General features: G+C 41.9%; 11 protein-coding genes across 16 annotated transcripts; 4 read left to right on the forward strand and 7 right to left on the reverse strand.

Moving 5' to 3' along the window:
- Positions 1 to 231: 231 nt before the first annotated feature.
- Positions 232 to 2019, forward strand: LOC114451660 (UPF0575 protein C19orf67 homolog). Its single transcript, XM_028430485.1, has 7 exons — positions 232 to 358; positions 609 to 783; positions 860 to 998; positions 1129 to 1229; positions 1397 to 1576; positions 1661 to 1807; positions 1890 to 2019. Exons 1-7 carry the CDS (start codon positions 232 to 234, stop codon positions 2017 to 2019), a joined length of 999 nt encoding a protein of 332 aa, XP_028286286.1.
- Positions 2020 to 2380: 361 nt separating this feature from the next.
- prr36a (proline rich 36a) lies at positions 2381 to 26534 on the reverse strand. 2 transcript variants are annotated; one of them, XM_028407963.1, is made up of 6 exons: positions 26203 to 26534; positions 16078 to 16731; positions 15868 to 15961; positions 10506 to 10687; positions 7699 to 10278; positions 2381 to 5882 (listed from the first exon to the last, which is right to left on the reverse strand). In XM_028407963.1, exons 2-6 carry the CDS (start codon positions 16631 to 16633, stop codon positions 4774 to 4776), a joined length of 4521 nt encoding a protein of 1506 aa, XP_028263764.1. In that variant the 5' UTR covers positions 16634 to 16731; positions 26203 to 26534; the 3' UTR covers positions 2381 to 4773. The 2 variants fall into 2 exon arrangements, with proteins under 2 accessions (XP_028263764.1, XP_028263756.1); XM_028407955.1 differs by having other exon boundaries at positions 15868 to 15964.
- A 2517-nt stretch (positions 26535 to 29051) lies between these two features.
- On the reverse strand, positions 29052 to 41347 carry mcoln1a (mucolipin TRP cation channel 1a). The gene is made up of 14 exons (XM_028404676.1): positions 41183 to 41347; positions 36786 to 37063; positions 36142 to 36309; positions 35817 to 35973; positions 34184 to 34265; positions 33796 to 33892; positions 33049 to 33148; positions 32738 to 32844; positions 32444 to 32593; positions 32200 to 32301; positions 31959 to 32081; positions 31423 to 31629; positions 31186 to 31316; positions 29052 to 30619 (listed from the first exon to the last, which is right to left on the reverse strand). The coding sequence occupies exons 1-14, from the start codon at positions 41211 to 41213 to the stop codon at positions 30583 to 30585; spliced, it is 1770 nt and encodes a 589-aa protein (XP_028260477.1). The 5' UTR covers positions 41214 to 41347; the 3' UTR covers positions 29052 to 30582.
- A 1479-nt stretch (positions 41348 to 42826) lies between these two features.
- trappc5 (trafficking protein particle complex subunit 5) lies at positions 42827 to 44651 on the reverse strand. 2 transcript variants are annotated; one of them, XM_028404716.1, is made up of 3 exons: positions 44559 to 44651; positions 44053 to 44343; positions 42827 to 43926 (listed from the first exon to the last, which is right to left on the reverse strand). In XM_028404716.1, the coding sequence occupies exons 2-3, from the start codon at positions 44320 to 44322 to the stop codon at positions 43630 to 43632; spliced, it is 567 nt and encodes a 188-aa protein (XP_028260517.1). In that variant the 5' UTR covers positions 44323 to 44343; positions 44559 to 44651; the 3' UTR covers positions 42827 to 43629. The 2 variants fall into 2 exon arrangements, with proteins under 2 accessions (XP_028260517.1, XP_028260526.1); XM_028404725.1 differs by lacking the exon at positions 44559 to 44651 and adding an exon at positions 44475 to 44552.
- A 1090-nt stretch (positions 44652 to 45741) lies between these two features.
- On the forward strand, positions 45742 to 48435 carry pglyrp2 (peptidoglycan recognition protein 2). The gene is made up of 4 exons (XM_028404688.1): positions 45742 to 46000; positions 46215 to 47075; positions 47485 to 47695; positions 47922 to 48435. The coding sequence occupies exons 1-4, from the start codon at positions 45865 to 45867 to the stop codon at positions 48223 to 48225; spliced, it is 1512 nt and encodes a 503-aa protein (XP_028260489.1). The 5' UTR covers positions 45742 to 45864; the 3' UTR covers positions 48226 to 48435.
- Positions 48436 to 49175: 740 nt separating this feature from the next.
- Positions 49176 to 50685, forward strand: LOC114435150 (lysozyme g-like). The gene is made up of 5 exons (XM_028404737.1): positions 49176 to 49316; positions 49843 to 49920; positions 50000 to 50196; positions 50275 to 50413; positions 50483 to 50685. The coding sequence occupies exons 1-5, from the start codon at positions 49313 to 49315 to the stop codon at positions 50614 to 50616; spliced, it is 552 nt and encodes a 183-aa protein (XP_028260538.1). The 5' UTR covers positions 49176 to 49312; the 3' UTR covers positions 50617 to 50685.
- Positions 50686 to 50717: 32 nt separating this feature from the next.
- On the reverse strand, positions 50718 to 55742 carry LOC114435128 (zinc finger protein Gfi-1b-like). 2 transcript variants are annotated; one of them, XM_028404703.1, is made up of 6 exons: positions 55497 to 55742; positions 53642 to 53904; positions 53327 to 53511; positions 53141 to 53245; positions 52902 to 53067; positions 50718 to 52349 (listed from the first exon to the last, which is right to left on the reverse strand). In XM_028404703.1, the coding sequence occupies exons 2-6, from the start codon at positions 53862 to 53864 to the stop codon at positions 52171 to 52173; spliced, it is 858 nt and encodes a 285-aa protein (XP_028260504.1). In that variant the 5' UTR covers positions 53865 to 53904; positions 55497 to 55742; the 3' UTR covers positions 50718 to 52170. The 2 variants fall into 2 exon arrangements, with proteins under 2 accessions (XP_028260504.1, XP_028260501.1); XM_028404700.1 differs by having other exon boundaries at positions 55491 to 55742.
- A 458-nt stretch (positions 55743 to 56200) lies between these two features.
- On the reverse strand, positions 56201 to 82277 carry evi5l (ecotropic viral integration site 5 like). 3 transcript variants are annotated; one of them, XM_028404645.1, is made up of 21 exons: positions 81916 to 82277; positions 81436 to 81514; positions 72393 to 72780; positions 71073 to 71262; positions 70174 to 70398; positions 69384 to 69458; positions 69009 to 69134; positions 68709 to 68852; positions 68503 to 68592; positions 67516 to 67613; positions 67009 to 67069; positions 66875 to 66928; positions 66397 to 66429; positions 65500 to 65640; positions 64478 to 64594; positions 63545 to 63685; positions 63277 to 63453; positions 63046 to 63192; positions 62774 to 62869; positions 62565 to 62660; positions 56201 to 60402 (listed from the first exon to the last, which is right to left on the reverse strand). In XM_028404645.1, exons 3-21 carry the CDS (start codon positions 72632 to 72634, stop codon positions 60082 to 60084), a joined length of 2574 nt encoding a protein of 857 aa, XP_028260446.1. In that variant the 5' UTR covers positions 72635 to 72780; positions 81436 to 81514; positions 81916 to 82277; the 3' UTR covers positions 56201 to 60081. The 3 variants fall into 3 exon arrangements, with proteins under 3 accessions (XP_028260446.1, XP_028260457.1, XP_028260465.1); XM_028404656.1 differs by lacking the exon at positions 81436 to 81514; XM_028404664.1 differs by lacking the exon at positions 66397 to 66429.
- A 1398-nt stretch (positions 82278 to 83675) lies between these two features.
- LOC114433676 (ATP-dependent RNA helicase DDX39A-like) lies at positions 83676 to 87510 on the forward strand. The gene is made up of 10 exons (XM_028402325.1): positions 83676 to 83764; positions 84596 to 84803; positions 84928 to 85055; positions 85268 to 85544; positions 85716 to 85834; positions 86039 to 86170; positions 86291 to 86400; positions 86510 to 86654; positions 86883 to 87030; positions 87251 to 87510. Exons 2-10 carry the CDS (start codon positions 84596 to 84598, stop codon positions 87265 to 87267), a joined length of 1284 nt encoding a protein of 427 aa, XP_028258126.1. The 5' UTR covers positions 83676 to 83764; the 3' UTR covers positions 87268 to 87510.
- A 196-nt stretch (positions 87511 to 87706) lies between these two features.
- LOC114433686 (protein CYR61-like) lies at positions 87707 to 92554 on the reverse strand. Its single transcript, XM_028402336.1, has 6 exons — positions 92375 to 92554; positions 91498 to 91711; positions 90764 to 91011; positions 90361 to 90502; positions 89786 to 89979; positions 87707 to 88880 (listed from the first exon to the last, which is right to left on the reverse strand). Exons 1-6 carry the CDS (start codon positions 92423 to 92425, stop codon positions 88575 to 88577), a joined length of 1155 nt encoding a protein of 384 aa, XP_028258137.1. The 5' UTR covers positions 92426 to 92554; the 3' UTR covers positions 87707 to 88574.
- Positions 92555 to 104504: 11950 nt separating this feature from the next.
- On the reverse strand, positions 104505 to 105239 carry LOC114451743 (snaclec rhinocetin subunit beta-like). The gene is made up of 2 exons (XM_028430610.1): positions 105230 to 105239; positions 104505 to 104842 (listed from the first exon to the last, which is right to left on the reverse strand). The coding sequence occupies exons 1-2, from the start codon at positions 105237 to 105239 to the stop codon at positions 104505 to 104507; spliced, it is 348 nt and encodes a 115-aa protein (XP_028286411.1).
- Positions 105240 to 141972: the final 36733 nt, after the last annotated feature.

Below are 141972 nucleotides of genomic sequence, written 5' to 3' on the forward strand. Positions count from 1 at the left end.
TCGTATTGATTTAAAAAACAACTGCAAAACAACGGTTTATTTACACCTCTGGTAGTTATTGTTTTTTTTTCTCAGATCTATAGCTAGCCGCGACGGTTAGCTAGCATGCTTCTGTTATCGTTAACTAGCACGGCGTTAGCTAAAAGTTGCCTGGTTAGCAACATACATCGATAGCTAATCCCGATTACTTTCCTACAGGTTTTCTAATTCAAACGGAAACTGACCTGGAGTATGGCAGGTTTGGAAGCTCAGGATGAGGTCCAACTCAGCAATTCACCTTTAGACGAACATGGGTTTGGAGACTTACTGCAGGGGGACTCAGACTACACAGGGAGTCTGCAAAACGAAGAACAAGGAGGTGTATTTAATGTCCTGAAATGATAAAATATCGGTTCTAATTTCTGACTTGTACTGCGCAAGTCTGTAATTCATATTTGATGTTAGTTTTAGAAAAATAATTCAATTTACCCACGTTTTCCTGGCTCATACTTCTGAAATGCTTATGGCACCACAGATGTTACTTTTATTTGGATATCGTGGGCTACAATTGTAATTTCCTTCTTTTATTATATATTGTTTATATTTGATTTCATTATCATCACTTTCAGAGGCGAATCCGCTGTTGCTGTTGGCCGATGTTGCGCTGGCGCCAGTGTGTGGTGAATGTGTGCAATGCAGTTGCCTGGATAGTAGAGGGCTGGAGAAGAGCCTCGAGTTCATCCAGCTGCAGTTCAACTTTCTCATGAGCAAAGCTAATAAACTGCAGGACCGCCTTGTCAGTAGGTAGGTTCCTGGTTAGTCTGCTGTGGTGATTTCACCCAGGAATGTTTCTTATTGTTTTCCTGGTCTGTTGACAAAGCCATACAGACAGAGAGGCTCTTGCTGCTGCAGTGCGAAGCTTCCTGTACACTTGTCAGCCTTATTTTAACCACCTGGAATCAACCGCTAGGAGCACCATGGTAAAGGACACCAACCTGCCCAGCGCCAGCCGCACAATGGTAAAGAGTGTTATAAATTATGGTATAACTTTATTTAACACAACAAATAACAGTTTTAACATATTAACTCTGTGTGGTCGAGCCTTTAGATTAGTTGCTGACATCTGCTACTGTGTGTACATGTGTGCAGCTGTTGGACTTCTCTCAGCAGCTGTGTGACAGGTTGGAGCAGATGGTGTTGACCTTTGCCAATTACGATCTTCTCTGTCTAGATGAGGCCGATCCGGACAGGTACACAACCCAACACAATAATACATGTTTGTTCTATAATTGTATCATTCTGCTTGCCCCTACTGTAAAATTTCCCGACTACTGCCCTTTTTTCATTTTTGTAAGCTTAATGCAGTGAGTCTTCACAAAGAAGTGTAACTTTCTCCAACCTCCTTGTGCATTTATAGTGTGTCTCACTTCTGCATCGGGCAGTGTCACTTCAACCAACTGAGGGTGACCATTTTCCGGTACTGTAAGCCAACACAGTACATGGCCCGAGACAACACTGTACTATATAAACGCATGCGCTGGAATGTGGAGCGGATCCAAGTTGATGGAGAGCAGGCAGGGGAGGCAGACACTGAGTAGTGAGTGTGGAGGTTACAGTACTATCTCCATGTTGGTTATTCATATTCATTGAAACCTTTGTTTTCTTATGTAAATCTTTCAAGTTACTTCCTTTGCTACGAGGACATCCCCAATGAGCTCACAGATGTGAATGAAGATTGCCAAGGAGTCTCTCCTGTTAACCCGGTGAGGATGTGGTCCATCGGTCGGTGGGTGCAGGTGGACCCTGACACGGAGGATATATGTGACTGGTAGGCCAAGTTCTCCCTCTTCAGTACCAGCTCATTACATGTGAGCTACAACCTTTACTCTGTATTTGTGTGTTTGTCCCAGGATCACATGTGAGGTCCCTCTGGCCACCTATCACAAGCTTCTGATTCTGGGCAGTGATGAGCCCTCCTGCTGTAATGCTACAGACTACCTGCAGCAGCTGCTGATGTCACATGACTACAGACTAATATAAGGTTATACTGCATGTTTGATTCACACAGGCTAGAGACAGAGTCTAGTTATCAGGCAGATGTGTGAGTTTAAAGTTGAACATCTGGTTTACAAAGTGTTAACCTAAAGCACATGACTGAAATGTTTGCTTGAAAAAGTGTTTTCAGAAAGTTTTTGTACATTTTCTATGGTTAACTTGTTCATATTGTAAGTTTAAAAAAGACTAAATTTTATACAAATTTGTTGTGTTTTAAGAAAGTAAAGGCATGTTATTAAAAACATTTTATTTACAGAAACATTGTGTTGAAATAATTACACACAATCACAGATAAAGTCAGAACAAATGAGGAAAACTTTCGAACAAGCTGCCGTGATTTGGGCCTCGAGTCAGACTGCCCCATTTACTTCATTTGAACAAACACATTTAAATGAGAACACATGGGCCTCAATTTATTTTCAATAAATTAAAATCTAAGTTAACGATTTAATGACTTCGAGCCCAAGTAACAGAGGTGACTTGTTCACTCAGCCAACTGTGTTCAGTTTATCACCCATTTGGCTCATCAGTTCACACGACTAGACACAGAGGAAGGCATTTTACTTAGAGTAAAAACTACAATTTACAGTCAATATCCTTCATTTTTCTAATTCATAAAAATCTATATAGAACTCTTAAACAGCTACTATAACTCTAAAACTCTGAAGTACAAAAGTAAAGTGGAGTTTCCCTTCATTACAGTGATCAGTCTTTAACCCACAAAGACTCACAAACACTACACAGACATGATTTACAAAGATAATGTATCCTGCCAGGAGGAACAAACATACATATACTGGATGTTTTCAGCCACTCCTGGTGACTGCAAAGGCTGTGAAATCTCTTCAATTTAAAACCAGAATTCAGTCGTAATGCTACAGGGCACCAAGCAGCAGGCCAAGAACAGACTAAAGACAGCAGACTCACAGTGAACATGAGGGTCAAGTCAGTGTCAGCAGAGATTCCTTTGATTAGATTAAAAACAGCCTAAAATTATCCCTCATTTAGATGTTCAGTATGGCCACCTTAAACAACACTGACACACACAGGATCCACACAGACAGCACAGGCAGGAACATTTACTACCAGCAAGACACGTTCAGCAGTTTCAACACACAGCTAATGCCCAATAACCTGATATCAAGCACCACCCCACCCTGCACTCCCTCTCTTTTTAAAATCTTCATCAGGCACCAAAATTGGTGCCTGACTCCAGTGCTTTGAAGAGAGAAGCCAATTCCACTTTGTATTGACCTTTGGTAAAGAGCTCCGAACAACTTGGACTGAGATCATTTCTAATCTAGCTCTAATCTGCAAATAAATTACATTAATCAGCTGTTTAAAAAGAGAGAGAGAGAGAGACTTTGACTTAGATTTTCAGTGCAACCTTATAGAATGCTTGGAATTACAATTTAATATTAAGACATCCTGTGTATTCTCATGTTTAAATAAGGTGATGAGAATGCTTGTAAACATATATAGGTATGGCTTCAATTAAAAGGTGTACAGATGAGGAACAGTTGACTCACATTAATAGTGGCCATTTGGCACCGTCAGTGTGTGGATGTGGCCACACGTGGCACAAAGATTCAGCAGTCTGTCACTCAGTAGCATCAGAACATTCTGTCAGTGACCGTGTGGTCTCAGGTGTGTGAGATATGGTCCTCTGTAAAGTGTGTGTTTACAGTAGTGTGGGGTATCCAGTGTACGGTGACAAAGAGTTACAGTCTGTAGTGTCATGTTGCGTTTGTTTACTTGAATTTCTGTGTTTGAGTGGCAGGTGAGATGTGCGTTACTGCCTGAGAATCCCAATCAGAGGAAGAAAATCCCTTTTTTTTGCATCAATAAACAACATACTCGCTTGGTGAAACAGTCAGTACCAAGCTTTAGTATCTGTGCTGTGCTTGTTATCACAGTAGTAGTAGAAATAGCAGTAGGTCACAAGCTTTTCAACGTGTGCCTTTCTTTAAAAGGTACAGCATATTTTTCTTTATGTACGACTCATTCCCACAGTTACCGTTGCCCCTCAGCTTGATTGCTACAGCTCATGAACATGCTCTTTTGTTTCTGTCAAATCATTAACCAGCCTCCTGCCAGAGTGACAAGAGGTTAAAATCATAGACTGTAAAAATTACATTATCTCTCTGGACAGTGCTACTTTTTTTCCTCTGATGTTTGATTGAGGTGCTACACTGACTCACTGTTCAATTAATTATAAGGTGCAAACATGACTCAACCATCTTCATAATGTTCTTCTCATTATCAATATTACAACATTCAGTGTACATTTGCAGCCCCTCATCACAGGTTTAATCCATCTTAACCAAAGTGTCAGTAAAAGCCCTGGTAGGTAGATTTATTAGGTCAATAAGGGTGAAGGGGAAACGGGAAACAAATCCTCTTGTTGCAGCCTCTCCGTGACTTAAAGTAGATCAATGGTTGGGGATAACATATCTACAGCACCATATCTATGAATGTAACTGGCTTAGGTAAATAATAATTTACCATTTTGAAATCCCATCATGTGCTTATTTTTAACTTCACCATTTGAGTGTTTGTGTTTTATAACCCAGCTCAAACATTTACCTCAGTCTTTGGAGATGTTTTTTTAGGTTAATATTGTTCACAGTAAAAGTACAGGAAACATTAATTCCCATGTACGTGTGCATGTGCCAGTGTTGTAGAGGTTTAAGTCTGCAGTAGTGTTAAAGTGTGAGTGATGTCACACACTGGCATCCCTCAGTGATGAGTCTCCAGCTCCACCACTGTCCACTCTCCCTGTGGCGCACTGCCAGTGGCCTCAGGGGAGAAACTGCTGACAGAGGTGACGGTGGCAGAGGGAGGGGTGAGTGGAGGCAGTATGCTGGGCCAAAGGCTGCTTTCCAGGGGGCTCAGTGTTCCTCCTGCACCCCCTGGGAGCACCAGCAGAGAGGAGCAACAGTCTCTATTGAGCATCAGGGTCTGATTGATTAGCTGCTGGACTATGTCCACTTTCTTCCCCCAGTCCAGGTCCAGAGGAGGAGGCTGTTCTGGAGACTGAGGAGGGCAAGGGGAGGACCTACTGTCCCCATCCTGAGAAGGGTTGCTGGATGATGGGCGGGAGTCTGAAAGAGGAGCGGGACTGTCAGACAATGAAGAGTCTGGATGTTTGTCTTCATCCGACACCACCCTTTCACAGTTCTCACCCATCTCCTGATATGATTCTTCTCTGTCTTTACTGGACTGCAGCTCCTTTATTTCATCTTCGTCACCTTCAGCCTCATCTTCACTGTTCTCTAGGGCTTCGTAGATGGTGCAGAGGCCGGAGGATGGGGACAGCACCACAGTCTGACCCTTACTGCACTGCTGCAGCTCTTGCTGCCACTGCATTATTTGCTGTCTTTGCTTCAGCTCCTGTTGTTGCTGCTGCAACTGCAGTTCCAGATCTCTCCTCTGTCTGAGGTCCTCTTCCTCTTTCCTCAGTTTTTCCTCCTCTTCCGTCCTTATTGCCTCTGCCTGCTTCTTCATCTTCTCCTCCTCCTCCTTATTCCTCTTTATTTCTTCTTCAGCTTCATCCTTCTTCTTCCTCTGCTCCTCTTCCTCCCTCCTCTTCCTCTCCTGTTCTGCCTCCTCCAGCGGCCTGGTCTGTTGCTCCCTACGTTGCTGCAGCTCCAGCAGTTGTCTCTGGTGTTGCTCCAGCCTGCGGAGCTGTGGGCTCAGGGCCTGCTGCCCAGGGCTCCTGGGTGGCAGATCAGCACAGGTCAGCTTGGGAGGTGTTGCAGCAGTAACGTGAGGTTTGACGATGTCGCAGTAGGTTCTGGGGTATGTCGGGTGATCACGCCGGTGAGGATGCGGTAATGCAGTGAAGCCTGTATGTGAGAGGAAGTGGGAAGGAAGATTACAGCAGCAAAAGTTTATAGAACAGAGGTCACAGGCAGCAGGACAGTGACAGAAGTGCAGTGTGAGTACCAGTGCTTTACAGGGAAAGGAAAAGCCAACAGAGGCTTATACTTGCTAAAGGAAATAGTGAAAGCAGTGTGAAGCCAAGCCCAAATTTCTGCCATTATTCTACAGCACCAAAGTGACCAGCAGGTATTTGTAGTATCTGTATTCAGAGGCCAGAAAAAAATGACCCATGGTGAGGTGACTGGGGGTGGTGAATGGGTCTAAGGGTTGGGAGATTTGTGCAGAGAGCAAAAATGCATACTTATGGTAGTTTCTTTTGAAATATTTTAAAAAATGACACCCAGGAAAAATTAAAGGTTTAAGTGCAAAATAAGCAGCCAAACTTCCTGTATATGCAATCACTACCAACTATGATGACATAAACAACCACGGAAAAGCTCATTGCAAGCTTAAAAACAGTCATCACCCGTGAATGGAGTTTATAGTTAGTCAACCAGTGATACATGCAAAACGCTCTCCATGCATTTACAGACATCCAGCGGCACAAGAAACTAAAAGAATAGCTTGGTTTTAGAAGTTAAGGCTAGACATTACACTAACCTCCAAAGTCCTAGAGCCAAGCTACCCAGCTAGCCCAGCTGATCCAGAACACACCAATCCAAAATAATGAGATGAAAATAATTCATTATGCAACAGTGGCATGCATAAGCTTTGTTAACATTAATACAGTGCAGCAAAATGCCAAAAAAGGCAGGAGAGAAGAGCTAAGAAAACACCCACAGTGAACTGGAGGGAAATTACAGCAGTGGAACACTGAGCAGGGTTGATTCCGTCTTTCCGACACAGGAGGAAATATCAAACTTCTTATCTGCTGGAGGAGATTGTCGAGTGGAGTGGATGGTCAAGTTGTGGCAGACATTCAGGTCTCATTGTGTCCATGTTTCAAAGAAAAGGCCATAACTTGACCTAAATGAACTTGATGCAACTTTCTGTAGGTCATGCTGAGCCACTGGTAAAGCACTGAAGTAGATACCAGTGGTGTTGTGTGGATCACAGTGTAGAAAAGTTACCCAGCTTTATAATCCATTTGTACTTTCTTTTTCAATAAAACTGTACGGTGAGAGAGTATATGATGGTAAAAATCTAATCTTTATTAAAGTTTTAAGGTTCATTACTCCAAAAGATGGATAAACAAAAGCAAAGACAATGTAAAGTGCAAGAATACTGGGGATGAGAAAAGTAGCCTGTGTTGAGTAGGAGAGTGAAGTCAAACATGAATATACAATCAAAATGCATTTTTAGTCATTAGTTCAGTAAAAAGTACAAGGATAAATACACATGGAAACATGTTAAACAATTGAATCCACATTTCTTTTCTGTTTTAACCTCTAAACAGACATGTCCATGCCAGTTCAGAGCAACCACATAGTTCTGTGTTAAATAAAATTGAGCCCAAAAAACCAAGCACGCTCACACACAGGAGTAAATAGATGTAGCTATTGCACATACAGGAGTTGAAGCCATATACTCATAAATGAAATGTTATATCAGAGGAAATTGCCACTGCTGTCCTCTTTTTTTCTTTCTTTTTTTTAAATTTCTTCCCTTTTTTGCTCTCTGTTTTTTTTTTTTTTTTTTTTTTTTTAAGTTTAGCTTTGTTAAGTCCACCCCCAGAGATTTCAGGACAAAGACTGACAAGTACTGATGTTGTGGGCCTGGGCCAGAGGCAGTTATGGGCATTATTTGGACTTGTTAGGGTAATGATGAGCTATACGTTACCTGCTAAAGAGTCCTCAGTCTTTTCACAGATAGCAGAATAATAGGGAGTCTGGATGTCGTCTGGGATTTCCTCTGGTTGCTGCAGAGTTGATGAAGGAGTTGGAGTTTCCTCTAACCCAGCCACATTCTCATCAACATGCTCTGCTGACTTCATTTCCTGCTTCCCACAGTCAATGTACTGTGGCTCTGCAAGACATGCTGGAGGCTGTGGGACAAGGTTGGGCTCCTTGGCCTCTTCAGACAACTCCTCCAAAGAGAAGATGCCAGGACTCCTGATGCAGCACTCTCCTGTGGACTGGGCATTGGAGTTTGAAGCTGTGGTCATGGTGTCAAAGCCATAAGACGCCAACGAGGTAGCAGAGGGTGGAGTGGTGTCTTCCCCTGTGCCGCCCTGCATCTCCTCCATCTCAGCCTCCTCTCTCTCTTCCACAGTGGACAGGCAACATTTGGCAGGAGGCTCTGTGTCAAAAATGATGACTGCTGGACTCCCCAAGGAATCATCCAACTGAGCCTCACCCTCTGTGTCGCTGGCCTCATCTTCTGTTACTGAGGATGAGGACGGACTGGAAGTGGGGGCAGTTGTAGGGCCTCCCAGGACCTCATCAGCAGGCAGAGTCTCTGGCTCTGCCTCCTCCTCTCCCTCCTCATCTCCTCTTTCTAAATGGATACCCAGGTCCAGGTCAGGCTGGGAGGAAAACACTGGGGCTTGTGCAGCTTGAGGCTGGAGCTTTCCGTCTCGACTGGGTTCACCCAGTTCCTCAGGTGTACTGGTTTCACTGCTCAGGGTGCTTGACAGAGACATCCCAGGGGCAGAGACAGGAGCTGGGGCAAGGGTCTGCATTGGAGCTGGGCTGGATTGATCAATGGCCATTTGGACATCTAGATTTTGAGGCTCACTTCTAACAATGGAGTGATAATGATCTTCAGGCACAAAGGGAGGACATCCTTGTTCTAGCCAGGGTTGGGCTGGGGTCTCAATTGGGGTCTCAGAGTCTGCTTGCCAGGGGTCGGCCAAGGGGCTTGCTGCAGCTGCTCCTTCCACCTGTATGGGGTCAAGAACCTGCTGTGGCTGGAGAAGTCCTGCCCAGGGATCAGGAAAGGGGTTTGGTTGGTCCCACTGAGCAGCTGGAGCAGAGGGCAATGCTGGTGGCGCAGGTGGTGGCTGGGCTACTCGGTTCAAATTATCCAGCCGTTCATCCTCAGCAAAGTCATCCTCATCTGCATTCCCATAGCTTTCGAGTCCACTCTCTGTCACTCCCTCACTTGCCATCTCCACATCATCATCCTCATCTTCATCCACATCATTGTCATGCCTGGGTCTCTGTGGTTCGTCCACTCTCTCTGAACCAACATCCATGTCACATACCCGGTCATTTTCATCTTCATCGTCATCTTCGTCCTCATCAAAGTCATTAACTGGTATGTCAGGAACCTTTTCAAAGTCAGGTGAACCTGCTGAGGCTCCTTCCATGTCAATGGCTCCTTTGAGACTGCCATCTCCCAGATCATCCATGCTCTCTGTGCCCTCCAGTACACCAGGGGCACTTAGTTCAGATGCACCCTGCTGGCTACCACTCACCTCCTCAGAGTCGAGCTCAGAGAGCAGAGCACCTCCAGCTCTCCAAGCAGACCCCATTGGCCCAGCCGAACCAGGCCGAGACTCCTCTGTGGGCTGTGTGGTTCCACTCATCTCAGACACAGAAACCAGCTGGCTTCCCTCCCTGTCCTCTTCCTCTTCCTCCTCATTTAGATTGGTCGGAGGGATTATTTGAGGGATGGCATTTGAGGAAGGTGCTGGGAGGGCTGTAGATGTTGGAGGGGTTGGCTCTGTTAACATGTAAGGAGTCTCTTCTGATAGATTTGGTGGGGAATCCACTGGTGGTAAAACAGGCTGCACAGGTATCTGCTCCTGTGTTGTTAATAAGGGAGCACTATTCCCTAACTGTTCATTGGGTGGAGATGTTTGTGGTAAAGTTGGTTGAGGAGAGGCAGCCACTTCACTGCTTTGATGTGCCTCCTGAGATGCAGCCTCATGTATGGTATCAATGGCCGAGACTGGAGGAGGGACCTCCTTTGGTGCAGAGGCAACAGGGACCGATTCTTGCGGTAAGGTCACTGTAGACGCTGCTTGTGTTTCTGCTAGCGCCGCTGCCGCTGTCCCAGTCCCAGCCGCTGGCTTGGTACTGTTTGAAACTTCTGTCTTCTTGGCAGCAGTGAAAGGTGGGACAGCCTGAGTGGGTCTGGTTCCACGATTTGTTTTAGAGGTGCTGTTATTCCCAAGTTTATTGGCCGGAGATGCAGGTTGTGTACGGGCAAGGGGAGGTTTGTTAATTGCGCGGAAGTGTACAGCAGCTACAGGCATCTTTGTGGTAGTGGGTTTTGCAGGCTGTTGAGGTTTGGGCTGTGTCACCTTGGCATCTACTGTCTTCGTTGTTGTGGAAGATTTGGAGGCTGAGTTGAGCTTAACAGTGGCTATGGGTTTAGAGGGGTCAGGTTTTTTAATTGCAGCTGATGATGCTGTAGCTGCTGCAGCTGCTGCAGGTTTCTTGGCCACTGCAGCAGAGGGTGGTCGACTGACATCTGGGATAAAAAAGATAACATTTTCCTCAATCAAAAGTTACTGCAGCTTAAAATCCCCTATTCAGGAAAAGTGCTGATTGTTAACTGATTGTTAACTGATTGTTGACACAATTAAAATATTTGCTTTTTTATCATTTTGTCATACTGCAAATTACAGGTGTGTTTATACTATTCCGATCCACATGGTTTGAGAAGGGCATATTCAGGTGAGGAAAAGATGTTCTCACCTTTCTTAAAAGCAGCAGATGTTTTAGGAGGCTGTGCTGCTGTAGTCTTGCCAGTAGATGGTGCAGTATTAACTTTAGCAACAGCTGTTTTGACAGTTGTAGTGGTGGAGGGCTTAGTAGTTGCTGTGGTTGGCCTGGACGTAGAGGTTGCAGCTCGGGATGTTGAGGGACCTGTAGGAGGCCTGGAGGTAAAGACAGAAAAGAAAACATGTTCACATGACTCACAATGTACTCTGAAACAGGAACTGTGATGTTCCACCTCTGCACACATAAATAAACAAATAAATGACCTGCTAATGTGAACCACAAAAGCAATTTTACTCTGAAGGCACATTAACAGCATCTTCCATCTACAGCCACATAATGACACCCACTTCATTTTCCACCAATTACCCATAGGTGGAGCAGGGCGTAACAACATCATCATGAAGATGTCAAAGAAAAAACAAAGATACATGGATGACTTTATGGAAATAATGAGGCAATAGACAGCAAAAGATAAAAAGGACTGGGAGTAAATGGTTAAGAACACACAGCAGGTAGGGATGGAGGAAATTAAACAGACTTGCAATCAATCATAAAGCAGATTAAATGGAAACTGAGTGCGTTTAGCCTGAAAAGACAAAAACTTCACCCATACCGTTTTAAAACGTGAGTGAGTCAAACCCAAGAAAGAAGGGTACACCAAGATGTCAATGAAGATTCTCAAGTCATCCAGGTCAAAAGGGGGGGGTAAGTCAAGGCCATTTTAGAAAGTGAGGAAACTTAAACTCTGAGTATGTTACCATGGTAACCGAGTCTGTAAACATCACCTGGCTGGGAGCAGGTTTTCTTTAATAATTGATACAATTCACCTCCTTTCTGAAACAGGCCCCAGTCTACTGCTCAGTCTGGAGGGGCAAGCTCAAATGTGTTACTGCACTACTCCACTTACACCAAACTGCAGCTACACCAAGCCAACCGTCTATCCTCCACCCAACTCACTCCTTTCCACTACATCAGACCAGACACTATTTGGCCCACAATAGATGTTACATTTATCAGTTCACTTCACCCCATTTCCTTAACATTTTTTCCAAATACTGATCGTTTACTCCGCTAATGTAAGCATAAGGCCAACTATGCCTTTCAACTTATACAAAAAAACACTGAAGATCCATTTGCTTGTCATTCAGAGTTGAATTAGGGGAAAAAAAGAGAATAATATTAACTGCCACTTGAGTTTGTCACTAAAAGATTTTTTTTTTTTTGAATCTTTTACACACAGAGTGTATAAAAATCGCCAACTAATACCTCTGCCTCATCAAGACCTTGACAGTCGATGCACTACTTTAAAGTCTACTTTAAAGTTAACCAGTCAGCTGGTTGAAAGGGCACAGCCACAAGGTCAGCCACAAGTGATACCAGCAGTCCTTTCTACGCTTTTTAATGGAAAAAACAGTAAAACATTAACAATGTGTATGATGAAAACAAAAACCTTAAGGAATTTTGTAGTCTCTCCACCAATTACAACAATTGCCATTCTTTGTGACTGTCTGCTGATAGAGTAGTTGATGCAGATATGAACTGGCAAAGACACAAACGACTTTGAAGACATTCAGTGGGATAGCATGCCTGCAGACGGATGCCGCACCCACATTACAATAACCATTACAATGAGCATTTGTTTCCAAAGATCAGACAAATGCTTTGCTGGCTTGGAGTCAAGCTACGAAGTATTGTAATTGGCTGCTATCAGATAGGAAAATGGGTAGTAATGTGAAGTGTGTTAGGCCTCTGTCTAGAGTAAAGGCTCCGTAATGATAAGCAGCAGAAGATACATAATGAGGCAGAGATCCGAAAGTTTGAGCAGTACAAAACAGTGATGAACTTAAAAAAAAAGTTAAATTATTGAAGACATTTCTATCTCTAATCCTTCCGGCAAGCAAAATATGAACAGACAGGACCTCTCAATTATAGAAGAAATCAAGGTACACAAAACTGAGATAATGACTTTGTCTTTAAGGTTATTTAGAGGGAGAAATAAAAGGGAAGAGAGAGGGCAAGGGGAGTTCACAGGCACAATATAACCTTACACAACCCCAGTGCTTAATGATGAGTCATAACTCATAAGGGTTTGATCCAGAGGGAAAGCACAGAAAGGACAAGACAGAGCTGCAAGTGCCTGCTCTCCACATTGCCTGTGAGTGGTAGCTGGTGTTTCTGTTGTTGGTGTATTAATATGGATTACATTTCCTGCTAACAGAGGGTTGAAATCAATACAGACCACAGCCCAAAGGAAGGCGAGCGGCACTACACAGCCATCTATGTGATTTTAATGACTAAACATGAGGCCTTCTTACAGGCAAAGGTCAAATAGGGATCAAGTCACTGATACATGATGGTCTGTCTTTGCAGTCAATACTCAAATGTTTGTGACAGATGCAATAACACACCCATGGTATTAACCTACTAAGCAGCTGCAACATCTGTTTTGCCAAAACTGAAAAAGTAAACATGAGCCATGGGAGCTTAGTGGAAGCCACACCCACCCCAACCATTCATCTACTTCTCTTGTTCCTTCTAGCCAGCTAGGAGAGGAAGACTTCTTTGGCACAACCACTCCTGTAAATTATTCTGTTTTAATCGAGACAAATAGAGAGGAGAGCATCTGGCCCAGAGGTATACTTTAACCCTGTGTCAGTAAGCTCATCCTACACATATACACTCCTCTGCCCTTTTCTTCTCATAAATCCAGCACCCCCCTCAAAGACAACAAAAGGGAAAAGAGCACCCTAACCATACCTTGTTTGGCTTGTAGGCTGTCCAAAACCAGCTGATTTACTCCTCCTAGAGAGGAGCAAACATTCTTCAGGCTTATGTCCCCTTCAGTGTTCTCAGTGATGAGAAATAGTGAAGGCCTGAATCAGCTCAGTGGAGAGTTTAGATGAAGTGCAGCCTAGCAATAGCTGGGCAGACAGTGTTGGCTTTTATGAGGCCCTAGGCACCCGCTGTCACTGTGATAGATGCCATGAGTCTGTTAGGAGAGTAATCCTGCTCCCTGCCAAGACTGTCGGGGAGAAATGACACAGTTTTATCTCCAATGGGAGTGCAGAACAAAACAGGAGATGAAGCAGAGAAAAATAAACAGAATGACACAATGAAGTGAGAAGTATACAGAGTGATTCTCTTTTAGAGCTTATTTAACTTTCAATTAGGATCAGTACTGGAGAACCTTAAAGTTATGTGCACCAGCAGTTCTGTTCGGTTCTAATGGAGACCCTTTGAATGTTAACTATCTTCAGGCCGACCAACACAAAAGCAGAAAAATCGCTATTCTTTCTCGTTGCACTCTTGTAGTCTGTATGCAGCTTATTGATGAACGTGCAGTCAAACTTAAAAACTCAAAGACTTTAGTGACATCCTGGCCAAATGCCCTGCACTGCACATGCACAGAAGGCAAAAAACAAATGGATGAAGAGGCAGATTGAAGAATCAAAGACCAGGTGGGGTGGACAAGAACTGATTGTTGGCTGGTCTGTGTGCCAATATCCATGATACACATACAGTTTGCTTTGGCTTAGCAAGATATACCATCTACACCTGTTACTGTGGGTTTCTTTGTGACCATTTGGCAAACAATGAATGCCGTTGTCACAGCAATATGATAACAATATGGTAGAGGGAGAATAACAAAGAGGTATTGCTGCTATTGTGTTGAAACGAAATAATCCCATGGGCTGGTTTGCCAAATCCTTCAACAATATTAACTTCTATTGCCTGTGTTGCTATGGACGGTTAGAGCTGTCACACACACACACACACAATCATGACTAAGTTGAGAGAAGATTTGCTGGCGTTGCTGCACAACTTTGCAAGAGAGCCAGCACAGACTGATGTTCACACCATTTCTACAACACTGCAGCCTAAAATATTTTGTGAGAGAGCTGGAGTCCTGCTGTTGTTTTCCTGTTGGGAGCCGAGTACCTGATATCATGTCTCCAGGAACAATCACATGAGGATGGTGTGGGACTGTAATCAGACCCCTGCATGTTAAAATGCCTCATCTAATTAATTCAGAGGATGAGCTTCTCTGTGTACACATCCTGTCACAGGCGCACTGTAGAGAACACCAAGAGCAGCCACTCTGAATGCCTTTTCAGAAGATGCATCACTCAGTCTGCTTAAGTACATATGATGAACATTCACATCACCATCTGTAAAAACCATTTCTGTGGTCATTCTTCCTTGCTTCTCTGTAAACCCCCTCCTTATATTATCTCTGTTCCTGGATAAGGAGAGGCCCATGAAGGCCTGCTAATGCCTGGACTTTATTCTTGTTTGGTTCTAGGATGTTGATCTATTAACACATGCAGAACTGTGTTGTGTTTAAAGTGCTGCATGGAGATCACTAGGTCTGACAGGGCAAGCTCATCATTGTGACCTTTACAGAAAAGACACCCAGAGAAAGAAGCCAAAGCAGGGTTACATCATCATAAATAATGAGGCATCACCAGGCATCTTTAGAAAACTTTGCAATGTAGCCAAGTAATCCGTCAACTAAACAAAAAAGGTTCAGTTATCTTACTAAAAATAAGGGATTCTGAGTTTGTTTTATAATAACATTAGCTAATACACAAATAAAAATACAATGACCTTCTGCTGCTTCAGAGAATGGTGATTCAGCACATTTTTCCTTGATTTAATAAAAGAGCATTAAGAGGAAGGCAGAATCTAATGAAGTCTCTCAGCACAAAGCATTACGTCCTGTGGAAAGATGCTGGATTGCTTTATTATGGATCTGACCAGCTAAACTTTAAGAGCAATCACTTCATTTACACCAATGACTGTTGCATTAATCAAGTCTGGAGGTTGTAATGTAAATAAAGCTCATGTGTCGCCTTTTACTGATTATTAGGTTTGGAAGAGAATCTTGTTTAGTCCAACTAGAGCAATCTCTATTGAGACCACCAGCCCAGACTGAAAGGGTTTATGATCCAAGTCAACAGCCCTCTGCCCTCTGGGGTGGGTCTGGTTTCTGCCAGGGGGTCTGTTTGGGACAAAGTGGTAGTTCTTCAGTATCAGCGGCTCTGCTAAGGCCCTCTGTCTCAGAATCTTAACTGCTTACATGACTCACAGTTGAAATGAAATCTGACTCAATAATGGCCCAGGACCACAATGGACGTCCTTCTTCACTGCTCCTTTTCAGGACATCAAGATAAACAAAGTCATCCTTACATCCAACTCGTGGGGGGATTTTCAAAAAGAAAAAAAATGTATGACTGATAGAGAGAAGCATATTAGGTCATGCTTTATCAAAAGTAAAGAGATGGTTTTTTTTACCCCTGGAGCAAACTGTTGCCCGTTTAATAGCGTTCCATACCTTGTAGTTCTTGAAGTAGCACTACTGACGACTTTAGCTGTGGTTGAAGTACTGGTTTTTGGAGCAGCAGAAGCCACTGTTCTACCAGGAACAGCTGCTAAAATGAAAAGACAAATAATGCACAGATATCAGACAAAATAAGACTGGTTTAAACAACAACATTGTTCTCTAAAAAGGTAGAGACCTTCATCACTTAAATCTCAGCCTCACCTGAGGTTTTGGGTTTTGCTCCAGTCTCAGCTGCTGGTCTCCTCTTAGGAGTGCCATTTCCTGTGGTTGGTTTGGTACCATTTGTTGCTGTGACCGCAACAACAGAGGTAGTCCTGGAAGTTGCAACAGACTTCTTGTCAGGCACTCTTGTTTGGTTCTTGGCCATACCGGAAACTGCTGCTATGCCCACCGGTCTTTTAGGAACAGCTCCAGCTAATGATGCCTTCGCTGTGGATGACGACACCGACTTCTTGACTGCAGCTGCAGAAACACCATTCCCTGTGCGGCCAGTACCTGGCCGTGAGCTGGATCCAGAAGTCCCTGCAGACTTTGTTGTGGAGTGCACTTTAGCTCCAGCAGTGTTTGGTTTGACTTTGGGTTCTGATTCTCCTGGCCTGCCATTAGTCTTTGCAGCAGCCTGAGCGGGTGCATCATTTGCCACTGCTACTGGCTGAGATGGACCCTGGTCTGTCGTGTTGTCCTGTGGTGAGGGTTCAGCTGCTGCTGTAGTTTCAATGGGCTCTGTGGTTTCCATGTTAACCCCATCAGGTTTCATCCCCTTCTCCTAAGGTGTGGGCACACACTTTACTGTTTTTAAATTAGGTATGCTTAGAGGTCGTCTTGAGTATCCAGTTTCTCTCACACTTCAAGGTCCTGTGGAAGAAAATCAAAATACAGATTAGTCTCCAGGTTTGGTTTAGAATATATATTTTTTTCTTTTAGTTTAAGTTTTAGGTGCCGAATTGAACAATGCTGTATTATCATAAAGTCAAAAGATAAACGTGTCCCTGTTACCCAAAGGAAACACCATGTATGGTGAGGGGCCTCTGTGGAATTTGGGGGAGTTTGAAAGAACAGGAAGTGAACAGTGGAAGATGCCAGCAAATCTTTTCTCTACAATCTCTCTACTCTGCACTGACTACTCCACCATCTAAACACAGAACTATCATAACAATAATGCACCACAACTTAACGCCGCAAACCAAAATAAACTAAATCAAATTACTACGAGATAACATAATTCTGTATTAGTCCCCCACATGAGAAATTCATATTAAAACACTGCAATAAAAAGAATCACCGGACTGTCTTAAACTCACTGCTCTAAATAGCTTCTGACATCTTGAAACTGAATGGGGTAAAGGCTGTTTGGGAATGCTGAAAGACAATTGCTTTACAATTGCAGGACTTCACACAGAGGATGAGAAGAGGGAGGTGAAACACAAGCACCAAATGTCCCATTTGTCAGCCATTGTCAACTTATTTATTAAGCAGAAGCTTAAGGCAATTATCATGCCATCCTCTGATTTGTTGTGTTGAGAGACACTGAAGAACAGGAAGAAGGACGCAAAGGGTGATGTGGAGAGGATAAGTAACAGTAGGGTCATATGGATACTGAACTCATAACTATTCCTTTCTTGTGCCTATGAGAGGACAGTTCCAGGATCCATTATTTCCACAATCATCTTTTACACCCACAGATCGATTCCTGTAACCATCTCACCACAGTGCTCTCCAACCAATACCCAATACTATCAGAACTTTTGCCATTAAGTGCATAAATATGTTTAATTAGAGCACATTTGTATTTAGCTCCACCTGATATATTCACAACTTTTAGAAAAGAGTTTTCTCTTCTCACCTAAAGATTAGGACACAGTTTCCTCAGTTAGTCCAAGTAATTGACACCAAAAAAACTCAAATGCAATTAGGTGGATAAATGGACCATTTGTTACCAATTCTGGAAAAACCTGTTCAGCCAGTTTATTTCAGACCTCAGACTCTACACCAGTGCTAAAATCCCCCACATCTTTTGTAAGTAATTATGTCCTATCATTTGAGTGAGTTGTTGAAAAATAGAAGTCTGGATACAAGTTTTTGCTTCTTCTCCTTTGGTTGCACAGAAAAAAGACATCAAGCTTTACATTAGGATTAATCTGATAATGTGCGAGTACAAGACCCTTCTTGTCAATAAATGCCCCTCCCCCCATCTTTTTTTAATAATAAAGGAGGTGGCTAGTAAAAACGAAAGACCATAGCCGGACCGGTGCCATACACAGCACAGTTCTGCCAGTCCAGCTACCGTACTAAATGCCAGGGGCTTAGCAGACAGCAGCATGAATCACATTCCTTATGTGATGACCCCTTAAAACTAAAACCCATCATCTCTGACCAGCTGACACCATGTGACGTAGCACAGAGGGAAGTGAATAGATCATTAAATAAATAAATGCACACAGGCACGCATGGATAAATGAAAAAGTTTTACTGAATTACAAAAAGGCTGCTCTGCTGGCCTTTGTTTTAATATCCATCAGAAAAATGTTGCCAACATTCTTCAGATACATGTCACTGGGAAAACGCTTATTCAAATCTCCAAATCAGATGCATGGAATAATGACTGCATGACAACACATTACAACTAAAAAAAAAAAAGAGTAAAAATACTATGTAGTCATTACATTGTAACTGTGCAAAAGGGAGTCTGTTGAGACAGCAAGAGAATGCCGTAGCCCCTGTGGTGTTTACATTCCAATACTATCAGAAATATGGCCTCATGTGTCAATAAATCTTACACCCAGCATCTGTCTCCAGGCAGTTTAATTACATCTGTCGTGCCCCATCTCCCCCCTACTTGTCCAGACTTCAGAAGTGGTGTTGGGAAAAAAAAAAATGGGTCACTTCTAATACGGTGTTTAATACAAGCAGTGAGGGATTTAGGCCATGTTGAGAGCATGGCAGGGGTTTGGAATGCACTGCACAAACTGCTGGAGGATGTGGTGAAGCGTTCTATTGATATTGATGCTAAAGCTAAGCGTCATCTGTAGATTTATGCCTGACAGTTATCACAATGCTGCAACCACAAAAACAGCCAAAATACAATACAAATGGAGAGATATAGGACTGACAATGTTGATAAACTGTAGAAAAATGCAAACAGAAACCAACTGAGAACCTATTTTAGACAGTCACACTATGACTTTTTTGATAATTATTCAAATTCTTAAACACAAAACAAACACGTGCTCCAGCTGCACAGTTGTGAGGATTTACTACTTCCACATGTGAGAGTAAAACAAACATTCTAGATTTTTGCCTGATAATAACACCCACTTGGGGCACCATCACCTGGGAAACTATTCAATAGAAAGTCAGAGCAATGTAAAATGTTGATCATTACATTGCAAATGTGCATAGAATTAGAGAATTTACTTTAAAATTCATGTCATCACTGCAGCTCCTTCAAGATTACTTATGTTAGAAAGTGAATGCCTAAAGGAACAGCAAAGGTATCAAGGGCAAATCCAACCCAACTGCATTCCAACCCCTCTGACTTCCTCAACACTCCTCAAGGCTACAAAGTGACAGCTGGTTGTGATGGAGTTGAAGTGTCGGCAGGACATCAATGAATGCTTCTGTGCTATAAATGTGTACCAGTACATGCATCATGGAGCAGTGTGTGAACAAGTAAAAAATGTGTTGGATGAAGTTGTGCATACAGTCATTTGCTTAACTTTACATGGACACAAAAACTGGAATTTAGTGGCCCACCACATCCTGCATTCTTTCAAATACAGAGACACACTTGATTCATCTGTTCATTCTTACTTGGACCACACCTTCAGACAGCTAAACTAAGCCTTGGCCTTATGAACTTGAACTTTGTTACCAGCCTGGGAGCGTTCAACAGACAGTGAGGCAATGTCAAAGTTTACAAATAACAGGTCAGTTTGGTCATTGACCTTCCTCTGATAAGTGCCTAAGGCAGAGGCATGTCTGACATAGTAAGAAAACACAGGCCATATTCAGTTTGAGTGTGGACCTGTGTGTGGCACGAATGAAAGGGCCAACAGGAACAGGGTGGAAGTCTAAGTGGAAGTCTAATTGTGTTTGCAGAAGGCGGCGTTTTCCTCACCTCAAACTTCACCATCAACAACAAAATCTGCAGAAGACTGCTCAGATGCACTCAATTCACTGCTTAAACCATCAGAATGTACAAGAAAGCCTATAGTCATTAAACTGAAAGAAAATCCTTGTAAAAACCGACTCGAACCAACATGAGGCTGTGTGCATAAATTCAGGCATCTATCTGACCATACAAGGTAGTGCTGTTTCTGCTGTATCACCAAGTGAGTGTTTAGTTCACACACATACAGAGTGACACAGGGGGAAAGGGAAAAAGAGAGACTCAATCTGCTGCAGGAACAAAACACACAATTCTCAGAGCAAGTCAACAGGAGAGGCAGAGTTCATGTAAGCCTTGAGCGTGTAAAAACAGCTTCAGAGTACAGATTACTTTTAAAAATTGGGATTATTTTAATTGGATTTTTGCTGCTAAAAATAGGAATTGTCAGAGTAGAAAAAGGGTAAAAGGGTATCTCTTTATGCTACAAAGGAAGTTACACTGTTGCTGCGTCTGATGCCTATTTGTGCCATCTTCTGCATGTACAAGTAGCTCGCAGCTTGTTCTCAACACACAGCCGAACTTTATTTCCTTGGTAGTGTCGGAGAACTATTGTTTTGTGATTGGTCAGAATTTTGGAGTGGGCTAAGTGAATGCAGACAAGTGGAAAAGCTTCTTCTCTAGCACTAAATCCACACAGGTCAAACAATACCATCTGCCAGACCGGTTGTTTAATGTCATGCTACAAGCATACACGCAAAACTGTGATATCGCAAATAGTAGCAACAAATCCTTCTCTGCTTTAAACATGTTCGCATATCTGCCGTTGTTTAGCAGCAAAACGTCTTCAAAACCTGCGAGTGTGTGTGCGCCTCCAGTGGGTGGATGAGGAGTTCTGCACATACGTTTCTGGTGAGGTATGAAAAGTCCCGGCCAAAACGGACTGTTCTAGCCAACTCAAGTAGTAGAGTATATCATAAGCCTTAGTCACATGCAGTAACCCAGTGTTAGATCACCTGTTCTACCTCATAGATGTGACATGTCCAAGCTGAGGAAACCAGAGATTACTGTTTACATTACAACACCCACTAATCACACGATGCATTCCTCAGCAGGCTCCACAACAAGACAAGCAACACACAAACACACACACACACACACCGCCCCATTTCTTTTGGGACATTGAGGGTGGAGGGATTAGAGGACAGCAGCATTCTTTCTCACATTAATGTCTCACTAAAACAAAACACATGCTGTGTGGGTCTCTTCAGTAAAATCACAACACCGCTCTTCGCAACACTACACATTCTATCTGGACTTAAACCTGTAAATTCATCACCTAGATTGTATCTATTCTAAATGTTGTATAAACCCATAACTACCAATTCCACAGGTATATCAACAAGGAATGAACAAAAAAAAAATATTAAGGATTTTGTGGCCTGTGTGCTGCTGATTTATGCTGGATTATTTGCTTCTGTTCTGATGCATTTTACCTATTTAGGCAGTGTTATGAAAAATTTCCAATATTAATAATATATGAGCATAAAAGCATCACACAAAGAACTGCTGAACACATTTTACACAAATGCAGAGGTACAGAAAAAAAATATAATTTGCAGACTAGGGGGAGTAACCAACAAGCTGCCATCAGTTAAGTGACCACAGAAATGACATGATGAGAATAAACAGATGCACCATCTGAAGAGCATCCTATAGCTGTGAATCTATTGTTCATGTTTTCTTATGCTTCAGTTGTCTATCACAGAAGCTGTTCAATAGTACCTTCCCTCAACATTTCTCTCTCTTGATGGCTTTGGATTAAATCTATATATGTGTATGTGTGACGGGCAGGGCTGCCAACAGAGGCTCCTCACTCCTTGTAGAAACCCATCAAGAAGAGAAATGGCACCCGATGCCCCTTGTTATCTGTAGACAAAGGACCACATTAACCAACAGTGATGTTTCTGCTTGACTGAGTTCTATTCATCTGTCCAAATAAGGTCATGTGCAAGTGTCAACAAGCTCATATTTCATCACAAGAGTATATAAATGTTTATTATATAAATAAATAAGCTGGTGGCAACCTGCCATTGCAGATAAAACAAAAAACTACTAACAAGATGCAAGACACAGTCAATGCTGCAAGCAAAGAGGGAAAAAAACACTTTCATCGAGGGGGGCTGGGTGCAAAGCAGGGAGCTTATTCTAATCAATTCCATACAGGACACTAACATGCGCTAAGTGACTGTAAGCTTTTCAATACGGCCATTAGGAGCAGGTGGTTAAGTGAGGCTATATGATAAGTGGACTAAGCCAGATAGCCTTCAAGGGAGTGGCCGTCAAAACGAGATAGACTCCGAGCTACTGGCAGTGCATTGATCTGAAAGGCCACAAGGAAATGGGTTACAATCTGTTCCAAACATGGCACAGAAATGGCCAGGCCCTGCTGCGAGTCAGTAGGGTAGTATAACCATCCATGGAGGGAAGGAGTGAATGCAGTGTTTGTGGAGATTTAATCAGATTAGATTAACAATTTACAGCAACTACATCAAGAATTACATCCCTCTTAAGAGCAAGCGTGCGTACTGGTTTTAACATTAGGGTACTAATAGGGGGAGGGAGTGTAGACAGGTCCTATTGTCTGCACTGTATCCCCTATATATCCCCCTCAGGCACTGTGCCGAGAAGAGTGGGGGTGGGTGCTGAGAAGATTAACTGGTACAACAGGGCAGAGGAGCAGCTGGCATGGCACCTTCACCCAAAAGACCCAAGGGACATCAAAGAGGCCTAAGGTGAAAGAGGGAAGCATGGATGACACCGACATGTCATGTGACCTACTCAATACATGACAAAGCACCTGATCCTGTTGTTGCTAAATCAATAGTCCCCACACACATCTGTGTTATAGTTACACACAATAATCTAACCTACCATAATCTATGTGTTGAAATCATTTAACATTTCCTGCAACTTTAACTCAACAATTCTGTCAAGGAGTGCCGGCTGTAGAGAAGCCAGAGCTGACAACAGTTCAGCCACATTAATTCCAGCCAATGACTACTCCCTTGTCCACCAGCCAACTCGCTATAGACAGGCAGGCAGATAGTCAATATAATGCTGGAGAGCCTGCGGGCCAGATCAGTTACCATGCCTCTGACTGGGCAGGGTGAGCTGAGGCCAGATGGACACTGATCCCGCACCTCGCCTGCGTGCTTCACTGTCAGCCATCCAAACCTACAGCCACACCCCAGAACTGTGAAATACCCAGCCTAATTACCAAACACACACACATAAAGATGCAAAGGATGATAATAGTCCGCCCCAAACAAACACACACCCATACCCATAATGCTTCCTGGTACTGTGATTCACCTCAGACAGACTTGGATCAATAACTAAAACAGATCCAAATATGAAAGGAATGCTTCAGTGGAGATAGCGGTTATATTAAAGTTTTAATAGTTGCAGGTACATACAGGTATATAATTTAAATTTGGTTAAAATGCACAGTCACCAGTTTTGCCATCAGTAATGGTTCCTTATTTTATTACCAACAAACACTCAAAACACTAATGAAAATATGCTTCGTAAATAATTGATGTTAAAGAGGTGCTGCACTTTAATATAAGCAGGGAACAGCACAGTGTGTCTTTGGGATGCCATTCAAGGCCACTGAAGTGAGCTAGCAAACAGACTTTTAAAGTGCTGAATTACTCTTTTAATAATTACAGTGCACCGAGCCGAGCTTCACAGTCTCAGACAGACGGTTGGCCTAAAAATGCAGCGCCAGCGTCCACCACTTTATCCTAATGGGCAGAAGAGTGCCAGCCTCTAAACCACAGTGACGAGAGTTACAGCTCCACACCGATTCACCACCCCACAGCTGAAAAAGACAAGAGGAATGCAGAAGATATGCAGCAAACCTTACGGGTAGACGGAGAAATAAGAGTTCAACCCCAACAGATGCAGCAGAGCAGAGTTTGGATTGTATTTCCATGGGCGTGGGACTGAGACCGACACTGGTTGCAGGCTAAAACCGGCTAACTTGCAAACAGATGCAAATGCTCTGCAGTTTGCAGTGGTTGTGATTTCCATTATCCAGCCCTGATTTTTGGTTTGGTACTCTGACAAGTGACTTAGAAAAAAATAATTGGCAGTTTTATGGTTGAACTGGATGACTGACCCTCTTTTCCACTTTTGGCTTTGAAATTTGTTCCAATAATGAAAAAAAAAACTAAAGCTTGGATAAATGTTGACAAGGCATAGAGACATTGCTGATCTCTCAGTGTGGGATCATGAAGGAAAATAGATTTGAACTTTTGACCCCAACATCTATAAGCATATCCTCTCACAGCCGTTGCACTGATGCAAATGACGGCATGCTAAGCTGAATACTTGAGAACACTTGAGACAGCAGGTGACATCTTTCATTTACCTGCTCACACCTAACAATGCTCAACAGTTATTCATGTGAATTCAGTTTTCACTGTGGTGAAGGCATTTCTGTGGAAACACAAGTCGGGTGTAGGACACCCATTTTAAAGCTGCCATGCAGTCACGCATGTTGCACACATGTAATGTCAACCACCTGCATTTCTCACGGTCCGTCATGCCTGAAATAAACAACAACTGTGCTGCCCAACAACTGTGTCATTAGGTACCACAGCCCTGCTTGAGCCATAAAAAAAAGCCTTGAAGTTCACAAGGCAGTAAAAAAGGAGCAGAGTGAACTTGAACTTGCAGCAGAAACTCAACCATCAAGGAAAAAAAGGGAGGCGTAGAACAGATTTTAAAAAGGCATAACTTTCCCTACATGCGGTGTTCACTTTCAATACAATCCCTTAAGGATTTCTTAAGGTTAAGGGATGTGCTTAAACTATTTTGAGCTCCTCTTCTGGTTTGCTTTGGCCTTCGGGAAGAGGAAATGGAAACAGAGGTGAACAAATAGGAAGTAGCTCTGCAAAATGAAAACACAGCTGTGTCGCAGTTCATTGGCTCAATCTGGAATAAACATAAGACCTTAAAGGCCAGTTACTGCGGATTCCAGATATCTTCTACAGAACTGTAAAGTTATGACCCCAGCTTTTTTGGAAGGTTACATGCAGAAATGTAACATCAAACATTTTATGTATTATTACGAAACAGGAGGGTGAATCTGGATAGTCCTGTAATGATAAAGTACATTATGACCAGCTAGCTCTAAGAAAAACCAAGACAAAACCCTTAAGGGTTATAAAACTACCCTTAAAAAACAGCAGAGACATGTAACCTACCAGACAGAATAAGCACCGCCTGGGTTTCACACACAGGTGATGAGCAGGGATGTGGAGTAAGACACCTACCAGCTCCACCAGTCTCTCCCAGTCAATCCCAAAACACAGCGATTGCGTAATGTAGACTTGCAGCCAAAACCTGACTGATAAACAGCATCCCTCCATCACTGAGATCTGTGGATGGTGCCGTCTGATAGTCTGCTTTGCTCTGCCAAGTCTGGAATGACATCACTCCATGTGCAGTGATGGAGATATGAAAACAGAGCTTAAAAGGAGGCACAGGGAGATAAGCTGCAGAGACAAACAAACCGCATGTTACTGCAAACTGACTCCAGATATAAACCCTGTACGTCTCTTAGTTTGTGCAAATGATCCAACAACCCAGTAAAAAAGTTGAAACCTTTGCAGCACCATCTTGATGTTGTTTGGAAACCTGTAAGTGGTCACACTTGTTTTGAGACTTTCTGTGTGTGTGTGTTTTTAAGCGTCCACTGGAGCTTTAACAATGCCATTTGTCTGTGGGAACAAACACGCTGAACTCGCTCCGCTGTTTAGCAAAAAGGCCCAGTTCATCCTCACAGAAACAATAGCGCTGCTCGCCGGGGACAGCTCCAAGAAGGAGCTATGGTCCAATAAACTCCATCTGATTCCAATAACACGGCGTGCTGTAGCAGGCTGCACCCTAATACACATCTTCATGAGAGCAAAAAGACACGCTGAAACCACCGCCCAAGCCATGCTAACACATCCATCAACACAGCGAGCCACTCCACACAACAAAGACGAAGACCAAACAAACGCGGATCATTTAAAACATGAGGCACGTTCACAGTGGAGGTGAGGGCGAAGTTGTCTCAGTAATAAAAACGTGCTAACTCAAAGCAGCACAAAGACAAAAGGAGGCTAAACTTTCATTATTTCGCTCGCGGTAGAATCGTCCGTTACCTTTCAGTCGTCGACTCCTCTCTTCTTGAAGACTCCCGGAGAAACAAACAGTTCCTCCGCCTCTGTCTGCACCGGCGGCTACAGATGTCACACACACACGCACCAAATATGTCGACAGCGCCGTAAATTTCACCGGACTTAACAATAGAGACGCCGCGCAGAGTCAGCGGCGTGCGTCCCTCTCCGTGTCCTTCCCTCCACGTTTGAGCAGCGGCAGGCAGGCAGGGAGGCAGGCAGGGAGGGAGGCTCAGCTTTACGAAGGATGTACCCGAGAGGAGGAGGAGGAGGAGGGTGATGAAGGGCGGGGGTGACGGAGCAGTCCAGCTGCAGACTGACGGTGAAGCGTGGAGCTCATAAAAGAAAATGCAGATTAAATCCCACGAGCGACCCAATCAACGGCGCGAGATCGGCGGCCATGCAAAGCAGGCCGTGACGTCACTTTCAAACCAAACCTCGAGCTCTGTGTGGTGGCTGGCGCGTGGGGGGTTCCGCGCAAAGATGCTAAAGTTATTATTATAATAATAATAATAATGATAATAATTTACAAATATTCTATTAAAATTGTTAAACTACATGATCATAGTTTAACATACTGTCATACAATAAAATTGATTTTCCTCTTTTTGTCTTTAATCCCAACTCTACTCTGTTTTCTAAGAATGAAACGCTCCCCCTCTCTGAAACAACACATTCAACTCACATTCAAATCGGATCACTGTTTGGCCTCCCACCTTTTGTTGTAAGCAAACCCTTCATCCTCACTTTAAATCCCCAGCAAGGCTACGACAAGTGTCTTCAAAAATCTGCCCTGTTTTTAAGAAGATAAGGAAAATGTCAGTGTAATATTTTTAACTTCACATGCACTTTCAGTCATTTGACTACTTTGTTATTTGTTTATGTAATCTAATCTCACCAAATAAGAGTCATTTATCCGATATATTTATCTATGTAAACACATCCACACACACTAGCTGTACTCACAGCAAGTGACACAAACAAAGCTTTCTGTTTCCTGAGAAGACGATTTATACTGTTAATTTCCTGTACTCACAGTTTAGTACAGTGTCCACTTCCCAGTGGTACAAGCCCACAATAGCTGTAGATGAATGCCTTTTTTTAACATGTTGTTTCATTTGAGCTGCAGCTGCAGGCTTTGCAACAGAAAAGGGAGACACATACAAAGACTGCTGCAGCTCCCAGAGAGGACGCCTGAATGGGTTCAGACATCAGCTGTTGTTTTTCTATAATAAAACCCCAAGACAAGAGGAGAGAATGGAGGCAGTTTTTGAAAGAAAAGGGAATGAACGCTCACTAAAAATCATCTGTGCACCCACATGAAGTGTGCCTCACGGAAGACGAAGTGTGTGTGTGTGAGTCATGTGTCTCAGCTCTCCATCCCTGCTCTTTACAGGACTCTGTGAGTTGTTTCATCAGCAGCTTGTCAGCCTTTCCAGTCAGCCAGAGGCCCTGTGCCAGAGTGAGGGGGGAAAACCCAAAACTCTTCCTCAAGTTTCACTCATTCTTCTACTTGAAGTCATTGCTTGCAGCTTCAACACTGAAAATAACTATAGTTGATTCCAGACAGCAAATTCTTGCCACAGGAAGCCGGGTCTTGGGTGTGGATCTATACTAGAAGCAGAAGCATGCCAGTAAACAGCTTCTTCTTTCATCTGACTAAACTAGACACTAATGGTATCCATCATTATATAGCAGAGCTGAAAAAGCTACTAAATCCCCTCACATCCTGCCCATCCATTACAGATTGCTTCATAATGTGGTTACACAAGGGCGTGGTTTAGCACTGGGCTCTGGTGAAAAATCCTTAACAGAATTAGGATAGACGGATCATTCACAGGGCTTTTATGCACTGACTGGCTTCTCTGTGAACCTTGTTTTTTTACATGGTCTGCTTAAACACCTCACAGTGAAGGCAGCTGCACAACAATCACACCCAGACATGGGAAGAGGAGATGCTTGCTGCTGCAGGTGTTTCTGATCTGAGCTGCTTTATTAAAATAAAAGTTCAAAACAGCAAGGCACAATAGAAAAAGAGGAGCACATTTCATATCAAAGCAGCCCCAACAAAGGACCTAAGCCTAAATCAACACACTGAACAACAACACCGATCATTCCCAGGCTTTCATTGTGCATCATATGAACAACAGTGAATATTGTAGCCTGAAGGGGAAGCATGTTTATGAGCTGCATCCTTTTCCTGTGTCTCACACACTCCTAACATAAGGCACAGTGGGAGCAGCGCACAACGCATGACAATATTAGGTTAAGTGGGTGGAAGGCAAATGCTAGATCAGCTGCCAAGCCTTGAGTGGGACGTTCAGTATCCAGGAAATGAGCTCATCATATCACTGTTTTGAAAGAGCCAGACTTTTTTTTCTTCTGAAAGCTGTGCTGCAAAAAAAAAACAAACAAACAAAAACAAACAAAAATATGCAGCGTCTTCACCACAGATCTGCAAATACATAAACTGCAAATTCATCTGTACAGAAAAGCCTTTAAACTTACAGTCTTTTGCTGCAGGGTGGCATGACTCAGTATCTGACAGATTAACCCCTTGCTCCCCCTACTGATATTTCAGTAGAACTGCCCCACACATTAGGGCATATTAAGACAAAGCCTTATGTAGAAGGAGAAAAGTCATACAGCTCATGTATAGTATTATAAAGTAATCAAGTCAGAAACATTTGTGGGGTTCCCATTTTAACCAATGTTGAACCAAAGTCTGCTTCGGCTGAGGGTATTACCACACAAGAAAGTACACCAGGACATAGTTTGTGCCTTCGTCAGTGCCGACTTGCAATTCACTGATACAGAAATACCATAAAAATGGCTTTAAAAACAAAAAACGAAAAACTTTAATCAGTAGTCTGGCAGTATTTGACTATGAAGTATTTGACTTCATAGACACCTTTTCAAGTACACATTATATCACCATCAAACATCAAAGTGAAGGAAAAGGAATATCTTGGTAATACAAGATAATATATACATGCATGTCATATAATTTAAGGCTATGGATACATTTGGCACACATTTGCCATATACATCATCCAAGGTCTATCAGAACATTTAGCTTAAATGTGGCGCTGCTGGTGCATCAGCATCAACATGAGATGACTTCATCTTACACACCATTAACCCAGTCCTGTCTGGATCAGGGGGCATCTCTTGAACTCTAAGCTAGAGTTCAGACTCATTAAGTATTGTGCGTTTTATACCTTACACAAAAAAATAAACCAAAATAAAATATTATTTTGACTATTGACAATTTTGAATGTCATTATGAAGACATCAAACAGACTAAAAAACACTATGAGTCACCTTCACTGGACAATAGTACAGAGCTACAAACATGATTCCACTGTCATTAATTTGTATTCTCATATCTACATCAAAGTCTGGCTCTATTTAACAAGGCCATTCAAGTCTTATTTCATGTAAAACATGTTAATGGTCTCTGGCTTACAATGTTAACTTCCATACGACAGATAAACTCTCAGTTTCTTGACAAAACTTTGGCATCATTAAAGAAACATGCACACGAGTCTGGCTTTGTTGCAGCTAACGACATACAACGCTGAGTAAGTGCATCCCATTAGCCTGAGATAAAGGCAGCATATCACATCACATACTTCACTATAGCAACAAAGTGCAGCAATAAAAACTCAACGAGGATCCACGTTTGAAGGCAACATGATGCGTATCTATTAAAGCCAGATAGAGACAATGGTTGAAACTGTATACTGTGCGAGCAGCTCACAGAGAAAACAAATTGATTTCCACAACCCCTAGACGATTTGTGGTCCTGTTTTCTGATATGCAACCCTGATGCTTTCTTCCTGATTGTCAACAAAAACGTGGAATTTATTTCACTTAAAATTCTAGTAGTTTTTAGAGCAAACACATAAAATATTTAGTCTAATAAAAGGGTAGGAAAATAAGAGATGTATAAATGTTTTCTCTTCTTTCAGAGGTAACTTATTTGAAATACTATAAAGGAAAAACAAAAATAAAAAGCACCAAGCACAGCAGTCCTGACTTGGTCTCCTAACAACAGGTCGTGCTGCTGTTTCAGCAAAAATACTGTTTTGTTTTGTTTTTTTAGAATAAAAAAGAGAAATGTCCGTGCATTTAGTCGTCCATGATGCTGCTGAGTCTTGTTCATGTGGACACAGGGACAACAAAAATAACAAGACTGCCATTACATATTTCTGTCACAGAGTGCTGGTCCAGTGGATGGCCCTCTTTAGAGCAGAGACGAGCTCTGACCCAGATACACACAAATATACTGGGAGAGTGGCAGTGTGCCCTGATTGTCACCAGGGGGTGCTAGTGACGCTTTTGAGGTAACTGTGGTCAACATCAGTTCACCAGCAGGACATCTTCATATGTGGTGGTTCTGTAGGGAAAGAAAGACGAAGTTGGCTCATGCAGGTTTATTCTATTAGAGTGATTTACTTATTTATATACTTTCTACTTTAAAGTGAAACATACACAAGTTCAAAAAGAGGCAGGGGGTAAAAATGCTGTAATTTTCTTGTCTTAACATTATTTTGAGAGAGCCAGTTTATACACACAGGAAATGATATGCCAGGTGACAAAAGTCCTCAGCTAATTATTTTCAAACTCAGAAAAAGCCACAGTAATGGTCCAGCTACAAACAAGTCTGTGTTACCCGATTTAAGCATCCACCGCACATAATGTCCTTTATTATATTGCCGTTGCTGCTGCTTACTGTTAATTGACCATTTAGATGTTGTGTGCTCCCTCTGCTGGTCATACTGTGCATTTCTTTTCTCATAGTAATTCTAGTACAGCATGTGTTATCAAACAGCCCATTGTGTGTGGGCCTGAGCAGCTTCCTTCTGTTTCTTGAGTTTCTTTTTGATGTTGGGATTATATTTATTTAAAGGAAACTCTGTAAGGGACAGCTTTTTCTCAAAAGGTCAAAAGAGGTACACTGACCTGTCACAGCAGCAGAAGAAGGAGCAAGGCGATGTCTCCAGACCCCTGAACTTCCCTGAACTCGGTGCATCAGTACACTCTGCTATGAATGCATGCAGGTCTGTTATGTGAATGGGTTCTTGGGTCTGGTGCTGTGGAATTCAGTGAAAACACATTTTTGTTATTTATATATTCTATTATTCTCCTGTGCATTGACATTTGCAGTAGCTGTTGTCTGTGTGTGCAGCATTTTCTTACCTTGATGGTCTCGTAAGCTCCTGTGATAAGAGCGATAAAGAGAGACAGCACCATGTAGATGAAGAGGGAGATGAAGGTGTAGAGATAAACCTGGCTGAACAGCCACACTAGTGTGCTGCTCTCCTGCATCTCAGAGAACGTCACAAACATGTCGTCCCCATTGATGAGAGAGAACAGGCACTCCGACACCATGGACAAAGAGCGGAACTGTAAAGGTTGAAAGATGGAGATGAGCCAAATAGGCAGTAAGAGGTAACCAAGTTCAGAGGGTCCACAAGTAGTTTTAACTGATCCAGATAACTGGACTTACATTTAACATTGTTGTCGGTTAAAACATAGATTTGCACTATTTATAAAAGCTCTTAAATTCAGTATACTAGCAGTCAAAAATGAACTGTACAAAGAATCAAAAAGGAGAAACGTAATACCCGAGTTTACTTTGTGAAGTTTAAAAAAAAGATTGCAGTTGCATCTGAAAATAAAATAGAAAATACGACAGTAACCACAACACCACACTTTCTACATTTTTATTTTACCTTGACGTGGTATGGACCCAGAACGATCCAGCCACAGAAGCAGTAGCCCAGGTAGATGACAGCCACACAGCAGCAGAATCGAATTACATTAGGGAAAGCTGCCCGAAGTGTGACGATTAGGATCTGCATTATAAGAGCCACAGAGACATTTCACGGATACAATTACAGCGTGACAGAGATCTGAGAGCTATTTTAACCTGCATTGTTGTAAGCTCCAGCATTGAGTTTATTTGTCACTTACGTTGTACTTCTGAAAGAATGTGAGGTAGCGAATGACTCCCACCCACACCAGCAGAGTGGAAGTCCCCAAAAGGATGCCACAGAGGTCATAAGAGGACATGTTCTGTTTAAACAAGACACCAGAATAACATTCAGTTTCACAGTATGACTGCTTTTTGTTAAGAGTTGTTTAAAAGTCTATAGCATGTTAAACACTGTGTATCTAAGGAACACATTCAGTAAAATATATATAGAGAATATTAGACCTTTGATTCAATGCCGATTTTGATGATGCTGCCAGTAATGGTGAGCATGTCGCTGATAATGAGGAGGATATACCAGCCATTAATAAACTCAAGCCTGTCCGCCCAGCAGACCTTGCGATCCAGTGTCTCTCTAAAGAACTGCACAAACTCCTGAAGAGAAAAACAAAGAGAGAGGAATTTGTCACATGAAACATGAAAACTCAGATATACATTGAATAAGCTCCCTGATATCAGCTCTGTAAGTTTAATGTTAGGCAGGTACTTTGTGTCTGTGTGTGTCTTTTTGGGCTTTACCTGCTGCAGCACGATGCCTCGCAGTATGGAGCGACTACACAGCAGCAATGACAGCATACACACCAAAGCCACAGCAATATCAAAGGCAACGCGTGTGTAGTTCTCAGCTGGAGGATAAAGGATGACAAAGCTGTAAACTGTAAGCAGTCCTTCACTACTGCTGAGCACCTTACAAATAACTTCAGGAAGTGAAACTTTTTATTGGTTCAGTAGTAGAAGCATTTTAACACTGATTTCCTGTTCTTTTTAACACATTTGTATGCCTGCTGTCTTTTCAAGAGTGCAAACCGTTCACTGAGCTTGGGTCTCACCGTGTCCAGAGACGCTCGGGTCTTTACATTCCTTTATCGATGCCTGGTTTTCCAACCTTATCTTCACCTTGCCACTGTGAGCCTTGTTGTCCAGCACTATCTAGAATGGAGACAAGATGGAGAAATATTTCACGTCCCTTAAATGATAAAATGATCATTCCGAATGCAGAACAGAACACATTTTCATTGTAACATGAATCCCAAAACACTGAGGTTTCACAGCAGAAATTTGTTATGGTCAACTGGTTTATGAAATAATACAATAAAGCAAGTTTTACTGTTATTATTATTGTTTTTATTATTCTATACTAAACCTATACCGTCTATACCAGACGGGTATCAGCACAAAAAATCCAAAAAGGCATGCAATGAATGAGGCACTGAAAGTGTTAGTAGCTATTCTGAAATATTTTGGATTGAGGCAAGAACCAATAAATAAATATTTTAGATAAATGGATACAATAAGAACAATATGGTTTGTGCAGAAGAGAACTGGCTGTGAAAGCGAGGGATTCTAGACCCCTTTCACAGAGAGAGTTTTGCCAACGTGAATGGATATGACTGGCCAGGCTAGTGTAATTGATCTAATGAAAACAAAAATAGTAAAAAATAGTTCTGTTCTTCCCCTGTATAGCTCAATTAAAAGCCTTCAGCACTGCTGAGATATAAACCATCATCGCTCTGTGTGGGGAGGCAGCCTCTGAGTGCTCAGTTAGCTTTTGTGTGTCTTGTGTGTGTTTAACTCACTGTTATGTAAAAAGTGTAGCAGTCCGGGATCTCATTATTGATGATAGTCTGTACATTGATCGCCTTCAGCTGGAATTCTATGGTGACATTAATCAGCCTGGAAGAAAAGAAAGAAACAGACACATAGTCAAGTAATCTTCATGTTAACACGGTGACTAAAAATAAATAAAAAATACACGTCATGCTGAGAAACTAAGCATACCTGTGTGTATGTTTTTGTGCTAGACTTTCTGTGTACATGCCTCTGTGTGTGTGTGTGTGTGTGTGTGTGTGTATGCAGCAGAGATAAGAGACTTGCTGAATGTCATCATCAGATACTGCAGTGATAATCTTGTCAATGGAAGCCAACGTAGGAGAAGTTGAAGCCATTTAAAAAATGAAGCCTTACTTGTGGAACTTGAGAGTAAAATTCTTGTAGCTACTGGTGAGCGGAGCTGGAGGGACCGACAGAGGGTTCACTCCTATACAATCTGAAGAGAGAGAAGAGGGAACAGTGAAAGGTCAGGGGTTGCTACAGACTGAAGTCACAATCAGCTTTATATACACGAGGGGTGATTGATAAGTTTGTTGGCAAAGGAAGGGGGAATTGATTGAGCGTTTGCAACAACGTCCCTTCCTACATTTTTGCAAACCTAGTCTAGTGTTCAGGGAGAATCTGGATCCTGCGTCTTGCACGTATTAACAGTGGTCCACAACAATCACTGTCAACATGACAACTGCTGTCGTGCGTCAGGAGAAGAGGTAAATAGCCACTGGGCACCAAATCTCATAATTTGGGCTGGTGCTGGACTAGTTCAAATCCACATTCCTGAATGGCAGCCATCAACATTGTTGACTTGTGGACTCTCAAGCTGTGCTGATATTGACATCAAACCTTCTGTGCAACTGCTTCAAAACTTAACTGTGCCATGACATGGCATGACATGGCATGGTCACCCTACATATACATGTCAGGATTAGTAGAAGTGAAATCATCTACATTTGACGAACGATTTGGTGAACTAAACATTTAAAACAATATTTTTTTTCGCAGTTAATCTTACTTCCTCTCAGTCCGGTAAACTCAAATAGAGATTCATATGAGGAAGTAAGAAATTTCGAAAACATGCAACACCTTTGAATGCATGGTGGAATAGCTCACATGCCCCATTTATATGAAGTGTTTATAATAAACAGCAGTTATCAACAAAGATACGGCTACATTATTGTTACTATAAGCAATATATCAAATGTTTACATTCTACAACACTTTGAGCGAGTCGGCCACTGTTCTGGGTAATTAAGAACATTGAAGCCAATGCTCTTTCAGAAACAGGAAAAGAAGGAGCTCAGTGTCTGCAGGTCCACTGTGATAAAAAAAAACACAAAGACTGATTATAAGATCATGAACAAGCAGGAGTTAATTGATAATTTTTAATTAAAGCTGTGTCCTTATGGTTTTTGACATTCTGCCTTTCAATGTGTGTTTAAAATATCTTGACTTTTAGACTCCTGAATTATAAATTCAGTACAGCTGTGTTATTCAGCTCATTTAAACATTTTGTGTAGCACGCTGTTTGAAAATGCTGCCACTCTGACAACTATAAGAGGATTTTTATTCCACCTGTTTAGATGTTTCATGTTGAAGTGACAGAAGTGCTCAACTGTCAGCTTGAACAGTCTCCATATAATTACACTCGGACTGACCTCTAACTTCTAAAATATATAAAGACTTTGCATGAAATGCTCTCTTTGGAGCTTCACTCAGTCTACATCTGAACTATTATCATATGTTCTTGGGTTCCAAAAATGTGTTTTCAGTGTTAAATTATCAGCTGGACTGGCACAACCATGGTACATGTACCCCTGCTGCTACAGCCCTGACCACTAACTGTGAACTGTTATTCACAGCTTCAGCAACTTGTCACTTTGAGGAAGAGTTCACACATTAGCACTGCACAGAGCTGAGAACAGCTTTCAGGTACTGTTATCACTGCTGAAGCACACATCACAGCAAAGTTTCCTCATCATTCCTCATGTACCTGCAATGATGTGGGGGTCTATACTGAAGGTATCATTGGCCGGGTCGATGCGTCCTTTCTTGTAGTACTGTTGGCAGAGGGACAGCGCGCTGCCATTTACACCAACACCATACACGTATGCATAGCGTCCCACCGTGGTCTCTGGTAAGGCCAGATACTGTGAAGAGGATCAGATTAGAACAACTGAACAAAAATATCTTAAAGCTTTTACAGAAACTGTCGGTGCATCCTACTCAGTAGCCCTGGTAATGCATTAATCCACCTTTTGCTAGGAATAGTCCTCACTTCCACATGCAACAGCAGTTATCTATCACAGAGAGCTTACCTGCTCCACAGCATAGAAGATGTGGTCGTAGACATCCTGTTGGGTATAAACAGCAAAGGAGTCATCTGAGGACTCATCGTAGTCTTTGAGGAAAAGTTGCTTAAAAGTCATAGTGTTCTCCTCCTTGAAGTTCACCACCACCTGGTTGCTGAGGCCAAACAGCACCAGCTGCCACAAAGAGAAAAAACAGGTCAAAGAAAAGGTGAGAAGACAGTGATGTGTGCAGGAGTGGAGACAATGAAACAGCCTGAGGCAGTGTTTCAGGAATATGCAGCAATTATTATTTGTCAGGTTCTTGCATCTCATAAATCACTGACAGTCCTTCCATCAGGAACAGTAATGCACTAAACCTGTCAGTCATGATGCAGAAGACTGAAGATTGCTACACTTATATCAGTGACAACAGCATCTTTTGTAAAACCCGACCCAAGCTGCTGAGCAGACGTATGTGAAACATCAATGTTTTTAAAATTGCCTAAGTTCTGCACTATTCTGATTATGAGCTTAAATTGTACTATGTATTCATTTTTACATCTTCCATTACAAAGGCATTTTTATAAAGAAATGTAAAACGTGTGGCCCTCAAGACAATGAAACGCAGAAATTCATGCAGACAACTGCAAGCAGTCTAAATTGAGACGTACCTGAGCTGTGACAACAAAGATCTTCAGGAGCTGCAGGACCAGCTTATAAGGTTTGCGGCCCTTGGCGTGATATTTATCACAAGGGCTCATGAAGAAGTACTTCAGCTTCCTGCGAATGGCCTCCTCTTCCTGTTCAGCTCGTACCCAATGGCCTGTAGTTGTTGAGGGAAAGCTGTGGTTGTTACAGTTACCGTCATGACTGTAGTGGTGATGGTCATGCTCGCCGCTGCTGTGTGTAGAGCCATAGTAAGTCATTGAGGAGGACAGGCCAGCTCGCTCTGAAGGAAAGAAAACAATGTTAATACTTCCAGTGACGCCTTTCATTTTTCTGTTTAATCACAAACAATGAACAGACTGAATATCTCTGGTCTATACTCATCTACTGAACCATTGACTATTCATGGAACACATACAAAACATTTCAAAAAGTTCAATAAGTGTGTCAATAAGCTGTTCTTGTTCTTTGTTTATAAAACACTGTACTATCTCTTAGTACTGGTGTTTCTATTACTGAGCCAAAACCCTAATGTGGAGAGTTATTTATCTTTTAACCAGGAAAACTTCTTTTAAACTGTTCCTCTTCGTCATTATATCTGACACAGTATTTAAACGCATTATAAATGGGTCTACTTGAAGGGGACACTGTATGCAAACTTTTTTCAACACAATCTTGCAAATGCCAAAAAAATCCAGTCAACCATTTCTTCTGAGGAAAAGCAGTGCAACCTAACAAGCCATTCTGGTGTGCATAATGTCACAGGGGGTTAAAACCAGAGGGTGTGTGGAACAATGAACAATGTCTGTGATGCATTTTGAACTGAAACTTGAATGGCACATTCTTGAGACATGTGAGACTTACAGCATGGTCTGTTCTTCCCCACACATAGAGAATACTAAAGTAACTGTGCAATAGAATGACTTTCTATAACGTTACTGAGATTTTGAATAATAATAATAAATAGTAATAAAAAAGCACAAACTCAGTGAATCCACATGCAAACCAAATGAGCTAAATCACAAAACCGATAAACAACTCACTATACAAGAGGTGTTAGTGTGCAGTCCAACAGTTATGACTTGGAAAAAAAAAACTTGCCTTTCTATTCACACCTAACACAGACTTGACACAGGCTACTCCCAGCGACAGCATCCTGTCAGCACCACACGTGTGCCGGAGCCTGAAGAGTCTGTCTTCAGCATTTCACTGATTTCTCCCCAGTCTAACACCTTTGTCTTTGACTCTCCATCCCCCCTGGCACTGAGGATGAGCCCTGCTGCACACGTAATTTCACAGCGGCCTACAGAAAATTAGAACTATTCAAATCATATTAAATTTGGAGTACTGCTTTTTTTTTAAAAAAAAAAAAATTCCTTAATTCTTAAACACATTAAATACTTTAAATATGGAAACATATCTGGCTGCTGCATAAAACTATTCAGACTACTGAGTCAATTCAAACCTGTGACAGTGAAAGTGAGACATCTATTTTCCTAAAGAGGCTGTTATGTTCATGTAGTAAGAGGGAGATGAATTCTTGAGATGGTTAAGAGTTGTGAGAGCTAGGTAATCTGGCAGGTTTTTAAAGAGTAAACTGACGACCGAGAATAAACCCTATTAGAGTTTCTTGGCATGAGAAGTAAAAGTTTGAGAAATGTAAACTGACAATGGCTCCGAATATAAAAGTAGTGTATCAATGGGCAAAACCTCCTTTAAGGAAAAAAATATACCCACTGCATCCTTTGTCGTTAATTTAATGTGCAAAGACAATGCATCCATTTGACCATACAGCAACTGACCACAAAGGGAAGCCGTCAAACACAAAGTAGGTTAAACATACCTCGTACATGTCACATGTTTTTGGTAAGCTGTTATTATGGGGAATGAGGTCACAGATAGTTCACTTGCTTTCTCTTTAGGAAACAACTTGCTGATAATAAACTGAAGGTTTAACCATAAAATAGGACTATAGAGCATACTTTACTATTCTTTACTGGCCTGGAATGGATCATTTGTTGAAGTTACTGGTGGGCATGTGCAAGATCACATACTGCTGAATCAGGATGATCAGCAGACACAAATCCGCAGAGCCAACCACCAGCTTAGCTGTCCAATGGAAATAAGAAGTGAAACAGGGCAAATGCTCACTATTAGTCAGCACTAACTGAAAACAAGATCAGCAGGATACTGTAAAGAACAGTTGAGGAATACAAAAACACTGGCACAGGATCATTACTAACAATCTATAGATTAAGAATAGATTAAGAAAACCTTTATTTGTTCGACAATGGGGAAATTGCGTTAGTAGAATCTCACAGCAAATGTGCTGTTTTTGTTTGTTTACGTGCTTGTCTGGGTTTCATTTAGGGTTAAATTGTTGAACGCCATCTTACTTAAATGTTTACCGCGCAGGACTTCTGTTGTAACCTGACAGTTTTTAAGGAACCAAATGTGGTTGTCCACAATAAACCTAGGCCGTAAAAATAAGGATCACTTCCTGCTTTTTAAGCACCTGTTGCTAACATCTGATTGCCTGTAAGTATAGGGTGAAATAAATAGGACCCCGATGACAGTATATGAGGATTTTGAGTAGAGTATATGAGGAATTTAATTAGCTCAATCGGTCAGGCAATATTGGCTGACCTCAAGAACGGGGGTTTGCGTGTCTTGGCGAGAGGAATGAGAAGCAGCTGAAAGAATCCAACCACTTAACATTTCACAGAGACAATAGGACCAAGTCTTTGCAATATCTTTGATCAGAAGGAGTGTGTCCATCGTCACGGCAGATAGCAATCAAACAAACAAAAACGGGAGCAGGCCAATGATTGTGCCACCGTGTTTGACACCTAGTGACAGAGTCCTTCAAACTGAATTAATCTATGAAAACATCTGGCTCTTCTGGTTCACCGTCGCCCGTGGAGACACACACCTGTCAAACAAAACGCTTACTGCAACCTGAAATCTGTCAACAACTAGGTATCAGTGTTTCCATCTAGTCTGGCAGTCCAGGCCACCCACAGGTTGAGAGTCACAAACTTCCACTTATACCAAAGTTAAAGGAAGAATTTGAACAAAAAAATTGATAATATACTGATAACCAGTCTGGTTTATTTGTAAGCAGGAGGTTGAACTTTGTATGAACTGAAAGTATTCATCAGTTTTTATTGCAGAAAAAGGGAGGGAAAGTTTAAAGCACCCAAATCACTCAACAAATTTTAAACTAAGATGCACATAAAGCATCAAGCTATGCTCAGCAAAGCAACAACGTCTTCTATTAAGGTCACAATTACTGAAAAGCTATATCAAACATACAAAATCACCTATCAGCAGAGGTCATTCAAGTGAGACAACTTAAGTCAAAAAATAACTTTCAGAGTCAATACAAAGAAACACCTTCACAGTCCAGACAGATACCGTACTGAGTGAAGTTCTTCTGTGTCTTAACCCCCATCAATAACGTTTCACAAAATCCACAGACTCAGCCAAGCATGTGAGGAGCTTATGAAGCAGACTCAGAGTGATTATTATGCATGAAAGAGTTGAGACTCTTCCATGTACTTAATTTAGTGGATTTGTTAACAAGGAGCTGGAGGTGATGGAGCGGCAGTGATCTTTACGTGAGAGAGTCTAGACAGCAGTCTGCTTTTGACCAAAAAAAAAATCACACAAACAACTACCTCTGATACAAAAAGACAGCTCCACACACAGTCTGCACTATTAAACAACTTTTAAAAACAGGACGCTAGCTGTTCAAGAAAAACCTTCCACACAAACTACAACTCTTAATAATTATTGGAGATAGTTGTTAGAGATCTAACATCATCCTTACATGACAGGACACACCGCTAAACATTCAAAGACCATGAAGATGCATAATTAAAAGTTTTGTTTGTAGATCGACGAACCAGAGCTCTCGAGGATTCAATGTATAGACTGTATAGACTGACTCATTTATTGTCACCTTTAAGACCAACCTGTAGCTTACAAACCCATCAACATGCATTGCCTTTGTTGCAGGCTCACATTTTATACGTGGGTTCTATTGTTTTCCAGTCACAGTTGATGTTGAACGCCATAACTGGTGGAGGAGTGCAAAAGGAACATCCCACATTGAAGCAAGGATTAAAGAGTCATCAGGCAAAACCCCTGATGTTGACAGAGCTGTTTGGGTGAAAATACTCTTTCTGAATCTGACTACAGATGACAGGGCAGAAATACACCCACAAAAACACTACATTATTACAGTCACCAAAAAGCAGATACAATGGTTAGAATTTCATTTAAATGCAGAGGGGCTGTGTATTAATAACTCAAACAATATATGCTTGTTAAAAAAAGACACAAGATTCGTGAGTAACCGCAGACCTCGGTGTTGTTAATTAGGTTGATGGTACATTACCGGACGAGTCGTGGGGTCCTGTCGCAGCCATGTAGTTAACGATTTAAAAACTGGATTAATGGAGGAATGATGCAGCTGAAGCAAAGAGCGGACAAATGTTTTTACTGTAAGTGTAAACAGCCACGGCGAACAGCAGCCGGGCCAAACTGCTGCTAACTGCGCAGACTCACTTCCGTCCTGACGGGTCACGTGACGGAGTGACGGGCACCATGTGACCACATGACTCTATAGACCAGAGTATACACAGGCAGAGCTGAGTAACAACAGTCACACAATCTATCATAGACTGAGAGTAAATGTTTATATTTATATTTAAGCTGTGACATGAAAAGAATTTTACAGCCACAGTGCCACACTTTGTATTAAATTATTGGTTTAAAGGATAGATTTAGGATTTCTGTTTATTTTCTGAGGTGATTTTCTGATTTATTTTCAGTGTCACTGAGAAGAGACAAAAACATCCACCTGTGTCCTGCTTTAGTGCTCATTATGCAGTCCTGTCATATTATATACAGCAGGATGTTACTGAGTCATAAGATGAATGATTGTGTCTGCCTAATATTAGATCTTCAAATAATTTTAATATTTCATATTTAACAGTATGTCAATATTCATGAGTGTCATCTACTATAAATCCTAATCTGAAAAGTAATCTGAAGTGGACACACTTTAAATAATATGTTCATAAATAACCCCTCTATGGACATGTGTGGGTTCATATGTATCGTCCATAAAAACGATGTATAACAATTAATTGTATTATATGTAAACATTTGTGCTCTTTATTTAGAAACCCCCCAAATAATTACAATGTCTTAATCTTATTTAAATGATTATACATACAAGATCCACAGCAGTACATTACCTTATTGAGAAGGGAAAAAAATACTGTGGTTTATTAAATGAATATTAATGACCGTGTGTGTGAGAAAGAGTGTGTAAGCAATGATGGAAACTGAATGAACAATGACATTATCAGCATGTAAAGAAATTAAAACAACAATCAAGTAATATTAGTGATGACAATAAATCAATAAGTAAGAGGCAGGTAAATATAAACATACAATGGATCAATTCATAAAGTTAAATAGTTCTTTATACTAAATGGAGTTAGTTAGATTATATACAGGAATTACATGGGATGAGAAAGGAAGAATGATACAGAAGGAAGGACAAAGAGGACTCAAAGAGAAGAAAAAAGGAGGGTCAAAACAAAAACAGTAATCAGATTAGATTAAATAACAAATAGAAATGTTGTCTTTGGTGCTTGTTTGGTTTCCAAATATGTTACTGTTTGTGTGTGAATGGATCAATGACAGACATTAGTTTAAACACTTCATAGAACGCTTCATTGTCCATTTTTATTGTCTATTTCATTGTATTAGTTTAGTGGTAACTTTGCCAGGTCCAATATGGCGGTCACGCTGACATACCGCAGCGACAGACCAACCAATGAGGCGTCTAGGTATATATGTCTATGCTACTATGCTCTTAGTGTTGTGAATTGTCCGGATGTTCGGAAGTCACTCTACGTTGGCCTAAAATTTCCGTTTGGAGACTTCTACCTTCTTTCCATAATAATAGTTGACTTGCAACTTATGGTGCACAAAGTACAGTTGAAAAAATAAATAGTATTTTCAAGAACATTTTTTAGTTTTTTTATTTTGTTTTAATGTTTACTGGCCATCTGTTGCAGCCTCACAAAACCTGTGACAACCAGAAACAGGAACAGTGACTGTGCTTTACTGTTCTTCACATGACTCACCTTCTTTGCCCTGATTTCCCCACATATTTTCCACTGAAGGCATTGAATTACTTCTATTCACAGAGCTAAAGAAAAATATATTGCTCAACAAACACTTTTTTTGTATTTATTTACAATTCAATGCAGCAAAAAAAACAGTATAAACAGAATTTTGTATAACATGTTGCACAAGTTGTGCTGAAATCATCACTCGTAAGACTGTAACAGCATTTATAGTGTTACCTCCACACAAACATGACTGAGAAGGACACAGCCAGACCTGCTGATACTCATGCATATGAGAAAAAGTCGTTTAAGAATCTCATTCATCCAGGTCACGTTAGGTCGAAGAGTTTTAATTGAGGGAACTGGACTTAAAGCTTTTTCTCAAGATATTTCACCACTCTTCCAAGTGGCTGAATGAAGCCACTTGGGGGCAGTGGCAATTTTGGACAAATATACATTTTGGTGTACATTCAATTTTTTTCTTGTCACTGAGGAGTAGAATTAGTGATTAATAAATATGCAAGATATTATTATATTCTACGTGGTACAATCTTGTGTACAGCTCAAATCTTCTGTTTCAGTATTATATCACAGTAAATGTAAAAAAAACAACTTCCTAAATAAATTTAATTTGAGTCCTGAGTTTTCCTCTCTTTCAGCAGTCACACAGTAGCATAATCACATCTCCACCATTCTTCTATTTGCCCTCCAGAGCTTTGTCTCTGGCGATCACTGCCTCATCGAACTTGATCATGAGCGTGGTACCTTTGTGCCAATGGACAGTGACCTTGGCAGGGAAGCCACTGTGGGTAAGGATGGCCTCCACGATCCCGCCAATGAAGGCTGCACAGTTCAAGGAGCTATTCTCCTTGGGCACAGAGATGTAGGTGTTGACCAGTGGCTCCTTCTCGATGATGTAGTACGTCTTATCGTCATCGTTGGCCTGCTCCAACTTGTCAGCCTCCTTGCCAAACAATGCCCTCCACACAGATACCTGTAGAGATTCTATTTCAGTTTAATTGTTCTGTATCGCATATTATCAAATGTAATTGATGGCAGCTTTTACCATCACTTAGTGAATAAAACACAAAACGCCACTTTTTCCACTGTGAATATGTACCTTGATAAATAGAAGTATGTTCAGTACTTTAGTCTCTCTCTTGCCGTTTTTCTCCCTCAGTACCAGCACGTCCAGCAGGCTGCCTCCCACTCGCTGTCCCATCTCCGAAAGGCGAGCCTGCAGCTCGGACACCGAGTACACCCGGCTCTGGCAGTACTGCACCACCTCCGAGAACAAAAGGGTGAATGCGCTAACACTCACTTCGGTTTTAGGTCTGCTCAGGGGCCGCTCCAAAATAGCAGACTTGCCTCTGGTGAAGCGAGTCTCCATGATTACTCTATTGAACAACAGCTGTGAGGAAATAAAGACGCTGCGTGAGACACAAAACTTTGGCTGCTTTAGCCTGAAGCTAAAATGCTAATGCTAATCAGCCCAGATAGCTGCAGACAAGAGAAAAACACCAAAATAAAAGCTGAAATGACCTAGTAACAGGAATATACTGTTACTTGGGTTTAGCACAAAACACATTAAACTACATTCATGAGTCATTTGTTCGCTTACTGCACCTGTTTTTGTTGTCGTTTGATAACTTCCTGAGTGTATACGTCACTGTGTCACATGGCACCACCGCGTCATCTCTTTACATCAGCTCCAAAACAGGCAGCACTGACGGACATTCAGCCTAATAATGATGTGCTATAATCTGTAGCAGTGCTCATGGCTTTGTTCGTTGTGAGGATTTTGATGTTACTAAAATATCAGTTGCTGATAGAACCTGCCCACATGCATCAAATTATTTCTTTTCTTTTCTTATTTTTGTTCTCTTCTTTCCTCTCTTCCCCTTTGAGGAAGTGGAAACTGGGTGACCCCTGAGTGACCCTGTGCCCGCTGAAGGATGACCAAAGAGCTGTGCATTCAGTGCCTTTATTGTTCATGAAAAAATGAATCCTCTTAATTTGGTAATCCTTACAGAAATAATGGCATCCTATAGCCCCACCTAGTGTTTGGTCTGTAAAACTGCAGCCACTCATATCGTAGCACGAAGAGTTTGTGTGTAATCATGACAGACATGTTCACAGCTGTGAATGAGACGTCACTCATCAATACTGGTGTTTTCTCACCTTTCAGATATCCTGCTTTTTCCACCTACCATTATCAACTGTCTCTATGTTTGGTGTTAGATATCTCAGGGCGAAGGGCATAATGTAATCTTGTAATGCGACTGCAATGTTTTTATTAACTTCAGAACACTGTTGGCTGGGTTGACAGATTTACCTTGTGAATGTAACAGGATGCTTTAAACTTCATCATATTGTTCTACTTTTGGTAATGTCTGCCTTTCAGTGTTGTATTTGGTGGTCGAGCCATGATGGCCTCTCATTCACACACAAACTAAACAAACCTTAGCTGAGGTGAGGGACATCATGTTTTCATCTGAGTGCCCACTGGCCGTTTCAGACTGCCATAGCCTGAACTGTGTCAGCCTTAACAAGACAGTCATGGAACCACCTCTAAAATAAAATGTTTCCGGACACTGGTTTGTACACAGAGAGGTAAATCTTAACCATGAAACCGTTTACTGGATCCTGCATCAGAGCAAGCTGTACAGGCTGTATGAGCGGCAGCACATAAAAACGCTTGATTACACGTCATTTACCATGCAATGACATGAAGGGGGCAAACTTTGCTTCTCTTGTGACACTTTGATGGACTGTAGGCTGAATCAATATTTAGCTATTGGTGTGCAAAGAGTACTCTTCCCTGGGACATGACTCTGCAGTCACGCACGTATACAAATATACTTACACAAATCAGCTCAGCTGGAGAAGCACAGAACACAATTTTTAAAGACTATCGTAGAGGTTCTTTCATATGTTTAGGTTTGTTTATTTAAACGGAGAAAAACGAGTCCTGAGAGGCAGCAGACAGGAGATGAAGCATGACTTTGGACTGGTGCTTTTTATTCTGGCTTTATTCTGCTTTTTTACTGTCCAAAGCCGGCCGACAGGTAAGCTCAGCTGTAGATATTTGTCTTCTCTTAGCCATTTTGTGACTTATTTGTATCCTTTGTTCAGATTCACACATCTGTTCCCCAACAAGATGCCATTAAAGAGTGGCCAAAAAGCATGAAGCAGGGGAAGGCTGGTGTTCAGACCTAACAGGCTCTCTTTACTACACTATACTGAACTCACACCTTTTGTTCCTTTTTGTGTTGTTGTCAGGCATCCACCTGCGTAACATGGACAGCTTCATCCGGGCTGTGCAGCAGGTTGAAGATTCCAACCCCGGTCTGTCCCCCTTGGTTCTAGTGCGGGCCCTACGTGGGACTGCTGGCCATGATGATGTAATGACCGTTCATTTCCTGGGTGCATCGTATAATTTGAGTGACTCTCGCATACTACAGACAGCCATCCTCAATGCATCATCCTTCAGCTTTTTTGACAAGGCCATTCACCACATTGTGACAGACCACGGGGAGGAACGAGGAGTGGTTCTCGCTCCAGATGGCACCACGGTAGCCCTCGCACCTTTACTGCTTGGAATCGAATCGGGCCTAAAAGCCAAGAACCAGGGGTCAGCGGCTGTGGGGCTGTTTCCTCTCACCCTCGGCAGGACGCTTGGCTTGTCGTTCCTCAGCCTGCAGGACTTCCCGCCATCACTCCGCCTGGGGCCTAATGGATGCTGGGACAATGTGGAGCACCCAAAGGTCTTCAAGCTGTCTCAGCCTGCCACCCTGGCCACGGATGCCATCATCAGCGGTGGCATGGATGGAGCTATACTGGGCACAGACCTCAGCAATCTAACGGCATCTGAAGAACCAAAAGCCCTCAGTGAAATTTTAAAGGAATACTACAGTTTTACTCTGCAGGTGGGACAAGGCCTTGATGCTGTGACCGGTCCCATCAGTCCGAGGCGAAGGGAGCTCTCCAGAGCTATACTGGAGTCACCTGATCTTCACAGCAAGGTGATGGAGACGCTAGAATTGGTCTGGAAATTGGAGAAGACAGAATGGATTGGACTTGACACTGGAGTGGGGAAGGCTGTGAAGGATGGATTGCAGACATTTGTCCACAAGTACTGGGGTGAGCTGCAAAATTAGGATTTTTCTACAGGTGCAATTCTTTGAATATTGATCGACAATATCTTTCTTCAAGCACACATCCCTCCTAAGGCTACTGAAGCCGCTCTTTATATCACGGCTGATGCTGTATGTACTGTGTTTTTAAGTAAGGAAGAAAAATGATCAATTATCAATCAACAATTGCAAATAAAGATGGAAACAATCAGGTACCTAGGTGTCACATAAAAGACAACACATGGTAAACATATTTACACAATGTAGTGCAATATTTTTCACAGGAGCTGAACAAGAGCATGTAATAATCACTAGTAATGTGGCTTCATTCATGGTTCACTTTGGCTACAGACTCCTGTCCTGCAGAGGTTTTTTTTTAGTGTCCTAACTTTCGTCTCGTCTCGTCCCTTACACAGACTGTCCTCAAATCATTCCTCGCTGCCAGTGGGGAGCAAAAGCCCACCGGGGTACACCCATCCCACTGTCTCTACCCCTGCAGTATCTCTATGTTCACCACACCTACGAGCCATCGTCACCCTGTCTGTCCTTCCGAAACTGCTCTCGTAACATGAGGTCCATGCAGAGATACCACCAGGAAGACCGTGGCTGGAGCGACATAGGATACAGGTAACCAGCCTTTAGGGGAATGGATTCACAACAGACAGAGTGAGAGGGATAGATAAGAATGTTTATACTTTCAAGCTCTTGCACTTAAGTCTATGAGTTGGTTTGTGATGATTTGTGTATGAGGAATTGTAAATGAGCACATCTTAGAGGAGCATGTAGCTGTGTGTTTTTAACCCCTGCACAGAGCCAGGTTATAGCCGTTTCATCCTGACTTCTCTGCCCTCAGCTTTGTTGTCGGCTCTGATGGCTACGTCTATGAAGGCAGGGGTTGGAACTACCTTGGTACACACACCAGAGGCCACAATGACGTCGGGTATGGCGTGTCAATTATTGGTAACTACACCGCCACCCTGCCGTCTCGCCATGCCATGGACCTGCTACGCCATCATCTGGTCCGATGCGCTGTGAATAGAGGCGGGCTGGCTGCCACCTTCACCATCCACGGCCACAGACAGGTGGTGAACTACACCAAGTGCCCCGGAGACGCCTTGTTTTCAGAGATAAAAACCTGGGAACATTTCAAAGAATGACAAGAAACGTCCACTGTGTCTGCAATTCTTAATCATGAGACGGGAGCTGTTTATTTATGACAAATGTATTTGTTAGTTTGACTTTAGGCTCTCCTCTATTAAGACTACCTTTGTTTCCAGTCAGAGATGATAAAAAGTATTTTAAAGTGTATTATTCCTCTTATTTTACAATCTGACACCCAGAAAACAAGAATAAAGAGAAAAAAACAACCTGTTGTAAGTCTGTTTCCACAAACACACACACACACACACACACACACACACACACACTGAAACACCTGAAGGTGATTTATATATTCATCAGACTTTTCACATCATGGGAAAGACTTCACTTTACTATAGGTGCAGCAGATTAACTATTAAGTTCAATTACCTTCAAGAAAGGATGCAAAAGTTTCATATTCAGCACATGGTGCAAATTAAAGTTGAATATAAAACCCAGGCTCTATGTACAGCTGTAGATCACATTAAATTTAGTGGGTTAAAAGGTTCAGCCCCCCTGGTTCAAGGTCTGGTCAGCTTCAAGATAATGCGCCCATACATTAACATGAAGTGGGTCTATTCACCAACAAAAATGATCCAATAACAAACCAATAACAATATCAAAGCCTGTCTCTGAGGATGAACACGGCCTCGAACAAACAGGAACTGCAGGAAGAGACTGAAGGACAACACCACACACACACAGAAGAAATGACACCATTTACTGTTCTCTTGCAGAAAATCATCATCATTTAACTACCTTTTGGAAATGTTTTTTACTTGAGCACTGATAAAAAATAACCATGTTAGCATGTGTTAGCAGAGCTGACCCTGATCTTTATGTGTGTTTTATCACCATAACAATTCAACTCACAGCGAAGGCGAACAGATTTATCATAAATCGCAGTTTCGTGCAGACCTTGCTGAGTAACGCCCCATGTGATGAGCCGCAGCCACAGTATGACGAAGTCATGATGAAACAGAAATCGAAAGTATAACTCGGTATAAATACAGCTGCCCTGGGTGTTAGCGTTGGAGGACAGACAGAGGGACGCAGAGCCAGCACATCTACCGCAGCACCAGAGGACAGGAGCAAACAGAGGACATGAGTGAGTGTGTTTCATATCAGCGCTTTAGTTAGAAACCGCGGTGCGTTTAAAGTCCTTCTGCTGCGTGACGTCTATCTACGGCAGCTAAGAAGGCCATTTATTCTGTAGTGTGACTTTTTAAAACCTCTTTAAATAAGTAAATAACCAAACAAAACCGTTTTCAGGTGGAACCAGAGTAAATGCACGGAGTGAAGAAGTGAAGATAGTTTCAATTAGTTTTCTCTATTTTGTGTTTATCAGTTGGGACAGAGAGGAAGCAGAAGTTCCTGTTTTACCTCAAATCCTGTTTACTCAAGCAAGGGTGGAGTGAGTGTGTGTGTGTGTGTGTCAGTCTGTTGTATGAAACATCAGAAATGTAAATGTTAGATAATTGCCATGTTTAATAATAAGAATGCACATTATTATTATTATTATGGAGTGAAATATATATAAAGATAAAGGAACAGGGTAATTTTCCTCCCTGCACCAAATCCTAGAAAACTGATTGCATGATGTTCCTTTGTGCTAATTATTTTAACACTTGTAGGTTATGCAAACATTATGAACGTTGAAACTACTGGAGCTTCAGCAAAAACAGCTTCACAGGACAAGCTGGGCTACTCAGGTAAGGTGTTCTCCACCTGCTGTTCTTCTGTGTGCCGTGTCAAACAAGCCCTGAGGTCAAAATCCTGTTTTCTGTGAAGGTGTCCCTGCCTCAGAGACAATGGCACAGACGGATGCTGGCAGAATGGCAAAATACAAAACAAAAATCAACAACGCGGCGGCTGCATACGGAATCGACCCAGCTCTTGTTGCTGCCATCATCTCCAGAGAGTCCAGAGCTGGAAACGTTCTGAAAGACGGCTGGGGGGACCATGGAAACGCCTGGGGACTGATGCAGGTTGTGACCAGTGTTGTCGTTTTGCTCACATCCTGTCTGAAAAGTCTGACCACACTAACCGCACTGTCATCTCTGCAGGTCGATATCAGGTATCACACTCGACAGGGTGCCTGGGACAGTGAGGAACACCTCCGCCAAGGCACCGGGATCCTGGTTGATTTTATCACAAAGATCAGCAACAAATTTCGTTCCTGGACCAACGAGCAGAAGCTCAAAGGTTTGTTGTTACACAATGATCAGCTCCTACTCTACTCAGCAGTGTGCTCACTTGTATTTATCTCTGCAGGAGGAATAGCCGCCTACAACGCAGGCGATGGAAACATCCACTCCTATGAAAACGTGGATGAGCGCACGACAGGAAAAGATTACTCCAACGATGTTGTTGCCCGAGCAAAGTGGTACAAAAGAAACGGTTACTAATACCCACTCATCATGGAACACCTGTGTGTATTCTGTCAAGCTAAATAAACATGATACAGAGTACACTAATGATGCCTGTTTGTTTGTCATTGTGCTTGCTGCACGACTGCGTCTGTTGCAACCTATGACTGAAAAACACAGTGACTGGATGTTAGACAGCTGTCAGGCTGTTTCCCTGCATCATCATCATCATCATCATCATCAGAAAACATGTCTGTCTCAGGATTTACAGGCATGAGATACTGATCAATGATCATTCATTTGTCATGTAAATCTTATGATCCGGTCCCTTCAGGAGAATCAATACATACATCACATCTGGAACAGGCATGTTATGCTTTCACTTTTGATATGACAACATTCAAAAACAACTGCAGATTGAAATAACAGAAAATTTGGCATAATGTTTGTCTGGCCAGTGCTTTAGCACTGAGCCATATTAAGTTAAAACAGCTGTCTTCTCTGAACTATTTCTTATCATTATAATAACATGACAGAAGCTATGGTGCAGATCAGTGTTACGTTTCAGTGGATTATCATTGATTTATTATTGATTTTGCTAAAATTTCATTTCAGTTCTCATAGTGTCAACAGTGTGTGTCTAAATTATCTTCATGGATGTGTGTAGTGTGGGAGAAAAAGTGAAAGCTCGGCCTCGCTCTTGCTGTGAAGCGAATAGAATTCCCCTCCTCTAAAGCAAAAGTACTGTCTGTCTTTATTTATTTCCCCTGGTCAGCTGACTGCATCTGCCTGTTACAGTCAGTGCCAGTGGGGGATGTTTCCTGTAAACCACATGGTTTTTCTTTCCTTCTGTGTTTGGAAAAGGATCAAGAGCCTCAGGAGGCAGGAAAGTGGAATTAATGTTTTTTCCCTTATTGTTTTCCCTTTATTAAACCAAGCTGCCGTCTTCTCCAGAGAGTCCAGGGGTAGAAATACACAGTAAAAAACAGTACAAGACCATGGGGATGGATGTAGACTGTGCCCAGTGTTATACTCACTTCCTCTTCGAAGACACTCACACTACAGTATAGCAATCACAGCATTTGTTTAGACTCCACGGGGCACGTGGGACACTGAGGAACACTCCGCCAAGGAAACCTGGTTCACTCAATCTGAAGGATCAGCTTAAACAATTGTCATGTGCTCCCTCAAGACTTTCCTCAGCTGTATCCTCACTCATATTTGTCTCTGCAGGAGGAATAGCAGCCAACAACAGGAAGGGTTGAAACTTTCCTGTGAAGAAGTGGGCGCCCCAACAAAGGACAAAGACTGCTTCCATGATGATGTTGCCTGCGCTCAGTGGTACAAGGATTTGTTTTCACTAATGCTGAGAAGTCAAAAAGATCTATGAGATGACATAAGATTAATCTCATTTTGAGGAGGGGGAAGAAAAAGTTTACTTTGAATATAAATATAAACCCTGTATTTACCTGAGAATTTACACAATGACAATCAAATAATACATCGTCCTTGTGACGAGTGCCCTAAAATAATGTTAAATCTTAAGTATAGCTTGAAGTGAAAGTCAGTAGCTTCCTGTCCCCCGTGCAGGGGTCAGTGGAAGGCGCAGTGGTGCTCCTGGTGCTGCCGCAGGTCCAGCTTGTGCTGGAACCCGTAGAGGCATCGAGGGCAGCGATAGGGCCTGTCGTCCCTGTGCTTGCGGCTGTGGGTGATGAGGTTGGAGCTCTGGCTGAATGCCTTGCCACATATCTGGCACACATGAGGCTTCTCACCTAGTTCACAAAGGACATACACTATGTTGAAGTGGTGTTTGGAAGGTTTCTGATGTGATGGATCTGAATCTGAATAAATTATAAACATACAACTTCAAAATGTAAAGATGTCTCAATGATGATTAAATGAGAAGATCAGTATCTATTTGACGGATATAACACACTAGCAGGTGGTTAGCTAGATAGAGACAGTGCCAGTACCATGAATAAGATTATCTTCTGCTGTCCTATACTGCTGTCAAGCTCTCATTAGAGTGATTTACAAGCGTTGGGGATGAGAATCATCGCCTCTAAGCCTGAAAAGGGACTTTATGTTTGCAGCTGGATGGGTTATATAAACTCATTTACTTCAGCCATGTTTCTACAGTGGCCCAGAGTGGACAAACAGCTCATTTTATATTATCTATAAGTGTAGGTTTTCCTAAACTCTTGAACAGGCAGTTGTTTTCAGTTGGTTGCAGTCTTCTAATTCACCACTAGGTGGCACTAAATCCCACACACTGCTCTTTTTAATAAAGGTGATGTCAGCTGTATAGATTCAAACAGACCCACCGGTGTGTATGAAGGTGTGCTTCTTCATGTCAGACTTCTGGTGGAACCTTTTACCACAGTACTGGCAGGGATACGGCCGGGTGTCTGAATGTATGAGCAGGTGGGTGGAGAGGGTGGAGGAGCGCTTGAAGACTTTCCCACACACCGTACAGCCAAACGTCCTCTCCTAAAACAACAGGGAGGTGTGGCATCAGTGTCTCATCCTGTCTGTGTTCAGTTTTAGAACATGTGGCGCTGACCTTGACTCTGCATGGCGACTGCTCACGACTGGACTTGGACAGGCGGGCTCTGTTTGAATGACTCTTACATATGTGACTCTTCAAACTCGACAGACATGAAAATATCTGCAAAGATCAAATACATGCAGTTTAACACCTGCTGCTCTATAAAGCAAACACAACTTGCTGCAGAGAGGGATGTCGTACCTTGCCACAGAGTGGACACTCCTGCCGTGGAGGTGTGCTGGTCTTAGAGCAGCTGCTGCTCCTGGTCTCTCTCAGGATCTCAGGGTGCTCAGTAAAGACCTCCAAACCCACTGAAAGCTTGTCTGGATATCCTGAGCTCACATGAGGACTTGACCAAACTGCTGGTGTGAGTGTGGTTTTCTCCACTGAGGCAAGAGTCAGAAAAAACAGAAAGGTACCCTCATTTAAAGTAAGTATGTAAAATGAAGCCTAAACAAACATAGAATTCCCGTCAGGCTCTAATGGATTTGGGACTGAATGACTGAAGACACTCACTTTCATTAGAGTGGCGGGGATCAGGAAGGTCCTGCTGCTTCAAGGATGTTACAGATGCTGCATTGTTGTCAGGTGTCTGTGCTGCGGAGCACACCAGGGATGTATGCCAGGACCCCACCTGCTTTCCCAATTCCATCGCTAGGGTTGATCCAGGGCTGGAGCTTCGTGCTGTGGGCCGAGGGTGGTGTAGCCCTCCTCGTTTCACCAAGAAAGAGCGAGGCATCTTTCTGAGGGAGAGGACGTCTGCTCTACACCTGAGTCATCTGGGAGGGAAAAATATCATGTCACAGATCTTAATTTGTAGACTATAGTTTTTTCAAGTAAACAGTTACAGAATTACTCTTTAAGTCAGCTTTATTCACTTTTAAGGTGTTGTTGTCCACTAGAGGGCAGCAAAAAACTTTCACTAGAAATTCCTGCTTGAATCTACATTAAGTTTACATAGACAGCTACATGTGATATTAGAGTGTATGTAACCATGTAATGAGTTTTGCTGCTGCTGTTTCTGGATGGATGTATGGATGGATTTAAAAATATAAGTACAAACATTATTTAACAGTATATCTACTATGCAGTGTTTATATGACATATATCCTGCAGATATAATAAGTAATATTTTATAAATTAATAAATCTACCCTACAACTCGCTGTTTACTTTAATAAATCAACTCTAGCTGTTCCATGCTAAGTCTGCTCTGCAGTCTGTGTTTTGCTCTGATTAATGTAAACCTTCACCGTACCTTTACCAGCAGAGGATGAACTGGAGCTTAAAGTGCGGCCTGATTAGTAATAAAGGGTAGAGAGGTATTTTTCTCTCCTTTCAAACAGCACTAATATCACTTCAGAGCAGTGTGTTTAACAAGTACTGGGCGTTCACAGTGTTAAGAAGTCTGAGGTGTCAGCCCACATAGCAAAAAAAGTGACATGTTCAACAGTAAATTACAAACCGAGGAGACGAGCTGCTCTAATGAAAGTGAGACATTTTGTTCTACATATAGCTGTTAAACCTGAGGCACGGCCCCCTCTGGAGGGGCACATGATACATCTGCAGGTGAAGAAAGAAGTCAAATTAGTGACAAACAAATCCGTGTTAAATTTGATGATTTTTTTCTTTATGAGCACCAAAACACATAAATCTTTATTTTAATCTGAAATTTAATCCTAATCTGAAAACAAGGGCTGTTTGGTAAAAGTGCAATATCTTCATTTGAGATAGTATAAAAAAAGCTTCAGATGTGAATACTGACGTAGCTCTGCTTCCCACTGTGTCAGCCTGCATGTACAGAACTTCATGAATTAAGATTTTCTCTTGCCGTAAAGAAAGTCAGAGGGATAAAAAGTCATAGTGTACAAAAGAAACCAGAAGCTCAGCTCTGAAAGTCGGATCATTGACCAAACAATGGAAAGAGAAATTAATAAAACTTAAAAAAATGTTTTTTTTTGTTTTTACTTAATAAATGTAATGGCTTATATCATTATGTCTATTTTTTTAGATGATGATCAATCCTCTAAAACACACATATATATATATATACGTAGCATTCCTTTGCATACTTCTATTTCAGTTCTTTCTCTACTTCTGCCTGAGCGTGCTGTCTGACATGCAAAGCGGCAAATCAACTGATCTCAATCAGCTCTAATCATGAGCTCGTGTCTCAGGCTTCAGTGAAGAACACAACCTTGTGATGGTTTTTCTGTAGTTTATAAAGTCATGTAAGAGAATTTACATCAATGCTACAGGCCTAACATAGAGTCCATATGATAAACAGGCCTGTGGTTATAAAGCAGAACACTGAAGATAGAAACACATCTGAAAATGTCAGAACAAGGACACAGAAACATGAAAACACTCACCGGCCTTCACGTCCAGCCGTGCTGCTCAACACCACACACAAATGACACAACAGTGATACTTCAGAGGAGCCTTGTGTCGGTTGGAAGAAGACACATGTGAGGTCAGGCTGCAGCGGGGTGTGTGTGTGTGTGTTGTGAGAGGCTGATGATTGACAAGGAAGTATTTCAGCTCTGACACCTCTGACACTCAACCACACAGCTTCCTCACAAACCCAAACACTGCACACACACAGCAGCAGCACGCCGTTTCTCCGACTCCTTTATAAGAACACAAACTAAACACAGCACAAGATTTATCTAGGCAAGACAGCTGAATCAGATCAGAGAGGAAGCGGATGGACGAATGTTGCTGAAGATTCTTCAGAATGTGTCGACACGCTGTGGTGACACAGTTCTGTTACAAAACAGAGCCACTGAGTTTAAAAGAAGCCGGCCGGTGTAAGCAGCAAATTCCAATTCAATCACCTCAATGGAATTATAAGCGAGGGAGATAAAGACACGTCCTGCACAGTGATGACACGTACATTATATTATATCAGGTACAAAATCAGGCCTCTGCAAAGGTGCAATGTCAAAGTTTATTTTGTATCATTGATAGGATACAGAACACTGAAATGTATTTTCCCCATCAGAGTGGAGTTATATCAGTTTATTCTTTTAACTGTCAATTAATATATTTGACAACATCAGCTGAACTGCCAGAGAGAGGGGGGGGGGGGGTATGATGCTGTGAATATCAAACAGTACATCATTCAGAGAGCTCCTACAGCAGACTAACACTACCTGAAAGGGGGAGAAGACGAGGTTCTAATCAGGGAAAACATGTGGTGGATGTTTATTAAGATGATGACTCAGTATTCTACATTTAAAATAAACATATCATTTTATCAGCAGTTAAAGGAAGCGTCCGTTCAGTCGATAGAACCGGTGTCGAACATAAGCAGTGTGTAAATATGTCTACTTTTATGGCACTTTATGTTTGTCGTCATTGTTTTGTGTGACGCTGTTTGCAGTAGGAGCCGGATGGTAATTATAAAAAAATAACATCACTAATAACTCATTTACAGACATATCAAAATGTGTCATCACAGTAGATAGGTAGTTGTATTCAGACGGTGGTGAGGACAGAGCACCATCACTGAACCGCAGTGTACCCATGGACTGATTCCCCATGACTGGAACCTCAGCCGTTCTACCAGCAGCTTAAAATATAAAGTTATAATCCTTAAGATTTAGGTGTTACTGTTCAGATTGAAATGTACACTATATTGCCAAAAGTATTCAGTCACCCATCCCAATGATTTATTTCAGGTGTTCCATGGCCACAGCGGTATGAAATCCTGCCCCTCTGCTTCTACAAACATCTGTGAAAGAATGGCCGCGCTCAGGAGCTTAGTGAACGACAGCAACTCAGCCACTAAGTGGTAGGACACGTAGAAATGACAGAGTGGGGTCAGCGGACGCTGAGGTGCACATTGTGCAGAGGTCGACATATTTCTGCAGAGTTAATCGTTGCAGAACTTCATGTGGCCTTCAGATTCAAGAACAGTGCACAGAGAGCTTCATGGAATGGGTCTCCACGGCCGAGCAGCTGCATCCAAGCCATACATCACCAAGTGCAATGCAAAGCATCAGATCCAGACTCTAGAGCGGTGGAGACGCCATCTCTGGAGTGAGGAATCACGCATCTCTACCTGGCAACCTGGAGGTTGAAATTGGGAAGTTGAAATTCCCATCCTTAACCTTGTGGAAAACCTTCCCACAAGAAGAGTTGAAGCTGTTGTAGCTGCAAAGAGTTGGCCGGCTGCACATTAAACCCTATGGATTAATGAGATGTCACTTAAGTTTATGCGTTTAGAGGCAGATGAGCGAACGCTTTTAGCAATAGAGTGTACTTTAAAAGGCTACTCTGCCTGTTTAAAGGCAGAAATAACAATAGCAACATGCTGCCACCTGCAAATGGTACAACACAAAGATATTTACACTTCAAACCCATTTCAGTTTCATGTCTTTTTTTCCCTGCCAGGCCTGGAAGCTGTTGGGCTCATGTCTGACAACATGAGCCCAACAGTGACAACAGTGGAAAAAAATGGTCATTGGGGTATCATTAAAATCTTAAGGATTATGACTTCATATATAAAAATGGAACTCAAAGTAACTACAGCCAATGACTCAAGTCTCCGTCCACACTTGAAGGAACTCAACTGAAACAACCGTCATTCGGCCCGGCGGCCCACAGACACTGATTACAGCGTGGAGATTTCAGTTGCTACATCTACCAGTGACCACTAAAGAGCTGTTATTTGCAACAGTATGGTGGGCAAACCAACATCCTCTTCAGCTTTTAAATGGCCATTACTGGAAGAACCCAATTTCCTAATGTTTGAGAGGATTGCAATGATGCTCTGCTTCGTTCAATCCGAGGAATAACAACGAAGCACACGTCATGACCTCGGAGCACCTGTAATGATCCCACACCGTCACTGTAGTGCAAAAATCAACAGACTCTGTGAACATGACACCCTGTTTGATAAAACACACACACTCAGACCGGTCTCAGGCTGACAGTGATACAGCTTTAAATATCATCTATATACTTCTGCTCCTGTCACGCTGTATACTTTATATTTCTCCATACATCATTTTACAACCTTTGTTTTCTACAGAGAATATATTATTGTTTGATATGTAAAATATTTTCCTCGTCCTTACAGAATGACGTTCTTTAACTTTTAGTGACCCACAGTTTTAGCTGTCAAAATAAGGATATAAGTGCATGAAAATGGTGATTCTATATCAGCACTGGAATTTTATGCTTATATGTAACACTGATAGTTAAAGGAGCACTTTGACGAGAGGACTCTCGTGTCAATCTGATTCAATATGAGGCTAAATCTTGGAGAACGGTTAGAACGAGCGTGGCTGGTTTTAGATACAGAATTCATGCAAGCACTTTATAAATTAATTCCCGCTCACACAACTCAAAAAACCTCTTTGAGCCTAGAGAGTTATTGCTGTTATATGAATCATTATGAGTTCATGACTTTTCTACTTAAATCAAGACAGAGTTTTAGCGTTTAGAACTAGTGTGTTAACACGAGTAGGATGGAAAAGTATCCAGGCTAGCAGCAAAGGTGGGCTAACCAACGGGTCACTGTGTACAGTGCAGTAACTTGTGTGTGAATTTTGTCGAGGTAGTGTTGTTACAAATTGCACAAGTTGTGCCACCGGAAATGATGAAGACTAGCTGATGTGTAGCTTAACGTGCAGTCACATCTGATGAGGGGAACAACTAGCTGTTTGACCTGAAGCAAAGTTACCTAGTCGAAATTCACACACTGATCTAGAAACGTCTACAACGATACAGTTCATGTGACATTAACTGTAATAATTAATACATTAAGCTGGGTTAACACAAAAAACCTGCCCGGCTAAGCCAACCATCCCTTTTAGATTTAGCTTCATATTGACATCTTATTTGTTCTTCCCACATGTAGGAGTGTTTGGTGTTGAAGGAAATATTGAGAAGCTCAGGTTGGAAGTAAAAAAATGTTTTCAAAGAAAAGTAAATTAGAAATCATAGCAGCACGTTTTCCGTCTGTAAGCGTCACAGTAAACCAGTGACAGGTGACTAGTTGGCACAAAGGACGGTGTAGAAAGTTTGGCCTCCGTCAGTGTCTCTACACTCCTACAGTTTCAAATAGATATATATATAAATTAAAAAACTATATTAAAATAAATTACAACTCAGTAGTAAAACAAAAACAAACCAAAAAACTGATTTGGCAGCATGAAGTTAGTTTCTTCCTCTTTTGTGGGTTATTGAGAAGTTTGTTGTAATAACTCACTGCAGGTCATACACGACAAAAACCTCATACACCATCTCGCAATATTCCTACACTTTGACACTGATGTTCCTGCATTGTTCACACTTTTCAACAGTTGTATGTAACACCCTGTCTGCACATATGTGAATGGATGTCTGATGTTGTGAAGGCAGTGGAATGAATGGATCTTTCTACTAAGATGCAGAAAACAGGAAAGGATGTCTTTAACTCCGAACCAACCAGGAGGAAGGGTTGTATATATCAGGGTAGACAGAGTTTACAGTGTCAGGTGTCTATAAGTCAGTCTGTAGGGAGAGGAAAGAGTTCATTTTGCCTGTCTACCCATGTTTTTCTCCTTGTCACAGATTCAGGTCCCGTGGTAGATCTTGATCAGGATCAGTCTGGTGCTGGTCCAGCTTCAGTCCATGTTGTGTGTGTGTGTGTCAGGTGAAGATATGTGTTACTAGTTTCTGCCGTACGAGTAACAAGGATGCAGGTTTTACTTCTTTGTCGGGAAACACAGGACGGGACAGTGTAGGGAACAAGGTGGTGGAGACGGTAACAGGAGTGGAGACAACAGGTAGTGATGATCAGAAGAGGTCCAATCAATGCCACTATGTCAGCATCAAGTCAAACGTAAACACTGGAAAAGCTGAGGAGGAGTACTGGATTGGATAACACAATCCTAGTTTTTGTTCTCCTTAGAGTCTCTTTAGGGGCAAAGAGATCCAGTGAAGTCACTGCACCATCTCCAGGTCTCAGTTATCCAACGCCTCGGCACACACCATGCTGCCGTACAGCTGCTGTGGGTCCGGATGTGTCTGCACCCGCTCCTCTGTCTCGCTGTCCGTGCTGCCTTCGCTGTCCAGGCGGGCAGATGGGTGACACGGGGTGGACAGCGAGGGGTAGAGAGCGGTTGCGGGCAGTGGGCTGGGCAGGAGGTCGTCGTCTGAGCTGAGGTAGTCTCCCTCAGCAGAGGCGGGGCTGGCCAGGCAGAGGTCCTGGTAGTTAGTGCTTCCTCCTACGCCGCCGCCGTGTCTGGAGCTGAGTGCTGCCTTGTGTCCTCGCAACAGCCTGATCTGAGAACAGAGAACATAGGGTTTAAATTATTGGGCTTTCTATAGATGGGAAGACTTTACACCCGGTCAGAGGGATTTTTAATTATTTTATTCATTCAGATCATTAAAGCTAATGATGTTTGCAGGTCAGCCCACTGTGATGGGTCACAGAAACAGGTACGACTCCAGAATTGCTCCCGTCTACACCAGGGTAAGAGCTTAGCAAACACAGAGACTGATGTCGTCAGCCCACTCATTATTAATCCGAGACATAACTTAATGTTAGCTAGCATGCAAATACAGACAGCCACTAGTAAGGCTTCTCCTGACATCTGTAAATGATTTTAGATTGTAATATGCCACCAGTACACCACCTTTACATACACAGTGGTTTACGGTCTTAGAAGCGGAAGTCTCAGTATTTCTGTAAGTCTTTAGATGCATCAACCGTGTGAATGTCATCACAGACACCAGATTTAAAAGTCTGGTATACATAGAGCGGACACTGGCAGTGTCTGCAGGGATCTTACAGAGACCAATATACATGTCAAAGTCTCATACTACTAATATAATGTCACAAAAGGAAACAGTTATTAGCAGCAGCAGTGGAGAGGAGAAGAGGTTTTCTATAAATAAAGTCAGAGTGAATGAGGTTTTATGGTCTGTCAGTGTTAAAACAGTTAGCTTACACTGTGCAAGGCACTAAATGTCAGGTGCTGGGAACTTTTTTATGGGTTGTTGGGTGTGAAAAAAAAAGTTTAACCCACTGATGTTTATCTTTCTTATCATTCTGTGTGTGTGTGTAAAATAAGGTTGTGTAGTCAAAATCAGAGCAGCCAGCTGACAGCGGATACATGCTCTGATTTAAAGACAGAACAAACAGAAAAACAACATGTTTCCTTTCCATCGCTGCCGTCCTGATCTCAGACTGCAGTGGTCTCACATGTGCATGTTAACCCTGCGTGTACCACAGTGACTCATGACAAATCTCAGAGGTTTTTGCTTTTTCCCCCCTCTATCATACTCTCAGGTTAGCTGGAGGGAAGTGGGGGGGGAGAGGGGGGGGTGCTGGTGGTTAACCGATGGAAATGTTTTGACTGTGTGAAGCTCACAGCAGCCAGGTTTTATAGATCCACATTATTAACAACGAGGACGTCGGTGGACGATCTGAAGATATTCAGATTAAAACCATCTGAAGCATAATAAATACAGCTCGGCTGCAGTTCACAGAATGTGTCAGCATGCGTCAGGTACAGGTCTGTGTGAGTCAAAAAGAGGCTGATAAGCATATAAGCAGCGCACTGAGATTTTTCTACATGGTTCATCGCTTCCTCATCTGTACGCACGCAAGTTTCGGTCTCATTTATAAAACCACAGCTTTGATAAAAAAAGGTGGGCAGAGGAGGAGAAGAGAGAGGAGATGAGCGGTAAAGGGCAGGGCAGTCTCAACCCCCCACCTCCTACCCCGCCATTTCATGCTCAAACACACTCCCTGCTCAGTCACGCACTGCCACTCTCTGAATGAACAAACTTCAACAGCGTGTATGAGAACATTTCGACAACATGTCAGTGAAAATTCTGAAATCACAACCGAAATTATAATATGGAAATCAGCCGAGCTGGAGTTATGATATATTTTTATACCAGACAAAGTGGGTGAACTCTGTGCACTGTGGCTGACAGATGAAAGAAAAAACCCCTTCATGACCTTTATGGTGGTGTTACCCTATTTTTTTTTTAAAAAACTTATGAGAATTAAAGTTCCCTGTGAACCCAGTGATGAGAACACAGCTGCTGGGGAACAGCAGTGGTCTCTTGTTACAAGAAAAACCTTTAAAAAAAAAAAAAAAAAGGCGCTGCATGTCGAGGTGGAAGTGGTGTCTGTACGCAGATGATGAGATTCTTCTGTGGTGGTTTGCACGCTGCAGGATATTTGTATAAATACAACGTGCACTGTGTGCACAATGTCATACGCCATTTTCTGTAACAGTGGGAAGACGTTTTAGCTATGCACTTGCTTGCAAAGTCCTAGCTTATACAACAATAATAACAGCTGTCATGAAAGATGAGATTTACATTATCTGTGTCTGTCACAGGTAAAAATAGGGCTCAGGATTATTATTAAATCCTGTGTGTATCATGTCTGCTTTCTGCCGGTTCGTGTACTTGTGTGTGTGTCCAACCTCGTTCTTGAGCTCAGTGATCTGGTCCCGGAGCTGGCTGATGTACTGCCTGGAGTCTGAGTGGTTCAGCTGCCCCTGGATCAGCCCTTCCTCCTTCTAAATAATGGATTTTAAACACAATCTTAACTCAGCACATGGATCGAAATATCTTCTCTTTTTTGTGTTTCGTTTATACAGGGATGCTTGCAGACAGACACACATGTACATACCTGTATCTCAAGTTCAGCGATCTTCTGCCGGAGTTCAGCCATGGCAGCCATGCTGTCTGCTTCCCTCAGTCGCACGGCCATCACCTCCTCTTTACTCTACATGTACCGTGACCAAGGGAGCAAGATGACAATTAATACTTTAATCAAGATATTAATCATGAATACTTGGATGCATCGTAAACAGTCTCTGTCTGTCTCTCCTCCCAGGCTCATGTCCATTTTCTTATTATCTGTTTCTGTTCTGCACACACACTCATCCGGCTCCTTCAAACCTTGCAGTCGGACTCGGCCTGCTTCCTTTTCATCTCGTTGAGTTGGGCCTGCAGCGCTTTGTTCTGATTGGACAGCATCTGGAGCCGGTCCTGCAGGGCGGAGCGCTCCTGCTCATGACGACCAATCAGCTTGCTGTGGATCTGGTTCTGAAGCAAGAGGGGAGATGAATGGGTGAGAATCTGCAGAAGCACTGACTGTCTGGCAGCGTGTCGCTGCAGAGTGTGTCTGACCTGGCTCTCCAGCTGCAGGGCTTTGAGCTTGACTTCTCGGAGCTCAGCCTGTGCCTGAGCCTCCCTCAGTCTGACTGTCATCAGTTTGTCCTGCAGCTCGTTCATGGCGTTCTTCTTTGGGGATTCTTTCCAGTGTCCGCCCCCGCCGCCAGTGCTGCCGCCACGGGACATATGATGCTGCGGAAACCAAACACAAGCCAGTGTGGCATATCAGTGTGTACACACAGGTGAGTGACAGATAAAGAGCAGCAGTGTTTGTGTGTTTTACCTGCCAGCGCTGGTTGAGCTCAGTCACAGTGTCCTGCATCTCTCTGAATGAGCGCAGCGTCTCCAGCTCCCGCAGCTTCATCTGCTTCACCTCCTCCTGCAGAGCTGCCACGTTGTTCTCGTCCGGCAGGCAGCTGCTCCTCTGGATGGACAAAGTATATTTACATGCACACAAATTATTCAAATGTAGTCCCTTTTTCCAAGTGGAGCATTGTCCAATTAGATGAGTGACATGTTAGGTTTTAGAATGATCCTTTGGTCATACAACTCAGTCTGAGAATGTGTCTCGTTGTTGTGGCACATGGACTGCTGCTGTGTTTATGGTTAGCTCTGGATGTAAACAAACTAGCAAACCAAGAAGTTGCAATGAATGCCCAAATAAAAATCCACATTTCTGATAAAAAAAACAAAAAGATTTTTGTATGCAGCATATTTTTTTTCATATTTGGGTTCCCAAACTTATATTGTGTGGGAGGTGTAATCCTCAGTATCAGCACCCTTTTAGCTTTTAACTGAGATGATGCCCTCTCTGCAGCTGTGTGACTATATATCTCATCTCACTGAGTCCTCTCATTCTGTCGTCCCAGTTTCGTTCAGTAATAGTGCGTGTGATAATAATCCTTATGTTGGTTGGTGACTTTTTTCATTTGCTTATCAGGCAGGGAGCATTTCCACTGAATAAAAACACTGTAATAATCTATCTTTCTTTCTATCTACTGTGTGTGTTCCTCATCCACGTTCCAAAACAACAAGTGCTAACCTTTGGTCTTATTATTTTCACCTAAATTATTATTTTTGTATATAAAACAATGAAAAAACAAAGCATGAGTTGCAAGAATATTAAAATAAAAAACAATGGCATGGAGACATATTCCTGCTTCTAGTGTTTATACCTCACTGTCACACAGTAAAGCATGTGTGCTTGTTAATTCACCTTCTCCAGGTCGAGCACTTTGTCTTGCATTTCTTTCAGCGCTCCCAGCAGTTCGGCCTCGCGCAGCCTGGACTGCTCCAGCTGGGTCTGCAGGTTGCTCACGAATGGTTCTGTGTACTGAAACAAACACCAGAGACAGATTATAACTACAGACATTTAGACACTCCAGAGGATATCTCACTTGAACAGAGTGTATTTAGGTCAGTTTTCATTTTACTGTCACACCAGCTGTGATGCCAGTTTGTCGTGGCTGGTGGTTCAGCTCAGCTAAATTTACCACAGTGTCAAAGTTTGCTCCACAAGCTGTTGTTTCTCTTTCTATGCCTTTAGCTTCTACTGCTCAGAAAAGAAGAAACTGAAAATTGAGTAAACCCAAACTGTTGCATTCTTTCTGAGACCAAATGACCTGAATGTGACACCAACGTGACAACGATGTAAAAACTTTCACACGGTAATTTGATTCCTCTGTCCTGCCATTGATGTTACAAATATGTGGTAAATGTCTTCATACATAGCTCATTAACCCTCTGACTCAGCATGATGTCAGAAAACAGGGAGCTACTGTACATTTCTATGTCACCACATCAAAGTGAAACTACAACAGCAGAGTGTGAGGGCGGCAGAAAAACTGAGAGCCGAGTGGAAAAATCCTTTCCTACGAGGTAAAATACAAATGCTTGAAATTGGGCAAGTACATAGCGTGAGTACAAGATTCTCGATGTGTCATTCTGGGCTTCTCGGTCTTGGTTATCAAAGGAGACTGTGAGTGTCTGGAGGTGTGAGAACCCTGGTGGGTGATGTGTGCGTACAATCTCATTCATCACAAAGGGCATCATTTAGAGCTAAATCTGTGACGTTCTGTAGATAAATGACATCAGTGCACATTTTAACTGGAAATCAAAGGTTAACAGCAGCACAAGGCGTTACTGAAGTAGTTTTTAAAGAGAAACACTAACAAAAAGACAGAGATTGAGGAGAAACAGCCAACTGTACTATGTGTATCTGTGTCTTTATTGATTTACCCTCTGCTGCTGCAGCTCTCTGATGGTGTCCTGCGCTTTCTCCAGGCTCTCGCTGGCCGTGCTGCACTGCTGCCTCACCACCGCCAGCTCCCGCTTGATCACATAGTTCTCCTCTGCTTCCTGTGCCCTCGTCACCTGACCCTGAAACAGCAGGCCAGAGAGGGAAGGGGGTCAAAAACATCTTATGTGGTTTTAAAAGTCAAACGCAGACTATGTAAGGGGAGGAAGCAATCCAGGGCAATTCAGAGGGATGCAACATAATTAAGGTTAATGGAAACTATGCCAGATGTCATATGGCAGATTTGTAGCCCTAAGGGATATTTCATTATTTTGGGAGTGTAGCTAAAGCTAGTGTCTGGGCTCAAATAACCAACTCTGCCTCTCAGTATTTCAAAAGCTAGTCACAAATTGGTCTACCATCATATGGTAAAGACATATTTGATATAAATTTTGTTTATCTGCTAAAAAATGTGCATTTTGAAATAGCAAGTTAAACCCACAGTATTCTGATCTGATGTTGCTGATTTTGATCATTTGGACAAAACCAGACTCCCTGCTTCCTAGTCTTTGTGCTAAGCTAACAGTAGTTAGTTTCACATTAATTAGTTTATGCAAATATAACCACATGTATATAAAAAAAAATCTTCAACATGCCTCATGCAGTGATTTTACAACCCCGGGCCATTCTCCATCATGGATAAATACTACATGCATTCAGGGATTCCAGGAAGGGCTCATGGACTCAACAAATACATACAGTATTACAACATACACTAAAATCATGCGTTTTCGTCTGGTTACTGTTACGAAGAGGGAGAAAAGCAGTGCAGGACAGCAGAGGAGTGAGTAGGGCAGAGGACAGCGAGGTCAGTGGGAAAGTGGTTTACAGTACTCTACCTGTATCAGTCTGTCTGCCAGAGCAGCACTCTCCTACAGCACAACCAAGGAAAGGAACAAGAGGATGAAAAGAAGTGATGAAGAGAGTGAAAACAGCAGGACACCAGGGAGGAAAAAAACACAAGAAAACCCAGAAGGAAATTCAAGGGAAAGAAAGAAAACAGGCATATATCATTTGAGCAAAGCACAGAGGTTTGTGAGGAAAAAGAAACGCAGCAGTGAGATCACTCAGAAACATTTCACAGAAGAGGAAAAGATTAAAAAACTGCAATCTTTCTCAGTAGCAGAGGACCGACCGGCCGCATCCACACACACACCCACCCACACAGACACAGAGAAGATTCTCACGGGAAAAAAAGAACTAATACATTTAAACCTTCTTCCATGTTTCACTAGTCAATGTGATGAGTCCCAGCCCGACTTAATCTGTCTGCTTTTTTTATATATTAGCATTTAGATAGGAAAGCCCGTCTCTTACCTTCTCCAGAGTCTCGATCCTCTGCTTCAGCAGCCTGTTTTCTGTGCGTAACCTCTGAACAGAGAGAAGAGAAGTATGAAACTGTTATTTTTATTTTAACTATTCAATTACAGTGAACTTTCACAAAAACACACCTTAATCTCAATTTGCTCCTCCATTTCTTTGTTCTTGATTGTGGTGTACTCCTTCTCAAGCCTGAAAAAAAATCAATACAAACAGTGTGATCAGATGATAACAGCACAAGAAACATATGAAACATATGAAACATATCTTCAAATGAATATTAAGAATGAAGGGACATTCGGAGTCCAGAATAGGAGTGGTGTGTTTGTCAAAACATTATAAAGCATCTCAAGTAGTTAGCTGCAATGTTTGTTGTCCGGTTGAATAACGACAGAATAGGCAGCCACTACGATCTGTATGAAGTGATCGGTGACTCCAGAAGCTAAACCATCAAACGTTAGCTGATGAGTTCCCAGACTGCAGTTATGCAGGGCTTAAATATAGAACAATGCTGGATGTGAGCGTGCGCCAATCTAAAAAAAAAAAATTAGCACAAATCCTATATGTCTACAATAACCGCCTCTAGGCGATGGTCTCCAGACTGGTCTGAGGGATGATGTGCTAATGAGCGCTCTTACTTCTTCATCCTCTTGGGGTTGTATTTGACTTGGTAGGCCCTGAAGATCAGCTTGTCTGGGCAGCTTTCAAACTGGTGGGGGATCACCTTCTGGAAATGCTGACAGCCACAAGAGAGAAACATGTGACAATGATGCTCATTTATATTTTATGGAAAAGCATTCTAGATGAGTGAAGAAAGAAAAGCTGCAGCGGCCCCGAGGCTAGCCAGCAGCTGTTCAGGGATAATACACAACACAGTGTTCACTGTGATTTAGAGGTAATACAAGTCAAATTTCAAAACTAATCTAAAAGGCACTAAAACCTAAAACCAATACTTATAATTTACTGAAATTATGTTTACAGATATGTTTTTGGTTTTATTGGGGGTGGGGTCTATTTAAAAAAAAGGGAAACAATACCTGTTTGTAAATATTATTAAGACTATATTATTTATTGAATCTAATGACGGACAAAATGTTTTGTCAGGCATGAATTCCATGCTGTCACTGAAAGCTTCAGTATATCAGTGATGATTTACATTTCACAGATAAAACAAATGAGCCATCTGAAAAATGCGAACTGAGTGAGTGATCTTGAAACCTTCCGGAATTAAATTTAAAGTTAAAATCAGGTTTTGCTTCTAAATAAGATGTGTGATTGATAAGTGTTTGGCCTGAGGTAGAAGGAGAAGAGTTATACAGCAGTTCAGCTCTGAGTGATTATGCAGAATGTGTGAAGTCAATAATGTTAGCAGTGTTTTTGTCTGTCAGGATCTGTTTGTTTCACAAATACTGGACAGAGTATAGAAAAGCAAATGAATCAAATGGAACATGTACATGACTAGAAAGCATAATGCTGTACATGCATGTAATTGAGCGACTTTTTTTTTTTGCAGATCTTAACTTGTGTGTTCAGGAAGCGTGCGTGCAAAGTGGGACATGAAGCTTTTGACTCACAGCTGAATCAGTACATGAAAGCTATTTCTGAAGAGATCTGCGGCTGCTTACCTGTGACATGCCCTCCATGTCCAGCTGAATGAGGTCAGTCTGGTTGTACTGCAGGATGGCCAGGCCCACACGGAAGATAATCTCGAGGCCCTGTGGAGAGTTCGCATCTTTTAATACATGTGCTTTGAAACAAGAGATTAATAAATACTGAATATACAGAGTCAAAACTCCTGATGCTTGAAACACATTGATCAAATGTTTCCTACCTCATACATGAAAATATCAAAGATTCGCGTGGCGACTGGCAGAGGAAGGAAGGTGAGAAAAAGCGTGAGGAACCAGGATGAGGCGTACATGGATGTGTGGAAACTCTGGGACCGGAAATGGACATTCAGCTCTGGAAGTTGTTCCTGAAGTAACACACAAAAAACAATCAAACCACAAATGAGCCCAACAGGAGCACTCAGAAAAGGAAGTGATGTGCTATCCAGACGTAAATGAATGATTTGCTGCCCCCCTGTGGACATGTTTCACAGTCGTCATGGACCACTGCTTCCTTTCTTTACCTGTAGCAGATATTCAAACTGGTAGATGCAGAGGCCGAGCTCGGCCATGCTCGGTTTGAACAGCTCCCTCAGACGGTACTCCTGCATCAGCCGCACAAAAACACAAAAAGCCTCCTCCTCTGGCATCTGAGGGGAGGTGAGTCATGAATTAAACACTGCTCATACAGTTTATTAAACAGCGACTCCCATATGTCAGAGTACCTCCAGAGACAAATTAACAGCGCAGCAGTTTAACAAAAACCTAATCATCCACGGTTGGGAGCAATCAGACAAATCCACTGGGACTGGTTACAATGAGGCTCACGACCGCTGAGCCTTTCAGCAAAATATCCTCGTTATTATTGGTTTTGCTGAAATATAGCACTCGATCATTACCTGCATTAGAAGTAAGCCAACGATGAAGGCACTGCCTTGGCAGTAGCCCACCTCTCGATCCACCAGCGAGTACGCCTGAAAAACACACACATTACATCAGCTGTGCTCTGTATGAGCAGAAAAACAACGTGTAATCCTGACTGAACATGAGCAGCAGGATCAACAAGTCATCAGAGGTCCCTTCATTTCCTGAGCAGCTTCACTACAAGGAAAATCAACAAGTGTGTTTTCATGGCTGTCAACAACACATTTCCACATTTTCTCTTGAATTCTCTGTTTCAAATTAGGAATAAAACTAGCAAAAGACATTAATTACAGCCAATCAAATCTTTTATTTCCACAGAAGGATGAGATACTATGTCAAAATGGCACTCTGATCTGCAGTTCAGGCTTCAGATCATCAAAATCAAATGATCAAGGGTTTATTATGTCTGTGGCAACTTTACACACAATGATATCATTATGTTATATTTCTATTTCTATTTACGCTTTAGGGGGAAAAATACATTTAGAAACAACTGAAAGAAAATTAATATATATTCTCATATTTTTACATTATTTTTCAATATATTTCAAGTATTCATCAAGTATTCACAAATATTTAATGAGGACAAAAGACATGAATCCTATCTGTTACACCTCAAACATGCACAGATGATGAAGTTACAGCTGCAAAACTGTGACACCAAAATGCAACCTGATAAGACATTTGTGTGTTACTTAACGGTTTCGAAAAACTACTCTGACCCACACTGTCTTAGTACACATGCTAAAAAGTCACAGTGCTCACCTTCATGACATTAAAGAGGACTTCTTGTCCCAGGCTGTCCTGGCCTTTGAAGAACTCGTGCTCGGGGTAGGTGCGAGCGATGTCTCTGCGGATGAGCTTCTCACAAGGGGAGGACATCTTCAGCAGCTCAGAGTACTGGTTCTTCACCGGCATGTCTGTGGCGTTGCCTAGCAGCTGCCAGACGATGGCGCGGAAATGATGAGGAATGCCCTTCCTGATTAACTCCTGATCAACACACACATCAAAGAGGACTAATGATTATTTGAGCATCTCTGTGGACTGAATGTTCTCTGAGATTGTTTTGTATTATTCTTTATACGCTCAGCACATTAGGATAGATCACTCTCTACTCTCGTGGTACTTCTGCTCACCCACTTTACCCTGACTCATGTTTGCTGTCTCTGCTTTCATCCATCTTCTTTTCCCTCGGGTTTACTCTTTTTGTGATGAAGGACACACAGAGGGCCACAGAGAGAGAGGGGGGGCAGTGTAACTAAAAAAACATTGGTGTAGTCCTGGGACAACACACTCATAACCAACTAATCTATCATATGCTGTTCAGTGTGCTCATTATTGCACACTACAGCCAAAGACTGTTTACTACCATGGCTGGGATGGTGAAGGAACGTGTCACAGACTTGACATGCCACACACACGCACACGCCACCCAGATGAACGGACACTTTGATTAAATGTCACAGGAGTCTGGGATTTTAGCAGCCCTGTGCTCTGTAACATGATCCAGTACACTGACGCACTGAGTGCAAAAATAACATGAGGAGGCTGATAATCTCCTTATTGGTGTTCTCATGTCTGATTATCCTCAGTGATTCATTCTCAGGGAAAAAATGCTTCCTGTGACATCAGAATCTTTCTGCCTCCAGTCCGTGTTGCCCCACCTTCAGCAGCTTGTCCTTCTTGCGCCTCCATTCCTCCCACTCATTGACAATGCGGCCCCATAAGATCCAGGTATCTTCCTCCAGGTGTGACAGGTTGGAGGAGGCCGAGGAGCTGGACACCAGTGAAGAGCCACTGTTCCGCCGGGAGCCGCTCATTGACCGCATGGACTTAGAATCAGCCTCCAGCAACCTGATGGAAGAGACGGTTTATATAACAACTGAAAAACAAGCAGAAGCAACACTGTGAAGGATTGAAGAAGAAAACACTAAAAAAGCAAATTAAATTCTCACACAATGGCTTAAACATCTAGTTATGTGGCTGATTTGTATGAATGACATTACACTATTCAGCCATATGGTTTTTTTTAAAATCAAGAAACAGTTTCTGATGGCAACAACAGAAGAAAAAGGAGGATGAGGAAAAGAAAGAGTAAGAAGACAAAGAAGAATAAATCTGATGGTGGACAGCAAAAAAGATGTTCCTTGAAAGCTCCTAGCCTTTGCCCACTGACTCCAGTGTTTATGCCAAGTGTCAGCAGGGCTGCAGGAGGGCAGAGAGCTCATGATGTGATTAAAGATGCTGCTCTTTACCCTGAGGTTGTCAGGTTCAGTTCCACTTTAACCCCACATGTCAGATTCTTTTACGTCACTTGACTCCACCGTACTGCACTCCAGCGGAGACTGGCTGTGAGGTTTAAAATGTAACACTGTGTCTTGTTTTTTGTAATTTAGTTTTTTTTTAGATTCAACCACAAAGTTTAAAATATGAAAATACTTCCTGAAATACATGTTTTGATATTTACACCTCAGCTGGTAAATAGCTGTAGGTACCAGGTATTAGGTAAATACAAACTAGTAGCAATCTATGGAGGAAACAGACAATACATTTCTTTAATAGTTTAAAAGGATTCACATATTCATGCATTTGAGTGATTTTCCCCCAAACAGAAATGCATGTATGGAACTCACCTACTTGTTTTCTGTGATACTAACCTATTTTCTGTTATCCTGTGTATATTTATGTAAATATAGGCCATGCAGATTCGGGATTCTGGGTCAACCTGACATTTGCCCGTGGTCATTCATCCTATTGCACTGGGCTTGTATATACACAATGATCTGCGTCAACATGCTGCCAAGTACAATATTACATCGTTACTTCCATGAGGAGAATGGAGTCTGCAGTTTTCATAGAACTTCTCAGCCCACTCAGAAGAGAGGAGGAAAAGATAAACAAGAGGAAGAGGAAAAAAAGGGAATGAGGAGGAGGTGAAGAACCACCAAATGTGCATCTCATTATTCCTTGCCTAAGGATCTTACCTGTTCTGCTCCTCCAGCTTGGCCAGCAGCTCCAGTTCATCAGGACTCAAGTTCTCCGAGTCAGCTGGGGAGACCGCTGGCGCTGACAGCACTGCATCATGCGAAGAAGAGTCTGGGCTGAGCACTGGGCTGCCTGTCGACAAGGGGTCTGGGTCCATGCCGGGAGGGGACGAGGGGCACTCGAGCTGTGGAGGAGCCACGCTGGAGCTGTCTCTCTCTGGGCTGCCATTAGGGATAGACATGGCGTTGAGGATGGAGGAGGATGAGTGAAGCAGCGTGGGTGTGGTGAGGGGGTCTCCCAGTATCACAGTCGGCCTCCCTCCTCAGTGAGCTGTCTGATTGGGCACCTGGCGGACCCCGGAGCCAATATGATCAGAGGTCGTCAAACCTATGAATAAATTCACAAAAAAAACCATTCTATTATTTTACAGGTTCTGACAATAAGTTTTTACCATGTTATTTATAATGACATTTTGTTTACCAGATGAAAGTAGCTGCATTCCATTTAGTTGATGAGATATGTAATAGAACCCAGCTGATATAGGTTACACCTGTGCAGCAGGTGATGGTAATATTTCTGTTTGTACTGTCCATCCCCAACAGACAAACACTCTGCAGTTTAAAGAAAGCAATGCAGCCCAATCCGACAACACTGCATTTAATCCCCCTTCAGCTGTATAAGAGAGGTATTGATTTAACATTTTAGAGGCTTTAGTTTCTAGTTCTGCTGGACTATATTGAGGCAAGGCAAACGTTTCCTCTGGGAGAAGAGGGTTTTATCTGCTAGTCCTCCCTGTGTGCAAATACACAAATTATTCATACTTATAGTTTATTTAAAATCAAAAGAAACAAACATGTAAGCAGTCACTTAGATTAATGTGTCCCTTCACATCCTGGGTCTAAAATGACTGTACAGGAAAGGATCTTAGTCACTGTGGTGACATCATCCTGACTGAGAGCATCACAACACATCACTGTTGACAAACTGCAATCAGAGAGGTGTTTTTCTTCACACAGTGGAAGCAGTCCTGCTGCTGTGGCTGCTGTTATCTGTAAATCCATAAACTCCTCTGTAAATTCTGTCACATCAATGTTAATGAGCTCTTACTAATAATAGCCCCATATCAGAAGAACTGAACCCTGGTCAACGGATCCAAACTAATTAATCAAACCAGCTCAGGTTGTACCACTAACAAGGAAAACAGAGGTTTAGCAGAGGCTTTAATGAGCTGTTCTTTTAACCACCAGTCATTTACGGTGGCCTGCACTGAGGAGCATATTTTCTAGCAAGAACCTTCACTCTCAGTGGTTAATGAACACCTTGTGTGTTTTCACCAGACTGTCCTCATTCAGCACAACAGCAGGGATCAAAATGTGACACAACCAGTGTTCTTTAGTTATATGTCCTCCTGTGGTCATGTGAACGTTGTGCAAGTGAAATCTTCACCTTGACAACCACAAAAACAATCTGAAGAGCAGCTTGCCACACAGAGGAAACGCTAGCATTGCAACATGTTTTAAACATAAAAGGATTTATCTAAAGCCACACATTTTTTTTTTTTTTAGGTACCAGACCAGAGGAAAACAAACACATGTACTTTTGTTCACGCTGCTCCACAACATGGAGCAAACTATGCCCTCTTTCCATGGCAGCTCTTAACCTTGTGGAAAATACTGTGTATCACATTAACAGAAAACAGCTGACATTCAGCTCATAACACCGAACACCAAACTAACAATAGTGTTGCACAAAATGCCACTTCCAAGTGACCTTGTATTAGAAAACTCCAAAACAACACAATGGTAAATTGGATTGGGCTGTTTGATCAACTGTGAAGGTTGAGAAAAACACTCGGCTGCCTATATAACATAGGATGCTGCGACACAAAACAAAGCAAGGAAAGCAAAAATATAGCCTGCAGCAGAGGAGCAGAGAGAGAGATGCATAATAACTGTCTGAACACTGCACAGGGAAGAAACAAGGACCACATTCATGCATTGCATCCAGCCCCATCAAAAGAGCCATTAACAAGCCAATGAAACCAATCACATTTGTAAAATGGTTTCCCTCTAACAATCCGAAATGCAATCATTTTATATAGGATATAGTTCCATTAATAAAAAACAACATTTTTTCAAATGTCAATCGTCCTTTTCATCTAAAAATCATCTGACAAATGTGCAAACCTCTGACATCTCTTCTCTCATCATCATCATCTATTCACACACTGTTAACCACAAAGTTTTACTTTAGTTATATGGACACATTCTTTGAGCAGATTTGCTGGGTTTCAATTATTGTTGCTGCAGCTCCAGACTTGTTAATAAAATATGCAGGGTTAATGATCTAAACGTGAAAAAACAAACTGCCCTTAAATCATCTTCTCGAGTGTCATCCTTCTATGACAATACAAAGTGATGCTTCAGTGAGGTTCCAGTGCACAGACAGCTGTGTCGCTGTGGTCAGTAAAAGGTGTGAGTCATGCAGGAATAAACACACACACTGACTGGTTATAGGAAGGACATTGTGAAGGTCTCTGACAAAGCAAAACAAGCCAGATTTTCTGAGCTTGGCTATTGTTTTGTATGATAGCAGACCTTCTGTAATGTCATTGTGTGCCTGGAAGAAACTGCAGTCTGAGAGGGTGGGGGGATGGTGTAGAGTGTAATCCATTATATTTGTGCTTGTGTGCCCACTACATGACAAGTTACTGTTTAGCCTGTGTAGTTATATTTTAAGTTCGATGTCAGTGTACATATTGTTATGTGAGGGGACAGCCAGTGTGTTGTATGTGTAGTGAGAGTCCAACTGTGTCATAGGTGTTACACAAAAGTGTGTGATTGTGTTTAAATTGTCCTTCATCTATATCACTGTACACAATTAAGGTATTGTGTAGAGTCTCCGCTTGAACGCATCTTCTCCAAGCGCCACACAAACAGACAGGGCTATTGTCTCCTCCTCTGACCTTCCTCCACACATACATACACACGCACACCACCTCCAGTCATCCAGCATGAACCCACATCCCCTTTGCCCTTCCATGTTTTCAGTGATGTGAGCACGGTTTGCATGCAAACTACAGTGCAGGGTGCTTCACAAAACACACTAGTTTTCATTAGTGCAAAGAAGCTTTTCAGCCCCTTTCTGTGCTTGGTGACATGAAGACTGATCCAGCCTGGAGCTATTATTATTAGGAGGGTTTCTTTGGTCTTCCCAACACCAAGCAACTACAGACAGTTCTTTATTTTACCTGAAGACATATAGTATTACAAACTACTAGTCATTGTGGAGTGTATATTATTTCCATAGAAAAAAAAACATATAGACACAAAAATGGACATCAGCTTTTGGTAAATGAAAAACCAAACCACAGGGCCCGACCTTTGCCTCCTGAGAGTTCTTGCTGTGACATCAAGAGCGACCCCTTCATTAATCTGTAGCTGCTAACCTCGCTGCTGTTCTAACTCATGATGTCATGTTTGGCTACTGACACGTGGCCTGTTTGTGTTCACGCTATTCAACACTGTCCTTGTGACTGCTGCTGGGCTCCACAGTCCTCAGAGCATTCCATTGTGAAGACAGTGTGTGTGTGTGTTTTGTGAAATCCATAAATAGAGTCAGAATGATTTGATTAGGTAAAAATAATACGTGGAATTAGTTCTCTGAGAACGGATGCAGACATATTAACAGTTATAATGTGTAAAAGAGCAATGGTGTGTGAAGTAGAACTATGACAGAAGGTTAAGTGACCCCCATCACTTTCCCTTTCAGTCAGTTTCTATGTGAAGCATACTGACTGTGATAGTGATGTTGATACGGTGGCTAAATCTAACATCATGCTTTCTTCCTCCTTATCCATATCAACAAACCCAGTGCCACCTGACAAACAGCAGTTTGGTCAGAGATTCATTGTGTTATGCTGTCAGCAGCTAGAAAGCAAGAATGTCTGTGATTTCAACACAAGATTTGTCTTCATTTTTCAACTTAAAATAAAATTTGTAATTCAGAATATTTCCTGTAAAAGAAGACTTCTACGCTCTGGATCTTATAATAGATCTCAATCCTTTGATTGAGCTAGCATTGAACTGGACTGTGTGCTCACAGCAGCATGGTTTATGCCCCCATCACTCTGCTTTTCATGAGATCCCTCATTCAGCTTCATCAGTATGATAATGGCATCTGTTCTCCAAAGAGCCCTCATGTACAGACTGCACAGTACAAATCAGTGGACTGCATATTAGCTCTTATGTCGGTGCAGTGCAGCAGATGTTTTCTGGCATTTTGTCAGATATGTATTTGCTATGACATAAAGAGTAAATAAGAAGGAGCCACGTTCAGGGATAAAGAATCATCAAGGACAATGAATGTTTTCCAGACATTTTCCTCTAAATCCACTTTACTTTACATGACTAATGCTTTCCTGCTCTAAATTTAGTTAGTATCCCTCTCTGGATGATTTGTTCCTCTGAGTGCAACGTGAAAGGAAACTTTCTAGAAATAGACCAACAACACTACTCTGACCAAGCAGAGTTTCTACTTGTACACAGCTGTCTGCTGTGGGCAAAAACGTATTTAGAGTTAACACTTTGCAGTTCAAGTCTACCTTATAACCTGTCAGAATTCATGCTACATATGAGGTCATCCCCCTGGTGTGACCTGCTCTTGGCCTGTTGGAGGAGTGCATGCAAGTGTTGATTTCCCATAACCCTTCACTCTGCTTAGACAGACAAAACCGATGTGGAAACATAGCTCGACTGCTAGATGCATCAAAAAGCATACGAAAGTGCAAACGGAGATAAGAAAAGTGAAACTAACCTCTAGATGACAGTCACAGACCCACACAGTGTATCTCTGTCTGTCTGTCTGGCTACAGTGGAAATAGGTGTTATTGTGGCTTTACAGGTTGACGAGGGCTGAAGTCAGGTTGGTTGGAAAAAAGAAAAACCTATAGTATTTCAATGACAAATGATGTTTTTCTGCTACATTCATTAGGTTAAATTTCATACATTTCCAGCAGCAGAGTCACACATACTGATTGGGGTCAAGCTATGTAACAGCCGGTTTATCAAAACACATTGGCTGAGAGGAGGAAACATTGTCTAAGTGAGATATGAACGACTGTTTAACCTACTGGTTTCTCCAATGTCCCAGCAATCTCATATCATCCGGGGAACAGAAGTAGTCATGTAAGATACTGTACATCAGAGGTGGGAGTAAATCACTCGTGTGCAAGTCACAAGCAAGTCTCAAGTCAATGTGATGAGACTCAAGCAAGTCAAGTCGTTGCTCAGGTCAAGCAAGTCACAAGTCAAGTCATACAAAAATCTAATGGTCTTAAAATTAAAATGCTCACAATGGCATGGATACATTTATAATGTTATCAAAATACATATTCTTCACTGACTCATGTAATAATGCAACAATAGCTTGATATGTTCATATTACATATTCAAATTAAAAATGTACAAAGCTGATTATTATGCATGTGATTATTAACCCATTGGCTGTATAGAATTGTATACAGTCATCAGCTGTGTTCACTTTTCAATTGAAATGCTGTATTTGGACTGGAGGCTCAGCCTTCATCATGCAAATGTGCAAAGAATGCTTCTCCATATGTTTCTTAGTTGTTTTAATGTGTTTTCCTGATAAAGGCCGAGCCAAAAGTCCAAATGCATCATTTTATATTCAATTCGAGTCATCATGTGACTCGAGTCCCCCACCTCTGCTGTACATACACTGAGCTTTATGCTTACTTCAATGTGAAAACACACTGATAGCCCATTAAGTCTCAGTCATATCTAGAGGCTGTATAAATATGGCTGACATGACAGCTCCCCCAAAGTGAGGCAAAAACATCTATATCTCCCCCTAGAGGTTGGTTGCAATATAGGTCACAACCCTCCATGTTCGTAGAATAAACACAGACCAAACTATACAAACTAAAAGACCTCCTCAAATAAAGTTCCCCCTGTGATTATTCATGACATGTTAGCTATTTTTCAATCACACTGACCTGTGTTCAAGTGTTTATTTTTTTGATACATTCAGGTTTAATTAGCTATAGTAGACTAAAAATAAGGAGGAAGCCACCGCAAGCAGCAGCCAACGAAGCAGCCAAGCATGATGCAGAAGTGGATGAGTGTTCTGGGTAGAACAGCGACAAAGTCGCTCCTCCCTTTGACCGCTACTACACAGACTGTGTTTTTCCAACATAGCAGTGTCCATACGCAAGGCATTTTTCCCTCACTTAGGTACATTGGGTGTACAAAAATGGCTTTGGCCATCCGTTATAAATCATCATCAGCAAGCAGGTGTGATGACACTTGGCAACACGTCTGTGTTGTCAATCATCCTCTAATTGATTCTGATTAGAAACTATGGTACTTAAACACTTTGTAATGCCATCCTCTTATGAAACACTTGGGGTTTACTAAGAAGAACCAATGTAGGGTGAAAGGGTAATACAGAGTGACATGCATACAGCCATAATAACTGCCTACTGCCTCATTATTTGTCTGAAAATCAAATCACACTCAGGCAGACTGAAATCTGTACCTCTAGTTACAAACAGGCCGCCTGCAAGAACAATAGAGCAGAGAAAAAAGCAGTGGAGGAGCTGCAGTTGTAGTGAGCTTGAAACACAGCAGTCAGGTCATCAAACTGCTCCCTGTTTCCATGCGTCAGCACAGGCAATGAAGTGCAGTGTCGTGCACGCCACGGGCCTGGCTAAAGTCAGAACAGTCAACCAGGGAAGCCAGACAGGAAGCCAGATGCAATGTGCTTTTTAGGGACTAGGGCTGGACGATATGGGCCAAAACACTGTATTTTTTTTTACCTGAATGCTGATATACAATATCTACATTTTGTTTTCCAATAAAGTAACAACAAAACACAGTCAGATACAGTATGCTCTTTGGGGACATGGATGGTTTTGACAAAGGCACTTTTTATTTCCCAGTCTCCCGTGAAATGTTTTGTCAGCAGGGATATTTGTTCACAAATTAAGATAACACTACACTATTGTGTACATTTTCTGGAACACTGCTTGTTAGTACGGTTCCTGTAGTACTGAAACCTTAAAGAGCAAACAATGGATTACACTGAAAAACACTGGCATGGGAGAGGACGCATATTAGGCTGTATGCTACTTTGATTAGAGGATCTATTTCATTTAAAGCATGTGGATCAAACAGTTAGTTACCACAAAGGAAAACTGTAAAGCTAACTTCATCAGTGACTACAGCTATATAAGGAAAAAGCAAAAGCAGAGCCTGACAGACACCGAAACCGAGAGAGCAGTGAGGGCTTCCCCGAGACAGGAGGAAACCTGAGGGGTAACAGTATGACTGAATATTTTTAGTACTAATGTGTCCGAGCAGCACTATCCTGAAGCTGCACTGCATACAAATACATACTGTGCATAATGATCATCCACATAACCGCAGTGTATTAAAAAGTCATAGTGTTCCTCTTTGGTTATTCATCTCAGGTTTTCCTGCCGAATGAAGCCACTAGTAGAGTAAATGGTAGCCCTCCTGTAAGCTCAGGACAGTGAAACAGTATCTCACTTGTTTACACCATTTAAAGTAACTCTTGTTTCAGGTTTGAGGAAGATCAATCAGCCCATCCTTGTTGTAACCTAAACTCAGGCTCATGTTTTGCTAGAGTTCTACAACAGCGACAAACAATAATTGACCTGGACAGCAGCATACAAACTGTACAGAAAACTGTGACATGATATCTTGTCCTCCTCTCTTTGCTGGAGCCCCCCCCCCCCAAAAAAAGAAAAAAACACACACACATACACACACAGACAGTGTACATGCACTAACAGTGACAGTTAATCTACCACTCTCTCACACTGGTGAATAATGAGGCAAATGCAGCAGTTAGTGCAAAGGAAAAGGTGAGCTGGGCTGTGCACAATCACTGCTTTGTGTGTGTGTGTGTGTGTTTGTGGATCAGATAAAGAAGTTTCAATTCTTCTGTATTTAAAAACAAGGTCACAGGATGTGAGAATCTGATACCTGTTTCTTTAGAGGTGAGATGTGTGTGTGTGTGTGTGTGTATTTGAGAGAGAGGCCTTTTGCATGGTGAGTGGATTTTACAGATAAGCCTAAAAGTAATCTCATTGTATCTCATACAAGCCCATTACCCAGCAGTACATGCTCAAAGTGACGAGGCTGCAATCACCACCAGTGCTAGTCTTCTGGGTGCTGGTGAGTTCAAGCATATGTGAATACATGTAACAGTAAACAGTGAGACAATGTGATGCTATTTTATCTTCCCGTCATTTATATGTGGTTTTTCAAAGGACGTTGCTCTGTGCTGCCATGGCAACTACAGTTTTAGAGCTCCATAGAAGTGATTTCTGGTGATGTAATCAGACATATTACACTGAATAATCATTTCCGGGATCTATCACATGGACTGTTCCATTGCTCCGCCCCCCTTTTATAATAAGGGCAATCAATGGATCAGGAGTCTGTTAGTGAATGTAAACACAGATCCTAACGCCCCCGTGGTCACAGAGCTTCTGACCTATTTTTCAAAAGGCACACTTAAAAAAATGTTTTGGAGAATCAGCAGTAGACGTTTGTAAGATCTGGCAATGGTCGCAAATGTCCAAGCTAGGTCAGACTCGTGATGGTGGATTGACCTGACGATTTCAAGGAAACCTAGTGTAAACCACTTTGTACCTTTAATGTCATATCTGATCTTTTATGGAAAGCAACACTGAAATATGTTATCAAATCAGTCAATACATCAATTCCTGCAATTTAGGCAGATAGCCCATAGTACCATTTACTGAGTGACACTTTTAGCCCAGGTGAGGGTGTACACATGACATTTATCAATGAAATTTGAACAAAACTGATGATAGTGTTGGTTTGTTGATGTTAAACACAGCCTACACTGCCATCCCTCCTCTCTGCTTCCAGCCATGCATGAAAGCTGAGGACTTTAATATCTGGGCTACTTGAAGAGCCCATAGCCTAATTGTATTAAGCGGTTTGTTTGGACATGACAGCTCATTACCCCGGCCTGCTGCTGCTGCTGCTGCTTCAGGATGCCTGAACAACAGGCCTGCATGCTCTGCAGTCGGCTGGATCAACATCTGTGGCCAAAAAAAAAAAATGACACATCATTCCCGCTTTGCGACGCCAAATATCCCGGCTTCTCCCAAACAATGTGATTGTGTAACGACATGGAAATGAGGACGCAGATGATCAAAGGCAGTACAGCAGCATGCTATCTATGCCTTAGCTACGAATACGGTTTATGGGCAAATGAATGGGCCGTGTCTTCGCTGGCATGCCGAGCAGCAGAAATTTTCATAGATAAATGGAGGTTGATGAAGCGCCTGACGGGCTGTGTCGGCCTGTTTGGTGTTTTTTTAAGTGATATGTAGGGAAGTAATGAGCAGCTCTCGCTGGCCCGTCAACGGGCTCTTCATGATAACACTGACATTCCATTAAAACACAGAAAATAAACACAAAACAGCCGTAAAGCACATACCTGCACTCCGTTTCCATACCCGCCGCGGAGACTTTTTCGTCGCTCCCACAGCAGTCCGTCGTTAATGTCGACCGTATTTTATCAGCTAATTAAAATCTTAATAGAGCACCGAGGACAAACACAGAGAGACCGTCAGTGCCATCCTCCTGCCGAGGCGACGCACAGCTGGTCGGAGCCCCTCTGCGAGTGTGTGTGTGTGCGCGCGTGTGAGAGAGAGAGAGTGCGCGCGAGACGAGAAAGGAAGACAGAGCCGAATTACAGAATACAAATATTTCTGTAGCCGTGCGCTAAAATAACCATGCTAGCCGTGTCATGTAGTCAACAGTTCAGCGGGGATGTGGTATAAACGGCCGCATCAATCATTAGCAGTATATCACACAGAATGGCTGTCGTTTCTGTCTTCTGTGCAGCACGAGGCGGGGCGCTCCAATCAGGTTACAGAGCTCGATATGAGTGACGTAGAAACAGCCAATCGCCTGCCCGGATTTGCGGGATCTCTGCGGAAGGGCAACAAACACAGCCAATCACTGTGAAGCTTTATTCCGCGGGAAGGCGGGGCCATGCAGGTGTCACACAGCCGTGTCAGTTAAACGGATTTACCAATATATGTATATCAACCAAATTATTAATGAGGTGACAGAAACGATGGATCTGTGTGTTGATGGATTTGAGTCCTACAAATCCTACTTATTAGCTACAAATATTAAACATGCTGGTTTGGTCCCTTTGCTGAAAATATTATTATATGTGACATCATTGGATATATTTGAACTATTTTATATAGCAGAGGATCAGCACATAAGCCTAACCCTGAGGGGTCATCAGAGAGGGGGGGGGTGCCTTAAAGCTTTATCAGTATGGTACTTCATAACACTCCATCACAGTGTATTTAGATTTATTTTCATGGTATAACTCCCAGTAGGCCTAATTAGTAAAGTACAGAGCTTCACTCATTTTAATGAAGAGTGATGTGAACAAAGTAGAAGAGCTGTCACACTTCAGTTATTTTACATTCTGGATGAAGCACCTTGGCTCTGGAACACATCACATCATAACTGGCTGCCCATCCAAATCCATCACAGTAGTTTGAGGAGGTGCTGTCGATGGCCTATGATGTTAACAGAGAGTTGTTTTCAGGCTGTCTCCAGCAGTTAAAGACTGCTTGGACAGAGAGGAAACATACTGATGATGTACATTTAATGATGTCTGTATTTGGACAGATACTTATCAACAAAACAGATACTGCAGCTTCTCACGCTCTTAGCAGCAAATAATGACAGTGCTCACCATCATGGTGGAAATATTATAGATACTTTATCTGGCTGTGTGTGAATCTGACCAGTTACAGCAAATGCTTTGCTACTGATGCCTTAAAGTGTTGTCCCAAAACATGGGAAATATCAAGTACAGCTCCATCTGTATATAAATCTCGCCTTTATGTGAAACGTAGCCTAGAGTAAAAGCTATGAATGAAAAGTAGAATAAAGAAGATGGTTAAAAGAAGAAAGGTAAGAGAAAAGCGTTGTGACAAGAAGGGTCTATAATGTGTCTAAGCCGTTTTTTATTCAATAGAAGCACAGAATACATGGATGAGGTTTTATGTAGTCAAATGCCACAATGATAATTCAAACAGAGCAGTGTCTGGACAGCAAAACATTATTAATGTTTAAAATATCTCTGCGTGATAGAAAGTCCTAATATACTTCCGTAGAAGAACGCTGGAAATGGTTCCTATATGTACCTGAACGCAGCATACGTGTGGCGTGTGCTCTCTGCCGTGAATCGCTACTTGCTAGCTTGATAGCATTACGCACATTGACAGCCGCGGAATATAAAGCATCACATCAAGGTGAGCACGTAGTGGCTTTATGCTTCTTACACCATTCCAAAGAGTTTGCAAATGTGGTTTGTAACAATAGACATATGTTGTGAATACTTTGTGACACTACCTACATTTATGGAATTGAACCTTGCTTTGGTAGCTAACACGCTAACCGCACTGACATTAGCTTGGCTTTCGTTTAGCCAGTTTTGGGTTGAAGTACACAATCGGCTTTATTTAGATCTTTAAGCAATGACTGAGTTTCGTTTCTAGGTACACGCTCCCTCGAACTAACTGTAATATTTAACGGTTTGTTAGAAGAGTTTGTAAGACAGATTAAATTGTTACTGCTAGCTTGCTAACTAGCCGGAATGAATGAAGAAGGATGACTCCATTGTTTATGACTACGCTGCTGGGTTACACACTTGTCTGATTTACCGTCTTATTTATCGTCTTGAGTTAGATTTCTGGCAATAGCAGACATTTATCACATTGGCCATTGATCATTAAGCACATGGCGGCTAATCTTAGCTATCTTACCAAAAATGCATGCGTTTTGCTATAAACTTAAGTTAGCTAACATTGGCCAAGTGACCCTTTGGAACTTTGGAAATTTACGGAACTGCTGATGTAGAGTTCAGATAAAGTGAGTATATTCCTTACACAGGGGCAATTTATAGCTTAAATCGTTTACATTGCAACACAAATATATTAGTCAACATTAATTATAAAATGAGAAAACGGAGAATATAATAAACATGTAAGACCATAGTATGAAATACAAATGCTTCTGCTCTGTTTAAGAGATGTAATACATAGCCTCCGTGTATCCTGTGGATTCCTCCCTTCCTTATATAGATGGCAGAGAATGACGTTGATAATGAACTTCTGGACTACGAAGAGGACGAGGAGCCTCAGGGAGCCCATGACAGTGGTACCGCTGCAAATAAGAAAGAGGTGAAGGGGTCCTATGTCTCCATCCACAGCTCAGGATTCAGAGACTTTCTCCTGAAACCAGAGCTGCTCCGTGCCATTGTTGACTGTGGTTTTGAGCATCCCTCTGAAGGTAACACCCGTTTAGGATTGTTTTACTCCTGGATTTAATCCTGATTATATTCTGGTCATGTACATTAAGCAACAGCAGTGTTTGAAACTTTCACTCACTTATTGCTCTTTGTTTGTTTTTCCAGTTCAGCATGAGTGTATTCCTCAGGCTATCCTGGGCATGGATATCCTGTGTCAGGCCAAGTCTGGAATGGGAAAGACGGCTGTGTTTGTGCTTGCCACACTGCAGCAGATAGAACCTGTGGATGGGCAGGTGAGCTGGTCCTTTGTGGTACAAGTTCGTCATACTCTCTATGTATTTCTGCTAATGCTAATTGGCTGGTGTAGGCTGTAGTACTGGTACATCCTGTAAGGTAAACCTATGCTCCCACTGAGTTTGTTCTGGCTGTCAACAGGTATTTCTACTCTTCTTTCTTAAGTCCCTACTTAATAAACGGCACTCTCCACTTTTCCTGTGTGTACCAGGTGTCCGTCCTTGTTATGTGCCATACACGAGAGTTGGCCTTCCAGATCAGCAAAGAGTACGAGCGCTTCTCCAAATACATGCCTACTGTCAAGGTGTCTGTGTTCTTTGGTGGAATGGCCATCAAGAAGGACGAGGAGGTGCTGAAAAAGAACTGCCCTCACATTGTCGTAGGAACTCCAGGACGTACACTGGCCCTCATCCGTAACAAGACTCTCAGCGTGAAGAACATCAAACACTTTGTGCTGGATGAGTGCGATAAGATGCTGGAGCAGCTGGGTGAGTGGAACAAAAGCCATTTATAGTTGCTTTGTTAAAACAGGTAGCCTGTGGGACAGGGAAGACAGTCAGTGAATATTTCTATACAGGCACACTCTACACTTGTTTATAGAATTCAGCTTTGCAAATGTAGCATAAAGAATTCCTTGTTGTTTTTTCCTACGTGTACAGACATGAGGTCTGACGTCCAGGAAATTTTCAGACTGACACCCCATGAGAAGCAAGTTATGATGTTCAGTGCAACTCTCAGCAAGGAGATCCGCCCCGTCTGCCGCAAGTTCATGCAGGATGTGAGTTATCATCTACTCAATCACTTACAAATCACAACCGCTGTGCACTAACAAATACATGTATAGTAGTTTGTTTAGACTTTTAGGAGACTGATTTTTCTGAATAAACCAACTGCAATCACTGCTGATGTAACTAAATACAATTCAGATACCTAATGTTAACTTGCTAACTTAATGTTGGTCCTTTTCCTCCTTCCTGTGCAGCCCATGGAGGTGTTTGTGGATGATGAGACCAAACTGACACTCCATGGCTTACAGCAGTATTACTGCAAGTTAAAGGACAGCGAGAAGAACCGAAAGCTGTTTGACTTGCTCGATGTGCTTGAGTTTAACCAGGTATAGTTCACTCAGTGTCAGACATGGTTGTAGTGATGGGGGTGTTTTAAATCCATAGCACACACCTGCAGCCTTTCGTGCAGACGCACAGGTCTCAGTATTTCTTTCGCTTCCTGGCAGGTGGTGATTTTTGTGAAGTCGGTGCATCGCTGCGTTGCTCTGTCTCAGCTACTGGTGGAGCAGAACTTTCCTGCGATTGCCATCCACAGGGGCATGGCGCAGGAAGAGAGGTAGCTGCTGCTTCACACCTAACACCTGTGACTGTCACTGTAATTTGTTTTGGGGAGATAAGAGACTGCCAGATTTGATAGTATTCCTGTGGTCTCTAATGTCATGCAGGTTATCCCGATATCAGCAGTTCAAAGACTTCCAGCGGCGGATCCTAGTGGCCACCAACCTGTTTGGCCGAGGGATGGACATTGAGCGAGTCAACATCGTCTTCAACTACGACATGCCAGAGGATTCTGACACATACCTTCACAGAGTGAGTTCAGCTATAATATGATTTACCAGCGTAATTTTATTTCTAGATTGGAAACTGCAGCTTTTATCAAAATGCAAGGACCAGCTGAATCATTGTGCATGTGTCTAGGAAATATTTTTATTAAGAACTTCAATTTCATACCTTTTTAAAAAGTTTTTGTAGACTTGTAGGCAGTGAAATAAAATCTCTTTCTCTTAAGCAAACCATTTGAACTTCTCTTCACCTTAGGTGGCCCGTGCTGGCAGGTTTGGTACCAAAGGGCTGGCCATCACATTTGTGTCAGACGAGACTGATGCCAAGACCCTCAATGAGGTCCAAGACCGCTTTGAGGTCAATGTAGCAGAGCTACCAGAGGAGATCGACATCTCCTCATACAGTAAGTTTCCCTGTCACTTCCATTTCTGGCCAAGCAGTGCCTATTATGAATAATCATGATGGTTTACACCATATGCATAGTATGTCATGGTCATTAACATTTTTAGGGGTAAATACAGGAACTGGCTTAAAAACACTAGTTAACTTGACATTTTTAGATAGCTAACACAGATCTGTTACATGTCTACATGTTTAAAGCCCCTTTCTTTCTCTCTCTGCAGTTGAACAGTCCAGATGAGTGTGAAGTGTCCTTCCAGTGAAGACTGGTGTGTGTTGACCCTTGTTGTTGCTGTATTTTGGTGGAAGAAAAAAAGATCCTGAAACATTTATTTTAACGTGCCCCCTCGCAACATAAGTAGGCAAGTTAATGATAATGCATTTTTATTTTCTCACGTCAGTGCGGGGTGCTTGTTTTAGTGTTTTCCTTGTTAAAACCATTGATATATTGTTTGGGTTAAAGAAATAAACTTTGTATACCTTATTTATGGGTGTTGTATTTAATTTTGCAGTATGTTTATATATAGATAATTACTTCCTAATTCAGCTCCTGGCTGTTGGTAATTATACTCACAGGCAGAGGGCGCTGTTTTCTCAAACAAATGGTGACTGACCTGGTTGCCAAGAAGCATAATATGAAACTGCACAAGTTGAGTTAAAATAAATCGCTCACATGAAACTTGAGCTTAGGAGCCAGTTTTATCACATGGATGGACCGCCACAGAAATCCTGGCCACACTGTAGTGTCTCAATCCATAGATTCAACAATAATACATACTTGGATTAAAAACAATGTACACACAGAATACATGTGATCCAGCTAAAAATGTTTTTGTATGACATTTCTCTACACTGCATTTAATGCAATAACATGAAATTAGTCATCACAGGTTAAGTGTTCACTGAGTTCTCATCAGGTCCAGACAGGGCTCCCATATCCAACAGTCCAAGTTATAGGAAGCAGTGCCATTTGTTCAGGTGTTTAAATGGCAGTACACATTTGTGTTGTAAGAAAAAGGCACAAAAAAAAGTGTAGTTTACATTTGCAGACCCACCATCACACCTGGTGTTAACTACAAAACTTGTTCTTTGGCTGGATGTGATGAGTAGTCAAAGTGCATTATGGGACATAAAGGATTTTCCACTACAATAGGTGAAGCTAGGATGAGGGTGAGGTGCCATGTTTCAGTGCTAAATAAAGTGCTCTGTTGCTTTGGTAGTGTTTCTCCTCTCAGTCTCATCTGAAAGTCTCAAATCCTTCACGCTTGAACCAGCAATCAGTCCAGCACGCAGGAAGTCTGGGCTTTTTCAGGGCCATAATTTAGGTCCCATGTCAGTTTGAACAGGAGCAGGCAAGTGTACAGTACGATCCACTCCGCTCACACATATTACAATATGGGTTGCCTGTATGATTAATACCAAGGCGTTGCTTCCTGCCCGCGGTCTTCGCTTACTTGGAGCCAGATGAGAAAATTGGCCCCTCGTCTTGAAGAGTCCTGCTTCTTTATAAAAAAGCTGACCTTGTCGCAGAAACTTCAACAAATCCTCCTAGTCTATGAACTTGTGTGTGTCTCCATACATCCAGTGCTGTGGAGGAAGGACCACTTCATTGAGGTGGCCGCAATCATCGCTGCATTTACACGACTGGATCAGCATGGCTGACCTCTGGAAGCGCTCGCCGTCGGGGCACACAAAGGTCACAGGTACAGTGCGAGTGCGACGTGGCGAGCAGCACCGCCCGTCTGTGCACAAGCCGCAGTAGTTAGGCCGGTAGAGGCGTGCGCTCACACACTCCCCGTACGTCAGGTGGATGGGTTCTGGGGCTTTCTGTGTTGGGGAGCAGCTCCTCCCTTTCTGGGGTTGGATTATAAAGATGAACAGATGAGGGTCATAATCTGAATAATAATAAGCATTGTTCCAAATCGGCTTCAGTGGCAAAACTCATCCAAACAAGATGGAAAAAAAAATCTAATAAGCTTTGACTTTTATGTCTAGTCGCCCTGCATAACAGCAGATTTAAGCAGCTTTACTCTCAAACTCATTAATTTCACATTAGTAGGACCAGACCTTCCACTTGTTATTCCAAAACAGGGACTCATAGAGGGATTAGTTCAGATTTAAGTGATTCATTTTAAGATTAAAAACATTTCCTGTTAAATACACTGACACCTATGATCGTTCTTGGCACCGGAGCCTTTGACTCAGTAGAGCAAAGAAAAGAGCTCTTAGTGTCCAACACGGAGGATTAATATAGACACACCACTTCCCTGGACCCTGAGTACACAGACAGGGCCTAGCTATGGATAGTTGCTTGGCAGGAATGCCGGGGGTGGGATGGGGGGGGTTGGGAAACTATATTTAAAAAGGCGCCTGCCTGCCACCAAAACACTGCCGTGTAAATCAGCACTGCCCCGGTTCCCACTGGATGTAGAGCTTCCCGAAAATACTGCGAAGATAATCTCTATTCTTAAGCTCAGGATAAAGATGGCTTTACTGCTAAGAGCATATTTACTCAGGTCCTGAACGTCTAATTTTTCATTCTTTGCAGGGCACAGGTTTGATGTTTTCAGCCTCCTCTCTTAAAGGATGGAAATAAACAGTTATTGTTTTTTTTTACATATACTGTCAGATACGGACGGATAACAGCTGAAATAATCACATGAAGTCTTATCTCAATGTAACAAGGTGTAAAAGATAAGTTAGAAGCCATCTTGACCTATGCCCTCTCTTTCTCTCTCTCCATGCTCAGTCTGCCTCACCTTGGCTGGGACAGTCAGGCCGTGGCACGGCCGTATGGTACAGATCCTCGTCTCCCTCTCCAGCTTGCACTGTGGGTTCTTGATGGTGATGCGTGAGGAGATTCCCATCCCACAGCTGCGGGAGCACTGGGACCAATCAGTGGTCTGCACAGGACACTTCTTCTTTTCCTCCTCCTCCTTCAGTGGGTTCCACACTGACATGTGACAGAAAAAAAAAATCAATTAGACTCGTCAGAAGTCAGACTAGTAGTTACAGCATAGATCTGGAGAGTAATACAATTTTGATGACAGGAAGAAACATATCAGACAATATATGATTTACAAGGGAGTAATTGACAGGATATTAACATGCTACACTGCTCCATCATGACCAATGTCACTCATCTGGACTATGGACCATGGGCATGCTTGGACTTGCTCCAACAAAAGTCTGGGGCATGGAACTCACAAGTTGTGTATGTTTTATGTTTTAGCACAGCAAATCTTATACCCTAAGTCTTCAAATGAAGCTGAATTCCACATCTAAAATGCTCCGTTTATTTACCATTTAAAAAACAGAATTATTTTTCCCTTACCAGACAGGTGTTTGTAGCCGTGTTCACCCTCCCAGCTGCTGGTTTTCTGGACATCTGTGAGCTTGTTGGCGAGCTCATTTTCAGGCTGGTGCGGTGCAGGATTTTGCCGAGGTCTTGGCAAGTGCAGCTGTGGTGGAGGCACCTGTGATAAGAGGTAAGATAAGGTAAGGATCATTTCTGTCATGCCTATGACTATCTATTGACAATGTTTTTACTGTGTTATCACCATAGTGCCCTGATTGTGAAGAGGTTAGTAGAGAGGGGAGGGGGGTCGGTCAGATCAGAAGGTATTCTACAGCTCTTAATAATAAAAAGAGCAGTGCCAGGAGAGGACAGTTCAATGTTCTCAAAGTAAGATTGAATTATATAAAACAAAAGATAAAGAGTCCTGCTCTTAGACAACCTGATGTTTGGGCGGGAGACGCCATGTGTCTGTATGGCAGTCGACAGTGAAGCAACACTGCCCAGGTATCCTGACCAGACGAGGGTACGGGCAGGAGGGTGAAGCTGGCGGGAGTTTGTTGTTACAGAGAGGAGCACAGCCAACAGCGCCGTCGATGCAGGTACACTGGTGTTTACAGCCAGCACGGAAGCTCTCGCCATTCTGGTAGATTCTGCCGTTGTACTCACACGTGCGTCCCTCTGATTTTGCTGAAAATAGACACACACAAATATCAAATTAGTGACTGAGGAGAAATGTTAAATACAACTGTGGCTCAGTGCAGAGGGATCAGTTTCTTAAGGCGCCAAGCAAGGTGCCACTGCAGGTATCTGGGACAAGCAGCTGAGGTTTCTGCTGACATCAACAGGACATTGTGTTTAAGACAACACACAAATATAAGAGGAGGGAACAAGGAAACAGGAAGTGTCAGACTCCTTGTCTCCAATGCAAGGAAAAACCTGCTATTCATAGTTTGTGGGACAGCACCAGCACATGGAATGGGTAATTTTATCTCTGAAGCCTGCCCCCCACCCCTGCTGTCATAAACATCTACCCATTAAAATGCCCCCAGTGCTGTCTCCGGAAGTGCAGCGTTACATGTTGCTTCATCACTGAGCTGCAAAGGCTTTTATAGCTCATCACAATAGCTGTCACAGAGCTGCAGATGGGAGCTATTTCCTTCCCTGCACCCTCACCTCGACAGATGCCCCAGGCCATGGTCACGTCGTTGCCGTAATTACACTCCAGTCCTTTGTGGTGGTCGCAAGGCCTCATGGGGCTGCAGTCCTGGTTCAGCTGCGCAGCGCACACCTTGCAGCAGCCACATCGATCTGCCACTGCACTTACACCTGGAGGGCAAACCAGGGGCTCTGCAGGACATACGCACACAGCCGGGCAGCCAGCCGTCACCTGGAGGAGTCAGAAAACAACAAAAGTGTTTTATTCTTTTTCAGTCATGCAACATTTTATGAAAGTATTGAGTATAGAGCATCCAGAGCACCATCTACAGAGTTTGAACATCAAAGTGTGAGATAAGCTCTTTCATTTGTGATTCTGTATTATCTGTGTTTGTGACTGATTTTGAAGTCATTCACAGACAAACAACAGAAGCTATATGGCTCTGCTTGTGGCTAAGTAAAGTCCCTGCTGGCCTGGCCAAGTCATCTCTAAATGTCTACACAGCTCAGGGTTTGCACCCAGTCCCCTCCTGGCTCATGACTTGAGTCATGGCTCAGCACCAGAGAAAACTTGTTCCAGTTTGTAGGAATCAACATGCCACTGTGCACTTTTTGAAAAGTCAACATGAGTAGACACGCTGATTACCAGCAGACGCAGCCAACTTTAGGAGATGTGTGTTCATTATTATGTAAGCAGGGACAACCACACCTACAACTGGATTTCCATTTTTATTTTAACTTTGTCTTTAACTATGTTAAACCTGTAAATAAACCTGTAAACGATTCTGCTGTTTATTCCATACAGGTCAAAGTTTGAAAGCAACAACAGATATTAACACATTAAAGTGACCTTTAACTATAACTTTTGACCCCCAGGAGGAAAAAAGTGTCTTACCTGTGTGATGACAGCTGTTGTCAGTACAAGCAGGTAGATCATAAAAGTCATGATTATCCTGGATTTAATGTTTCATGAAGTACAAATAAACTTAAAAACAACAATCCACAGACTGATGTTCGTCTTAAATAGCTCCCTGCTGAGTTTCAGTCTCACCACTTCGGACCTGAGTCCTTTTTTTCCTGCAGAGGCAAGTGTCTAAACTCTTAATTTATACCCGCTGCGAGCCTCCGCGAGGCCCCGCCCCTCTGTGTACTTCTAACCAATCTCGACCCAGCCCCTCCCGAAGGGGGCGTGGCTTAAACAGGGGCAGCGCGCTGATTAGTGGGCGTGTTTTTGGAATGAATGCAGCCATTCATAAAAATGTGCAGGGCCCGCTCTATATTTGTTTTATGAGTTTAAAAAATTAAAACGTAAGAGCTGCTTTCATGTCACACTTAGACACATTCCTGCTTTTGTGGCCACCACTCTCCTAACACTAAGTAAATATATTCAGCTGGGCCAGGCGGCATTAATAAGACCTCCACCTTCAGAGGAGAAGAAGAAAAGGAGGGGAGGAATTTCTTCTGTTTTTCCAGACCAACGTAGGTGCCAACGCAGAAAATGAAAGTGCAGAGAATTAGGTAAACAGTAAGATAATAGCAGTTGTGAGAGAAAATGAACACACTTGTCTTTGTCCATCACAGGCTAAGAAAACTGTTTCCAGAGTTTTTTAAAGGTTTGAATGTTTTGCTCTCTGAATGCTTCATCTTGAATTCAGGTGGGGCTGACTATTATTTCTAACCACATGGTGCTGACATGAGAATGATGAGGATATGATCACTTGGAAAGAATGGCCAAGTCCAGGTTGAAAGCAGGATTATTGTTTTAAGGGCAGAACATATGAGGCCTGGCCTCCTCCTCCTCCTCCTCCTCCTCCACCACCACCTCCTCCTCCTGCTGTCTTTTTTTTCAACCACAGGTTTGCAGCCACACCTGCCCTAACACACAGACCTCTTTTGATGAAAGAAATGTGATAGTCAGAGGTTTTAAAAGTCAGGATCCTGCTATGAACGTCTATGTAAAAATCTGGCTCAGACATAAAAAGCTTAAATATATCACATGCCTTCTCTCGGGGGCTGTTATTATGTTATTAGGAAGGGCTGGGAAAACTTTATTCTGCTGAATTAGTCCACCTAACTCAACAGGTAATGACTAATTCTACAAAGGCCTGTTTCATTTCAGATTTTGTTTGCGTCAGACTTCACACTTGAATTTGAGCTCTCTCTAAATATACATGTTTATGCTCTATCCCTGTTCAAAAACAATACAAATGTAAGCACCTTTTTCTATGATGCCATGTGACATGATTCCAGCCTCTAATGCATGACTGAGTGACTCTGAATTTTAAAAAAAGGAAACCACGTCAGGAAACTGTACGTCTTAACTCTAATGGTGCGACCAAAGAGACAAAGTCACGGCCCATCTATTTTAATCCTGCCATGGTCATGGTACAGAGGGAGCTCTGCAGGTCCTGGAACTGCTTCTGTTTTTGGCTTCTCCACTGATGCTGAACCACAGACAATCAGAGATGGTTCTGTTTGAGAGAGATGTGAAACTAATGCTGCGTGAAGAAGGAGACCAGGAAAATAATTTACTTTGTGTAAGTGTTTATCTGTGTGACATTTGTGGTGGTTTCTGTTGTGTTTGCATTGTTCTTCAAGCAGTTATGAATGTCCTTCAACTGATTAAATTACTGTAACTTAACCAAGAAGCAGGCATGAAAGTCCACTAAGGATCTGAAAAGTACAATAATGTATTAAAGAATTTTTTTTAAATTTAACTGTCAAAATATTATCAAAAAGCAATTACAGTAACTAACCCACAAATATGGCTCCTACACTTAGTTTAACCTTTTAACTACCTCATGTTTACATTAATCACCCTTGATTCATTCACCACAAACCAATTGCTATTAAAGTATTTAAAAAATAATGTCATGTATATTATATAGCAGATGAATAAATACATCTAAGGCACCAACATTTTAAGGATCAAATACAAGTTTGTAACAATACTGCAGGTCTAATACATCTGCCAACAGTGCATTGTGTTACTTTTAAAAAGATGACTTAACACAACATTTAACACGCTTATTAACGCCTAGTTGTACATTTTCACACAAAGCCAGGCTCAGATAGCCGCACCGAATAATCTGTTTCTCTCTAAAGTAAGTGAAAACCAGCTTTGTGCATCTGAACTTTTTTCTCCTGTGTCCCATTAATCATCTGACAGCTCCTCAGATTTATCTGCTGACCCCCTGTACTAAGATCGTATCTTCACAAGAACAGTTGTAAACTTAAGTAAACTTGTTTTTTTGGTGTGTAGTACAGTGTGAAGTCTTCCTGTATCTGACTGCTGTCCCTAAGGGAGTAACAGTAATGAGATGCACTAAGAGTGATAAGAATATTAAACAACACAATACACAAACTAAGAAAACAATTTGATGACAGAAGAGGAGCGGCCTGAGATTGTGCTGTTTCTCCCACGTGGCTGAGAGGTACGAACCGGGTGCAACATGATACACAAAAACCTCAAGGACACACAGCTTTATGAGAAAAGGCTGATGTGGGAAAACAGGAAGGAACAAAGAACAACATAAAACTAGGTAAAAGAGTGGTGTGTGTGTGTGTGTGGAATGGGTGGGGGTGGGTGGTGACAGGTGTTTTATGGTAAGAGAGTTTGTTTTTGCAAGAGGAGGAGTGAGCAAGTTCCCCGCTGACTGGTCTGGTCCTCCGCGATGGGGTTCCTCTCAGTCTGGCAGGATGGTATTTCACACAAAAACAAGACTGCTGGTGCTTCAGCCCATACCGCTGACTGGTCTGGTCCTCCGCGATGGGGTTCCTCTCAGTCTGGCAGGATGGTATTTCACACAAAAACAAGACTGCTGGTGCTTCAGCCCATACCGCTTTAAGGTCACATGGAACCAAATTACACGATACTAAGGTCATATATTTTAAAATACATAAATACATATGGACAGACGTGAAGAAGTGCATGTTACATAATATAATTCCAGTGTAATTATCCGAATGGGAGCATGAAACCGAGACTTGAGGAAGTGGAGGAAAGTTGTGTCTTGAGAGAAAAAGAAGGAAGAAAGAGTGCAAGTGGTGGTGACAGGGTCATTAAGCTGGTCTCTGCTGCTGCAGCGGAAAAGTTATGGGAACCTCCTTTATGTGTGTGACAGGAAAAAAAGGTGTGTGTGTGTGTGTGTGTGTGTGTTACTTTTAAAATAACAGCTGAGAAACCTGAGTTTCGATTATCATCAACATATCTAGAGAAAGTGTGGGAAAGCTCAGTGGGGGAACTGTGTGCATACTCCACACGCCACAGCCCTCATATAATTTTATAATGTGTAATGAGATATGTGCTAAATCTGGCACTGGCATATGGTTCTTGTGTTAATGGACTGTGCAGCTTAAAACTCACAGAGCATCGTAAAGTTGCATAAGAGGGCATGACTCAGGCCTGGATGCCAGGAGTGAGACCAGGGAGCCTCCACGGAGCAACTCCTCCCTCTGGTGGAAATTTCAGGTCAAAGGCAGTTAACTTTAAGCTTTTCTTCTTTTTTTGTTGCAATGACTTTAGCATATTCATGTCACCTTCTTATTATCTTGTTGGCTGTTTTTATCATTCTATATCAAGCATATCTTAATGCTGCGTGTGGAGAATAAAAGGACAAACTTGACTCTAGGATCAGTCTACTTCAGATGGCATAACTGTGTAGGAATATGATCTATCTAAAATGCTTTGTTAAAACATGCTACAATAGCATGTGCTACATTTTAGGAGGTGAGAGACGTGCAGCAGATTGTTTTTGTTTCCTTAAACCTCCACTAGATGGAGCCCTACACTCTAATATAGGATGATCGGATTTGATGCACCGCTCACCTTAAAGGTTCTGTCAACATGGGCACAGCAGACACACAAAAGGCTGCCAAAGTACCATGAAATGTGATGCTGGTAGTTCACTGCTCTTCAGCTCTGGTGTCAGGTATGGGAGTTTAGTTTAGACGTGGGCCATCACAGAAAAAGATGGCAGGTTTTTGGTTTGACCAAAGTAAAAGGCACTAAGGAATATTAAAGCGGCTGTAAGCATTGTGCCTGTGCGCCCTATGATAGACTGGTGACCTGTCCAGGATGTACCCTGCCTCGAACCCACTGACAGCTGGTCCTCGTGACCCTCTACAGAACAAAGCAGGTGGAGACACTGGATAAAACCGCAAATAAACAGGGGTGACAGCTCTACATGATTGTATCAAATGACACCCTGCTGTACCAATATTAAATGTTTTGTTTTGCTTTCATCTTTCCTCCTTTGCTTGCTCACCCTCCCTGATCTTTAATTAAACTCTTATCAACAGACTGTGTGTAGGTGGTGGAGCTGATGAGGGATCTTCTCTCCCTCTCTTTTCTATTCTTCTATCATTTTTGTCTCTCTGTTCTTATTGTTCCTATTCATTTCCTGTCACTAAAATCTCACCCACTACTTTCCCCCTTATGCCTCTCTCTCTCCGATCTTTTTCCTGCCTGTGACGGCAGTTGCTTTGAACCTGGTTTTATTCGGAGCACGCTCTTGTCTCCCATCACCCATGGTCTCCTGATTAGACTGCCCCCGCTCCCCTTCTTAGTAGTCACTGGGGCTCACAGCAGCAAACTGACAGGCGAGGAAAAAGCCTTTCCCAGGTAGAAGGGCAGCACTGCCTGAAGAGTTGTAAGCCTAAATATCCTACTTGTCTGGGAGGTGGGGATTACCCCTTGGCCAACTGCTAGATCCTTCATCTCCCGTATGGGAGTACTGGGTCTGAAAAGCACAAATATGGAAGCTTGTTCCACATAAGCTGCTGTACGGGCAGATGTATAATATATGTCAGGATTTTTAGCCCGTGGTGTTTAATACCCACTTGCATGAAAATTCTGAGAATCACACCGAAAAACAAATCATTGGTGCCTACAGGAGATGCATGCTGAGAACTCTGAAGCTAGAAACATTCTGTGCAGCCCCTCTAAAGCTATCATTTGCCAAACATGCAGTGTGTATACTGCATACAGTTTTTAGTCAACATAAGTTATGTATACATTCTGAGTGAATGTGCCCACATGGCATCACACCACCACATGCGGTGGCTGTGTTTGTCAAAGTATTGATTGAAATAAATCACTATACTATATGTTGACAACCGCAGCATCACTACTGCGCCAACAAATCATGCTGGTCAGTACTCTGATGTCAGATTATCCATCCATCCATCCATCCATCCATCCATTTTCTACCGCTTATCTGGGGCTGGGTCGCAGGGGCAGCAGTCTAAGCAGGGACACCCAGACTTCCCTCTCACCAGACACTTCCTCCAGATCCTCTGGGGGAATCCCGAAGCATTCCCAGGCCAGTCGAGAGACATAGTCTCTCCACCGCGTCCTGGGTCTTCCCCTCGGTCTCCTCCTAGTGGGACATGCCCGAAACACCTCCCGAGCCACCTCATCTGACTCCTCTCAATGTGGAGGAGCAGTGGCTGTACTCCGAGCTCCTCTCGAGTGACCAAGCTTCTCACACTATCTCTAGAGCTCATGAGCTCTATGACCATAGGTGAGAGTAGGAACGTAGATTGACGACACCACGACAGACCGGTACAGTGACCGCATTACTGGGAGTTCACCCAACCAGTCCACATGTGTTTTGTAGATTTGGAGGCTTTGACTGTGTCCCTCGCGGCATTTTGTGGGAGGTGCTCTGGGAGTATGAGGTCCGTGGCCCTTTGTTAAGGGCTGTTAGGTCCCTGTATGACCAGAGCAGGAGTTTGGTTCGCATTGCAGTAAGTTAGACCTTTTCCCGGTGCATGTTGGACTCTGGCAGGGCTGCCCTTTGTCACCGGTTCTGTTCATAATTTTTATAGACAGAATTTCTAGGTGCAGCGAGGGACCGGAGGGGGTCTGGTTTGGGAACCACAGGATTTCATCTCTGCTTTTTGCGGATGATGTTGTCCTGTTGGCTTCATCGAGCCAGGACCTCCAGTGTGCACTAGGACGGTTTGCAGCCCAGTGTGAAGCGGCTGGGATGCGAATCAGCACCTCCAAGTCTGAGGCCATGGTTCTCGACCGGAAAAAGGTGGCTTGCCCTCTCCGGGTGGGAGGAGGGCTCCTGCCCCAAGTGGAGGAGTTTGTGTATCTCTGGGTCTCGTTCACGAGTGAGGGTAAAATGGAGCGGGAGATTGAACAAACAGATTATAATCTAGATTATAATATGCAGGTGTTTCAAGGTCTGTGAGTACATCATCGGTAAATGTGATCATTTAGAGCCAGGCACTGCTAAGATGGCTGTGACCAGGCCTGCTATTTTGAGCTTTAAAACTGCTGTTCATGTGGATAACTGCATGTTAGCAATTAGCTCAAAGATGAATACTACCTCCCAGCCTTGTTAGCATGGCAGCAGACTTTTGGTGTAGAAGGTGTAGAGTAATGGGATAACATCACATTTTTAGCATTTTGATGAGTTAAGTCTGAAGTGAATTTCATTCTTCCCCTTTTTCCTGTCTTTACCCCTCCCTCTCCATCTGTTCCCAGCCATGCATTCCACGTTTCCTTGCTCTTTCCTACCTATTCTGCTTCGTCATCCATCATTTCCATCCCACCCGTTCCTCACAAGTGCACATGCTTTTCTCCTCATTCCCACTGAGACGCACCACAAGCTGACAACAAACACAACCTTCCCTCAGCAGAGACAGACAGAGTAGCACCGATATCTCAGTCTGCAACATTTACAGATAACCCACATCTCTTTCGGTCCCCTCCCTCCACCTCTCTCTGTTTCCTCTGCTTCCTCCAACCCTTCTGGAATGAGGGTCTTATGAAGATAAATGATGCCTCTCAGCTTCCTTACTCTGCTTCCATCTGCTTCATTCGCAGCTGTGGAGGGGAATTCCCTTGAAATTCTCCCATTCCTTGGAGTGTTATGCCTAACATGTTCACAGCATCATTTTTCTGTATGTGAGGAACAGGGGAAACGACTAAACACAGTTATCTTCAGCAGCTGAAGACATTAGGTTGCCATGATAGCGTTTCAGGAGATTGGAACTCATCAGATTTCAATTACAGAGGAAATGAAGTGAAAATCTAAAGAGGCTATTTGATATTCAGGGTTATTGAATATTTTTCTGGCCCTACACCTCTGAAGTGATTCTGCAGATGAAGAGACAATCCAAATTCAGTGTGTTCGTTTTTGATATTAGACAGTTTAAAGAATAGAAGTACATTTGGGAAAAACACTTATGGAATATTTGTCAGGGGTTAGTGAAAATGTGAAAATTGATCCTAATTTCATGCATGTTTAAGCTGGCTCTATAGATAGCATGAACAACAGACTGGATTTGGTGAGACACAGGCTACAGCATGGTTCTGGAGTCCTCACTTATAGCTCTGCTGCTCATAGCGTGGCTCATAGCGTGTGAAAATATTAATAAAAAATAAACAATAAGAATAAAAAAACAATGAAATATGACTATTCTTAAACTTCTTGTATTGAAAACGGTCAGATTATTATTTAAATATTTAGATATTGTTTAAACGTCATGAACTTTTTGGCAGGCTCCTCACAAATTAACTCCACATTTGGTTGATAACACTGCCTGATAACACAGATGGTTAAGTTTATGCTAACGGGACATATGGAGGTAGCCCAACATAGAGTGCTGCTTAAAAGTTTGTGAACCCTTTAGAATTTCCTGTATTTCTGCATAAATATGTCCCGACAGTGATAAAAGAGAACCCAATCAAACTAATGAAGTGGTGAAACTGCATAACTAATGCTATTTCTAACATGATGCTAGCTAGGCAGCTAATCATCTTACTTTGACGACAACAGTGAGCTTGCTTGTAAACAGAGCCATAGTGAAGTCTAATTAGTTTCATATCCTTAAGCTAATGTTATAAAAAAGTGGACACGCATAGTCGGGTAAACCAGGGTGCATTATTTCACCTTGGAAAAACGCAATCTGACTTTGGTGCGAACTTCTGCTTTGCTTCTGTCAAGACATATTTGCACACACTGAGAGCTAAACATGGTCACCTCCGCAGTATTACAAAACGGTTATCTGCATCAGTCAGAAATCAACAATTAACATTTTGTTGATGTTTGCCGATAGTTTCAGTCAAGACCTTCATTCAGGTTCACAGTAAAACTTATAAAACATTGATGGGATGAGGAAAAAAGTCATGTTGTACCTTTAATTCCCTCTTTTTACATTGAGCAGAAGGGCATGAATAAGTCAAAGAATGGGGCAGCTCTGTTCAAATCTGCACTCATGAATATGAGGATACATGAGAGAATTTATGAGACGGAGTGGGAATGTTTAATTTAGAATGAAGACAGAGAACAGTCTGAAATAAATACACTCACCACAGCACCTTTAGCTACTTGCAGAGGCTGAGGCAGCAACCCTGAAGCCCAAACATTTATCAAGGACACGGTGCAGCTGCCTCTTTGCTCACTCAAAAAATGTGGAAATACATTCATTTGTACAGCCAGCATGTGCTGCACAGTGGTGAACCAGCAATCACTGCAGAGTTACTGTGATCACAGAACAAAAGCTTTAAGTGGGAAATGAAAAGCTATTCTTTGTCTGGATCTACAGTGGTTTTAAGAATAAATGTCTCTTTGTTACTCACAGTGGGTTTCTTGTTATAATCAGTGAAAAAAATCGACTCCAAAACTGCACAAAAGAATGATGTTTTCTCTTTGTTGTTTTTATTCATTTGTATTTATTGTTACTATGATACATGTCCTTGCATTGTAACATGCACAAGTGAAACATTTCTTCCTCACCCATCCAAGACCGAGTCGGGCCGTATCCGGATATATCTAAATAGTTCTTTTCTGAGTCTGAACAACATGAATCCGGATCTATCCTGATAGATTTCGATCCACCTCTCGGAGGATTTAGCCAATCTGGCTAGCAAATGCGACTACCGAATCCTGCTAGCGGTGTCATACTTCTGGGTTCACAGGGACAGTGTCCAGGTGCGTACAAAAGCCGCATGTAAACACCCGTCGAACTACAACAGCTTTGCCCCCAGTTTATTTTTCGACATGGCTACAAAGGAATAAACTGTTTTTTGAACAAAAAAAAGAAAGATAAAACAAAGGTGAAGTGGCCTTTGACAGGTCATGAAGTGCTTATAGAGTTTTTAAATTCAAATTGTCTGCCACTTTTAGCATTAGCACCTAATTTTACTGTATCAGAGCGACGACAGGAAGCTCTCCAATACTTGTATCAAAACATTGTGAGATGATGGATAAACGGAACTACAGGCCACGGGGAAAATATGACTATTTGGGCTTGCCTCCCAGCTACATTAATTCAAACAATCTAGTTTTCAGAAAGCTACTGGTGATGAGTGGCACTATGTTATGGGACTGTGTGTGTGTGTTCATAGCTGCAGGAATGAGGCAGTTTAATATGTCTGTGTCTGACAGAAGCCCAATTGCATCTAGTTCAAACTGGACCTGTTAACACATTAAAGCATACACTGTGATGTTGTTGAGATGTAATAATAATATGTTTATGTTACATGTAACATTTATTTTACATGTAACATTGTAAATGGAGACACAAATTCAGTGTTATTAGTGCAGTTAGTAGAAACCTGCAGATACGACAGAGATGGGAGGTCTGCAGTGGGAATCAGGGCCCTTAATGGGCACACTGGAATGTGCTATATTCTTCATTATCCTTCACTGAAATTGAAACATTGTAGAAATGAGGACATTTGTAAATAAATTCCTTTGATGTGAAAAGTTGATGCTTAAAAGTAGCCCCTACAGTGCTTGATGAATTCATTTGTGTTTTTTTTCTGCCAGAAGAAAAACAAGAGAGATATTTATATGAACTGTGTTTGAAAGAGTTTTTGGGAAAATTAGGTCAAGTTCAGCGGCCCACCATTCTAAAACATCTTATAAAAGGTCTGTTTCATGGTTAGTACTTGGTTTTAGGTTTTAAACAGCTCTTAAAGTGCAAGGCACCCCCCAGGTAGTGAAAGCATGCAGAGTTTACAATGAGGGGCACACCTAAACGTTATTTAGGTTTCTTGAATTGTCTGGCTGTTTGGGTAAAAGCCTTGGACACAGAGAGGCTCACCAGAGGTGTCTGCACTCAAAACTATAGTAATAGCTGGGTGTTGACTCACAGAGGAGTGTGGGAGCAGATTTCCAGCTGCTGTCACTCAGCTTTCTGTGAGGTCAGATGTTCCGTCTGATTTCACATTTCTGAAGGCAATGAAGATACTAGTGCACAGCTCTGTTTGATAAATGCATAGCCGACTTCAAAAACAGATTTATATGCTGAGGCAAAAAAACAACAAACTTTTGTGTAACTGTGTTGTGTTACATATGTTCACGCCTAAAAGCTGCACAGAACAAACACTGTGTGATCGGCTGGCTACAGAGCAGTTTTACTGGATCAGTTAAGGCTAAAAGGCAAATCTAATTGACCTGGAAGTTGGTGAGCAATAAGGAAGCACTGCTGATGTTTTTGTGGATCTGCTGAAGCGTCCCTTTTAGCACCAGCGCAATGGGTATCATTTGTGAGCTACTCTTGAAAAAAAACAATAAAAAGCCTTTGTGCTGCTACTACGGGACTTAGAGCAGGTTTCTATGACTATGCTGTTAGCAGCAGCAGTAACAGAGACAATGAAGCTTATGTGGTAATGTGGTCACTGTACCAGTCTGTCATGGTGAAGAAGGAGCTGAACCAAAAGGCAAAGCTCTCAATTTACTGGTCAATCTACGTTGCTACCCTCACTTATGGTCATGAGCGCTGGGTAGCGACTGAAAGAATGAGATTGCGAATACAAGTGGCCGAAATTAGTTTCCTTCGAAGAGTGGCTGGGAGCTCCCTTAGAGATAGGGTGAGAAGCTTGGTCACCCGAGAGGAGCTCGGAGTAAAGCCGCTGCTCCTTCACATTGAGCTGAGGTGGCTCGGGCATCTGTTTTGGATACCTCCTGGATGCCTCCCTGAGGAGGTGTTCGGGGCATGTCCCACTGGAAGGAGACCCAGGAGAAGACCCAGGACGCGGTGGAGAGACTATGTCTCTGGGCTGGCCTGGGGACCTCAGGATTCCCCCGAGGAGCTGGAGGAAGTGTCCGGTGAGAGGGAAGTCTGGGTGTCCCTGCTTAGAACTGCTACCCCCATGACGCGGCCCTAGATAAGCGGTTGAAGATAAATAGATAGATGGATGGATTTTAGGTATATGATAAAGGGTGACTTCTGATGAGGTTAATTTGAATGAGTTTGGTGACGAGGTTTGGTAGTTCTGCCAGTATTATTGTAGGGAAATTTAGTGATTCTTTTTAGGGCCAGGGCACCAAGGATCAGTGCGACGAACTATTGGAACCCTTAGGGTTATTTTTTTTCCTTTTCCCCCCTAAATGATCAAGAATTTTTGTCTGCTCCTTGCTCAGAGTTGCCCTGAGAATGTTTTTAAATCACTTTAAAACTAAGTTTTCTTACTAACATTTTTTAGGCTAAGATAAGATTCTTAGAATCTTTGTGAATACAGCCCCATATGCTCTCATTGTGGCTGAACTTTTTAAAAAATTGATTATTTAAATGACATTAAGTGGGCTTTATGGTCCCCTTCCTCTTATGCGAGTGACAAAATGAACAAAAACAAAAAACAACAACAACAAAAGATTTGACATGTTTATTTGCATGACAATAGCTACACAGCAATCTGTTTCAATTGACTAAAAAAACTCCATTACTCTTGTTTTCTGGTGACTGTGAGTTGTTAAAGAGCATAAGCTTAAGAGGTTGTTACACTTAATATAATAAAATAAATGTCATTACTTGTGAAATAATAAAAAACTCTATTCATGAAGTATATATACAAATCTCAACACAAGGTTACAAAACACATATACAAGACAGTAAGACATATCTTCAGTCTACCAGAATTATTTTGTTATTATATGCTGTGTGTAATGTTTGTTTTGTTAACATACTGGCTTCTGATGTGCACAATATTGTTTTATAACGTGACCTATTGATGATACATGATATTTTAACCAAATTACACACATACTATTCAGAAATGGTCAGATGCAGATAAAGTTAAGTTTTTCCAGGCAGTCCATGGCCCACCACTGTCCCTCTTTGGTTAAGGCTCCGCAGCGATTCCACACTGGACACAGCTGGTCCTGATTATTTTCTGGCCAGGCTTCATACTCCAGAGTGTCATTGTTCACCCACAGCCAGTGGCCACCCAGGTAACGCAGGCCGATCCACACCTGTCCAGTGATGTCGTTGTGCCTGATTATCTCGCTCTGAGCCACAAGGCGATCGGTTTCAGAGACCACGCTGGGGAGATCAGTTTGATGGTCTCTGCAGTACTTCAGAGCCTCCTCCCAGGACTTTCTCTCCTTCACCACAGTGACTTTGATGCAGTAAAAATGATTTTTTATTATTCCAAAACAATCATTCCATTTTCTGTTGTCAGTGATGGCTGCATAATCTTCATCTTCTTGATAATTGTCTGGCTGTCCAGGACCCCAGGCTTGGTATGTATACTGTCCTCCTCCAGACCACTTCCAAAGAGTATGATTATCAGGATGACAGTAGAGGCCAATCCACCCAACCTTGTTCTCTCCTGCTTTTAGAAGTTTTTCCATATCACTCTGACTATTAACAAAAGAAAGCTCAGTGAAATGATTTCTACAGTAAGACTGAGCATCAAGCCAATTCAGCGGCATGGGAACATAAACATGTTTTCCTATCTCTCCCTTAACAGCTGCACAAAAAATAACAATGAAGAGAACTGTACCCATGGTCATTGCTCGAGCTGAGATGGTTTTCTGTGGCTGTTTCTACTGTAATTGAGGTATTTGAATCCCAGGGATGTTTGACTTTGCATGTGCTTTAGCTTGTTTAAACGAAAAAAATGTGTGGTAGGCTTACAACCAAAGAGAACTAAACAAATCAGTCGTACAAGCAGAAAAACATTACAGAGCAGGAAGCCTGTACAACAAGGCTTTAAACTGCACCCTGGTTCAGGAAAAAACTTGCCAACTTGGTGACTTTCTAAATCTTTTTTTGTCAAAAGCAACTAGCAACTTTCTCTGGTGACCTCTGGAGACTCATTCTGCAGTTAGACTACTGTCCTCGACAACCAGCGACCGTAAGCTTCTGCCTGCCTCAAAGCAGTTAGAGGAGACCCACACCACTCTGCGTCCAATTGTTTGCAAAGCTGCTGCAGGTTGTGTTAATAGCATATTTTAATGGCAAAATTACAAAAAACAAACAAAGCAGAAACAATCCGATGGTGGGAGTATGTGCGTACACATGTCTTTGTGTGTATGCGCATTGTGCCTCTATGCGCAGACAGCTGCCATGAATTGTAAATGTGCAACCATGTAGAGATGGAAATGACATGCTGCCTTGCAAATAAGATAAATAAGCTAACATAATTAATAATAATAATAATAATAATAATTAATAATTTGTTTAACAAAAGAACAAGGTAGCTATAGACGTGTTCTATAGGAAAGGAAACCTTAAATGACCTGTTATCATCTGGCACTATATAGAAAATAATGAAATAATGAATAATGAAATAAAATTGACTTGACCTTCTAATATAATGGTAGGGGAAACACTGAGCTGATTCTTATAAAATGATAAAAGTTGGATAATTTGCTTATTTTGTTAACAATTAAACAGGGGAACAAGTAGCCTTTATATGATTTCCAACCCATCTGCAGACCATGAGGGTGAAATAAAACTCCCTACGAGCAGTAAGGGAGAGAGTGGCAGGAAAGCTGGCTTGGCATGGGCCACATATTTGATATATTATTTTAAAATATACAATCATAATCAGATCATTCATATCACATATACTACATATAAAATAAGTCTACAACAGCAAAATGTCAGGACCAGTTCTGCTCATGTCGCAGTGCAGGGAAATGCAGCATCCTAACCATCCCTCCAACTGCAGTGTAAAAGTGTTCTAATTCATTTAGAAAATGAGTCATTATCACTAAATACTGTAATTATCATTTACTTACTTAAACAAAACAACATTCTGATTTTCCTTAAATTGTCTTTACACTTGCTCTAAATTCATCCTATTAATTTTAAATGTCTACCAACACCAGTGTCATAAATAAACAGCACAGGACAGAGATACTACTGCTTCTGGCCAGTTAATAAGACCAGTAAATCACACAAGTACTATGGGTGAGTACTATGAGGCTCACCAGAATATAATTATTAACAATGGCTCTTGATGGTTGAGAAATAATAAAAAGAAAACGAGCTGCAACCAACATTTTTAATAAGTGCTTTGACAGGTGTGAGAAATGTGTTTCAAGCAAGTTAAAACATCTGCATCACAAATGAGTAATATATCATTAGATTTGAACAAAATAAGACAGCTGCTGGCAGGAAGCCATAATTGAATCGTTGTCAATAACTACATTTTGCATATAACTATGAAAATTGATCTCCAGAGGTCAGATAAGATTAAGGCATGTTGTATATTATGTATATTAGGTGCTCTGAGCTTGAGGATCTTTAATGGATCTGGGGGGGGGGGGGGGGGGGGGGGGGGTCGTACATACATTTCCTCCTCTGCTCTGAAAGAATTCTGTGCACCACAACAATGAATTTTTTTTAATGCTAATTAGCTTTTGTAGATGAAACGATGTTGTAGCTCTCAGCCTGTGGTTTAAAAGTCAGTAATGTCAAATCCAATGTGTTAAAAGTGAGATTAAAAGCAATGACTTTTTATTGTGTTTTCTCTCAGCTTTATGCGGATCACGTGAGGCATGAAGATAATCAGCTGTGAGGCAGTCAATGTTTGTGTCCATTATGTTTATTTATGAGTGCATCTATTTAGGAGTGTGTGTTTGTGTTTAAAGAGTGAGCAGGTCGAACTGCTCTCTGGCCCCTGGGCCAAATGCATCAGTCAGAACAGAGATAACAGGCCGGACCTTTCTGATGATGCGTAACCTCAGCATCAGCGTGCATTCAGTACACAGGCACATTCTCCCTTACACAGACAAATACACTAAACACATTCTACAGTAGCCACCTGATAGTGAATAACCTTCAAAGGAAAACCATGGATGAAGGGCAGAAGAATCCACAGGGGTTCACTCCTTTAAAAGCTCATCACAATTCGTAGTCAGTTATGGAAATCTGAATACTACACAGGAGTCAGTTTGTGTATGTGTACACAAAACCTCTGTGCGCACACACCTTTAATGCTGCTAATGTACCAACATCAATGGACAGAGCTGTAAGTCTTGTAGAGTAACTTATAGAGTTTTCTTTAAGATGTTTCGCTGCTCATCTAAGCAGCTTCATCAGTTCTGCTTCAACCTTCTGAATGAATATAACCTGGATGACTCACTTGTGCAAACATTTACTAATAAAGACTAAAAATATGCTGATATTATTCTTTCCAAAACAAAACACAATACAGTCTTTCTGTGCGTTTGTGCTTTTAACTACACAACATGGAACATTCCTCTCTCTGAGAGGTTTATGTGGTTAGGCATTGACCCAAGGCGACACTGTGTCTTTAGACAGGGTCAGACTGTGTGTAATTGTAGGTCCAATGGAAAGGTCAACTGGCTTTTCTGTCCCAAAGGCTCCCTGGAGGTCAGATAGGCTGCATGTTTTAAAGAGATGACTACGCACTCACACAAACACACAGATACTCACTGCAAACCTCTATAAACAGCCCTGATGAGCATCATTAGGCCCAATCAAAGCCAGTGATTAGCCACAGTCTGAAGCCACCGAAAGAAACAGAGGGGGACTTCAATGGATGACTTGTAAATGAATAGTGCTAATGAACAAAATACCAAGAAAAGCAGGGCACAAAGGTAGACCCTCTGTCTGCCATCCAAATCCAAACAGCATTTACAGTAGCATGTTAATGGAAAGACTTTAACATGCAAAAGCTTCTCCCTAAAAATAAAAGGTTGATTTTCCAAAAAAAAAAGTGAGTTTAAATTGAGGCAACTAGACTCTGGACTGTCTCAATTTGAACTCTTGGACATTGATAGGTGATCAAAAAACAAAAACAACAGGGAGACCAGGTCTATAACAAATCAATCACCATGAGTCATTGATTTGTTGTAGACCCCCCTCTATGATACAAGTCCTAATGGGCTCTGCCAGCTTTTTGGTTCATTCATGCAAATGACTTCATTAACGGAGAACGTTTCCCCCTGCTCTCCTGCACATGGAACAGGTGATTAACTTAAATAAGTCACGACTTCTCAATGACACAGGGCATGTTAAAGGCATCAGGCGAACTCTCTTCTGTCTTCACTCTGAGGTAAGGTGTTCAGTCTCAGAGGAATTATTGATGATGACTTGCTTAATATAGGTGCAAGATCAGCTGGGGACTAAAATATATATGCATACATTATATATGTGACTTCCCCTTGGCTCATTTGTAATGATTAATCTCACTATGAGGGATTGTGGGTAATTACCTTTGAAAATATTAATTTGCAAGGTCACAGGGTATATATACTAAAAGCAGAGAAAGCAATGTATACAGTCCTTCACCCAATGAGACTGGATATCATCGTATAATAACCACATAATGTTTTAAGAGGGGAAATGCAGCAACTAAAGTGACATGAAATTAGATGTGAATGAAACATTTTCATATTTATCTTTCGGAAATCACATTTTTCACACTGCGTGGCAGCATGAGAAGAAAATTTAGGTTGTAAACGGAAGACAACATTTCCTTCTGGTAGGATATATTTAAGCTTCAGTTTATACAGAGAGTAAAACCTCTGGGAGGCTGTGATGGTATCTGTTCACTGGAGACACTGTGACGATGGATGTAAATAGAACGGTGGATGTTTCCTGTACACAAATATGTAATTTATGTTTCATGCCAAACCTGAATTTATGTACGGAAGTGCTGAACACCCACAGTAGAAAAAAAAAAATGTAATCACTATCTCGTTATAACGTCAAATGCTATCACGTTATAACGACATATTATCTCGTTATAACAACATATTATCTCGTTATAACGAGAAGGAAGGCGAAGGTGATGCAGTTTGTACCCATCGAGCCTTCTGTGTCCTTCCAGCTGATCGATGAGAAATGAAGCTACCTCCAGAGGGTCGGTCTCATTCTTTCTTCTGAACAGTCCCATGCATTTTAAAAACCTTCTGAGTGTCCGCATACTGATCACAGTATCGTTCACTGTGCGCAGTAAGGACAGAATCTCCCCATGGCTTAATCCAAGCATGAAATAGAACTTAATTAAATCTTGTAAATGTGTCATTTTCCGATGTCAGCAGCAAACCGGTTAGGTTAGGCTACTTATAAACAGTTCATTTTTTATTACAGCAATAAAATGTATCTCGTTATAACGAGATAATATCACGTTATAACGAGATAGCGTCTTATCACGTTATAACGAGATAGCGTCTTATCACATTATAACGAGATAGCGTTTGATGTTATAACGACATAATATGTCGTTATAACGTGATAGCATTTGACGTTGTAACGAGATAGTGATTAATTTTTTTTTTTCTACTGTGGCAGTTCAGCGCTTCCGTATGTATGTGCTAAGTAATACAAGTATGGCATATTGCTGCTGAAAGTGTTCAGATGATTTGTCAGATCATATGTTTTATAAGTTTCAAAGAGGCCTAAAGGTAGAAAAGGTAGAAAAAATGTAAGGTGGTCAGAAATCAAGATTATTAACTGAAGCAATATGTCAGAGAGCACTGTGTGTGTGCACCTGATTAAATGAGACATTAGGTGACCATAACATGTAAAGCTGTAAAGCAGCCATCCTGAACTTCAGTTTAGGTTCAGATCCACAGCAGTAAGCTCAGCGAATGGGGGGCATCCTTGCAAACGATAGGCTCACAGTCTCAGACCTTGTGTTATATGGACCAAAGCATGTGAGGAACACAGACGGCTTCATTTATGGCTTGACATACTACCAAAAAAAACATTTTAACATCATATTTTCTTCTGTACCACACCTCATCAAACACACAGACACACTACATATACACGCTTGAGACTGACCCAGTCTCTCTATTCTCCACTCATCCCCTCCCTCTTTACTTCCCCACTGTGCTCCCCTACCCTCTATTGTGTCCTGCTCTGATAGCCCTGCTTCTGTTAATCACTTCATAGTGCAGCCTCACACACACAGACATACACACGGAAAAACACACACACACGCAGGAACAGGAAGGGGAGTAATGAAGTCGGCTAAATGTTTTCGGCCAGGCTGTCCATCATGTCAGCGAGGTGACCTTGGCTGGAGCAGACAGGTCAGGCCGCTGGAGACTGACAAAACCAAATGGAGCAGTGTGTTTTACAGAAACTAAAAGAAGGAGTACAGCTAAGGATTTGTGTTTGTATATGGAAATTGGAGATAATGTGTCCCTTTTCCTGTGTAGCTTTCAGGCAAAGAGAGGGCACAAGGCTATGATTAGATTGGATATAATAAACAAATCTGAGAGGAGATAAGAAGGTAAATAAAAAGGAATTTATAGAAGCTAAATGAAGCAATATAAAGAAGTGAGGTGTTTTTACAGTGTATTTAAGAAAGTGACAAGAAATGACATAAAGAAACCAGCCTCTCCCTCACATTTTTGAGCACTGAGGCTAAAGAAAGAACATTTTTTTGCTCATTTCCCTCTCACATTCACACTCTTAATGTTATCACATTCTGCATAGTCAGATATTATATTCTTATTTTTCCTAAATAGTGTTGTGCAAAGGGCTTTACAGCAGGCATATTTTAAACCTGCCTGCTCGTGGTTTTATGGGTTATATTTATTGTGTTGTTTGTTTGAGTTGTTTTAATGGGGTGCACTCATATTTATGAGTTCTTTAGCCATAATGTGCAGGAATACACTGCCCTCACCTTCAAGTTCGACCCATAAAAAAACTAAATTCAGCAACAAATGACAAAATAATGTATGTGTAATATAAGCTCAGGGCATTTAGGCTATTACTTTTTGTTTGTACATGTAGAATATGCCAAGACTGAAGAAACAACAGTGGTTCCACAGTGAATCGTGCTGCAGAGATTTAGTGAAGTTATAGTGAAGTAGTGAAGTAAATAGCTAGACTGGCTATCACTGCACTCACATTATTGTCCATTTATTGTTAATTTTATTTCTACTGTTATTTGATTCTTCTCTGTGTAAATTGCCAGGAAGGAAGGAAGGAAGCGGACACTAGCCAGCCAGTCAATCTGCCCTAATGTGCTGCCCCTATAGACAACATGTATAAAAATGTACCATGATTCATCTTGCCCTTACTTTGTCCTTTGGCAGAAATGCAGCTCTGATTTAATAAGTCTCAAAATGGAGGCTGGTATGTTTGCATCAACTTGATACAAGTTTTTAATTACATTTCTTCTGTGGTGGAGTGGATCATTGACTTTGCAGTTCATGTTCTTGTCATATATCCTGTTATTATAAAATAGTTTTATACAGTTGTTAGTTGCTCTGCTTCTACACTGTTTCAATACATCGAGTGATAATAATCAACAATAAAAATAGTGTTCTCCTTTTGGAGAAAGAAACTTAATTAGAAATTGTTCTAAACCTTAGTATGCAGAGAGCTTAACATTCACCTTCCACCGATAAAGCAGCTTCAGCCTGAAGCCTAAACAAATTACCTGCGATAGACTCTGCCTCTTTCTAAGCCAATATAAGTCCATCACTTTAAAGTTTTACCTCCAGCTCTTACCGGGATTACATTCAAAACAGTAAGATTAGCATCCTGTGTGTGCTTTTGTTTTATAAGTGTAGTGCACCAGGACCAGTGGTTGTCGTGTTGGCTTGAGCTGCAGTCTAGATGGAGAGCAGGCTATTAAAGGGAATAGCAGTGGAGAGGCTATAGGTGGAATATTTATTATGGCCAGGGCAGGTAATAGAGAGCCTTCAGTGGAAAGACCGAGGCATGTTTCATCAACTGTAATGGCTTTGTCCTCTGAGTGGTGACCATGAGAGAGTAGAGATGTGTGTAGATGCAGCATAATACTTCTTCTGCGAGTATGTGCATTTCTATAAGCATTTTATGGCAAACATTGTGTCATAGTAACGTGCTTAGACATACATTAAAAGCCACATTTAAAATGTATGAATTCCATGGATCTAAATAACTCACAGAAAGTAGGAAAACTGTTTACTTTAAATGATTAGATCTGTTGGATCTGGTACAATATACACTCAACAAAAATATAAACGCAACACTTTTGTTTTTGCTCCCATGTTTCATGAGATGGACTTGAAGATCTAAACTTCATTCCAGATACACAATATTACCATTCCTCTCAAACATTGTTCACAAATCTGTCTAAATGTGTGATAGTGAGCACTTCTGCTTTGCTGAGATAATCCATCCCACCTCACAGGTGTGCCACATCAAGATGCTGATCTGACATCATGATTAGTGCACAGGTGTACCTCAAACTGCCCACAATAAAAGGCCACCCTGAAATGTGCAGTTTTGTCTCACAGCAAAATGCCACAGATGCCACAAGCATTGAGGGAGCGTGCAATTGGCATGCTGACAGCAGGAATGTCAACCAGATCTGTTGCTTGTGCATTGAATGTTCATTTCTCCACCATAAGCCGTCTCCAAAGGCGTTTCAGAGAATATGGCAGTACATCCAACCGGCCTCACAACCGCAGACCACGAGTAACCACACCAGCCCAGGACCTCCACATCCAGCAGGTTCACCTCCGAGATCGTCTGAGACCAGCCACTCAGACAGCTGCTGAAACAATTGGTTTGCATAACCAAACAATTTCTGCACAAACTGTCAGAAACCGTCTCAGGGAAGCTCAACTGCATGCTCGTCGTCCTCATCGGGGTCTTAACCTGACTCCAGATCGTCGCCGTAACAGACTTGAGTGGGCAAATGCTCACATTCGATGGCGTCTAGCACGTTGGAGAGGTGTTCTCTTCACGGATGAATCTCGGTTTACATTGTTCAGGGCAGATGGCAGACAGCGTGTGTGGCGTCGTGTGGGTGAGCGCTTTGCTGATGTCAATGTTGTGGATCGAGTGGCCCATGGTGGTGGTGGGGTCATGGTATGGGCAGGCATCTGTTATGGACGAAGAACACAGGTGCATTTTATTGATGGCATTTTGAATGCACAGAGATACCGTGATGAGATCCTGAGGCCCATTGTTGTGCCATACATCCATGAACATCACCTCATGTTTCAGCAAGATAATGCACGGCCCCATGTTGCAAGGATCTGTACACAATTCTTGGAAGCTGAAAATGTCCCAGTTCTTGCATGGCCAGCATACTCACCGGACATGTCACCCATTGAACATGTTTGGGATGTGCTTGACCGGCGTATACGACAGCGTGCACCAGTTCCCACTAATATCCAGCAACTTCGCACAGCCATTGAAGAGGAGTGGACCAACATTCCACAGGCCACAATAGACAATCTGATAAACTCTATGCGAAGAAGATGTGTTGCACTGCATGAGGCAAATGGTGGTCACACCAGATACTGACTGGTTCTGAGTCCCCAGACCGCCAATAAAGCAGAAACAAAATGCACATTTCAGGGTGGCCTTTTATTGTGGGCAGTTTAAGGTACACCTGTGCACTAATCATGATGTCAGATCAGCATCTTGATGTGGCACACCTGTGAGGTGGGATGGATTATCTCAGCAAAGCAGAAGTGCTCACTATCACACATTTAGACAGATTTGAGAACAATGTTTGCGAGGAATGGTAATATTGTGTATCTGGAATGAAGTTTAGATCTTCAAGTCCATCTCATGAAACATGGGAGCAAAAGCAAAAGTGTTGCGTTTATATTTTTGTTGAGTGTAGTTTTGTGTAATATTTTAATCAAACATTAACACACTTTTCAACTCAATGCTATCCCACAGGATATTCAATAAATTTGGCTTCATGCCCTGTAGAAAAACAGCTCCAGACTTTGACAAATTTCCACCATCAGATCCACGCAGGTTGAAAATGTTACTCATCTGAAAATATACTCTCCAAGCTGCTGTCTTCTTCTTTTTCTCTGCTGCATGTTCTTTTGCAAATTTAATCCTAGCCGTGTTGTTCTTTGTGTTACGGATGGTTTACTGTGCATCAGTCTCCCTGCGGTACTCATACTCGTTGATCCTGTTTTGAAAGGTCTGTGAACTGAGATGTTTTGGAAAATTGTCTGAATCTCTGAAGTGATCCTTGCTGCTAGAACAGCATTCTTTCTGCACTTTTCCTGCACTTACTTCTGCCATTTTGGCAGCTGCTTTTAAAAGAGACTGGTATTAGCAAATCTTTACCTAACCCCTTACCCACTTTTATAAAGCCTAACCATAACCAACATGTCCTCATGAAAACAAACACCACACCAGGCAGATACGACTCACGCACGGTTACATTTCTGATTTTATCTGATGTTTTTTATGATTTTATTCGTTTTATGATTTTAATTTCCTTCTTAATTTATTGTTTTAAAATGTTCTTATTCTGTGATTTCATCCTATGTAAAGCACTATGAATTGCCTTGCCTTGTCTTGGCTAATGAAACTATGAACTTTCTGACATATGACATTATTCTACATTTGCATTAATGGAACATATAATCGTATTGGCTGATGTCATCTTGTCATGGGACCACTAAAGCTGCAAAACCCTTTGTACAGAGGTGGATGGGGGCTGGATGGATGAGTATCCAAAGCAGAAGACCACCAGGAGTCCACGGTTTGAATCCCTTTTGTCTACGGCTCATTTATAAGTTTAATTTTCGTTAAGTTTTTCGTGGAGTTACGGCTGCCATCGGGACAAGTCCCCACTCCCATGAGCGGATATGGCCGCTCATGAGAGTGGGGAAACTTCACTTCTGAGTGAAAACAAACAGCTTGTAGTGTCAGAGGGACCTAAACCCTGGACTCCTGAAAGTCTGCTACATTGTTTCCCACCATCCCTAACCTGCTCCCCTAACATAGACTTTTACAGCTGTATGGTTCCCATGTTTGGATCACTCTGGGCAATACAAACACATGTTCTGTTAAGTTATAGGATGATGTAATATGCCCGGCAATAGTGTCCAAATGTTCCATTAGCACAAACATAACCTTGTGTGGTATCTCATGGATGTATTATTGACAATATATGGCATAACATGTCAGAAATATTCTTTTTGCCATTTAGAGGGACAAATTCATACTTTATGCAACAATCTAATTTATTTATTGAACATTTTCTTTTGATCAAAGCCTAGCTTATCTCACAACATAAAGCAATTTAACTGTGTAATTGTATAATCTATTATATAATGTAATTCATTGAATATAGACTCACATATATCAGATTAAAAAAAATAGGAACAGCACAAATATATTTGAAGAACAGTGCAGTAAACCTCTATGTACAACCTTCATGCTGAATTGAAAACCGTGGCTTTCCTCAACATGATTTCAGATGACATGTTGCCGTTGGCCCATCTGACCCCTGTTGTCCCTGAATTACATCATATCACCTCTGCTACTTCTAATGGCCAAGTTTGCAGCGAGGATGGAAAGTGTCATCCAACTTGCCAAACACACGGTTAGCTCAACTTAAAATCGTGCCCGCAGCACTGTTTTTTTCTGAGTCAAACAATGACGGAATCGCCCACAGCACAGCTGACAGCGTCTGCATTTAAAATGGGGACAAAAGGGGCTGCAGTAATTTTTAAGTCTTGAATGTTCTTTTTGGGCTTTAATAGTTGAGCAGATGGGTTACTTCTGAAAAGTGCTTAACAAAGCTGGCAGAAATTTGACTCACAAATCTGAGCGTACAAACACGTAACACAAGAGGCATTGGGCAGTGCAAATAAATTGATTTGCGAAGGTGTGCCTTACTCCACTCACTGTTTATGCAGAACGATGCTGACTTGGTACTTAGGAACAGATGGGCCTGTTAATGCATGAACTGGTCAAGAAAGGGACACTTGGCCGCTAGCATAGCATTATTATGATGAGTCAGAGCAATTTCAGCAAGCTTTATAAGCTGGCCATGGCCAAAGTTTTATCCAACATCTGCCTCAGTCTGACTAAGCTTATTCCCACAATGCACCATGATGGAAACACTTCACTGATGAAGTTCTGCAGGCAGATCTGAAAAACTACTTTAAGAAGGTCAGCATGCTGCTCATGAGATAGTAGAGATACCCAAGTCTTCATCTCTCAACACATTTGTTAGTTGAAATGCTCTGCTGTCTTGTTGTGGTATTATTTTGGTTACTGTGCCATTTTTGGAAATGCTTCCTACTGAGTATGATTTAAATGTTTATCAGACAATTACTGTATGCACCAGCTGTCACCTGCTCGCTGAGAATGAATATGTGTATCCAAGAATTATGCCTTTTGTGTGCCTGTGTATACGCTCCCAGGACAGTGATGTATGCTGCGCACTTGTGCTTTTGTCATTTCAACACATCTGCAGCTCTCCGTGCCCTTGCTTCCTGCTGAGCTACTGGGACAGATCAGAGTAATGGAGGAGAGAATAGATCCAGACACTGATCAGCTCCCCCACTGGACTTCACAAAAACTCCACTAAACTGCATAAAATCCAATTACTTTGGCGCCTGCAGCAAAGAAGTTCAGTGGGGTTCATTTGGATGTCTCATTTAGATAAACTCATAAACATGAAGAGATTATTTGTTAAAGGATGTTGAGTGGGTAGGTGGGTGAATCTGTTTGGATATATTCCATATAATGTGATGAATTTATTTAACACTTGTTTGTTTGGGTTAATTAATAATGAGTTGTTGATGTTTGATAACATGTAGCGTGTATGAACGTATGTGAGCCCAGTCATCTGTTAGATACTTTTTTAAACCAACATGGAACAAGCATCTGATTTTTAATTTGATATATCACTGAGGATGAGAAACTGGCTACTTTGATCAACAAGCACAACCACACTCTTGGGTGTTGCTTCCAGTAGGGATGTCCCGATCCGATCACGTGATCGGAAAAATTACGTGATTTCAGACTCGATCGGAATCGGACATTACCTCCCGATCAGGACTCGAATATATTTATTAGGACTCTCAAAGTTAACGCGTTCTGTGCAGGGTGGCTCTGTGTCCTGTAGTGTAGGGGTATGACAGTTGCTTTTGGCGCGAGAGGTCCTGGTTCGAGACCTCGATGAGCCGCTACGTGTGTGAAATCTCCTAGTGTGGCGGTCTGGAAACACACACACACAAACACACACGCACACATTTGCTATGATCGGATCGGGACTCGGTATCGGTAGATACTCAAAAACAAATGACTCGACTTGGAGTCGGACTCGAGGGCAAAAAAACCTGATCGGGACATCCCTAGCTTCCAGGACCCAGGATTTATGGCCTTTCTATAGAGCCCACCAGTGTTTTTTCCCCCCATTCTGCTGCTGTGAACATGTAAATATTCACATGTAGACACTGCAGCAGAATGCAGAAATCAGCTAAAGATGACATGCAGCTTGGATTGAACGAGCAAACAAACCGCTACATGCTAACAGCGGCATGTTAGCTTTTTGCCATCGCACTTACATGAGAATTGAAGTCATTAAAAAACTGAATTGCGCACAGGGGTGAATCAACAACGCGATGTTATAACAATTAATTGTGCAGGGCTACCTGAAACCTTATTAAAAATAATGATCAACATTTTACAATATCGAAATCTACTCCATACTTGTCTGTAGGAGACAGATGGAGTCAGTAAAACTATTATTTTTTTGCCTTTCATGATTCACCAGTCCACAGATGTGGGAGCCCACCAGGATTTGTCTCAGCATACTTGATGGGCACTACACAACAATTAATCAACTGTCTCAGACAAAAGCAGAGATGAGGTGGCTTAAAAGTTATTCCACAATGTTTCTGTGTGTATGTGTGTGTGTGTGTGTGTGAAGGAAAGTTTACTTACTCCTGATCTGAGGACATCAAAGAACCAGAAGTGCAGTAGAGCATCTTAGGAAGATGCTTTAATCTGTAAGGGTTGTATGTGCAGTCTTGTTGTCTAGTGTGTTAGCCAGTTTCTCGGCCGGTAGGAGGTATTCGGTCTCCTTGGCTCCATCGCCTCCACAGCCTGTCAAAAACACATGGATCATTTAGCATGGTACAGTACCTCCCACTAGTTAATGGCAGCTACTATGTGGGATCATCATCATCCCATTTGAATAACTGGGCTTGGTGGTGCAGGCCCACACAACACTCACTATCCTCGGCCCATTATAGTGTGTAAAAATGTTGAAGTTTGAGTGCTCTATGTGTAACAGCTGAGAGACACTTGTATATGTGACCAGAATGGACAGTGTATCTGGATATGTAACTGACTTAATCAGCTGCAGAGCCTCACTGCCACACATCGCAGGCAGTTGCTGTGGTGATCTGTCTCCATGGGGACAGGTTTGTACTCTGGGGTTCTGTAATAAAGCGGACCCCCCAACCCTCGCCCCCCCCTCCGATTCTTATTCTCTCCTCTCTCTTTCTCTGGAGTTCTATAATGAAATGAATCTCTCTCGTCAGGATGTGGGTCAGCCGGCCTTCATTCTGCCTCACAATGCCACCCTTCTGTGCAATCTGGCCAAGATGGACTGCTCCATCACTGTCACAAGGTGCCCAGATTGGATGCCAAAGCCACTAATAAAGACAAGAAACACATTTCGCTGCCGTATAAATACTTTTGTTTTGTCTGGCCTTTGCACAGGTGATGGATGTGTGTGTCAACTTCTGTGTCTGCAGACGTGGGTCTTAAATATACATGAACTTAAAATATTTAATATATAATAAGTGATTTGAGTCCCAAAGACTAAATAATAACAGAACAATCTTCAACAATCTTCAAAGATCTTCAGCAACGTCTTGGGGTGCCCAAAGATGTTTTACTCTGATACAGCTAGAGCCTGGAAGAAAAATGACATACTACAAATTTAGAATGAGGCTGCCAAGCCTGTAACCTCTGCTGGACCATGTGTAAGTATTGTGTATTCCTTATTTAGAGGGAAGCCTGACCGTTTTGTCCATTCTGTACTTCATAATTGTTTTATAGACAATACATTGGACTGCATTTGTAACCTGCACAGAATTCAGACTTTGTTTTTTGTTTTGCTCTCATGAAGGCGTAGCTCAGCAGCCTGACACCTGTGTTCCAGTTTAATGGGGCCACCTTGTGTCATCATCAGGTCATGATACACTAAATTAGCAGTGTTATAAATAATTGTAAACACACATCTGTGTTATTTAGCACATCATGATGCATGTTGCTTCATTATTTACCAAATGATCCTTTAATGAAAGTGAAAATGTATTATTATTAGGCCTGCTTATTTTTATCTGAAATGCCAAGTTTTGTTTACATGTGCCATGCTTTCACTTGGATGCTGACATTTGGTTAATCAGATAGAGCCCTGGACACATGGGCTATGCATGCACATTGCACACCCTTTAGCCAATCTGATGACACCCATAGCCAGAGGAGTAAAGAGTTCTCAACCAATGGGCATACACACAGACAGGTGCCACACATGCAGACGGTGTGTGCACATACATTGATTTTGACTGATTGATTATTGATTTTGAGCTCATCCTTTAAATTAAAATAAGTATTACATATTATCTGTGCCATAACCCATAAATACTCCATGAATTATGACTATGATTATGGATATTTTACACACTTCTCTTTTTCCCCTGAGAAATGAGGGAAATTAAACTTGAATTCATTTTTCTAATAGATAAAATAACATGTGTAAAGAGACAGGAACTGTAGGCAAATCAAAATATTTCCTCAGTCTGAAGTAAGCGACCCCAATAAATTCTGCAGTTAAAAAGCCAAACATCCGACTCTGATCTCTCCACAGCACCTTAATTGCAGGTCAGCAAGGTTTTGACTGTACAAATTACAAGTCAACCCCTATTTATTTGATTAGTTGCTCCAACATGGGCAGAAAGCCACTTGGCTTTGTGCCCTGTAGACACAATCCAGGTGATTACAGGAAATGGAGTTTGGAAGATGAAGTCACTCTTTAACAAGTGGAATTTAATCAGGAGACCAAGATGAGATCACTAATTATTGATCTGTTTATTTGTCCGAGCAGTGTGTGAGCAACACCTTTGTCTGATTGAACATCTGGTATTTTGATACTAATACTAATATTCAACACTGATAGTGATCAAATTTTTAGGCTTCTTAGATTTAGATGCATTCATATATTCAGAGGAAGGGCTCAAATCCAAACAAACAGGTCCAAAAACAAACAAACAAATAAACAAAACTAACAAAGTATTACTTAAAGGAGCTATAGAAAGAAATCAGGAACAAATCAGAACAAAGAACTGAGGAGTATAGCTGGAAGCCTCAGAAACACAGCAAGTAATGGCACAAAGGGGAGCACAAGACCTAAAGTGTTAACAAGACAAAGGTAAGGACACTTACAGCATACTATGGAGTTTGTAAAGAAATTGCTAGCAGGGTCCAGCTACAGTCTGATGGACGCTATCATCTGCTACAACTGTCATAAACTCTTTCTACACGCACATTTGTTGACAAGCAGCCAAGAACACCCGCAGACTCCTTCAAAGGTGGAGCTGTGTGTCTCACAACAAGGCTGCTTCACTCTCAGCCCGCGCACTAATACACACACACAACCCAGAAGACAGCCCACACCTGTTGAACTGCTGCTAATCACAACCATCTGTGTCACAACCAATTCCACAACTCAACATTTCTCTCAGACCGTGACAATACGTACATTATCAACATGTCTGAGCCTAAAATACGTCCCATGGTACCATTTCCCCAGGCAGCAAACAGACGTGTCGTATCAACTCTGTAATCTGTCGCTGTGAGAAGATTTTAGTGTTTAGTGTTTAATACAATGAATGCAGAGAGTATTAACAGTTTAACCAGGTAAGCAGTTTAATGAAAATATTACCTTATTGTAGCCCGCTTCCATTCAAAATAACCGTGGGTTCGCTGTCGTCGTCACTCACAGGACAATCCTGAGTGAACATCCTGATTACTGCAGCCGCTATTATCACCCACCCTTGTAGGTATGAATTCCTACCCCTACCAGAATCATGCTACAAATCTTAAGAGTGTCAGAAAATATGACGAACACAGTTGTTAGTAAATGTAAAAGTTAAAGAAAAACTTCATAAATACAATTCACAGTATTGTGTACCAGTGTCACAGAAAGACCATGTCTGTAAAAGTCATAATTAGAATGCAGACTGTGCAAGCAGTTGTTTCTTGTGGCTGTCTGGGCTCTCACGGGTGTTTTCAGTTATTTTAGTAAATTACACCTCTCTGCAGTCTGAAGTGTGGAGGAGCCTGACTGTAAATATACTGAGGTCACTAGCTCCATTTACCTAAGACACCACGAAGGTGTAAATTATTGTTCCATCGGTGCATGAAACAGTCCTGACAAGAGGTCTAATCAATCATATATGGAATCACCTGGGTGGATTCAGGCACTTCAAGCTTTGGAAAATAATCTTGTAGACAGAGAATGTTATTTATAGCACTCTCTCACATCCCATTTTGAGAAGGGATGATTTTTTCATGAAAACGAGTGTTTCTCACAGTGTTTTCTAGTGCTTTGCAGAAATATGAGAGCGACTCAGAAATATTTGTGACAATCCCCAACCTTGGGGACGTACGTGTGTGCCTGAATGCTTCGAAGCCAATGGAGATATACAGTTTCCATTTTTGTATTGGTTTTCATGAATAATTTTTCACAATGACACAAAAACAAAAGTGAAGCAGAGTCAGACAGACAGAAAGCAGCAAGAAAAAGGGCAGGAGAGACTTAAATATATTTTTTGACTTAGCCAGTTTATCAGACTTTTCTTCTGAAACAGACCAGAATTCTTCACAGGCTGACTGTGGAATCAGGTGGAAGTGTCAGAGGTCAAGGTCCCTCTAACTGAAGAATCCAACTCTGGCAATTGAAAAGAAGGTGGATAAACAGGAGAGAGACAATCAAACATGTTGGTTTGAATATTCAAATCTGTGGGTGTCAGTGCTCACTGGTCTTTTCTCTTTTTACTCTTTGTACTGAAGCAGGATAATGGTCATATTGTTGTTTTTAAAGCAAAAGAGGGCATAGTATTAACCCGCTTAATCCCACATTTTTCCCTGCAAAATAACTCCATGCATCTCACTGCTTAGAGCTTCCTTAACACATAATATGGACATATTTTTTAATTTCATGTTGGTGAAAATGGAGGTTTTATACTTGGCAACAATTGTTGCCGGTGGGAAAATGCATAGTCTAAACTTACACAAATGATAGTATTTGATCAATTTACACATATATAAATTGAAGTGTATAATATTGATGTATAATACACTGCTCAGAAAAATAAAGGGAACACTTAAAGAACACAATGTAACTCCAAGTCAGTCACACTTCTGCGAAATCAGCCTGTCCAGTTAGGAAGCAACACTGATTGTGAATCAGTTTCAGCTGCTGTTGTGCAAATAGAACAGACAACCGGTGGAAATAAGAGGCAGTTGTCAAGACAAGCCCTATAAAGGAGAAGTTCTGCAGGTGCTGAATTAATATATTAATTAGTATCCTCATATTATGTGTACACATTGTCGTCTCCTTTTAGCTATAGCTTGACAACTACCCAGGCACAGAAGAACGAGCACCACTCTGAGTATAACATTGTGATAAAAGGTGAGACAAACAAGCACTTAGGGGCAAAAATCTATTCTTTTCCTTCAGCTTGTTTTCATTCATCTAAATATGTTTCAATCTTAAAAACCACAAACTAAAATCAATAGATGTGCACGGTCATTGTGAAAGTACGAAGAAAGCAGAAACTAAGTTGTTACGCTCATCTTCTAAGGCTATGGTCTGCATCAGTGCATTAAGTTACATTATGTTGCATTGCAGTGGTCTGTAGAGTCGACAAACGTATCAAAAAGCCTTTTAAAAATGCATTACAAGTACAAGTTCAAACTCAAGCCAGACAACTGAAGCAACAAACGTGAGTATTTGACGGAAGTATCTATTAGTTCTGCTGCATTGCGTTACATTACATCATACAGGTGTTTCAGTTATTTATATGTGCAATAAGCTAGATAACATTGCAATCATCTTGTAATGCCCCAAATCATCCTCCTAAATGACTCACTTTGCTATGTGCTAAATCCACACCTCTGTTATCCTTTAACACCTGTTCACAGAGCTGTTGCTTCTACACCTCCGGCTAATGATACTGCAACAGAAGGGTGCACAGGAAATGAGAAAAGGAGGCTAGCTGAGTAAAGCCTATTTTTTACCATAGTGACCTGTTCCTTGTGGTTGCCAAGACAACTACTGTGCCACTGTTTACTCAGATTTATGAAGGTTTATTTATACAGGTCAGAAGCATAACCGATGTCCACTTAAGGGAAGAAAGAGCTCCGGCTTCATAAGAGTGCCAAATTAAATGTTTTGTCTTCTACTATGGTTTTTATTCTTTTCCTCAAAAATGCGTCATGAAAATGTGATGGTCAGAGGATGACAACTGCACTTTCTACAAATAATCTCAAAATTGTCTATGTTTAATGCCATAAATTGTGGTCGAATGTGAAAGTATCTTGTTGTACTGGGGAGCAGTGTCTCTGGGTTTAGATGCATGAATCAGTTACAGGCTGTGTAAGTAGCTGCAGCCCTGCAGAGTAACCAGATTTGGCTTCCACTACAGAGCAGTGCTCCTCCGCTGGGGAGAGGCACCCTGGAAGGATGAGCCCTGGAGGAGGCTGGTTGCTGATTTAGTAGTGATTTTTTCTTTACTTCCAGTAAATGGATGAAGTGTGGAGCAAGTAAAAATCTTCAAACTTTTCGTTTTTTATTTCTTTCGTTTTTTTTTTTTTTAAAAAATTGTATTTATGATTAATAAACAAATGTAAACCCACGTCATGAAAACCTTTTTCTATGAATACCCTCTGTATGTTGTTCTGGTTACAAGATATAGGGTTAGTGCTACAACTAACTCCCAGCTCCACAGATCCAGCTACAGAATCTGACTTTTGTTACTTCTTGCAGTGAGAATATTGACACTAACACCATGGACACACGTGTCTTGTTTTTTCACGAAGTATGGTGCAACTCAGAAATGTACTGTTGATCATCTATAATTATGCACCACCCCAGATTCCTAGGTTGTGTCAAGTTTTTGAGTTATCTGAGCTACATAACTGTTACCAATTACTCCCAAAATAAGGATTGCTAAGTTTATTGTGCTAAAAGAAAAAAAAGGACGGATGTTACTTCTATTGGATGGTATCTGTAATAGCTGCTATGCTTACATTTCTGTTGTCTTGAAATTGTTAAAATATCTATATGTCTGTTTTGTGGCTTTTTTCCTTGATATCTAAGTTGGTAAGTTGCCACAAAAACCAGATTGGTAGGCTGTGAATATATTTTATCTGCTGCTTATTGGCATGATTAACACTTGCAAGAGCTTGATTATTAAAATAACTTCAATGCTCACCAGTTCGTTAGGTTTTGGTTTAGTTAGACCTCAGACGGTGGGTAGATTTTTGGCATGTTTAAATAAGAACAGTCAACAAAAGGTAAGTTCAAAAGGTTTAGGTTGCTGTTGGCATGGCGTGGCTGGCAGCTGGCCAGCTGGAGCATCCAGTTAGCAGGTGAGTTTCTGACGAAGACAACAAAGGAAACAAGAGTCACTGAAGTGCACACTAGAGTTCACAGAGAATTCACTTTTCACGGAGTAAACAGCAGCAAGAGAGTTACCACTAATGGCAGACAAGGAGTGAGGTGAGTAGAGGAGGCACAGGTGCACCACCCACCAGCCAGCAGGAAACCACGCCCCGCCACTCTGAAAGGAAGAACCTCCCACAGGAGGAAGAGGAAAAGCACCACACACATAAACAAGGTCCACAATCCCCCACACACCTCACAGAGTTCCTCTCAAAGGACATTGTGGCATTTTTAAAAATACATTCTTTTAATATTTGTTTAAAAAGCACAGTGACTTCCTGTAGTGTCCTAAGATCATCAGGCAACTACTGGAGATGCTGTTCCTAGAGGGGGTGTTCTTATCCAGATGACACACTCAACATCACAAAATATGAATTTAAACGGAGAATCTCAGACTGTTCCTCTCAGAGAAAATAATGCAACTTGCCGTTATATTATGCATATCACAACACTGTAAATGTAATGTACCCTTAGAATAATGTCATGCAGCCCAAACCATGTTTCCTCTAAGAGTGTTTGAGTAATTTGAATAAAGAAGCAGACACAGTAGAACAGGGGACAGACAGGCAGACAGGCAGACAGATAGACAGATAGAGGGATGGTTGGATGGAGGGATGGATAGAGACAGATCTGTCACCAGTTTATAAGCCAGAATGTGGGTGGTGGTATTGACTGGTGTTTCATTACTCTTGAATAGGTTATTGATCAAACTGTTATGAAGTTTTGTGTGTTTCTGTAAAGCACACATACACACAAACATGTCCACCAGCATCACATCCTGAGATCCTGCAGTCTGTAGGTGCAGTGATTGATTGGCAGACATTTTATCTCTTTCTCTATCTGACACACACACACACACACACAAACACCCACACGTGCAAACGCACAATCAAACTGTAGTACGAAATTCCTCCAACGCAAACACCCGGCCTTTCTCTCTTAAATACAGCCACACACAAATACACACACATACACATGCACCAACATACAATGCCTTCAGTCTTTCTGATCTGCAGCCTCCCATCACAATGCTATCTCTGCTCATTATGTGTCCTTTGTGTCTCTGCCCTACTGCCAAGAGCGACGGGGCCAGAGCACCTATTGTTCAAGGCCCTGTCTATCAAGCTGCAGCGCCGGCTTATCAAAATGAACATTACCATAACACTGAACCTGTTGGCATCTCAGACGCAAAATAAAGGAAATACCAAAGGTGAGCTGAGCAAAGACCACAATACAGCTGCACATAATGGTGTCTTGACATTTCCAGAGCGACAGGTAATAGAGGGCTAATAGCTTTCTTGATCTATGTGAGTGCATGTGTGTGTTTGTATGTGTTATGACTGGTATATGCTTGTAAAAAAGTTCATGAAAATACATATATCTGTAAACAGCAGTTCGTTCCAACCTGGTCATACTTAAATTTACAGACAAGGAAGTATTTTACTTGAAGAATCAGGGTGCAGAACAAACACAGTGTTTTCAACACTGATTGTCCCACCATTACCGTATTTTCCGGACTATAAGTCGCACTTTTTTTAATCCTTTTGCTGGGTATGCGACTTATACTTAGGTGCGACTTATAATAGTATATAATGCGATATAATGGTAGCTGTTCTGTCCCTCTCCTGACGGTTCTCTTCCACCTCCAGCTTGTCCACACTTTGCATTCCGAGCATGGGTGACGCGCACGTTCATGGAATGTTCATGAAGTTAAGAGGAATTCAAGAGGCAAAGTTATGCTAAAAACGTAGTGATTTACGCTAGCCTGCTCGTGCGATTATTAGTCCGTATCTAAGGTTTTTTCTTCTTCATTACGCATTTTTTGGCTGGAGCGACTTATACTCCGGTGCGACCTATAATCCGGGAAATATGGTACTTTAGAGTTGTTTCCTGTAGTGGAATATGAAGCTGTCATAAGTCTTGTGTGGTTTTCAGTTTTTGTCTGTCCTATGAGCCAGGTCGTGACAGCATAAACAAAAAAACAAGATTAAAATCATATACTGGTATATCAGTGTGTACTCTTGTATCTGACATGTAGTGTTTAGGATTAATGGTGCTGAGAAAATTACACAAGTAGTGTCTTAAGTGTGTAGGACATACAGGTACATGAGTGTGGGTGAAGCTATGATGAGTGGACAACTACCAACCTGAGACACTCCTTATGCATGACTCCATAGGTCTTGGTATAATTTAGACAAGTGTAAATGTTGTGTTTTCTACAAATTAGCTGTAAACATGTTTATGTCTGCTCTATTTTAGCATGTGGTTGAATCAATTCTTGATCTGACCTCAAGTGGTCATTTGTAGAACTGCAGTTGGCACACGGCTCTGTTTCTGCTGTAGATCACCGTTTGCATCGCTTATTTTTATGCAGCCAAGACATTTGTCCTTTTTTCTGTATAATATGTTAAAGCCTACTTTCATGACCAGCCTAATTCCTGAATGTGTACAAATACGCAGTTTTCGCATACATATAACTTATGTATGTTTTATATATATATATACACTCAACAAAAATATAAACGCAACACTTTTGTTTTTGCTCCCATGTTTCATGAGATGGACTTGAAGATCTAAACTTCATTCCAGATACACAATATTACCATTCCTCTCAAACATTGTTCACAAATCTGTCTAAATGTGTGATAGTGAGCACTTCTGCTTTGCTGAGATAATCCATCCCACCTCACAGGTGTGCCACATCAAGATGCTGATCTGACATCATGATTAGTGCACAGGTGTACCTCAAACTGCCCACAATAAAAGGCCACCCTGAAATGTGCATTTTGTTTCTGCTTTATTGGCGGTCTGGGGACTCAGAACCAGTCAGTATCTGGTGTGACCACCATTTGCCTCATGCAGTGCAACACATCTTCTTCGCATAGAGTTTATCAGATTGTCTATTGTGGCCTGTGGAATGTTGGTCCACTCCTCTTCAATGGCTGTGCGAAGTTGCTGGATATTAGTGGGAACTGGTGCACGCTGTCGTATACGCCGGTCAAGCACATCCCAAACATGTTCAATGGGTGACATGTCCGGTGAGTATGCTGGCCATGCAAGAACTGGGACATTTTCAGCTTCCAAGAATTGTGTACAGATCCTTGCAACATGGGGCCGTGCATTATCTTGCTGAAACATGAGGTGATGTTCATGGATGTATGGCACAACAATGGGCCTCAGGATCTCATCACGGTATCTCTGTGCATTCAAAATGCCATCAATAAAATGCACCTGTGTTCTTCGTCCATAACAGATGCCTGCCCATACCATGACCCCACCACCACCATGGGCCACTCGATCCACAACATTGACATCAGCAAAGCGCTCACCCACACGACGCCACACACGCTGTCTGCCATCTGCCCTGAACAATGTAAACCGAGATTCATCCGTGAAGAGCACACCTCTCCAACGTGCTAGACGCCATCGAATGTGAGCATTTGCCCACTCAAGTCTGTTACGGCGACGATCTGGAGTCAGGTTAAGACCCCGATGAGGACGACGAGCATGCAGTTGAGCTTCCCTGAGACGGTTTCTGACAGTTTGTGCAGAAATTGTTTGGTTATGCAAACCAATTGTTTCAGCAGCTGTCTGAGTGGCTGGTCTCAGACGATCTCGGAGGTGAACCTGCTGGATGTGGAGGTCCTGGGCTGGTGTGGTTACTCGTGGTCTGCGGTTGTGAGGCCGGTTGGATGTACTGCCATATTCTCTGAAACGCCTTTGGAGACGGCTTATGGTGGAGAAATGAACATTCAATGCACGAGCAACAGATCTGGTTGACATTCCTGCTGTCAGCATGCCAATTGCACGCTCCCTCAATGCTTGTGGCATCTGTGGCATTTTGCTGTGAGACAAAACTGCACATTTCAGGGTGGCCTTTTATTGTGGGCAGTTTGAGGTACACCTGTGCACTAATCATGATGTCAGATCAGCATCTTGATGTGGCACACCTGTGAGGTGGGATGGATTATCTCAGCAAAGCAGAAGTGCTCACTATCACACATTTAGACAGATTTGTGAACAATGTTTGAGAGGAATGGTAATATTGTGTATCTGGAATGAAGTTTAGATCTTCAAGTCCATCTCATGAAACATGGGAGCAAAAACAAAAGTGTTGCGTTTATATTTTTGTTGAGTGTATAAAACATATAACTAGAGAGACTTATGGAAGCAGAAGTGATAATAATAATGATGTCTAGCTGGCATAGGCAGATGCACAAGAATCCAAACTCAACACAAATACAGATGGACACACACAGAGAAAAACTCCCTGTGTGCACATACACTGAGCACCACAACTACAAAGGCACACACACAAGGGCATGGCATAACAATCCTCTTAAGTCTCCCTGAGTTGCCCTGAGCTTTGATCAGTATCCTCCACAGACCACGACCACCACACTCACACACACCTTTTAGTCAGAACGACCACAGCAGGGCACGCTCTCAAAATTCCAGGCGTTTGTTGGTGGATGATAGTACAATTATGCACGTTGCGAAAGTCACCGGATACATACCTCTCCATATTCATGCCTGTTATATCCAGTTAAAAAGGTCATCTTCTCAGCAGCTATTTGCATAGCAGAGGGGTACATGGGGAGGTGAGCTGTAGATGAGTCACAGGAATCATACCAGGGATTTATATAGTGCTTAAAAACAAGAAGCTTACTGGCCATGAGTGTGATTGTTTTTCCATTAACAAATTCTTGAAAGTACCTGCTACTCAAACAATTCATAATTGTGCCTATAAAAGCATAGTTAGGATATATGAGGACATTTGTTTTCCACATTTTATGTTTAAAAACGAATTTGGATGCATTCATGAGCCTGTCTGTGAGTGAGCATTCAGTATTTTCATGTTTTAAAGCTTGAATTCTGGTGGTTGCAAACCACAAAGGACCACCCAGAAATATTAAAGCAGCAGAGACAGAGGGAGATAAACAGGAAAAGAGAAGATAAAGCCTCCCACAGTGACCTCTGCATTGCTTGAGGGGAATCGGGGCACTGTTTTTTGTTGAGCTAGCCTTTTCCTAAAATGAGGTCTGTAAATTCTTCCCCATGTCCACTTACACAGCTAGCTGAAACAGGAAAAATCCCTCTTTGTTTTCCATGTATTCGGCTTTAAACCATTTTTCTTATGAGCCCTTATGTCCAGCACTATACACTGTAACCCCCTGATGGCTGATATTAAACATTCAATCAGAGTTAAAAACACACAAACACTTATAATGACCTATCAGGAGACTGTGTTGTTTGAATCAATATTTACATTTATGATCCTTATTAGCATGGGCAGATATGTTCCCATCCAACTAATTAAAACTATTGAACATCACAGGAATAATTGGACAGCCCTTCATACAAACATACAAAATTTACACCTATTTACAATCCATGGGATATATTGGGAGCAGCCTCTGGTGTGTATGAACCAAAGGAAGTAGTGAAGTAAGTAGCAAAGTCTAGTGCTGATATGAAGCCAGCATGTGGTAGACAGTATACTTTAGACACTTGAGACTGGCTCCATAACAGAGTCAGTCACCTTAGACCTCCATGTTGAAGCCTGGTACAAAGCAGGGTTGTGGTCTCTATAGATAATGTCCCTGTTCATGTCAGCTATTATTGGAGTTTTTGTATCATTAAAGTGAAAATATCTGTCATATATTTCCTGCTGTGTGGTAGGCTGGCAGGATCGCAGGAAAAAAAAATCCAAATTATCATTCTCACACTCACACAACCAGTAATGAAAACTACTCAGTGCATCATGTTCTCACAGCCAAGTTCAAATCTCCACCCCGTTTCATCACTATAGTCATTATCCAAACTGAGGACTTGCCCTGCCAGCCAAAACTCCAGTCTGCGCTCAATTAGCCGGGCACCGCCAGCCGGTCCAGATGGCCACTGCCGGGCTCAGCCACCATGTGGCCAGCTTGGACTCACTGAGGGAAGGGATCATTTCACTGTTCTTCTCTGCACGCACACACAGGCACACACACACAGATATATGAGAGCACAAACTGTCATGTGCAACTGTATTGGAATGAACTAAAAATTACTTGTATCAGTGGTGAAGGAAGTAAAAGTGCATTAACCCGACAAGATAAACTAAACTAGAAGTGCTTCATTAACAGTCCTTCTAAAGTAAAAGTCTTAAGTACTTTTGAATGTACTTAAAGTATTAAAAGTAAAAGTACTCACACAGTGAGTTGTCTCAATATCTAGGTAGTGCCATTACAAGTGCAACTACAAATTACAATCCTGCTGACTTTTGATTATTGCATGTGTCTATGAAGGAGTCATATTTGATTATCTCCACTAAATAAATGAATTCTATAGATGGATATGTTTATATTCTGGTGACCCACCTGGACCTGTCGGTGGCAGCCAAACAGATACTCCTTTTATGTAGAACTCATCTATGCATGAAAACAGAGGAAGCAGAGTGCAGAGACACAGCAGGATGTGCTCTGGAGTGATCAGTAAAAATGTCAAATATGTTTCTCCAGCAGAAGGCAGTTTGTTCCCTGGAGGACACTGCAGAACGTCTACTGTGGCTTTTCAGATTAAAAAGGTAAACACAAGTAACCAAATGTCATATGTTAAATATTTTTTCTACATGTTTTATCAAAGCTGATAAATGATGACTGAAATCTGGTTCTTTTTTGGCTCACCTGAGCCAAAAGGGGACCTCAATGGCAGCTATGGCCACGCAGATAGAAATAGAAGAATTTCACATCATGAAGCTAAAGTGAAAGACAAGAATACACAACAGAATCCACTGCATGATCCAGCAGAGAAACATGTGAACAGATCCACACGGCTAAATGTGACCATAAAGACGTCTATGCATGTGTGTGTGCTCCTCCATAAGCATAGATCTAATGAGGAATTATGCAGTTAATGAGCAGAGGGCTGATGCTGGGTGATTGCTGGGGTTTAATGTAGCTGACTCAGGGAAACATCCGCCCTCATGTCAAAACACTCATGCACACAAGTGTCTGCTGATTTCTGTGTGCTTCTCTCAATGTTTGTGTTTTTAAGACAAAAACATGCACAGCATTCAGCTCTATTGCTCTTTAAGTACTTTTGGGTTAAACTGTTGTTTTTGATTCAGGAGCAGGAATTTGTTAGGATTATAGCTACATTAAGGGGGCAGAGGAGGCATTAATATTAATTAGTGTCCTTACAGCACAAGATTTATTTTCCTCTGATAAGTTGCAAATGGAAGCTGTGGAAGCATTCACCCTCAACCTTGGCATTACTACACACACACACACAAACACACACACACCAATTGATGGAACTAGAGGTGACCTCTTCACTTTCAGTATGAATGCATCCCAACAGACAGATGAGGTAGCTACATATCATTTTTTTCATTCAAATGGATGATCTACCTTCATATGTAATTAAATAATCTTCTTCTATGCATCCAGGTACAAACAGAAAAAATGCAAGTAAATGACAATAATCACATGAATTTGCCAACATAGGATCTGCATACAATAGGAACTCATGAGGACAACGGAAGAGTCCATCTCTGCCTTCTTCACGAATCAGTGCACCAACTCCACCACACCACAATTTACTTCCTGTGGAACAAATATATAATACGGGAGGTTGACCTTTGACCAGTAGTGTTATAGGTATAATTCCAACCTTGAATTTGTGTCCTTTGTGAATAGAGGAAAAACTGTCTAGTTTGCTGCTGAACAGAATATAAAACAACACATCTTTGACTGACATTGACCTGGAAGAACTGAAGCACAGCAGCACCAACATAGAACAAACACAACCTATGATATCAGCAGAGTAAACAATACAGCTGGGGGGGGGGTTTGGACTCTGAATAGTGAACAAATAGCTTGTTAGCAGAGTCGAGGTCCACGCTTATTACAGAGTTATATAAAAACATTCAAGGACATCTGAAGCAGTGGAGGGGAAAGCAATTTCCGCATCTCTACAAGAGGACAAATGAAATCATCGGGCCTCTACGTACTGACCTTCAGATGATGTGAACTATTGTGCACTTACATGTCAATATAAATGAGGAGGCCTTTCTTCAGGTTTGATACAAATTCTGTTCTATCATTAAGCTCAACTGCTTTCTTTCTCTTTTCCATTAGCAGAACTTAGACACATACACACACCTCTTCTCTCCCTCTCAACTGTTCCTGCTGTGCCAGTGTGTCGCTGTTCTAATTAAAGGAAAATTTCCACTGCGGCTCAGTTCATAACGCCATCTGAGTGACAATATAAGTGTGAACTGGTGTTGTGGCACCATCAGTATTCGGTGCAAACTAGACCTGCGGCTCCCCACAGACGCACAAACATCAGTGTTTATTAAAAAAAATTCCTGCGATAGACATGGAGGACGGTTTGTCTGCTTCTCCATAAGGTGTTCATGAGTTCACATAATTGATTTGTGCATGTGTGTGTGTGTCTGCTGTTGATATGAATGTGTGTGGGTGTATGATTCATTGTGTGTTTGTGTGTGCCAAGACTTTCTGCAGGTCTCATTAACATGTTTTGTTTGTCTAACAGAGCATGATTTAACGCATCAGTTACAGCTGCACGAGATACAAACAATGGTTTTCCTAATAATACCTCTGGATACAGGGCATACAAGAATGGAGGACAGGAAATTGATTTGAAATGTAAGAAGTTCACCATTATAAATGTATGTAAAGTAAGTGAACTTCATGTTATATTTTGAGTGTAAAATATAAAACCTTTACTTAGAGATGACTGAAGCCTAGATTATTATAAAAGAAAATGTGTGTTTACATTAGTGATCTATGAATATGAGTGATGTTTCTGACTGCAACACACTCATAAAACTGTGGGTCAAAATGACAACAGGCTGAAACATTTAACCTAACATGCACGTCTTCCTGTCTGTAGGAGGAAGCCAGAGTAACTCCACAAAGAAAGGCCCCAGATTCAAACCAGGAACTTTATTGCTGTAAAGCTGCAGTGTACCACACCACCATTCCATCCTACCTACATCCAAAAGCTTTTTTTCTATTTGCTTTGGATCTGAAGGTTTTATTAATGGCTCAGGTCCTGAACCAAAGTATTGTTTCTCTGGTTTGGGTACTGAAGAAAACCCGAAGGTAACCTGTGCAGCAGGCTGCCATGCTGATTGGTTGTTAGAGGATTAGTAGTGTTTGCCAGTGGTAAACACTTTGACAGTTATATGCTGTTACAAACGAGGGGAGGTTGGTTGTTGTGGAATGTTTTGGTTGAGGCGCAGAGCAACCAACAGTGCTGCAATTAATTGATTACCAGCTACTGTGCTCAAAATTTAAGAGAAAGCAACTGTATAATCATTTTGATTTTGTTTGTAAGTGCAAAACAATGAGTCACACCGTGGTTAATTATAAAAAGATGACGGCGCTATGATGTGAAAGTGGATACCCAGTCTACGCAGTCTCCTCCAGTGCACGGCGACAAGACAGCTCAACACGTACGGTCGCTTCCTTCCGGCATCATGTCAGATGAGCGCTGGAGCGCCGTGAATGTTTCACAGGCCTGCTTTAGGTGTGATGGCCTGCTAAGAAGGAAACATACTATATTGTGCTACTTGTCATTCTGCACAAAAGGTCCCTTTGCAACAGTCTTGCAGTAGAGAACAGACTAACTCTGCTCTCACTCTGTCCCTTTGTCTGTTTCTGCCCATCTGTCTGGCAAGCTGTCTTTCCACTAACCCGTCTCTAAATGAATCCTTCTAAGACCCCTATTGTTCACTGTATGGCTGCTCCACAGTTTATGGTGTGGGATTGTAGTCATTTATAGTACCCCGGCTGTGCTTCACCAAAACTGGGACGCGTTTCAGAGAGATTAATCTGGTGGGGAGAAAAAGGAAAAAGGAGAGTAGCTAGAATAGCTGTGAGAGAAGTGAGGAGCACCGCCAAGGATCCCAGCTGCGCACCTGTCTGCATCCTGTTGTGATTTATTTTGTAGAGGGATGATAATACAATTATAATATAGGGCAAAAAGACTCTGTGGTATCATTTGACAGCTCCTGGCTGAAAAGAGAGAGATAGTAGCAAGAGAGAAAACAACTGCATTCACTGTGGATATCAAGGAGAGGTGGAGACAGTCTTTATGACTAAATAGCTCCTCAGATATAAAAATCCACCTTCAGTGCTCTGCAGAGGTTTCTTTAAATAAAAGATACATTTTACATTCAGCACCTGCTGTACTGTATCCTTGAGGTCTAATCGGCTACATTGAATGCATATCTTTCCTCAACAATAAGGTTAATCCAGCAGTCTGAGCTTTGCGGCCTTTTTCATCTGTGATTGAAATGCCTGCAGCCAAATAAAGAAGGAGACTGTCAACCTTTTGTGTAAAACAAAGTCTAAGGAGTCAGACTGTTCAGTCTATTAACATATTTTACAATCGAGCCTGACCCCTAAGCAAAGCACTTAAGGCAAACAGTGGAAAAAGAAAAACTTCCCTTTAACAGGAAGAAACCTTGAGAAGAATGTGGCTCATAAGAAGGGACCCTCCTGCGGATTCTAGTAGAGGAGTGGAAAAAGAAGTAGTTAAAGGTAGGGTAGGAGATTTTTATTCTGATGCACTTTTTGTTAAATTAGTGTAACTTCTCTTAACAATGCGATAGCAACCAATTAGTTCGGCAGTTTGGCATTAAAACAAGAATATTAATCATCTGTGGAAGCTATAAAATGCTATAACATCAGCCAATCCTCTGGGTGGACCCTGCGCGGAGGATTGGCTGGTTGTCACTCTCTTCCTGCTCTGCGCGCACCAGAGAGGTACGTGCATGATGGCCGAAGTCACAGACCGCAGCTCGTCTTCAGGTAATGCGTGTCCATGTGATTGGGAGGCGTGGCTTCGGGTGAGCTCCGAGAGAAAGGGGCGTGGTTACTTTTGAAATCTGGCTGACTCGCTGAGTTTTCAAAACCACCTTTAATACAGAGGGGATTGATGCACGATGTTTGGGCCCTGAAACTTCTTTGACGTTGAGCAGTGAAGGGAAATGTGTCATTTATGAGAGGGGCTCCAATGACCTTCTTTCTGGATAATTTTCTGCTCGTGAAAACTGTATCAGGTGCACAATTTAAAACTAATTTAACACCACAGCTTTGTCCACAAGTCACACAAACAACACAAAAAAGGTTTGTGCTTACTCTTTTACATCATCTCTGCTGTGACCTACGTTAAGAAGGACTACCTGCATGTAATGAGGATTGTGTGTTGTTTTGCTTAAGTGTATCATACATATATGATATATATTATAATTGTGTTTGTCCAGAGTGGAAGCCTAACAAGGAGCTTTGCTGTGTGTGAGGACGTACAGTACCTTGTCATGTATAATAAGGCTTCACAGAAAACTCTTGATTCCTGTTCCTGCCGTGTGCAGGCAGAGCCCTGCAGTAACTTGTGTTTACAGAGCAAAGGGAAAAATAAAAGGTTTTCCCTTACTGGGATTTTCTTGTGTTGACATTGGGCCACCTCAATTCAGCATCAAAACAGTCCTGTCAAGACTCTCTGCAAGGTGCCCTGCCTGCCCAGTCAGCGTTTGTTCTGTTAGAACTGTGTAAACCCCAGTGCTTCTGCAAATCACATACAAAGCACTCACACTGGGATGTGCATTGTGCACTATAGCATGGTTACATACATGTGTCCAAAATCATGCAAATGGCACACAAACACCTGCACTCTACATGTACAGGAACAGACTGACATTTAAAAGTACAAAAATCTGAGCCGGCACAATGTTCCTCTGTCTGCACAAAACGCTGCCGGGCTTTTAAATAAAGTACAGAGGTTCACAGGGACAAACAGGTAAATGGAGAAAAAAAAACACCTCCACCGCACTTTGTTCTGCAAGACAACAATAAATAATGCTGCTGAAAGGCAGAGCAGTGACCCAGTTCTAGTGGATGTTGGGTACAGTAATTTTTATACACTAGAATACATACATAGACGTATACTGTAGATGTAGCCTGCAAGGTCTAGGGGGACCATTTATAAGTGTATAGGATCCATACCAAAAAGTTTTTGTCATATAAAAAGGCTAAATGTCCAGTACGATCACATTTATTAAACTATACACTCCTCATACAGCTTTCCTTCATTAATCACAACCATTGACCAGCTGCAGAACACATGGAGCATGAGCCACATAAGAACAAACTAAGCATGTTATAATACAATGTCACATACAGCATCTTCTTAATTTATCTGCACTGTAACATAAGCATCGTAGTGCTAAAGTGCTTTGGCTAACAGAAGCATAAACCCGACTAAGCAAGGACAACAAGTAAACACTACAGGACTTATACAGGGTGTCAGGATGCCACAGGTTCGTATCAGTCCAGCTGCTGATGCCTCACATCCTGTTGGCATGCTGATCGTTTTAAACATAGCCTACTTTTATAACTATGCATATCCTCCTGTTCATACAATGTGCAATAAAACCTGCCTTCACATAGAGGTGAAGAAAATCACAGAAGCTTTAGTTGATGTGACCTCTCTTTTTCCTTTAGGAACCCCTGACTCAACTTTTCTCCAGATAAATACAGTACTGGGATATTGTCTGTATTTTTTATGTACTTAACTGATGGCCAGCAGGAGGCTAATGTATGAGATTCAAGATAAATACCTCTTATATGTTTGCAACTATAGCATGACTGGATTCATTGCAATAATGGTAGTCTGTATGAATGGACAGTTTGTAAGTCTGAAGCATGCCTTTAACGGTCAGCAGATGATCAAAAGAAAATCACAGTAGAAGTTTTGTTGAACTTACAACAGCAGGATGTTCACTCATAAATTATGGTCCCGTTTAAGAATAATATACTTAAGGCGTAGAGATCTTCATGTCAACAGGATTAAAAAAAATGATCTAGACCCACATGACTGACTCCACATATTAAAAACAGCCACCCACAAACCAGTGTGTCATATTACAGGTCCTGTGGAATGTAAAGTTAAAAAAACAAAAGGCAAATGATTCAACAGCTGATGAACAAAGTACCAAGAAAACATAAATAAAACTAAATGAGTGAAGAAAACTTAACTTGATAACCACAGGAAACGAGGCAGGCTGGAACCATCACAAGACAGACTGGTTAACAAGACACAGGCAACAAGGAGGGAAACAGGGGAGGAAGAACAACAAGATACACATGGAAACTGGACTTTCAAAATAAAACAGGAACCATAACCAAAAGCCAGGAAAATACAAATATATCAAAATAACTAGAAATACAACAGGACCCTAACTAAACAATGGATCATGAGGTCCACTCCACGTCTGTGGACAACACAAGGCTGCCCTCCTGAACTTTTAATCGTAAACAAATATCTGACTCATAGTTTGGAATAAAGTGAAATGAAATGCATGGCAAGAGTTGTTCTAAAATCTGGCTTCATGTCTACCTCACCATCTGTGTCTCTAAAATATCTCTGCACATGGATCATTGCTTTCCAACGGCAAGTTAGTGCTCAGACCTTTTCACAGAACACTGGCCCCTGCATGTTTTTAGGCTGATTCTATCCATATAACACATATATAAATGAGACCCCAGGAGACCTCTGACGAACAGAAGCAGAAGGAGCAGAGGAGGAGGAGGTTTAGGGTGTCTGCAGTGGCACTGGTCCTTCACCTGATCAGGCTTTACTGCAGATAAAAAGCTTTTTACACTCAAGATAAATGTGAAATTCAGTATGTTTGTGTCAGCAAGAGAAAAACTATTTACAGATCTCATAGCTGTGAAGATCGTTGTGTATTGTTTTCCATCATATCCCCACACAATCACACACAGCCTCCTTCTCGATCAATCAACAGCAAGCAGGTGATTGGGTTTCATCTCCATCAGTGTGACTGTCTTGTTGATTTGCTCTAATTGGGCATTCAGCCTCAGTAACATCTGTGTTTACCTCGCTCACAGAAAGCGGATGGATCAGCCTCGCTCTGCTGGCAGCCAGAGATCCCTCTCTCTCTTTTCTCTCTCTCTCACAGGAGCTGGCTGTAATCACAATGGAGCTCATGGTCAGATGAAGCTGCAGGGTGCCACATGCTCTGTGTGTGTGTGTGTGTGAGAATATGACTGAAGCAATGGTCACAGGGTTTTTAGGAAGATTTTCACTGTAATGTAGCAAATTAAATTATGATTATGTTTATTTTCACTTGTAAGCTGGTATAAATACGCCAATATGACACAATAAAATGGAGACTTTTAAACACATTGCCTCTTTTCCCATTTTCCTTCAGGTCAGATAAATAAGAGCCAACACCATCCAAACCAGCCTCACAGTTTAATAAAAGTGGTCACACAGACCCCAGCAGTGTGCTTCAGTTGAACTTTCTCTGGGCTGCAGCAATGAACAGTGATACGCAGCCTTTTTGTTTTGTTTCATTTCATGTCTTGAACTTTTAAATCTGGTCACTGATGCTGAAAATGTTTGAATCAAGTTAAATGTTTCGACCGTATACTCATTCCGTAAACCCTGCTGGGAGAGTCAGGCTTCCTGAACTGAGCTACAGGATGAAATGAACTTTATATCCGATGTAAACACTCATTGAGGGAGACTCAAAAGTCACAAGATTTTCTCCAGCCTCACTCCCTCTTTCCCACAGGCAATGTGGGAACAGAAAGGATTGCACTAGGGGCGCAGCTCTAATCAACAAACAATCTGACATTTCTCTGAAGCTACCGCTATCATTCTTGATGCATCAACTGAAAAAATGTCTCTACTAGAGTTTAAGGGATTGACATGACATGACAACAAAAGCACAAATATCTACATACTCTGACCTATGACAACAATTTTATTACAAATGAAAATAACACTTCAAGTGTTTTGTTTAGAGGCTGTTGCTAAATCAGCCTCAAAATGTTCAGGAAGTGGAAAACCTCTAAGTGACATCACACAGTTTTTTTCTACTCATATCACGGTGGTGAAATTTTAAGTCAAGAGGGTGTGTCTTCATGGTAATATAATCTTATTGCTTCCACAAACTGCACACTGCTGTGGCCTCACCCCCTCTGCCAACCTCCTAACATAGACCTGTTTTTGTTATTCAAAAAAATCCACATGGGCCACAAAAACAAGACAAACAAAAGATTTAGACAAATGCAAGGCTGCACAGAGGAGCTGCTGTCTGAAGGACAATCTGACAGTTGGAGGAAGACGGAACGCTGGCAGCATTTATGGTAACAAACAAGCACTACTACCAACAGTATAAGACTTTTTTTAAAGGGGCAGCAGAAAAGAAAAGCCCTCACACTGGCTTTAAGATGAATTATGGTAATTGTGGAAAATTATGATAAAATAGAGGCAATATTTGAAAACTGTTTTATATTGGCTAATCATCACTTATCATAATAATCATCACCTGAGGTGTTTTTGCTTATATCCATATTACTTACATAAACTCATCATCAGGTTGCAGAGCAATCATGCAGTAATGCCATCATATCAAACTATATTTACATATCTCACATTCATGTACCGTATCTAATGGATTTTAGGAAGCAATAGTACATTTTAGCATGTAGTCCTCTCCTGCATTTCCTCATGTAGTACAGCAGTTGTTGAGTGTTTGTGTGTCTTTTTGAGACTGCAGACTTACACCTTCTAAAAGTGGTCCACAGCAGTGATGTGATCTCCATCACTGAGTTCCGTCTTTGTCTTGTGACAGAGGTAGTAGTCTCATCATGTGAATAGAGGAGGTGTTGGATGAGTGTAGTTCACAGAGGACTCTTCTTGTCAGCTTCCAGTTCCAAATCTGTTCTTTCTCATGTGGCTTTCTGTAAAGAGATCAGCAAGAACAGGCCATCATCTCGTCTGCAGACAGATTTTACTCTCCTGGGTGTTTCCACTAACATGTGCAGTTTAATGCAAGGGGGCTAAGTAAAAAAAATCATAGTATTATGTTACATATTTATGATAATTAATAAAACTAATAAAAATGGTAAATATTTGTATTTGTATGTTTTTGTAATTGCACACAAAAAAGTCTGTTTGCTACCCCCCAACTAGCCTGAGGCCCCATCAAGTGCCAGCCTTCTCTGCTGGTATCAGGTTGGAGGTTACGCTTTAGGACCCAGTGTGCTGACCACTCTGTTGTTTTTGAGTTTAAGGGTTAATGCATGAACTCCTTTCTTTCTGTGATACAAAGTGTTGTATTTGTTACTGTGTTATTTGTTAACATGTCAATATCATTTGTCAGTGGTCTCTGTAAGAGCTGGCCATGTGGCGTAGGAAGCAGTAATATGAAGAAATGGATCCCCACATGATCCCCTTACATAACAATGACCTTGAATCACCAGTCAAGAAGACATCAAGCACCACATTTTTATGTCATCTTATGAGAGAAGTATGATGCAGCTCTGCCTGGGGGGCCTTGTAGTGTAGCTGCTGTACTGTGCCACAGGGAGCTTCCTTGAAGTGCCAGGTGTGTGTTTATATCTTAATGCCTGCACTGTTCCAGCAATGGAAACCATTTCTGCTTCAACAACAACAAATTCACCTTCTCTGGAGAAACAGACCATACAGTGACTAACATCCACGATGGATGACACTTATCAACACCATCCATAATAAAACATCCTCAGAAAAAAATAGCATTTACTGGATAATATGGCTGCCAGATATGACACGTGTGCTATGCTACCTAAATACAACATTATGCTACATTTACATTAATGGAACATATAAAGATATGATCATACTGTCCCATGTCATTTGATTATGTGACCGATACAGCTGTAAAAGTCTGAGTAAGGATGTAGGTGGGGGACAGTCTGGCTATGTAC

Source organism: Parambassis ranga, chromosome 1 (genome assembly GCF_900634625.1).
Source record: "Parambassis ranga chromosome 1, fParRan2.1, whole genome shotgun sequence".
Taxonomy (NCBI): Eukaryota; Metazoa; Chordata; class Actinopteri; family Ambassidae; genus Parambassis; species Parambassis ranga.

Coding starts and splice junctions, on each gene's coding strand:
- LOC114435128 (XM_028404703.1), bottom strand. CDS start 53,864: ATGCCTCGCTCTTTCTTGGTGAAACGAGGAGGGCTACACCACCCTCGG. Junction 53,246..53,326: donor AGTGTCCACTCTGTGGCAAG/GTACGACATCCC, acceptor TGATCTTTGCAG/ATATTTTCATGTCTGTCGAG. Junction 52,350..52,901: donor GCACACCTTCATACACACCG/GTGGGTCTGTTT, acceptor TTTGTGAACTAG/GTGAGAAGCCTCATGTGTGC.
- LOC114433676 (XM_028402325.1), top strand. CDS start 84,596: ATGGCAGAGAATGACGTTGATAATGAACTTCTGGACTACGAAGAGGAC. Junction 86,171..86,290: donor ATGTGCTTGAGTTTAACCAG/GTATAGTTCACT, acceptor GCTTCCTGGCAG/GTGGTGATTTTTGTGAAGTC. Junction 86,401..86,509: donor GGCATGGCGCAGGAAGAGAG/GTAGCTGCTGCT, acceptor AATGTCATGCAG/GTTATCCCGATATCAGCAGT.
- LOC114451660 (XM_028430485.1), top strand. CDS start 232: ATGGCAGGTTTGGAAGCTCAGGATGAGGTCCAACTCAGCAATTCACCT. Junction 1,230..1,396: donor GATGAGGCCGATCCGGACAG/GTACACAACCCA, acceptor GTGCATTTATAG/TGTGTCTCACTTCTGCATCG. Junction 1,577..1,660: donor GGGGAGGCAGACACTGAGTA/GTGAGTGTGGAG, acceptor AAATCTTTCAAG/TTACTTCCTTTGCTACGAGG.
- mcoln1a (XM_028404676.1), bottom strand. CDS start 41,213: ATGGCTGCGACAGGACCCCACGACTCGTCCG. Junction 36,310..36,785: donor TCTTTGTTGTCACAGCTCAG/GTACGTCTCAAT, acceptor TCTTTGTGGCAG/CTGGTGCTGTTTGGCCTCAG. Junction 35,974..36,141: donor TCTTCTATGCTGTGGAGCAG/GTAAGCTCTCTG, acceptor TCCTCTTCACAG/TATCTGGCCTTACCAGAGAC.
- trappc5 (XM_028404716.1), bottom strand. CDS start 44,322: ATGGAGACTCGCTTCACCAGAGGCAAGTCTGCTATTTTGGAGCGGCCC. Junction 43,927..44,052: donor ACATACTTCTATTTATCAAG/GTACATATTCAC, acceptor GAATCTCTACAG/GTATCTGTGTGGAGGGCATT.
- evi5l (XM_028404656.1), bottom strand. CDS start 72,634: ATGTCTATCCCTAATGGCAGCCCAGAGAGAGACAGCTCCAGCGTGGCT. Junction 68,853..69,008: donor AGTTTGAATATCTGCTACAG/GTAAAGAAAGGA, acceptor GTGTTACTTCAG/GAACAACTTCCAGAGCTGAA. Junction 64,595..65,499: donor GAGAGCTGCAGCAGCAGAGG/GTAAATCAATAA, acceptor TGTTTGTTTCAG/TACACAGAACCATTCGTGAG.
- pglyrp2 (XM_028404688.1), top strand. CDS start 45,865: ATGTTTAGGTTTGTTTATTTAAACGGAGAAAAACGAGTCCTGAGAGGC. Junction 46,001..46,214: donor TGTCCAAAGCCGGCCGACAG/GTAAGCTCAGCT, acceptor TGTTGTTGTCAG/GCATCCACCTGCGTAACATG. Junction 47,696..47,921: donor TGGAGCGACATAGGATACAG/GTAACCAGCCTT, acceptor CTCTGCCCTCAG/CTTTGTTGTCGGCTCTGATG.
- LOC114435150 (XM_028404737.1), top strand. Junction 49,921..49,999: donor GGACAAGCTGGGCTACTCAG/GTAAGGTGTTCT, acceptor TTTTCTGTGAAG/GTGTCCCTGCCTCAGAGACA. Junction 50,197..50,274: donor ACGCCTGGGGACTGATGCAG/GTTGTGACCAGT, acceptor TCATCTCTGCAG/GTCGATATCAGGTATCACAC.
- LOC114433686 (XM_028402336.1), bottom strand. CDS start 92,425: ATGACTTTTATGATCTACCTGCTTGTACTGACAACAGCTGTCATCACA. Junction 90,503..90,763: donor GTCTCCCGCCCAAACATCAG/GTTGTCTAAGAG, acceptor CTCTTATCACAG/GTGCCTCCACCACAGCTGCA. Junction 88,881..89,785: donor GCCTGACTGTCCCAGCCAAG/GTGAGGCAGACT, acceptor ATCCAACCCCAG/AAAGGGAGGAGCTGCTCCCC.
- prr36a (XM_028407955.1), bottom strand. CDS start 16,633: ATGAAACCTGATGGGGTTAACATGGAAACCACAGAGCCCATTGAAACT. Junction 15,965..16,077: donor AGCAAAACCCAAAACCTCAG/GTGAGGCTGAGA, acceptor TTTTCATTTTAG/CAGCTGTTCCTGGTAGAACA. Junction 10,688..15,867: donor GCTACTTCAAGAACTACAAG/GTATGGAACGCT, acceptor CTTTACCTCCAG/GCCTCCTACAGGTCCCTCAA.